General features: G+C 38.8%; 1 protein-coding gene across 3 annotated transcripts; it reads left to right on the top strand.

Annotated features, from left to right (window-relative positions):
* The first annotated feature begins 36,469 nt into the window (after nucleotides 1-36,469).
* Nucleotides 36,470-136,545, top strand: LOC124789732 (longitudinals lacking protein, isoforms A/B/D/L-like). Of its 3 annotated transcripts, XR_007016157.1 has the most exons (5): nucleotides 36,496-36,600; nucleotides 59,973-60,042; nucleotides 68,435-68,695; nucleotides 120,594-120,907; nucleotides 136,233-136,545. XR_007016157.1 is itself a non-coding variant. In XM_047257182.1 (3 exons), exons 1-3 carry the CDS (start codon nucleotides 36,586-36,588, stop codon nucleotides 68,674-68,676), a joined length of 327 nt encoding a protein of 108 aa, XP_047113138.1. In that variant the 5' UTR covers nucleotides 36,496-36,585; the 3' UTR covers nucleotides 68,677-68,792. The 3 variants fall into 3 exon arrangements, 2 of the variants coding, with proteins under 2 accessions (XP_047113139.1, XP_047113138.1); XM_047257182.1 differs by lacking the exons at nucleotides 120,594-120,907; nucleotides 136,233-136,545 and having other exon boundaries at nucleotides 68,435-68,792; XM_047257183.1 differs by lacking the exons at nucleotides 59,973-60,042; nucleotides 68,435-68,695; nucleotides 120,594-120,907; nucleotides 136,233-136,545 and adding an exon at nucleotides 45,569-46,119 and having other exon boundaries at nucleotides 36,470-36,600.
* Nucleotides 136,546-144,179: the final 7,634 nt, after the last annotated feature.

Raw genomic sequence — 144,179 nt, 5'->3', positions numbered from 1 at the left:
AATAAACTATTACATTCCAGTTGTTGTTAGTGGACCTACCTGCTGTGTTATGCATTCTCTGTGGGGTAAATTGTTATCTTTACCCATTCCATCGACTGCATTCTTTATACTCAAATTCTGCTTGAGATCCTTTCATGTAGTGAGCTCCTCCAGTAATTCTGTCTTGTTTCATGAACATTATCCATTTGATATGTTACTGTAAGCTAAAAACTTCTAATGGCAGTCATAAAGAGAGAAATTAGTGTGAGCAGTGCAGTGCTTTATTGTGCGTTATTCAAGTGGAGGTAGTGCTACCCATCTTTTCCTCTAAGCTGAGAACTGGCACACCCAGCCATTTAGAAGAGAACACTCAATCTAATGTGGAGTTACAACAACAATGCTACATGGTACACAAGGCCTGTAAATTCTGTACCGTGAAAGGGGGGGGGGGGGGACATGTTGGTTTCAGAATTATATATCTACCCATATTAGTTTTCTTTTTGGTATTAATTATAAGGATTTGACTAAATTTATTTTCTTGTTTTATTCATAAATGTTTCAGTATAACTAAAGATAAGTTTGCTACTGAGATGACTATGTTATTGTCATGTTGTGTTATGCTGTAAACATGAGTTTACTAAACAGTTGCAGTTCATGCAGTAAGTACCCCTAACAACACAGCTCGTAGCACATAAAGAAGATGACATGGTTGGTCATTTAAATATTGTGCGTAAAGTGGAATAAAAAACTTGGCCTAATGAAGCTTTAGCAGGAAGTTTATAGTTTTGCTGCTACAGGAACAATTATTTTTTACCTAGTGCACAGATAATTCTTTTTAATGTTTTCCTTCAATATTCTGCGTAACGAATTCTTTACTTACTAAAGAGATTATAAGCTTATTTGGCATTTTGTGGCATTAGATCATCATGTATTTCATATTATTGATGGCTCAGAGCATTGAGCATTTCCAAAAGTCTATATCATACTTAGGCCTGATTTACTCATTAATAACTTAATGTCTCAAATTTCAGGTGCAGAAACAGCCCTAGAGAGATGTTACATAAAAAGCCATTTTCAGGACTTACAGCAGTTTCTTCCTGTATTTAGATGTGAAGAATGTGGGAAATCGTACAGGCATCAGAAAAGCTTATCAAGGCACAGGAGACTGGAATGTGGAAAGCAACCTTCATTCTTTTGTCCTAGTTGTTCTTATGTTACAAGCCAAAGATCTAATCTTCTGAGACATATACATTCTTTACATGCAAATAACTGAGTTTATACTACTTTATATTATGCAGCTGTATATGTATGTGTAAAAGAGAGCATGTTTATGTTCACATGTGCACACATTTGTGCTTGCAGTGTTTTCATTATTCAGTTATCAATTTTACCACATGTTAATGATAAAAAAAGTTTTTATGTGGAATAAGTGTCCATTATTTCAATATATGGGGTAAATCAGAACTTCACTGACAAACTTTCGGAGATTGTTCAGGGACACCTTATGAATATTTTGGAATAAAGGACCCAAAGTCTCCATCAGCTTGTTGCAGAGTAATAATGAAATTATGATTTATTCAATTTGTTACCACAATCCTGTAATACTGAATACCCAAAATGGAAAATACACAATACGGAGTAATGCAACAACCTCCAAATGTGAGGCAATTTCTGTCACAGTGGGATCAGCTCACCACAGTGTGTTGTGCCCCTCTTCCACTACACTCAGTGAACCCATAATGTATATTGGCCAAATCTTCAGCAATAAACCTATCCATACTGCTTTATATCACTGTTAACATATGACTAACACTGCAGGTAAACAAACCTGAGACAGAATCATGCAGTACGGAATGCAAGCTCGAGGGCAAAGAGCCAAGCAGGCATTATTGTTGTCAACAGCAAGTACTGTGACTGAATGGAACAAGCTCATTTCCAAACAAGAGACACAGTGCATATCATCAATATTTGCACTGTTGTGCACTGTTTTCAGTGCAATACAGAAACAAAGCTAATTGCGGAAAGATGCCAAATGAAATGTAATTAACTCTGTAATGAGCCACCCTAAGACCATGGGTCCCCTGCACCAAAACATTCAGATGATATCCCTGAACAACATCTGAAACTTCGTCAGTGAAGTTTTGGTTCACCGTATTATAGGTAATATTATAGGTAGTTTTTGATTTAATAGAGATACTTTAAATAACTTTTTGTATTGTTATTAAGATTGGTTGCCATCATTAGAGTGTTAATATTGTTGCAGTTCATGTTACTTGACTCTTACTGAATGCAAACACTTGATGTAGTACAAATTGTTTAGATATGCAGAATTACTGTATGTGATGATGCAATAATATAAGCATTATTTGCAAACTGGTCATGGATTGTTTTTATGGAGTAAATCGTACTATTCCATATAATACAATGTGTCATTGCTGTGTAAAAAGTATAGTATGCCACATTGAATAAAAATGCAGGAGTATAAAGATGATGAAAATAACAGCCGTGGAAAATTTGAATAATGAAGATCAATGTTGTATTGTCATATCTAGAAACTGGTGTAAAGAAAGGGCACTCAGTAATAAGGGCATGTGTCATGAGACAAGCTACAAAAATCATTCACTATTTAGTCATTGAGTGTTCATGTTTTAAAAATTCCATGAGAGGGAAAGTAAGTCCCAAGAGCAACAGGCTCGTGGGGCTGAATTTTATTTGGTACCAGCAGGAAAATTTGGTTGAGAGAACTAAATGTCTTAGATTTTAAATCATTTTATAGAAAACTCTTCATGTAACTTGTCAGCAAAATCCACAACTTTGACTTATCTTTGAAGTGCAAAACAAATGAAACTTTTCTTTGTAGGAAGATAACAACTTTCGGTATATTGTAAGGTACAGTTTGCATTCTGTAGGAGTTGATTGGGACTATAAAATGTTGACAGTAAAATATTTATTCTGCACAGTCATATTTGCAAACTGTCACAAATGATAACTAGTTTCTATCACTAATGAACATCTTCAGATCTAACAGTAATACAATCAAACATTAATAAGTATCTATTGAAATAGCTAATGTATATGAAAATATTTAAAACTGTACCTGGTTAATAACAAGTTGGGAAATTCAAACTTTCTTCTTCCCTCCCCCTCTCTCTCTCTCTCTCTCTCTCTCTCTCTCTCTCTCTCTCTCTCTCTCTCTCTCTCTCTGCCTCTCCCTCCCTCCCTCCCTCCCTCTTGCTCTCTCTTTTTTTTAAAAAAGAGCACACACTGACTAATTGTAAAATAAGAGGAACAGTACTACAGCTGTACAGCATGTCTGTAATAACATTCAGTCATTTTACTAATCCCATTCTGCAGTTTACAGATCTATGTGTCATGGATGATGGATAGGGACGGTGGGGAGAGGGGGACGAGGCTGGAAGTAGAAAGGGAAGTGGTATTAAAATGTAACAAAGACATTGTCTAAAACATATGTTTCACAAATATTATGAAAACAAAAGTTGCTACTCACCATATAGCAGAGATGCTGAATCACAGATAGTCACAACAACAAGACTGTCAAATAAAGCTTTTGGTTAGTAAGGCCTTTGTCAACAATAGGCAACAGAAACACACACACACACACACACACACACACACACACACACACACACACACACACACACACGTGCACGAGTCGTGTGTGTGAGATAAGTTCGCGGGAGTGTGTGTGTATGCCTGTTGTCTGTTGTAGATGGAGGCCTTACTAGCCAAAAGCTTTATTTGTGACAGTCCTTTTGTTGTCCCTATCTGTGATTCAGCATCTCTTCTATATGGTGAGTAGAAACTTTCCTTTTCATAATATTGTTACGTTCCATCCTGGACTTTCCATTGTTTCACAAATATTTTAGACATGAAACCAATAAGGACATTACCAGTTGCTAAACTTACTCTGCTTGATGATAAATTTTACCATTAAAAGTATAATAATCATAATCTGAAGATGAAAACAAACAGTTTGTAATCAACATTTAACAATTTTCATTGAGTGCATTATCCAAATAGCTTAACAGTTTTAAACTAATTTTAGCACATTTTTTAGGCAATATCTTTCTTACATTTTAATAGTTTCTTAGCCACTATCCCTCTCAGCCCCCCCTTCCCCCTCCCCCCAACCATTATCCGTGACACATGGATCTGCATGACACAGAGTGGGATTAGTAAAACTATGGATACCACTGAATGTTATTACAAGTCTGCTATAGAACTCTTCCTGTTATTTTACAGCTAATGGCTGTTCTTTTACAGACAATGTGTTATCCATTGTCATTTGTTTGTTGGGAAAACCAGTAGCAGAAGAAATTTGTAAAGCTTTGAAACCTTACATGGAAGCAAAAGCATTCCAGTAGTTAATTATAAAAAACAATACAAGGACTGAAGGTAACCACTCATCATATAGTTGAAACATTGAGTGGTTGGCAGACTTGGAAACAAGACCGAAATTGTTGCTGACTTTTCAGGCAATGTCCTTCATCAGAGCTATTTAATACCTAACACATACGAGCGTAAGGTAACCACTCATCATATAATTGAGGCATTGAGTGGTTGACAAACTTGTAAACAAGACTGAAAATTTTGCAGAGTTTTCACGTAATATCCTTGATCAGAGCTATTTAATGCCAAACACATACATGCATCACACATCCAACACCCACATACTTGTCTGTAGTGTCATATGAAAATAGATATCCTTCTAGTTGATGAATATGTATGAGAGGAAATTGCTACCTCAAGGCCTATATCAGGATGTGTGATCTATCTTAGGTCACTTAAACATCAGTCAATAGCACTGAGTTTGGTCTCTTAATAACAAATAACAAGTTATAAGTCATGTTGGAAAACAGAAATAGTCCTCTTATTTCCAAGGACAGTGCTTTAACATAAAACTTATCAAGTGTGCCTCGTAACTTACAATTCCAGTAGAGTGAGATACCTTAACTCTAAAGGCCTGCTGATAACCACGGCCTACTTCATGATACTTTTTATTGCTTCTTCTTTCTTCTAACCTCCTCCTCTCATCAAGTTGGATTCCATTCTGCCAGTTTTGCTATAACTTAAATTCTGTTGCTGCTCTTTCTTATGGTTCTGTCACTTTACTTTCATCCATTCCAAAGCCTGTGTGTAGTCTGGCTTTCTTCCTTACTCAATAAATATTTCTTGTCAGTTCTGTTCACAGCACACCAGAGCATCAGAATGTTTTCTTAATGTTTGTTTTTCTCTTCTTTTCTGGCAAGATGTTGTAACAATGATTTCTTTCAGCAAACTTATTGCAAATCATTTTTATTATGTTTCAGAACTATTAACTTACAATTGCACTGCCATATTATTTATGATTTTTCTATTTTTTTTAAATTGTGGTAAAATCTAGAATCACTCTTGAAACATAGTTTCATGAGCATTTAATGTAAATGTATTTATCTTTTTTTGAAACAACGTTTTTTTCAAATTTCTTATATTAATATTATTTTTATGCTTTGTTTGCCCTCTACTCTTCCAATGCCTTTACTGCTTTGTATTCTGATAGTTCACACCTGAATGAGTGCAATTAAGTTTGTTTATTTATTTGTCTTTATTCATCCAAGGATCGTCTGTCAAAGATACAGGAATTGCCAAGGCAATACAGTGGCAATCAATAGCTCAAAATATACACCCACATAGAATAGATAATATGCTCTATGGGGATAAGAGAGGTGGTCTGTGAGTATTGCACAGGTGATTGACCATGGCCCTGACTGAGGAACTATTCCAGCATTTGCCTAAATGATTTAGGAAAACCAAGGGAAAGCCAAATGAGGATGGCTAGACATGTTCCTCAATTTGCATACAATTTGTTTCAAGTAACTTATATTATGACACAGTGTTTCGTTCTTCATCACCACACACCCTAAAAACACATGTTGATGACTCCTGGACTGTGAAGATGCTGCTGTGCCCTGTGCACAAAATCCAGTCTGTTGAGAAAGCTGACTCTATGTGCGCACACATATTCAACTATGATCCTCAGTCCACATAAAAACTGTGTCAGGACACCCCCCAACCCCCAGAGTGAGGTTTTGAGTGTTAAATTCAGAGAATGACAAGACATAACTATAGTGCATATTACATATAGACACATTATTTCCTTGTGAAAGCAGTAAACCATAATCATGTACTGAAATGCAACAGAGTGGGGGAGTTGTCCCTTATGATTGCTACCCACTACTCTGTGTCCTCTGAGTAATCTTTAATTGTGTAGTATACAATACTTATGAAGAACATTTTTAGCTGCCTTTTTAAACAGATGAATTTTAGTAATCTTGTGGCTTCAATTACCAGAGACTGCAGTCATGTGCGCATGAGTTACATTTGTGTGTGTGTGTGTGTCCTCTATTTTTGACAAAGACCTTGTTGGTGGAAATCTTATTTGTGACAGTCTTTTTGGTGTGCCTATCTGTGACTCAGCATCTCTGCTATATGGTGAGTAGCAACTTTCCTTTTCGTAATATTTTTAGTAATCGTTTTCATTTTCGTTGACAATTTATTATTCATTTTATTCCCTAATATAAAATGTTGTTTGAAGATTTTTTTTATGGGTAAATGTAAGTTCAAACTGACTTTTGTTCCATGATTATGTACAAAGCTATTAATGAAATAATGGTTTTCCTGATATGCACCATAAACTGGTAGATGAAATCATTTGGTATAGTAAGGATGCCTAATTTTTAAGTAGTTCCTTACAATGAGCTCAATTACAACTTCTAGTTATTATTCTTATTTCCCTTTTTTGCTGTTTAAAAACTGTCTCCATCTGCCAGAAAAGAATCCCATAACTAAGATATGAGTGTATGTAGGCACAGTATGTAACCACAAGACACTGGCTGTTACAGACCGATGCTAAAATGCTAAGAGCGTAATGTACTGATGACATTATTTTTCCAGTATCTTTGTGTGTTCATTCCATGGTAAGACAATCAATGCTAATCCCTAAAAATTTTTTATTTGTTACACATTCCATGGATGTATCATCTATGCTTAATCTGACAGACTCATTTCCCGTCTTTACATTAAAGTGTGTACTGTTTGTTTTCTTTATGTTCAACATCAATTTATTACATACTGCCCAATTGTGAACATCCTTGAGGGTTTCATTTGCTTTCTCTAACAGGAGATCTGGCATTTTATCAGTGACTATGATGTTGTTGTTATCAGAAAGGAGAACTTTACCTTGTAGATTTCCTCATATTCTGTGATTGTGTAATTTTTCTGTGTTTATTTCATGTTTTCAGATTTTGTGAATAAACAGTCTTGAGAGTGAAATTTATGAATGGAATGGTAAACTTATTGCAGATAGATGGTGAGCTCTTATTGTCCATTTTAGCAGTGGTGTCCAGCAATAGTAAAAGAGTTGTATAAGACTAATTTTGAACTTTTCTTTTGAACAAATCTACTTATGTTCTAGAATGTCATGACCATATACAGTAATGTATCCTAGTTCACATCATAACAAACAATTTTTGGGGCTCTAAAGTTAGCTATAATTATGAAAAAATTACTGTGTTATTATTTTGAGAAAAATGTATAACATGAATTTTGAAATGGTATTTCTGTTCACATATACAGGGTGGTCCATTGATAGTGACCAGGCCAAATATCTCACGAAATAAGCATCAAACGAAAAAACTACAATGAACAAAACTCATCTAGCTTGAAGGGGGAAACCAGATGGCACTATGGTTGGCCCACTAGATGGCACTGCCATAGTTCAAACGGATATCAACTGCGTTTTTTAAATAGGAACCCCCATTTTTTATTACATATTCGTGTAGTACCTAGAGAAATATGAATGTTTTAGTTGGACCACTTTTTTCGCTTTGTGATATATGGCGCTGTAATAGTCACAAATGTAACTTCATTCCGCCAGTGCAGACAGTATTTGCTTCTTGATACATTACCCGTGTTGAAACGGACCATTTACCAATTGTGAGAAAGGTCAATATTGTGTTGATGTATGGCTATTATGATCAAAATGCCTAACAGGCGTGTGCTATGTATGCTGCTCAGTATCTTGGATGACTTCATCCAAGTGTCCGGACCATCCAAGTGTCCAGACCGTTCGCCGGATAGTTACATTATTTAAGGAAACAGGAAGTGTTCAGCCACATGTGAAACATCAACCACAACCTGCAACAAATAATGATGCCCAAGTAGGTGTTGTAGCTGCTGTTGCAGCTAATCCGCACATCAGTAGCAGACAAATTGCGTGAGAATCGGGAATCTCAAAAACGTCGGTGTTGAGAATGCTACATCAACATTGATTGAACCTGTACCATATTTCTGTGCACCAGGAATTGCATGGTGACGACTTTGAACATGTGAGTACAGTTCTGCCACTGGGCACAAGAGAAATTACAGGACGATGACAGATTTTTTGCACGCATACTATTTAGCGACGAAGTGTCATTCACCAACAGCGGTAACTTAAACAGGCATAACATGCACTATTGAGCAATGGAAAATCCATGATGGCTGCGACAAGTGGAACATCAGCAACCTGGGCAGGTTAATGTATGGTGCAGCATTATGGGAGGAAGGATAATTTGCCCCCGTTTTATTGATGGCAATCTAAATAGTGCAATGTATGCTGATTTCCTACGTAATGTTGTACCGATGTTACTACAAGATGTTTCACTGCATGACAGAATGGCGATGTACTTCCAACACGATGAATGTCTGGCACATAGTTCGAGTGTGGTTGAAGTGGAATTGAATAGCATATTTCATGACAGGTGGATTGGTCGTCGAAGCACCATACCATGGCCCGCACGTTCACCGGATCTAACATCCCGGATTTCTTTCTGTGGGGAAAGTTGAAGGATATTTGCTATTGTGATCCACTGACAACATGCGTCAGTGCATTGTCAATGCATGTGCGAACTACTCGCTGTTGAGAGGAATGTTGTTACACGTATTGCCAAATGCATTAAGGTTCCTATTTTTAAAAAATGCAGTAGATATTCGTTTGAACTATGGCAGTGCCATCTAGCGGGCCAACCATAGTGTCATCTGGTTTCCCCCTGCAAGCTAGACAAGTTTTGTTCTTTGTAGTTTTTGTGTTTGACACTTATTTCGTGAGATATTTGGCCCGGTCACGATCAATGGACACCCTGTAGACAATAATACATGTTTCTTTTCTGAGTCTTCTTTACGTTAGTTGAAGTGTATGCATAAGAACTCCTCCTATTAGTTGAGCACATTATATGACCATCACCTAGTTAGTCAAATATTAACATTACTTTACAGATTTAAATAATAAAAAGCTTTTCAGAACTTGTGACCCCAAACATGCATATGTGTATGTGCTAACTACAGTATACAGTATATTTATTCAGCACCAGTTATTATGATTTGTCAATGTTTTTGTGTTACCATGCAGTCAAAATCTCCTTCCATCATTTAATTCTTCATTTTGCTTGTTGCTGTAACTTCAGGTAGCAGTATGGGATAATATGCAGTTGCAGCACTGTATATGACCTTAAAAATGATTTATACTTGTGATGTAAGTATTTGATACACGCAGCGTAGACAATTAGTGAACAATATTTCCAAGATTTTTGTTATTTTTGTTTGCACCACACATAACATATTTGTCCCATTTTTATGTGACACCGTTAAGCTTGTCTCTGTATGAAATAAAACTTATAATATGTTAAATAATAGTAAATATAATTCTACAATTCCAGGTTCAACTTACTCAAGACCGTATTGGACAGACCGTGGTTCTTACCCATGTCAGGTGTGTGGTAAATCATATACCTATTATAGCAATTTATATCGACACACAGCATTTGAGTGTGGCAAAGAACCACGATTTGCCTGCAGCAGGTGCCCGTTTAAATCAAAGCAGAAAAACAATCTGAAAAATCATATGTTGTCTAGACATCGTAATGAGTTAACATACCCAAACGATTATTGCTGATCATATGCTGTTGACTACTGGAGTGTGACTGCATGTATGGAACAGAAATTTCATGTTTGTGTGTTGTTCAAGAACCCAAAAAACCTGAAAAATGATTGATAAATATTTTGTTAAAAATGTATGCAATTCGTGTAAAAATGTTGAATTTTATGGAAAATGTGTGTTATTGCACATACTCCTCTAGTAAAGAATTTTTTTGTTTGAAATACATATATATCTTTGACACAGGGGATTTCAAATATTATATCACAAAAAACTGTGGATTGAGAAATTGTTATATTGCTCTTAACATTACAACTAGAATTTAATGGAGAAAATTAGATTTCTAGTCTAGATTTGTGTCATTTATAGAGACAGTTAAATTGGTCTCACTCAGTTGAAGTCAGGATGACCATCCACTGTTTTTGGAAACAGAAACCGACATGTATCACTTAGCTTAATTTTTTGGAATGTTTTTTTTTCCCCCAGAGGTCTAACTAGTAAAAGAAGAAGCAAAAGAAGTAAACATGACTTTTCTGTACTGATGTGTAAATGGACATTCTTATATTGTGATTTTCCAGTGATATATTCTTTAGCTTCTTATTGTTAGGTGATATTTTGTGTTTGTTCTATATTTTATTGTCTTATCCTGGTAAAACCAATGAAAAGACACTATATTTATTAAATGTCATAACAGTTGAATAAAGAGGAATGAGACCTGAGAAATGCAGTATTACAATTTCATCTGTGTTACACTTTGTGATGTTACTGTTTGCTGGTACTTAAAACTAACTGTTTTTTTTTTTGGAAAAACAGAATAAAATTGGCTTTATGGGTTGGAATATAAACAATGTAAGTAATAGTAGTAATAGAACCACGTGTGTGTGTGTGTGTGTGTGTGTATGTGTGTGTGTGTGTGTGTGTGTGAGTGTGTGTGTGTGTGTGTGTGTGTGTGTGTGTGTGTACATATATGCTCGTTCTTATTATTAGTGTTGTAGCTCCAACAAAATGATATGCCCCCCAGATGTTTATGTTATTCTCCAAGGAAACTATCAAGAATGATGTAAACATCATATATTGGTTGCATTGACACTAGTCGTGTCTGCGGAGAGTGGCATAAACTTCTGGATGCCATTCAAACACCTGCAACTACAGCACTAAAAGTTTTATTACATAATTTCTTGCCAGGCCTATAATAAAACTTACATCACTGGATTTCAAACAGTGGAAACTCCACATAGGCATATCATTGATGTATGAAAAATAGATTGCTACTTACCATAAAGAAGACATGTTAAGTCGCAGTTTGGCACAGTTGAAAGACACTTACACAAAGCTCTTGGCTACAGCCTTCATCAGTAAAAGAGAAGCAGAGGGACACACACACCATTTATACACAAAAGCAGGTACACCTCACCCTAGATTTGTGTCATTTATAGAGGCAATGATTGCTTGTATGTATGAATGGTGTGTGTCTCTATGTTTCTCTTTTACTGATGAAGGCTGTGGCCCAAATCTTTTTGGAAGTGTCTTTTAATTGTGCCTATCTGCAATTTAACATGTCTTCTTTATGGTATGTACTTATCTATATTTTCATACATTGTTTATATCACTGAATTTGCTTTGTACAGACGTACTATTCTGGTGGGTAAAAATAGCATAATTCCACTTAAAAAAACAAAGCTGATGCCTGTATCTTAGGAATTGATGAAGTTGTGAAAATGAGAGTCATTTTTCCTTGTGTGTTGGTTACTGTTCATTTAGATGAAAAGGGATTACAAATATCAACTTAATGAGTCAAAAGTAATTTAATGTGAAATATACATTAATCTGTAGCAATTCTCATAATTATCAATTTATCAATAGATGTAGATTGACACTAGTCTGATTTTATTGTTAATATAGTCTATATAAGCTGCCTGCTGTGGCTAACTTCTGCTAATTAATACATAACTTGACTTGCTTCATGAACTTGAAAACTCTGCTTCATGATGGAGTTTAGGGAACATGGTATGATGAGTGAATGAATGAATAAGATCGTGCTTATTAGAGGCAGTGTTTGTGTGGATTGGACGAGTATGAAGGAAGGAATCATCTACAGTCTTGGTGAAAGAACCATCTCTACAATATTTATTTTTGAAAACCTTGGAAACCCTAAATCAGACGCAACTAGATGGAGATTTAAATTCTCGCCTCCCCAAAAATGAGTCCAGAACCTTACTCAGTGTAACACCTCACTCAGTAATAATGAACAAAGCTTAACATTTTGCAGAATAGAATAATTGTCATATTAAAATGCAATTACATTATTGACCACCCTTATGCCATAGTTATGGATAAGGCTGTATATATCACAGTAGAAGTACACCACTAAACCAAATATTCACATTGTGATGTACACTAAAATACCAGGATAACACAGTCTTGCTTGTATGTAGTAATACACACAGACATAGTGTAGAACAATGATCCATCAATGAAACTCTACAAATTGCAGCAATATGAAAAACAAAGAAATTAAGTCTTCTGTAAAGTTAATCAGACAATGGAAAATCTAGGATGGAATGCAAGAATATTATGAGAAGGAAAATTCCTACTCACCATATAGCAGAGATGCTGAGTCACAGATAGGCACAACAAAAAGACTGTCACAATTAAAACTTTCAGCTGTTAAAGCCTTTGTCAATGATAGACAAGCATAACCACACACACACACACACACACACACACACACACACACACACCGGTTTCAGTTGCCTGAGACTGCAGTTGTGTGTGTAAGTTGCGTTTGCGTGCTTGTGCACGTGTGTGTGTGTGTGTGTGTGTGTGTGTGTGTGTGTGTGTGTGTGTGTGTGTCTATCATTGACGAAGGCCTTAATGGCTGAAAGCTTTAATTGTGACAGTCTTTTTGTTGTGCCTATCTGTGACTCAGCATCTCCGCTATATGGTGAGTAGCAACTTTCCTTCTCATAATACTGTAAAGTCAACCAGAACAGGTTAAAATTGTAAAATGCCTGGAATTACTGCCATGTACCACAAAACATCCAAAGAAAACCCAGATGCAAGAATAATAGCAAGAACAACTCAAATTAATATTTATTTATGGTTGTAAAAGTGCCACTCATTCCAGAGGGTAGTAGTTGATATTTTCTCATTGTGCATTACTTGTTGTAATCATGCTTCATCAACTTTTGATCTAATAAGGTGAGATGATTTTTTTAATTACTAATAAGATAAAAAAACGTTCATTTCTATTTAATAATGGAAGTCCCAGATATGGAAACAGATTGTTGGATTGTGCAGATAATGTGAAAGCTATGCTTAGGTCATTTTTCTACACACTCATTTCAATGCTTAAATGAAACATTTGCTATGCAAGGAAACAACAGAAATATTTTGTGTTGTAAATGTGCAATTACTGGAAGCTTGAATAACTCTCATATAAATAATGTATTGTGTGATGTGTGCAAGCTGTATTTTATTGTACACGTATACAACTATCATGTTATTCTTTGTTAGATTTATGCATACTTTACTCAAAATTTTCTGCTTTCATTTTTGTATATTGATAAGAGAATTACTCATCAAATCAGTGTCTGCTTTACTTTGTATCTATATTGTTTTGTAATGTGCATGTATATCTACCATGTTGTTCTTTATTTCCTCTGTGCATCTTATACTCAAAACTTTCTGCTTCATATGTGTTTAGTTATGCGTCTTCTTTTTATTAAATCAACATCTTTACATCATTGCTGAAACTGTTTAATGAAATGTATGTAATTAAATATGTATATTTAAGACTGTAACTGCAATCTTTTCAACATCAAGACTTTGAATTGGCCATTATTGTACAATGTTGGTTCTATTTTTTGAGACCTTTTATTCAATTTACATGCCATTGTTAATTTCCTTAGCTTATTGAAAGTAATTATTGTAAGTAGAGTGCCTTTCACAATAATGTATACTCATATTTACACTGTGTGCATCACTTTTGCAATGATTTTCATGTTTCTTGCTTTCCTTGCTTTTGACTGTGTGAAAGGAAACCTATAATGAGCTAAGTAACAGCACAATTATACAATTTCAGGTTCTTCAGCTTCAAAAAACCATTGGACAGAGCGTGGTTTCTACCCATGTCAACTGTGTGGTAAATCGTACAGCTATTACAGTAATTTTTATCGACACACTACATTTGAGTGTGGTAAAGAACCACGATTTGCCTGCCCCAGATGCCCATACAAATCAAAGCGGAGAAGCAGCCTTAAACAACACTTCTTAGCTAGACACTATAGTGAGTTAACAGCACAAAATGAGAACTTCTGATGCTATGCAGATGGTAAACTTGGAACTCTTCTTTTATCATGGTTCCTATTTGCTGAAACTTTTTGTTTTCTCAAATGAAGTGGGATCTGCCATGTATTTTGTTAAATATGTGCATATTCTGTGTTTATCGATTGTTTGGCAAAAAAAAAAAAAAGTTGTTTACATGTGATTTTTTTATGTTTATGTAATATTTACTTCCTTGACACAGAATTAATAAATATATAATACTGAAATAAAACTGTGAGTTAAGAGTTTGTTTCGGTCTTAAAGTTACAATACAAAACTATTATGGACGAAGATGAAATTTTCAGTTCATATTTGCTCACCTAATGAGAGAATTTAATTGTTCCTGGTCACTTGAATTCAGGATGATTGCAAACTTTTCAGAAACTGAGACTGGCTGTTATTTTTCAGCTAAAATTTTGAGATGAGGTGTTTTCTAGTGAACAATCTAGACACACAAGCACCACTGAGGTCGAGCAGGACTTCGTTTCATAGCAGTGAAAATGGATATTCTGGGGCTGTGATGCTCCAGTTAAATGTTCACATGTTACTTGCTGCAAGATTTTGTTTTGTTTCTTTATAGGAAACAAAATTTTCTTGCAATTTCCAGTGAAACAAGAAGGATGGTATCAACTTAAATACCACAAACATTTAGCAAAGTGGCATGTAAATAAAGAACACTTCTTAGCAGTTTTCTTTATTCTTTGCCATATTGTGCTTTAGTGTATGATTTTTAAATTTTTTTGTATGAAAGAGGAAAAAATAGTATACTGAAGCATTCACTGCTTTGCCATATTGTACTTTTGTGAACTGATTTTTAAATTTTTTTGTATGAAAGGGGGAAAAATAGTATACTGAAGCATGCACTGAAATTAACCACATTTGGTGACGTAAATATTTGCAGTAGTCCTAATTATATAATGTATTTTATTGGAGAGTTAAAAAGATAACTATGCAACTTGAAATTCAAATAGATGTCTACCAGTTGCAAACTAATTAACAACATAGGACTAATTCATTCCTCTATTCATTCATTGTGTTTATACATCTCATGAAGAAGCAGAATGGAGACTCCACAAACACACAGAAAGGTGAAGCTTCCCATTTCTTTCAGTGTTTTTGTCCCTGCAGGAAAATTACACCATAACTTTGAGGAAATCTTAAAAACTGTGACGTGTGACATATTTTATACCTCAGTTGATGAACATTAAAAATTTTGTAAGCAGTATTGGAAAGTACATTCATGCAGCTGCTGGGACCAGAAAACAGTGATTTTTATGATGATATCAGCATTCACAAAAATAAAAAAATAAATAAATAAATTCAAAAATTTATTTCCGAGATGGACATACTACACTGACTTAGCAAATGTCATGGGATAGTGGGGCACAGATGGTGCAGGTGTGTTGTATGCACATTACACGCCTTGTGTGCCAGCTACAGTTGTACAGAAGACCTCCTGAAAAGTGGTTGTGAAAGTGATTTGTGTAACATGCGGCATCATCGTGAGCTGACACCATTTAAAAAGGGTATGGTGGTTGGTGCCTGACAGATCTGAATTCTGATTTCGGCAGTGGTGCAGGAATTTGGCTTCACACGTTCAACTGTGTTCATGGTGTATCTTGAATGGCTGAATGAGATCATCACAGTCCATGGCTGAATGAACTCGTTGTGGTCCACAACTGATAAACTACCCACTATCCAGCCACCTTCTATGAATATGTCCAGCGACGTCTGAGACAGATTGTCAATACTGACTAAAGGGCAACAATGCAACAAATAATGGCTCAACTCAATGCAGGACATGCTAGACACATCTCCCAGTTGATAATCAGCAGGAATAGGGGTTACACAGCTTATTGAGCCAGTGCCGCATGCGGGTGCCACAGTTAACCCAACGCCATTGGACACAGTGACTTGGCATAATCTATATCACTTCGGGCAGGGGGGTTACTTTCATAGTCTCAAATGTTATTGAATTTAGCATATGTTAAAATTCAAGAGTAAGTAAGAGCACATATTTTTTTGTTTTCTCCAAAACAGTTCCTGCCCCGAGATACAGGCCTCTGAAGACGACACTGCGAACAACATTTTGAAGATGCGAATTTTGGAAAATTTTTTTAAAATGCTGTATCTCTGCAACAGTTCTCGATATTTTGTTACAGTTTTTTTATTTGAAAGACAATTGATTTGTGATTATGATGGTATCCTCCATTTGGACATATCTGTAAAAGTTCTTTTACTGTGGCCTTTTGATTTTTTTTTTACAATTTACAGAAAAAAATTTTTTTCACTAATGCCAATCCAGAAAAGTTAATTTTTATGTTGATTAGTACCATGTAGTACTATATTCTCAGTAAAGGAGACCTTCTGCTTTTAAGTTGGACGTGTTTTATTTTTAAAAAATCATTTTTTTTTTTTTTTAACTTTCAAGGGCGATGTATGTCTTCACTGAAGTTGTTTCTTACTAATTACTTTGTTACAATGTTTATTTCTATTGTCTCTGTTGCAGTTACTTCTTATTACTTTCTTTGTTGCAGTTATTTCCTTTCACTTTCATTGTTGCAACTATTTCTTACACTTGGTTGTAGTTTCCTATCAGTTTCTTTGTCAGGGTTTGCAGGTTTCTGTATTGTAGTTGTTCAGCACTAATTTGTTTACTAAAGTGGTTTCTAAAAATCTGAGACCATCCAGTGAGTTCTGTGTTTTCGTGAGGAATTTGTCAGTTGATACAGTTGCAGTGTGTTTTGTGAAAAGGAATGTTTGAAATGTCTTCTGACTGGGGCCACAGGAGAGTGAAGTGTGCTTACTGTTTGCATATCCATAAAAGAGTGATAAGACAAACAAAAAACAGACTTTATTCGGGTTGGGAATAAGTGTTCTCATTTGAAGACTCTGTTTCAAAGTGAAGATGTTTCCAGTAATGACTTTTTGTGTTCTAAATATTTTGACAGAATAACAAAATGATGGTATCTGAATAAGGTGAAGCCTCCCTTGGTGAAGATGGTGCAGATTTTGCATCAATAGAGGAAGAATTAAATGCCCTGATCAGTCAAGTACAGAGGTAGGTGTTAGTCCTGATAAGAAACTGTGGTCAGTCAAGTCGAATCATAAGCTCTACTCATCAAGAAAGTGCAGAGAAATTACTAAAGCTATGGATAAATACACTAAAGAAAAACTGACCACACTCTTCAAAGTAGAAATTCCATCTTCAGAAGAAAATGAACCAAAGTACTCTTGCACCTCTTGCCAGGAATTTTTCACAAATATCAATTCAGCTGTTGAATATTGTGCATCATTCAGTGAAAAGACGCAAGATTTAACTATTATCCCAGAGACATTTTCAAAGAAAACAATTTTGAACCATATTGCATCAGTATCAAAGTTCATGGTAGACAAATCAAGAAATGTGAGGCCTGTAGAAGGAGTATTTGGAAGACCAGACCTCTATTATGGTCATCCTGTAGAAGCAGCTCAAGTTCAAATAGTGCAGTCATTTTATCTGAAAGATAAACGGGACTGTTCTCGCCAAGTGCCAACACAAAAACACACCGTAACTGTAATAGTTGAAGGTCAAAACATTGTGAAAGAGAAGAGGTACATGACACACTGTATTAAAGAAGCTTTTGTAGTTTATAAGAGCAACTGTGCAACTTCACATATTGGAAGATCAAAATTTTATGACCTAATTGGGTAGTTCCACATCCACCTAGAGATGTCTGTTTACATGTGTACAGCACGAATTTTGAACTTTTTGTGGTAATTTTAAAGAACTTACTGGAGCATGTGACATATGACACCTTGGTTGGGTGTGTGAAGTCATTAGTAGTCTGTAACATAAAGTGAATATGGTGACTGCCATGGAAAAGGAGGACTGTCCTTACAGACACTTGGCCTGGAAGAAGTAGCAGATAACTCTACAGAAATTACATATGAGACATGGGAGGAAAATAAACGAATTAAGAAAACTGTTGCCTTTGACAGTTTCCTTGATGAACTTTGTAAATGGTTGGTGAAAGCAGTAACACACCAGCATCTGAAGAAATTGCAACAACACATTGCACAAGTGAAAGGGTGTGTACAGGCTGAAGAACTATGTTTAGTGCTTCACTGTGATTTTGCTGAGAACTGGTCTCCAATTCTCGCACAAGAAGTACAATGGTATCATTGGAGTAATGACCAGGTTTCAGTTTTTAGGGGAGTAACATATTTTCAAAACAAGACCACAAATTTTGCAGTTATAAGTGATGACACAGGACGTGAATCAGCACATGCTTTGCTAGCAATGCACAAAATTCTTCACGTGCAAACAGGGACAGAGAAGATCATCATTATTTTTGATGGTGCTCCTAGTCGTTTTAAAAATCGTTACCAGCTGTTTGAATTCAGTAAGTCACTTGTGCCAGCTGACTGGGTATACTGTGCTACTGGTCTCAGAAAGGGGCCTTGTGATGATGTAAGGAGGCCTGCTCAAGGACCATGCTATAAAACATAATCTTTCCAGACCAAATACAGTTGTGATTCAGAATGCTGAGCAGAAAAGAGAAGAATGGTCCAAACAAAGTACTCCTGTGAAAGGAATTCAGAAGACACTTTTGTACTCAAAGTGATGGGCAAACTGTTATTGCACACACTTTAAAGAGCAAGAAAGAAGAAATTTCAATAGTTTGGCCAACACCTCAGAAACAGCAGGATAATATTCAGATTCACAACCTGAGAAGGGGGATGTTTGTGGCATGTGTGTATGACTGTGACTGGTGGATTGCAGAGATTATAAATACCAGTTATGAGCTAAACAGAATTGTAGTGAATTTTATGGTACCAGATGGACCAGCTGCTGGATATATGTTTCCAGCTGAAGGACAGCAACAACGTCGTCAGTGCTCACTTCCTGTTCACAATGTTTTGAAGTGCTCCAGTTCCCATTGGTTCAATGGGAAGGCATCACCCTATATCAAAGGAAGATACTGAAGCAGTGGAACACATTTTTAGTTCATTGACTGGCTAATTTCAGTACAAAACAGAGTGCACAGGAGTTGTTTGGACCTTTCACATACATTTTAGAACCATTTAAAATGCTTGAAAAATGAGTCTCCTACTCTTCTTTCAGAACTAAAATTATGTTAAATAAGGTCAGTTTTGATTTTTATGAGCCTGTTATATGATAATGTGGCAATAAAACAGGTTTTATGTATGGCAAAAATTTCAATTGTTTATAAAACCTGTTCAACCTAAAAGTGGAAGTTCTCCTTTTCAGGGAATGTAGAGCTAATCAACAGAAAAAAATTCAAAATTTTATGGATTGGCATTTTTGAGAAAAAAAGTCTTTGGACCTTTCACATACATATTGGAACCATTTAAAATGCTTGAAAAATGAGTCTCCTACTCTTCTTTCAGTACTAAAATTATGTTAAATAAGATCAGTTTTGATTTTTATGAACCTGTTATGTGATAATGTGGCAATAAAACAGGTTTTATGTATGGCAAAAATTTCAATTGTTTATAAAACCTGTTCAACCTAAAAGTGGAAGTTCTCCTTTTCAGGGAATGTAGAGCTAATCAACAGAAAAAAATTCAAAATTTTATGGATTGGCATTTTTGACCAAAAAAAGTCTTTGGACCTTTCACATACATTTTGGAACCATTTAAAATGCTTGAAAAATGAGTCTCCTACTCTTCTTTCAGAACTAAAATTATGTTAAATAATGTCAGTTTTGATTTTTATGAGCCTGTTATGTGATAATGTGGCAATAAAACAGGTTTTATGTATGGCAAAAATTTCAATTGTTTATAAAACCTGTTCAACCTAAAAGTGGAAGTTCTCCTTTTCAGGGAATGTAGAGCTAATTAACAGAAAAAAATTCAAAATTTTATGGATTGGCATTTTTGACAAAAAAAAAATTCCATAAATTATAAGAAACATTCAAAACATTACAGTAAAGGAACTTTGGCAGATAAGTCCAAATGGAGAATTTCTTTGTAATCATAAAGCAATTATCTTTAAAATAAAAAAAAACAACAAAGTATATAGAACTGTTCCAGAGATATAGCATTTAAAAATTTATCCCAAAATTCGCATCTTCAAAACGGTAGGCGCAGTGTCATAGTAGGAGGGCTGTATCTCATTGCAGAAATTTTTTTGGAGAAAACAAAAAAATATGGGCTCCTTACTTAGTCCTTCATTTTAACGGATGCTAAATTCAGTAACATCTGAGACTATGAAGGTAAGTTTTTTTCTTAGTCTGCCTGAATTGATATGGAATATGCCACTTGCATTTGCCACCAATCACCAGAGATGGACACTGGAACAATGGTGTAATGTGATGTGGTCAGATGAATCACAATTTCAACTGCACTATACTGATGGTAGGTACCATCGCAGACCGCATGAATCGATGGATCCCACCTGCCGAGAAGGAATGGTCCAAGGTGGTGGTGGTGATTCAAGAATATAAAGTGTTACCACATCCCTCCCATCTCACCCAGGAATGGTTCCAGGGACATGCAGGGAGGTCCAAAGATTGAGACGGCCATCTTGGAGCCCAGATTTGAACCCTACCAAGAGTATCTGAAATGTCATGGAACACAGACTCGATGCTATGGATCCTGCACCCACAAACAGACCAGAACTGGCTGCCGCACTGCAAGCAATTTGGTGTCAGCTGCTACCAGTGGAGAACCAGGGCCTGTAGGCTCAATTCCATGGCATCTCACTGCAGTCTGCAGAGCCAGAGGAGGCCCCAAGCGATATTAGGTGCTTATTCCGTGGCATTTGCTAAGTCAGTGTAAAGTAAAGAAGTAAAGAGGATTCTCATTGTTAAGTATGCATTTATTGAGAACAATTTAACTACCTCACATTGTTATCCTATGCACAGTCATGGTGGAAATAGTTTGTCTCTGCATTCCACGTATACAATGTCAGGTGAGTGATTGTATTCTTTAGATAATTGTACTAATTTCACTGGTACCACAATTTACATCTACATCTACACTCCGCAAGCCACCTGACGGTGTGTGGCAGAGGGTACCTTGAGTACCTCTATCGGTTCTCCCTTCTATTCAAGTCTCGTGTTGTTCATGGAAAGAAAGATTGTCGGTATGCCTCTGTGTCTTATACTCATGGTCTCTTCGCGAAATATGTGTAGGAGGGAGGAATATACTGCTTGACTCTTTGGTGAAGGTATGTTCTTGAAACTTCAACAAAAGCCGGTACTGAGCTCTTGCAGAGTCTTCCACTGGAGTTTATCTATCATCTCTGTAATGGTTTCACGATTACTAAATAATCCTGTAACGAAGCACGCTGCTCTCTGTTGGATCTTCTCTATCTCTTCTATCAACCCTATCTGGTACAGATCCCACATTGGTGAGCAGTATTCAAGCAGTAGGCAAACAAGTGTACTGTAACCTACTTCCTTTGTTTTTGGACTGCAATTCCTTAGGATTCTTCCATTGAACCTCAGTATGGCATCTGCTTTACCGATGATTAATTTTATACGGTCATTCCATTTTAAATCACTCCTAATGCCTACTCCCAGATAATTTATGGAATTAACTGCTTCCAGTTGCTGACCTGCTATAATGTAGCTAAATGGTAAAGGATCTTCTTTCTATGTATTTGCAGCACATTACACTCATCTATATTGAGATTCAATTGCCATTCCCTGCACCATGTGTCAATTCATTGCAGATTCTCCTGCATTTCAGTACAATTTTCCATTGTTACAACCTCTCCATATACTACAGCATCATTGGCAAAAAGCCTCAGTGAACTTCTGATGTTCTCCACAAGGTCATTTATATATACTGTGAATGGCAACGGTCCTATGACACCCCCCTGCGGCACACCTGAAATCACTCTTACTTCGAAAGACTTCTCTCCATTGAGAATGACATGCCGCGTTCTGTTATCTAGGAACTCTTCAATCCAATCACAAAATTGGTCTGATAGTCCATATGCTCATACTTTGTTCATTAAACGACTGTGGGAAACTCTATCGGTTTCACACGATTGTCTTTTTCGAAACCCATGCTGATTCCTACAGAGTAGATTTCTAGTCTCCACAAAAGTCATTATACTCGAACATAGTAAGTGTTCCAAAATTCTACAACTGATCAACATTAGAGATATAGGTCTATAGTTCTGCACATCTGTTCGAAGTCCCTTCTTGAAAACGGGGATGACCTGTGCCCTTTTCCAATCTTTTGGAACGCTACACTCTTCTAGAGACCTACGGTACATCGCTCCAAGAAGGGGGCAAGTTCCTTCGCGTACTCTGTGTAAAATCGAACTGGTATCCCATCAGGTCCAGTGGCCTTTCCTGTTTTGAGTGATTTTAATTGTTTTTCTATCCCTCTGTCATCTGTGCGACAATCTAGAGAAGGAACTACAGTGCAGTCTTCCTCTGTGAAACAGCTTTGTAAAAAGACATTTAGTATTTCAGCCTTTAGTTTGTCATCCTCAGTACCATTTTGGTCACAGAGTGTCTGGACATATTGTTTTGATCCACCTACCACTTTGACATAAGACCAAAATTTCTTAGGATTTTCTGCCAAGCCAGTACATAGAACTTTACTTTTGAATCCGTTGAACGTCTCTTGCATAGCCCTCCTCACACTACATTTTGCTTCATGTAATTTTTGTCTGTCTGCAAGGCTTTGGCTATGTTTATGTTTGCTGTGAAGTTCCCTTTGCTTCCGCAGCAGTTTTCTAACTCGATTGTTGTACCACGGTGGCTCCTTTCCATCTCTTATGATCTTGTTTGGCACATACTCATCTAATGCATATTGTATGATGGTTTTGAACTTTGTCCACTGATCCTCAACACTATCTGTACTTGAGATAAAACTTTTGTGTTGAGCTGTCAAGTACGCTGAAATCTGATTTTTGTCACTTTTGCTAAACAGAAAAATCTTCCTACCTTTTTTAATATTTGTATTTATGGATGAAATCACCAATGCTGTAACCGCTTTATGATTGATGATTCCCTGTTCTGCATTAACTGTTTCAAATAGTTCAAGTCTGTTTGTCACCAGAAGGTCTAATATGTTATCACCACGAGTTGGTTCTCTGTTTAAGTGCTCAAGGTAGTTTTAAGATAATGCACTTAAAATTTCACTGGATTCTTTGTCCCTGCCACCCACTATAAATGTTTCAGTCTCCCAGTCTATATCTGGTAAATTAAAATCTCTACCCAAAACATGGTCGGGAAATTTACTCAAAATTTTCCTTCAGGTGTTCTGCCACAACAGCTGCTGAACCAGGGGGCCTATAGTGACATCCAATTACCATGTTTGAGCCTGCTTTAACCGTGACCTTCACCCAAATTATTTCGGATCTCCGGCAATTTCCTTCGATACTATTGCACTTTTTATCACTATAAACACACCTCCCCCCTTCACTGTCTGGCCTGTCTCTGCGGTGTACATTCCAATCTGAGTTTAGAATTTCATTACTGTTTACATTTGGTTTCAGCCAACTTTCAGTCCCTAGTACTATGTGGGCATTGTGACCGTTTATTAATGAGACCAGTTCTGGGACTTTTATATAGACGCTCCTGCAGTTTACTATTACCACATTAATATTGTCATTCCCTGTTGCGTGTTGCCTACTGCTACCTTGTCGCATCTCAGGAGGCATCTTGTCTGGCCTAGGGAGGGAATTCTCTAACCTATAAAACCCACATGTGCACTCCACACGTACTCCACTACCCTTGTAGCCGCTTCCTGTGTGTAGTACACGCCTGACGTATTCATGGGGACCCTACATTTCTCCATCCAATAGCGGAGGTCGAGAAATTTGCACCCCAGATGTGCAGAATTACTTGAGCCTCTGGTTTAAGCCTTCCACTCGGCTCCAAACCAGAGGACCACGATCTGTTCTGGGAAAGACACTACAAATAGCTCAAATTCCAGCCTGCAAGTCAGGCTTTCCACCTTCAAAAACTCGGCCAACCACATGTATGAACTCAGGATGACCTCTGAACCCAGACGGCAGGAGCCATTGGTGCAAACATGAGCAACAATCTGCAGTCGAGTGCACCCAGTGCTCTCTATTGCCGCCAGCAGGGCCTCCTCCACATCTCGGATGAGACTCCACAGCAAGCAGACAGAGTGAACACTGGCCTTCTTCCCCGACCTTTCTGCTATTTCCCTAAGGGGCTCCATCACCCGCCTAACATTGGAGCTTCCAATCACTAATAAACCCCTCCCCCTTTGTGACTGCTCGGACCTTGCTGAAGGAGTGGCCACATGTCCACTCACAGGCAGAGCGGTTGATGCCACACGGGCAGCCTCCACATTGACTCTCAGCCTCGTGCGACACGAACGCCGTTGATCCCATCACTCCCCTTGGGAAGAGGGTGATCCAACCGCGCCCGGTACCCATGAAGATGTCTTGACAGCAGGGACTGTGGGTGAAGCATGTAATGCCTGGGGTGTACCATGCGACGCACCATACTCCCCACTGCCGCTCACTCCGAGGCAGCAGCCTGAAGACAGCTGACCGTGGCCATCAGCATGTTCAGCTGTTCGCGAACAGTGGCCAGCTCCTCATGCATCTGTACACAGCAGTCACACATCCTATCCATCATGAGAAGTCAACAAAATACTGTAGAGAGTTAAGAAATCAACTTTCAACTAGACTGCTAATTCACTAACGGTGGCTGATAGCTGTCAAAAGTGTGGTTACTAGACACGTCTTGTTGGAAACAATGAAAATAAGCGCTAACTGTCTCTGGACTGTATTCAAAACAAACACGAAATCTATAGAACTTGAAAATTAAAGCTACCTAAAAGGAAAAACACACGGAAAAAGAAGTGAAAGTAAGAAAAACATAGTTAATACTTAAATTTACGTAGCTTGCTGCACAGGAGATGTGAAGCATATGGCAGTTACGACAACACTGGCAGTACTGGCACTACAGCTAACTAAAGGGAATTAAAAGAACAGGAAAAAGCGCTTTGAAATGGGCACCACTTGGTGGCCAACCTTCACTTTCCTATGGTTTTGCAGCTGTAGGCAGGGAGGCAAATTGTGAAGCAAAGTAAATGCAATAGTTTATTGTTTTAAAGCAGAGAATAGGTACTGCACTGCAGTCACTATTTGTGTCTCAAGAAACAACTTTTTCAGTCTGCAGCAGAGTGTGCACTATTTTGAAAATTCTGGACATTTTAAAACCGTGTGCCACACTTTGGACGCAAACCTGGAATCCTGTCTTTTATGAAGTTTCAAACCTCCACACATTCTTCTGTGGAGTGAAATATTCATTTGGGAAACAACTAGTAGGCTGTTGCTAGGAAATTTCTCCATAGTACCCTTCCTTCCAGCAGTGTTAGTCCAGTGACATACGCAAGGGAAGTTCTGTGGAGTTTAGAAAGTTAAACAGAGATACTAGCAGAGTTGAAGCTGTGCAGCTGAGATGGCCTGGGTTGCTCAGCCAGTAAGAGAGTTGCTTGCAAAGGGCAGGCTTGCAGGTCTTAATTCCAGTTCAGTACACAGTTTTAAATTGCTGATGTAATGGGGAGCAGTAGTATCAAGACATTTTGACTCTGAATTATGCATAGTAATTCTGGCATCCAACACACATCTGAAACCAGTTGGCTAAAATTGTGATTTGAAAAATAAAGATTTGAAAAATTTACAGTTCCAGTAAACTCTAAATTTCAAAAAATAAACTTTCAGTTCAGAAAGGATTTTTTTCTTAGAAGATAATGAGGGAAACAATTGCCAAATTGAAACTTGTGTATGTGATGCCAACCAGACTGAAAACATTTGACAGTCACTCTAAAAGTTTTTGAGGAAGTAATGCATTATCTATTTCCTCGAAATGCATCTTCATTTTTTTACAGTATTTTCACTCAAGCTGTCACATTTATTTGTTTATTTTTACGGTTATATAAGGTTCCAAAATAAACCACTTCTTGTTTTGTTGCAGTCCACATTTAAGTCATTGGATTTGCTTAATGCTGTCTCGAAAATTCCATCACCTATCCACAATTTTTCCTTCTGTTCTGCTCTCAATCTTTTTCCTTCCACCTTTGGAACTTTTTTACCTCGGTAAGCTTGTGGCATCTTCATTTTTTTTAAACATTTTGTGCTAGTCTCATTTTATTGCTTGTTTACATCAATTTCTTCTAGATCAGTGGTTCTCAAAGTGTGTGCCAGGGTGCATTGGTGCACCCTAGAACATTTATGGGTGTGCCCTGTAATATTTTAGGAAAACATATGGCCAAATATAAGTGAACATATAGCTACTCAAAATTACCCATTTCACAACAGGAATAATACAGAATGAGTCCTTAAGTTTTGTCAAATAGTTCAGTTTGGTTTAGGAAATAAGGTGGCTTATTCTCCTTGTAGTATCAACAGTATTTGAAACATTTCATACCAACTGTCTTCTCTCTTCCATTGCTACTAATCTTAGCTATCTATTAGTAGCAGCTGTTTGGGAACTGGGCAAAGGTATTTCAGAATAATGAGTGATGATAAAGCCATTGCTGGCCCATCAAGGTCATGCTTCACACCACTGAGAAGTGTAAGGAATTATAAGGAAAATGTTAATTCACAGTGGAGTGAGAAAAATAATTATTCAGATGGCAGAATTCTGGGGTTCGGAGAAACAGAATAGTCAGATAATTGTCACATTGCTACAATCATAATAATATGTAATGTGGCAGTGATTAATTCATTTAATAATGAATGTAACTGTATTTATAAATGTAACACTTATCCGTGGTAAAGTTTGGTGTTGCCACCACAGTAACTTATTTGATAAATTGTAAAAAAAATTGCTGTCCAGCACTGCAACCATGGACTGCAAGTTTCTTACAACATAATGCTTCATGGTCATTCAATGCCTCAAATGCCATATCCTTGCACTAGAACTGCATTACAAAAGTCTTACGTTAATTTCACAAGTTTTGATAGAAAGAACCCGCTTTTAGCAAACCCTTTCTACTTTGTGTGTAAAATATAACTGTCTTAGTCACTGATTGGTACCAGGCCAACAGGCATCCTTGGATGACAAGCAGTGGTCGTGAAATTTCCTAACCATCCCCCCTCTCTGCACCCATCGCCCTATAGGTGCCGTGCAAATTATTTTTGCACATCTCATACCACGAATTCTCTCCATAACCTAACGGTACGACATTTGCGTCGCTCTTAAAGTTTGTAAATAAATATTGAGTTAATCCACAATGTTGTCAAGCGTTAATGGATTTATGGTCAGATCCAAACATTCAGAATCAGGAGAAAACGGTGAAAAAATATTTGATGACTGACAGATTTTTCTGACGGGAACTCTTACGGATCGTGTCGTGCTTTTGTTTCAACGTTGATTTGCCTATGGACGTTTTTCTTTCATGATGGTAGCCGAGCTGAAATTGAGCCTTGTGTGCTATGCATGTGATCACAACTTGTCCATAGAATTCGGAAGGTTTCGCATACTTCCCAGTGATTGCGAACCTATTCCACCTAACTCCGAGTGATGCTGCAACAGCTTAGGAAGTGAATTGCATATTATTATTATTGGCCATTATAACCTATTTAGGTACCACGACATTGTATCAAAAAATTATGAATAACATCCGCAACCAGTCATACTATAATAATATTTTATTGAAAATGTGTACCCTTCTATTGTCAATAAAATATTATTGAAAAGAGACACTGAGAGAGGAAATTATCTGTGATAGCTGCTTATTGTTTGACCTCGTGCTGTCCGTGACTAAAGGAATTTCATTTCATGTTCTTTGCTACAGATGAGTAGCACATGGGAACATGATCGCCATTGTTCATGAAGCCTTGCTACTTTTGAGCATCATTACCACTGCAATTTAGTGATCCAGCTGATTGGTGACAGAAGCTTCCAGCAAGGTTAATGGAACTTGAAAATTATTGTTGGCAACACTGTTAACCCATGCAAGCACAACAATCCAGGCCCAGAAGGAAAACACGTTTCCATTGTTCTGCGCTTGACGTTATCGCAGTGCTCTTAGGTGACATGTCAGTGAGGTGGTGTTAGCGTATGGGGGCTCATTTTTTGTGTACAGCGTACTGCTTATTTTCAAAGCGCTAGAAGTGAATCTTGTATGTAGAATACAATAGAATAAAATGGACAAATTTCTGAAAAACAAGCATGCCGTCGGAGAATCCGATTCTGGAAGTGAACAAACACTAAGTTCAAGTAAAAAAGCAAAACGGCGTGCTACTCGTAAGCACAATGAGAGCTACGTAAGCTATGGTTTCACTTGGACTGGAAGTAGAGATTGTCTTTTCCCACTATCTATATGGGTATAAAATGGCAAATGAATCCCTAGTTCCTAGTAAACCGAGCAAACATTTTAAAATAATGCATTCACATTTGCAAGATAAACCTGTAAGCTATTTCAGGAAACTCTGAACAGCAGACAAGGGCAGCAAATTCTTTTAAAAGTGTAATGTCTGTTTCTGATAAAGATCTGATTGCTTCCTATCCTATGAAAATAAGCAAGACTCCTTTATCGAATGATACAGTTCACAGGTGTATTATAGAAATGTCTACTGATACTGAGAAGAATAAATGCAGTAATAAACTCAAGCACTCAAACTTTGCACTGCAAGTCAGTGAATCAACAGATATTACCAACCAAACACAACTCTTAGTATTAGCCCTTTCATTAATCTAGATCAGATAGTAAATCAGTTCCTTTTATGCAAAGAATTACGTGTGTCTACTAAAGGCGAGGAAGTTTTCAACATTTTAAATGATTATCTTAATAAGTGGTAGTTAACACGTAAGTCATGTGTAGGCATTTGTACAGGTGGCTATGTTAAAGGCCTAATTCCTTTTGTAAAAACATAAAATGAGGATGTTATTATAACTCACTGCTTTCTTCATAAGGAGGCATTAATAGCAAAAACATTGATAGAAAAATTGAGAGAAGTCTTAGAGTAAGTTTTTCATGTGGTAATTTTACTAAAACAGCACCTGTCAAAACCCGTTTATTCGAAAAACGTTGTATCGATATGGAATCAGAACATAGACGCTTGCATTTACACACAGGAGTAAGGTGGTTGTCATGGAGGAAAGTAGTTACCTGTGTGCATGAGCTACAAGAACTTATAGTGTTTTTCGAAGAAAACATGAACAGAAGAAGAAGAACTGACAGCTATATCTACTGATCATGGACTGATGATTAAGTACAAGAAATTGTCTCTTGAAGGCTTTTGAATTTATATAAAAGAAGAATATGTGTCGATATCTAAAAAGGCTTTGACCATTTTTTCTTCAGTTTTCGACGTCATATTTGAGTGAATTAGGATTTTCTGTCCTTTCTTTGGAGTGAATTTTGGATTGCCAGATTGTAGGATTTGCGCGATATATATCAGCAGTTCAACATTTTGAGCACTAGCATGCAAGAGAGATAACAAAATATCCTCACATCCACTGACAAAATTAAAGTGTTTCAGAGAAAACTACAAATATGGAAAAGAAAAGCTGTTCAAGGTAACTTGGAAATATTCACTTTGGTAAGGAGCACACACATAAATGAAATACTTCCAACAGTAGTAGATCACTTATAAGTTTAGAAGAGAAACTGAGTTCATTTTTTTCCATCCCTCAACAATGAACGGCACAATTGGACTCGAATCCCATTCATGGAAACTTAAAGGTGATTTCGGCTTAACATGAACAGAAGAGGAAGAACTGACAGCTATATGTACTGATCATGGACTGATGATTAAGTACAAGAAATTGTCTCTTGAAGGCTTTTGAATTTCTATAAAAGAAGAATATGTGTCGATATCTAAAAAGGCTTTGACCATTTTTTTCTTCAGTTTTCGACATCATATTTAAGTGAATTACGATTTTCTGTTCTCATCCCAATTAGATGTAAAAAAAGTGGAACTCTTTTATATATTGATGGGGAAATGAGAATTTGTCTTTCAAATTTATGTCCAAACATTGAAGAAATCGCGAGGACACATCAGGCTCCTGTTTCTCGTTAAACACTAGAAAGAGTAGACGTAAGGTACGTTTGATTTGTATTGTATTATTACTTTTCTCTATAACTTGAATTAATCTGTAGTTTTATTGCATTATTTCATTTCATAATGTTTCACTTACTAGTTCTCTTGCCATTTGTCTTGGCAGGTAGAAGGTGATGCGGCGCTCGGCCGTCGCATTTGGGTGACAATCGTGCTTCGTGAATCACATTTTTTATACAAAAATTATTGTTCACATTGTGATAATGTATGTTTTTTATTATTGTAAGTTGTATTTTCTCTAGTATGAACGCGAAATTCGAAATAACATGACTTAACTGTTATTTTATCATGGTAATTATTTTCTGTATTGACTGTCATAGAATATTCCTCAGAAATGTGTATATAGTGCGCCCACCATTATTCACAGCCTTTTAAATGCGCCCGAAACTCAAAAAGTTTGAGAATCACTGTTCTAGATCATGTACTTTTCCAAACCAGTTGGGTTTACCTTTAAATTTTTGAAAGTGTTGTACATGCTTCCTTGTCTTTCTGTTAGGACTCATTCTTTAGATGTGCTCTTCTGCCTATTACATTATTTATAGCGCCACGCGGGATTAGACAAACATGGATGTGACCATCATGATGCTGTAAACAAAACTTGGATTCATCTGAAAAAATGACGTTTTGCCATTCGTGCACCCAGGTTCGTCATTGAGTACACCATCGCAGGCACTCCTGTCTGTGATGCAGTGTCAAGAGTAACTGCAGCCATGGTCTCCGAGCTGATAGTCCATGCTGCTGCAAATGTCGTCGAACTGTTTGTGCAGATGGTTGTTGTCTTGCAAACGTCCCCAACTGTTGACTCAGGGATCGATACGTGGCTGCACGATCCGTTACAGCCATGCAGATAAGATGCCTATCATCTCGACTGCTAGTGATGCGAGGCCGTTGGAATCCAGCATGGCGTTCCGTATTACCCTCCTGAACCCACTGATTCCATATTCTGCTAACAGTCATTGGATGTCAACCAACGCGAGCAGCAATGTCGCGATACAATAAACCGCAATCGCGATAGGCTACAATCTGACTTTGTCCGACCTTTATCAAAGTCGGAAACATGATGGTACGCATTTCTCGTTACACGAGGCAACACAATAACGTTTCACCAGGCAACGCCAGTCAACTGCTGTTTGTGTATGAGAAATCAGTTGGAAAGTTTCCTCATGTCAGCACGTTGTAGGTGTCGCCACCAGTACCAACCTTGTGTGAATGGTCTGAAAAGCTAATCATTTGCATATCACAGCATCATATTTCTGTCGCTTAAATTTTGCATCTGTAGCACGTCATCTTCGTGGTGTAGCAATTTTAATGGCCAGTAGTGTAGTAGTTTCCACAATGAAACATTGTCTCAAAATATGGTAGAAAACCCAAAGAGATTCTGGCCATATGTAAAGTACACCAGTGGCAAAAAACAGTTAATACTGTCAGTGCGCGATAGCGATGGCAATGTTACCGATGATGGGTGCCACTAAAGCGGTGTTACTAAATACAGTTTTCCGTAATTCCTTCACGAAAGGAGACGAAGTAAATACTCCAGAATTCAAAACCAGAACAGTTGTTAGTATGAGTGACATAAAAGTAGATATCTTAGGTGTCGCGAAACAACACAAATCACTTAAGAAAGGCAAGTCTTCTGGTCCAGATGGTATACCAATAATGTTCCTTTCTGAGTATGGACACACAATAACGCCTTTCTTAGCAATCACATACAACCACTCACTTGACTAAAGGTCTGTTCCTAAAGACTGGAAAGTAGCACAGGTCACACCAATGTTCAAGAATGGAAATAGAAGTAATCCATTGAATTACAAACCCGTATCACTGATCTCAATTTGCAGTAGGATTTTGGAGCATATACTGTTCTCGGACATTATGAATCACCTAGAAGAAAATGACTTATTGATGCATAACCAACACGGATTCAGAAAATATTGGTCTTGTGTAACGCAACTAGCTCTTTATCCCCATGAAGTAATGAGTGCTGTCGACAAGGAATCTCAGATCGATTCCATATTCCTAGATTTCCAGAAGGCTTTTGATACCATTCCTCACAAGCGACTATTAATCAAATTGTGTGCATATGGAGTATCATCCGAGTTATATGACTGGATTCGTGATTTCCTCTCAGAGAGCTCACAGTTCGTAAGACGGTAAATCATCGAGTAAAACAAAGTGATATTTGGCATTCCGCAAGGTAGTATCATAGGCCCTCTGCTGTTCCTGATTTACATACATGATCTAGGCGATAATCTGAGCAGGCCCCTTAGATTGTTTGCAGATGACGCTGTAATTTACAGTCTAGTAAAATCATCAGATGATCAATTCCAATTACAAAACGATCTAGAAAGAATTTCTGTATGGTGCGAAAAGTGGCAATTGGCACTAAACAAAGAAAAGTGCGAGGTCATCCACATGGGTACTAAAAGAAATCCGATAAATTTTGGGTATACGATAAATTGCACAAATCTAAGAGCTGTCAATTCGATTAAATACCTAGGAATTACAATTATGAGCAACTTAAATTGGAAAGACCACATAGATAATATTGTGGGGAAGGTGAAACAAAGACTGCACTTTGTTGGCAGAACACTTAGAATATGCGACAAACCCACTAAAGAGACAGCCTATATTACATATGTCCATCCTCTGCTGGAATATTGCTGCACACTGTGGGATCCTTACCAGGTAGGATTGACGGAGGACATGGAAAAAGTACAAAGAAGGGAAGCTCGTTTCATGTTATCGCTCAATAGGGGTGAGGATGTCACTGATATGATACGCGGGTTGAGGTGGCAGTCAGTGAAACAAAGGAGTTTTTTTTTTTGCGGCGAGATCTATTTACGAAATTTCAATCACCAACTTTCTTCTCTGAATGCGAAAATATTTCATTGACACCCACCTACGTAGGGAGAAATGACCATCATAATAAAATACGAGAAATCAGAGCTCAAACGGAAAGATTTAGGTGTTCCTTTTTCCCATGCGCCATTCTAGAGTAGAATGGTAGAGAAGTAACATGAAAATGGTTAGATGAACCCTTTGCCAGGCATTTAAGTGTGAATTGCAGAGTAACCATGTGGATGCAGATGTAGATGTTGATATGCAGCAAGGGAAGTTCGAAATGGCTCTGAGCACTATGGGACTTACCATCTGAGGTCATCAGTCCCCTAGAACTTAGAACTACTTAAACCTAACTAACCTAAGGACATCACACACATCCAAGCCCGAGACAGGATTCGAACCTGCGCCCGTAGCAGTCGCGCGGTTCCAGACTGAAGCGCCTAGAACCGCTCGGCCACTCCCGCCGGCCAAGGGAAGTCGAACGGCGTTCAGAATAACGACACTTCGACCATTTTAAGCAAATTGTTGAAGAACTTGTAGAACAGCTCCTGAATTTACTGGCCTCCAGGGAAGTTCTCACGCTGAAATTATTCTTGGGAACGAGAGCTAGCTGAAACCTGAAATGGAAGGCTCTGAGATATTTTGCGAGTTGTGTAACATATATAGGAAAGATAGATTAGCGGTCATTGCAGGCGAAGTGTTCACTGCAGTAAAGTTATCTGGTCTCGTATAACAGGTGTAGGTGAAACCAAGTTAATTAACTTCTTATATCTGGGATTCACAGTCATGTAAAACTTTATAAAAGACACCATATTTACGCCAGTGACTGTAACATTTTCTTTATTTCACGATTGCAGTTTCGGCCTTAGGCCATTATCAAGTGCAGATTCTTGTGGCTTTACGCCATTTCATCTTAAAATGAGATGACACATTAATTGTTGCTTGTTTTTACCAGCCACCTGATTCTGCTGTGACAGCTTTACATTCATTCGAAGAAAGTTTATGGTCAATAGCATGTAAATACCTGGATCATTCAGCGCTAGTAGGAGGCGACTTTAATCTGCCTAATGCAGATTGGGAAGCATCATTTACAATTAATTTTACATTTATCTACTACTGTAAACGTAAACGGCCAAATATTGTTCCAAATGCTCGGTAGTAAGATTGTGTCTTTGATCACTCGAAACATTTTTATTAGCAGAAAAGGACCTTTCTACAACTAAGGTAGCTGGACAGTATTTGAATTTGGGTACTATGTTGGCACTTATTGCTTCTGGTAAAGTTCACCTGTCCCATTAATAAAACTATCAATTTGGCACAATGGTTCAAAGCCTGGGTTATTGTTTAAAATGTTTTAAAACATTTCCTTGAGTTTTATTGAGACTACCTTCAGCATTGAGGAGTTACTAGAATAATTTTATTGATTAACTGAATAGATTCATTCAACACCAATTCTTGAGTTTCAAGCCCTTTAACACTTACAGGTGTATGGGAGAAATGAGGTGCTAATCTCAGCAATATCTTTTTTAATATTGGAATCGTTAAAAGCTTCATTGCAATGGCAAACTGCCAAATCCTCTGCACTATCGAAGTCGTTTACTATGCCTTCAATGGCCTTTAAACGTTTATAGTAAAACAAACACAGCTTCGACCCACATATCCCAACGAGTTACCACTGGTTCGGGAGGTATGGCACATTTGTAGGTCTTGATGCGAGAAGGAACCTTTCGAAACACTTTCTTTATGGATGAAATCAATTTATTTATATTCACAAATATGGAAAGTACTTCTTCAGCAACGTGATGTAGTGCATGAGCAAGGCACGTCACATGAATCAAATTTGGGATAAAATACTCGGATGGCTTTCCCTGCTTTGATCATACAGTTTCAACCACAGAAGATTCAGGAAATATTTTGCTAATACCCTCATTCACAAACCTGGCGATCGTAGAACGATTTTCTTTTTCAAGTTTTTTGTAGGCCACTAATAGGAAGAAGAAGGCTCTTCTTTTAAAGCATCAACAATTAAAATTGCAATGTAATGGGCACAAGATTCTGTAGTTTTGCCAGTTGAAATCCAACTAATGCTGACTGTGAGTTCATTGCGTATTTCGTCCGGAACATTTATGTAAATTATCGGTATGTAATTTTTACACAATGTTGATTCATCTGATATATTTTGATTTAAGCAATATTTGGCAGGGAGCCTTCGAGGATACGGTTCATAAGTTTGTGAAGAGGAATATTGCTTGCAACGAATCCTTCACATAGACTAGTGTTAAACCGACATTTTTGGTTACCTTTGGACAAATTGCTGCTACTGCAACTTGCTGTGGTCAGAAGTTGTTGTCGTCGTCATTTCTTCTGCATTCCCGTGATACTGAAGGCTGGTCTTGACATGCTGGTCTATTTGAAACTTTTTTTTTTGCGCGAAATGTTTTTCTTGCAAACTCGACAATTTAAAACAATTCCATCACATGTAAATTTTCCACGATGGTCAGCTATCCACGAAACGACATTTCTTTTTTCGGGTGGCAGGGCTTACAACACGTTAACACACTACACATCATAAACATGTTCAACTGTGTACAAGTAAATAGAACGCTAAGCTGAAACAATGGACGTGCGACTAAAAGCTTGTGTAGTTTTAATTGTTGCCGTTGCATACGGTATGACAGCGGGGAGATTAACCGGGGGTGCGGGCACAGGAGCGTTGACTCCGTCTGCTTGTTCTGTTCCTCTTCTGTAATGATTTCTCTAGGTAGTGGGCTCTCGGTTAGCCACTGCAGGCAGTTCTAGGTTACAGCCAATCTGTGAGAATCAAAACTAGATCGACCTAGAAACCGCTCGTCTAAATTTTTAAAATATTGTAAACAGAGTGAAACTATGTATCGTCACTAGTTTCTACTTAAAATATGCAATAACCGGTGGAAAGGAGCCAAATATGCAAATGCATATGCAACACGCAAATACATATAATCTGGTCTCTAGTAATGAAACATGATGAAAAATTAAAAGTTCAAGATTATTGGTTCTCAGTGCATTGACTACGTGCTGATGTGGTTACAAAACACAGAAATTTTATTTGATGGTCATGGTATGAAGAAATTCTACAGATTCCACCCGTAATTTTTTAATGAAAGTTGGTGAAATGATGGATGATTACATCCAGGATGAAACCAAAAAGTTATGAATTTGTTTGCCTGGATTGCTTAATCTGATATTAGAGCTGTTTTCAACGTGAAGGATAGTTTGAGCACCACAGTATTTTACTATGCATGGATCTATTGCAGGTAGTGTGTCCCTGCTTTCCTTTGATCTTTGAACGGACTTAATCAGCCAGTCAGTTTAACATGGTCTCTGAATTACAGTGCAACTTGGGCATTTTTCCCACATAAAAGTCATTGCCAGAAGTAAAAAATGATATTTGACAAAAAAAAGGATGGAGAGATTACCGGTACGTAACAAATATAAAACCTTATCACAAAAAACTGTTACAGCCAAATTTTTGGATGACTGATTTATTTTGCTGTAAATGTTCACCAGCATGACACCATCTTCAGATGGTAGCAAGGATTTCTTGTACAAATTTTACATTCTTGTCTCAAGGAAAAGCTTTTTGCTATACATTGCAGCGCAGGGGTCTGCAACCTCGATATGCAGTATGCCGAACATGAGCTTTTTGTGCAATTCTTTATAAGACAGTAAGACAGACCTTCCAAATATCAATTTGCTAGGGAAGTATACGAGTACACCCCCCCCTCCCCCTGCCCATGGTGGTAGTGAAATGTTGCGTAAAGTTTGACCCTTGACTCTGATATTCCATATACAACACAACAATCTGGTAATGCAAATAACTGGTGATATTTAATTTGGGGTTTCCTGCAGTTAATTATAGATTCAAATAACTGATTTATTTGCTGATTACTGAAGGTTGTTCTTGTATAGTACTAAAACTGAGCGAGATCCTAACTATCAAAATCAATTATTGTATTCTAAATTTTTGAAAACACTCTTCTTTACTGTTTTGAGATTTAGGAGAAGGAATGGAAGGAAGAGGTCTCCCATTTCATTACCATAACTTCTTGATATTTATTCTCCAACAAAATTTGTTGTCGACGGTCCCCATAAGTTTAAAATTGATAGACATAGTCATAAAACATTAAAAGGAAAGAAATTGATGTCTTGTAGTGTCAATGCATACTAAATCATTATGTCACCTACGCAATAGATGAAATACCCTGATCCGTCCTTACACGCACCTAGTCTCAACCTTTTGCCACGAGAGTCTTATCCCTCTGGATATGTCTTACGAAACCACACAGGACATACTATTCCAGTCCTGTTATAACATTTCCCACCCTATCAGAGGCAGGTCTTTGCGTGAAAAGAGTCATGTTATTCACTACTTTTGCCATAACTTATGCATAGACTTTTATGTGTGCATGACCACCACATAACTGGCTGCCCAATGGACGGCCAGTATCCAGCTGTGGCCAGGAGGAGAGTTGATCACCCAGAGGCAGATTATGCTGCTGAACACAACATGCTTGACTTCAAAGGCTGCTTCACAACCTGTGTTATCTGGATGTCTGACCACCCCCTCCCTGTCCCATCCACTCTTTTCTCTGAATTGCTTAGCTGGGAGCTTTTCTTACAACATGTCATTTGATCCTGCAATCCTCCTAGGCTCAATCTCCACTAGCCTCTTGTCACAACTGTCTTTATGTCCATCCCAACCCCACTTTCTCACTTCACTCAAGAAATCTTGAGCTCTCTCTTTCTCCATTCTGTTCACTTCTCCCATTCCATTTCTCTACTTCATTGTGTGCATCATACAATTCTCCTTTCCTGTTCCAGGGCAGACTACTCAGTGCCAGATTTTTCTCCTGTTTTCTTATTACCTTTCACACCCAGTCTTCTTGTTGGTTGATTTGGGGGAAGGGACCAAACAGCTAGGTCATCGGCCACATTGGATTAGGGAGGGATGGGAAAGGAAGACAGCCATGCCCTTTCAAAGGAACCATTCCGGCATTTGCCTGAAGTGATTTAGGGAAATCATGGAGAACCTAAACCAGGAATTCCGGATATGGAATCCTCCCAAATGTTAGTCCAGTGTGCTGACCACCGTGCCACCTTGCTTGGTCTCAGTCTTTTTTTCCATCACTTTTCTCCTCTCACCCACTCTGCATGATAAGTACTCTCTTCGATAGAGCTGTATCCACGAAACAGTGTGGTCATATGTGTTTTGTGTATTCTCTATCTTGCTTGAAATTTTATCAGTCTTTCCAACCTTGTTTATATGATTATTGACTGCTCAACAGTTCAGTTGTATGGTGTGTGGCTATCTTTATCCATTCACTTTTTTAATACTTTTACATGATTATACTAATTTTTACAAGTATGTTTTGCATTACTCTGTAAATAGAAGTGTTGTGCTTGTCCACAACATTGAGGGCCATTTCACTTAGAACCTGTGGAAGATATTATTTCTGAGATTATATGGAAGAAACAAGAGTATGTAATCTAGGCTCTTTCTTGACAACAATATGGAAAGGACAGACTGTTACCACATTTAGGAGTCCCTGAGTCACAGCCAGGCACAATAAGAAAGAACACTAATAATTGGATTGCGGAGTATGTATGTAGATGTAGATGTACTGACAGCTTTTGTGAACCTAAGATGTTTAGCTGGGGTAAGAAGGAAACATGGGGGAGGGAGGGCAAGGCATAGCTAGATAGGGGTAGGGAAGATACTAGTGCTGCCTGTGAGAACATGCCAGTATTTGGTGGGCTCAGGATAGAGCTGCTAGGTGCAGTATTAGGTGGCTGTATTGGGGGAGGGGATATGAAGAAGAGAGAAGTATAGAAGAGGAAAGGACTTGAAGGTGCAATTGAGGGATAGAAAGTGTGTGTTTACAGGAGCTGGGATAGGGAAGAGATAAGGAGGTGTAGGACAGTGATTCGCAAATGCTACGGGAATGAAGAATATGTTGTAAGGAGAGTTCCCACCTACACAGTTCAGAAATGCTGGTGTTGGTGGGAACAATGTGTGGCACAGGATGTGAAGCAGTTATTAAAGTGAAACACATCATGCTAGGTGGCATGTTCAGTATCTGGCTGGTCCAGCTATATCTTGGCTACAGTTTGTGTATAGCCAAATGGACAGCTTGTTAGTTGTCCTGCCCACATAGAATGCAGCGTAGTGGTTGTACTGAAGTTTGTAGATCACATGGCTGCTTTCATAAGTGGCCCTGCCTATGATGCAGTATGAGATGCCAGTGAAAGGACTGGATTAGGAGGGTAGTGGGAGTATGTATGAGACACGTCTTTCATGTGGGTCTATTGCAGTAATATGTACAATGAGGTAAGGGTTTGGGAACAGGGGTGGAGTACGGCCAGACAAGGGTATCGCTTAGGTTACCTGGGCAGCGGAATACGACTGTGGGAGGGGTGGGGAGGATGTTTCTCATTTCTGGGCTCAGTGAGAGATACTTGAAACCCTGGCGGAGAATGTGATTCAGTTGCTCTTGTTCTGGGTGGTACCGAGTCACAGGGGCCTAGACTGTGGGTATTTTGGGGATCGTAGGTGACGGGTGAGAAGGGTGTGTATGCCCTGGGACAACCGGGAAATGCGGGGAAAACCCCTGAAATTTTTTCATGTGGGTGAAAATTGGAAAAAACCTAGAAATTTTCTAGAATTCCATGAATTTTTCATTGTGTTAGTTTTCAGTTAAATTTTTGTACTTTTGGCTGGTAAAAACTGATACTTTAATGAAGGATTTTACTTTAGCCTGCAACTGCAAAATAATACTGCAACAACAAAACATAAACGAGAGAAAGAAAACCAAAATAAGCTTAAGTTGCAAAGTAAATGTGCCATGTCCAACAGCAAAACACGGTGCACACACAATTGTCTGCCAACACGAAAATGTGTCAAAGGCTTTAGGACAAGGACTGTGCAATACTTTATAACAACAAATTGATTCCAATGCCTATGATGTCACAACGGTTTACATTAGGTTCATTTGAGCAGTTGCCAGCAAGCTTGTGCACATGTGCAGTTGAGTCACGTATGAACAGTACTGGTACTTGCTTGCAGTTATGGCTACTTGAAGTACAGCTGTTAGCTGTATCACCAGTAGCAGTTAGCAGCGAGACACTAGTCAGAAAAAGTCTTCTGGCAAGCCAGATTTGTGCATTTGCAGAGCAGTCAGAGTTGCAGTGGAGAGGGTGGTAGTCTCCATGTGCCACGTGTTTAGGTTTAGTGATTTTGCTGTTTCTTCTTCGTTAACAACTCTCATGTCAAATGGAAACAAAATGGATTTCTGTGGCCGAGAGCTAGCAAATGAATTAAAATACATTCACATACTTATGGAATGCTAAAATATGTTATTAGTTTTAGTTTTCTGGTTTTATTTTATTTCCGAGTTTTTGGCAGTCAAGCATTAATTGCCTTGCAAAACACTCAAGTATTTTTGTCGATTTGCTGAAGAAATTTGGGTTTTATTAATCTTTTCCACAGAGGCAGTCAGTTTATTTGAAAGGAAGTGTTTCATTCCACAGTATCGCCTAGTGCCAACTGTTTGCTGAATTGCAAGTGCCTGTTTTCATTTCCTGCACATATGATGTTGTGCCATAATAAAGAACCAAACATGAGGTAATATAGCACCGGTACTCCTAGAAAATCTGCATACCAGAAACCACAATGAAAAGCTTAATATCAGGTTGGGGCTTACTTCTTTGTGAATCTGGACTTCCATGCAATAACAACTCTTTAACAATATGCAGCTTATCAAAACAGTGATAGATGACCCAGTTCACAAAACCAAATCCCAAAAATAAAGGAACTGTCAAAAAATTGGGTATGTTTAATAATATGCCCAGTGACTGTAGGTGGCACCTGTCAAAGAGGAAGTATTGATGGTAGTTCATAGGTTTGATGCAAAAAGAGGTACTAATGTAGCCATCTCTGGGGTGAAGGTCGATATCGAGAAAGTTGGCTTGTTGGGCTGAGGTGGACCAGGTAAAACAAATGGAGGAGAAGGTGTTGAGATTCTGGAGCAATGTGGATAGAGTGTCCTCACCCTCGGTCAGGATCTTGAAGATGTCATCAGTAAATCTGAACCAGGTGATGAGGGGCTTGGGTTTCTGTATGGTTAGGTAGGATTCCTCTTGGTGGTTCATGAATAGGTTAGCATAAGATGTTGGTATGAGGGTGCCCATTGTTGCACTGCAGATTTATTTGCAAGTGATACCTTCAAAGGAGAAGAAATTATGGGTCTGGAGTCAGTCAGGCATAGGGAAAGGTAGTGTCCAATGATGCCAAGACCATGGGCCAAACTGTTGCCAAGAGACAGCTGGACATCCAGTTAGTGAACATACTGCCAAACATGTTATGCTTCACTTTAATAACTGCTTCACAGCCTGTGCCATCCATTCTTCCCACCAACACCAGTTTTCTAAATAGTACAGGTGGGTACTCTGCTTACAACATACCCTTCATTCCCATAAGCCCCTACCCTCAACTGTCACTAGCCCTTGTCCTCCGTTTCCATATCCCCGTCCCTGCACCCACTCCGGCACATGCATGCCTTTTATTCCACCAAAACATCTACAAGTCCTTTCCTCTTCTCTACTTCTCTTCTTCCCCCCCCCTTCCCCCCTTCCCCCCTTCCCCCCCCCCCCCTTCCCCCTCCAATACAGCCACCCAATGCTCCACCTGCCAGACCTATTGTGTCTGCACTGCATCCAATCTGTGCATGCTCCTACAGGCAGCAATAGCGTATTTTCCTACCCCTACCCAGTTACCCCTCCCCCTCCCTGCCCCATGCCTCTTTCTTAACCCCTCTCCCTGCCCCCACCTACCCCTTGTTGCCTGCTTTTCATGTCAGACATAGTCACAGCCACAGCTGGGCCCTAGTGCCTGATGACAATGGCCTTGTATTGTGAGTTGTGTGAAAGTGTGAAAGCTCTGCTTCTTGAGGACTGCCCAAAAGCTGTCAGTATTTTTAAGTATTCGTTTTCATTGTGACTGTCTGTGACTCAATGCCACTCACCAAATGCATGAAGTGTTGAGCTGTAGAAGTGCACATAAACTAGGAAACGAATAAAGTGGTTGGGTGAATGTGGATGAGCTGATGGGTAGGGAGAGAGCCAGACAGTAGGGTAAGATGATCATAATATGGAGGCAGAGTGAATTTTACCAGATACAGGTAGACTGATTTCTTGTTACATATGATAATTGATAGGATTATATGTCAAACCAGTTGAAATAGATCACAAGGAGTATGGTTTGGAGGAAGGTAGAGAAGGGTTGTATATCTACATCACTGCTCTGTAAGCCATCTTACAATATGTAAAAGAAACTATTTTGAGTACATCTTTTTCCCCTTTACCTGTTCCATTCATGAATGATCCAAAAGAAGAACTGTTGGTGACAAAGGCCAAAAGTGAAAAAAGTTTTGTAATGAAAGCAGACTAAATGAGACCCTGATCAAATTTAACTCCCTAAGTGTGTTGCTGGGTCTCAGCATCCCAACAATAAGGAAATACATAATATAGAAGATGGGTTAGCTTTCTCTGGATACCAGCACACTAAGGCACTTGTTTAAAACCTTTTTCAGTGAATCCAGACACACTGCGTGTAAAGCAAGGGAAGAAAAGTGAGAAGAAGCATGACAGCTCAGAGGTCGTCACTGTTATAACATACAAAGTTAAGCACACAGAAGGAGAGGAAAAAACAAAATGAAACTTCATGGGTTAAGAGGTTATATGATGGTATTTCAGTAATTATAATATTAAGTCAAGCTTACAAAGAACATGGCTGTATGTGCCCACTTATCAGTAAGACATTGCATCCCCTTCGACCTGGATGCGTGGAGTGACTCAGTTGGGAAGGGTGTCACATAGCTGTTGTGTTCTCTCTTGAAGCAAGCTGACCCACAACTGTTCTAACTGGTCTGTGATATCCTGGATACAGGCACTGGGATGAAGTTGATGTCTGAGTTGGTCCCATCAGGGACAGAGCTGGGGCTCTTACTTGCCACAGGTGTACCCCTATGTCATGCAGATAGTTCATAGAGCATGTGTATGTGTGTGTGTGTGTGTGTGTGTGTGTGTGTGTGTGTGTGTGTGTGCGCTTGTGTGTGTGTGTGTACAAGCATTATCCTGTTGAAAACTGGCACCACAAGCCTGTCACATGAGGACACAAGATGTCAGTGATGTACTGTTGTGCTGTCAGAGTTCCCTCAATCACTACCAGTCATGACATGATGGCTACCCACGCCATAACACTGGGAGTATCATTGCAGTGCCTCTGCAAAACATTGGGAGACTGGAACCTCCCCCTAGATCACCATGATAATAGTCATCCAGGTTAGTAGATAACAGCTATTCACCACTGAACACAGTGCTGTGCCACTCATCAGGAGTCCATGTTTCTCTCTCATGGCACTGCTCCACACTACCCACTCAAGGCACCACTCCAATGCAGCCATTTGTGTTGTGGTGTAAACGGCAGCCTATGTGCTGGACCATAATTCCCTAGTCCAGATGATGCTAGTCTCTGACCGATTGTGTGGGGTGACACAGAATCTTGCAAGGAGTTCATTACGTGTTCTCAAATGGTAGGCACAGATGTGAACAGGTTGTGATGCATTTGGTGCTCAATGTGGCAATCTTTTCTTGTTGTTGGCATACGTGGTTGACCGGAACCTTGATGACAAGTATGCCTACCCTCATGTTCTCATGCAGTCCACAACTGGGCCACTGTTACATCCAAATGACCCAAAAATCTGGATATTGCGTACTAATTGGACCAGCTCTCCAAATAGAGACCCATAATGAGGCTCCTTTCAAATTCTGTCAGGTGCTGATAATGCTGTCTCACATGAATATGTGGTGCCTTCATGTTCTTCACAGTAATTGCTTAACACCTGATGCTGTTCATGCCTCTTATATACCCTACCAGGTCTGGTAACAACACTAAATATCAAGAACACTAATGCACTCTGGTGGCCATTCTACCTGTCACACAGAATTACAACCCTAATCAGTTAGATCCCTACCATGTACACATACAAAGTTACACTGACATTTGACCATATCATCTGAGTGCTCCACATTTTTTTTTTTTTTTTTTTTTTTTTTGTCAGATAATATATTCCCCTGAGAAGCTCATGGTTTAAGGGTTGAATATGTGCTAGTGTCTCAACATGCAAAGGTGATGAAAATCATATTATTTTCAAATGTGCAGTATCACAACCAGGAAGTAACTTTCTGTAAGTGATTCAATAAATTAGAACATAAATTTCCCATTAGTATTGCAATTATCCTTCTATTAGAAATTGCAACTACTTACTGAATAATCCAATTTTTTAAGAGATAATATATCTGCATACATATTTGAATATGTCTGCCCATGGAGTCCAGCATTATTATGGCATGGAGATTTTATTTAATACTTATCCTATGGTGTATGAGGGTTCTAAAATTATCAGACATTTGATTTCAGAACAAATTATTGCGCTAGTAATGTTATTTAGTTGTTTGCTATCGATAATCAAAAAGAACTGAATTTGTTGGGATGTGCCAAGTTTGTAACTGCAATCTACTATCAGCCTTTATGTGCTTGGTTGCTCAGTGGATAAGTGCCACATTACAAATAGAAAAGTCTGGAGTTCAGTGTCCTCTGGATCCCAGGACTTTTTCTGTCACCTGTTGCTTCTTTAGCCCCATTCAATGATCTGTTGATGTGAAAAGAAGGAACTGTCTAGTTGCATCACGTTTCAGAGTTCATGTTAAGCTGCATGTCCTCATGTAACTACTTGGGTATGTCATTTATAGGTTGGAAGGATGCAAGGGCCTAACACCTATAGGGCCGTGCCTAGTGTAGCACTATACTTTCGAATCCATTCTTGAGGTTGATGAAAACTTTACCTTTTATTATGTGCTCTGTACCTCTTCACACAAAATTTTGTAATCATCAGAAGGACTACTTATTAATAAGGTTATGGCTGTGTAGCATGTGTGCCAAATGTCTTTCTTTCCCTCTCTCTCTCTCTCTCTCTCTCTCTCTCTCTCTCTCTCTCTCTCTGTCTGTCTCTCTCTCTCTCTCTCTCTCTCTCTCTCTCTCTCTCTCTCTCTCCTTTTAAATGGGTCCCTCTGAACTAGAGTTATGAGTAATCTGTCCTCTCCTCCCTCACTATTCATCTATGTTGCAATAACTAATTTGTCTTTCCTCCCAAGAAAAGCTAGGAGAGCAGTTATCTTTTCATGTGTTTCAGTTGACTGTACCAGGTAAGCATTGGGTGATCAAGTGAGAATATATTGCATAGTAATTTCATGGAGAATCAGATTATTTAATTCCACTTTATCATTCTGTCAACTGAAAAACATGCCTCATTTAACTTTCTGGATTTCAGGTACTGGGCATGACATTATGTTACCACAGGAATCACAGCGATTCCCATGCCACCAATGCCATAATGTCTACTGTTATCAAAGCAGTCTTGCTCGCCACATTAAATTTGAGTGCGGCAAAGTGGCACAAATACAGTGCCCATTTTGCTCATATAGATCCAGGTACAGAGCTGACATGACAAAGCATATTCGATTCAAGCACCGTATACCTGAAGAAGAGGTCAAACTGTTAAAACTTCTGTATATCTGATACTTTCTTTTCACTGGTTTAATATATTTAATGACTTTAAGCACTTTTTAAAATGGAAAAAATTCAATAGATAATAGTATGAACTGCACAACCTAATGAGGAATCTGTGTTCATACTGTCCAATGAGATGTGAAAATTTAGTTAAATTTCTGATTGTAAATTCCATTTTCCTCAACACCTAATTGAGATGTTTTGCTGATCGCAGAAATTTTATGGCAGGAAATATTATTTTTCTCATAGGTTAACTGTCATTTCATATTCCTATAAATCCATGGCTGTTATATTACAATAGCAAGAAAAGTTTTATAAAATGTCTTTCTTTGAATGTTTTAAAGAGTCCTGAATAAAAAGAATTTTTAATAAAAAAACGTGATTTTATAGTGTTAGTGTAATTAATAAACAGCTTCATGCCTCTACAGATAAACTATTTTAATAACTCAGACCATTTTTTCACACTAATTGTGTAAAAAGTACTGGAATAGTTACAAAGTAACAATAAATAAGTTTAAAGCAAAAACTGATCTTACATAGAAACATATTCTTTGCTTCCCACATCTCTTAGTTTTCATTCCTAAAATTTAAATTAATTTTCAGTCAGTTAATTTCTTATCATCACCATCTACATTGGTTTTGTAGCTATTGTCATTCTCTTCCTCCCTGCACCACCTTAATATGGGATTCACATTCATTTATATGTACATTGTGGTCAATAAATCCCACCAAACTGAAGAGATTACAGGACTGTGGAATGAGGCAGATTAAGTGAGAGTTTGTGAGTAGTACTAACCTACTCACAATGGTAATTGTAGGAATTATTTCTATATCTGTCTTTATCATGCAAAGTAGCTGAATGAAACAGGTTGCATAAAATTGCTTCTTGAAAGTGAACAATTTCAGTTCATGCCAGGAAAACACACAATGAAATTATTTTCATATGATGTATGCACAGTATCCGGTAGCTGTTCTTAAAACTTCTTGGCTTACAATCGGCATCACCATATGGGAATTCTGCCATGAAGTATAAACAAGATGTAAATATGGCAATACTACACACATCCTCCATCTACAGCTACAACATCAATTTGTTACCAACAAATAAATCTAACCAGGTACGTTTGTATTGTTTTGAGAATTGAATACATGTAAAGAAATACACTTTGTCATTCTCTGACAAGTTGCTGTCAAACTACACATGCCAACGACTGGGATTTCTTGTCCATTGTAGGCAAACAAAATAGAAGTATGCTGCTATAGTGGTGAGCTACTGATCCGGGTGTAAGTGTTTTCATTAATCAGGAAAAGAGAAGTACTAGTCTACAACTGCAACTTAATTGTCTCATATTCCATTTTTAGCTGAACAGAATGTTTGTTTGCTTGTTGGGGTATTGCATCAGAAGCTTTCCATGATGTGGAAGTACTTGGTTTGGCTCACGCCTGAGAGAGTAGTTTCTCCTGTACTGTGAACACTTGTTGACATGAAGCTGTGGTCACCGGGCACTAGCATGACAGTGACTGTCACTCTTGCCTTCCATGCCTCATAAACATACAGTCTGAAGGTGACCTCCTGTCCATGTTGAAAGCAACTAGCATTACAACAAGGACAGTCTTTCTGATCATGCCTCAAAAGTAATTGAGGACATGATTTTCTCCCAGAGCTTTGTAACACAAGCCATGTATAAGGGGTGTTCAAAAAGAAACAAGCTGGAGGGATAATTACAGAAACCAGTACCTCTATGTTAGAAGTATTGACCCTGGCTATTGAGACACTTGTCCCACTGTGACACAAGGTGGTGAATGGCTGTCTCATAAAGTTCTCGGGACTGCAATGTGAACCATTTCCGTATGTACAGCTGGACATCGTCATCTACACGAGTGCAAGAAAGGTTATGCTGACATTCTTCTTTGACCAAGATGGCCTCGATACAGTCCGGACCTCTCTCCCTGTGATTATGCCATTTTTGGTCCTCTTAAAAAGGCTCTGAGGGGCAGACAATTCATCTCGGATGACGATGTCCAGCTGTACGTGCGGAACTGATTCGCATTGCAGGCCCGGGAATTTTATGAGACAGCCATTCACTGCCTTGTGTCACTGAGGGACAAGTGTCTCAACGGCTAGGGTCAATACTGATAACATACAGGTACTGGTTTCTGCAATTATGCCCCTTATACTATGATAGTGTAAGTTTTTACTTCTTCTGTTCTTACTGTTTGTCTGAGCACTGTACTTAAGTACTTAAACACTATTCTGTACATGAGACTGACTGTCTGTTGAGCAAATAAAATGCATGGAGCCTGAAAATTAGCCTCTGCTGAGTCTATATTTGTTTGAGAGTCCACTATAGACAGTACTGTTTTTAAATCAGGTTAAGACTGTTTTAGGATTGCAGCACAAATGCATGCATCTGGTACATTCTGTGTAATGGCATCATGCAATGTGATGTCACTGCACTGAATTCTACATGAACATTTAAAGTTACAGTGCCTGGTGAGATCTCGGAGTTCTGGTGTTCCCTGTTTGACTGTCTGAGCAGGCTGCTGCTTCAGCTGAAAACATTTCAACTGAGCAGCTACTATATGGATTTGATAGTCATAATATTCATCTAGCAGTTTCACAGGGCCATTGTAAGTGACTTTCTCGTGAACAGTTTCAGTGCACAGTTTCATACAAAGTTGATACACTGTGGGACCAACAGTGGACAAAAAGCAAGCACTACGCTCTGTACCTGTTATTCTGTAGGAACCGAAGGGTGCCACTAATTTGATTCTGTAGACCAACCATTCTTCATCTTGGGCATGGTATGAGTGAAATTTTGGAGCAACTACTGGCAGTTATGCTGCATGCTGTAAGTAATGATGCCAATTGGCTGACAGTGAGGAGCAGTTGTTCAATCTGCTGCACCTGAAACTGTGCAATTTCAGTTAGAGACATTTCCTGTCAGGTCTGAGATATGGTGAAATGTTGTAGGAAACACAATACAATTGACTAGAAGCATAACATCAAAATTGAGAAAAAAAGATGTATGCAACAGGCAGGCAGCTGGCTTGCATTATGAGCTAGTTAAATGCCACACGTCATCACCATTTGTTGTAACCAAATGAAAATACTTTCATCCAACTACAACTGTGTATTCTTTGATTGCTCTGGGAGAAGACTCATTGAACTAGAACACATGAAATATTAGCTCATTTTATTACATTAATGAGTAAAATATTTACATAACTTTGCCACAGGAATACTGGATAATTTCCAATTGTCATTGACCATGAAAGCATCACTTGATGCAGTAAGTAACAAACTGTTCTCTGGAGGTACAATGTTCAAACAATGGAAAATCCAGGATGGAATGTAACAGAAGGTGTGGTCTTGATGAGTGCTTTACTGCAGAGATGCACTGCTAATATGTGTGATATTGATTCAGCTTGCCAAAAATGGTGTGGCACCACAGTCTCTGGGTGATACCACAACAATGATTTACAAAGGCACAGTCAAAAGTTTCTGAAGTCATGTCCACAAGTGGTACCAGGATTAGGTACCTAGAAAAGTGATAGGTAATGGATAAGATGTACTTATTATTCTGCATAAGAAGTGGAAATGGGTCAACAATAACCAAGACAACAGTTTGAAATGGACTGTAGCAACTGGAAGAGTTTGTAAAGGAATTTTGGTCCTCAGTGGAGGCACCCTCTGCGCACAAATCATACAATTCTGCATATATTTATGAACATCAGTTTGCCCACCTCTCCACCAAAAGCAGGAGGCTATCCTAACATTTGTGTTTCATCACACATTATGGCAGGCCTGTAAACTGTCATGACATTGCGCCATAATGTGCTGTTGCAATTCTTTTGGTATTACTACCCGATTATCCATGGGGTTTTATGGTACAAGATACCTTCTTCTGTAGTGAAATCCAGGTGAGAGGCATACCGGTGGCATTCTATACCTCTTTCCTGTGGATCTTTTAGTTCTTCTACTGAAACAACATCTGTCTGAACAACCCTGACTTTGCAGCTTAGTCCATCAGTTTTCTATTGTAGGTGACCTGGCTTGTGGTGTACATTGTAATTACTTACTCCTTGGCACTGAAGCCCATGTAGGGTCTTGGCCTTTCTGATGATCATAGCCCAATCCTGATGATTTTCTGCTCATTTCCTCCATCTCATGACTCCAATCTTTCTCAAATCATTTTCCACATCCTCCATCTGTCGTTTCTGGGGTCTCCCATTGCTCCTTTTGCCACCTGGATTTCCTGTGTACACCTTTTTGACAGCTCAATCCTCCAACATTTGCTCTACATGGCCCAGCCATCTCAGTCTGTTACACTTAATTTCAGTCACAAAGTCAGGATTTCTGTACATTTCTTCCAATTCCTTGTCTCTCCTTATCCTCTATTGTCCCATCTCATACACAGCTCCAAAAACCTTACTTAATATTTTGCCCTCTCATCTTTTCAAGAGCTCTTCTTCTGCTACAGTCGTTGTCCATGTTTCTGAGAGCCATACATTACCACCAGTCTTATGACTGTTCGATAGACAGTCACCTTCAATTTTCTGCTCGAGCTACGTGACTGAAGGATCTTGATCAGGGCCCAGTAAGATCTATTTCCTGCAGCAGTCCTAGATTTTATTTCTTCTCTTATACTGCTATCCTCCATAACCAGCACTCCCAGCTATTGGAACTTCTCACATCTCTCATAATTGCCCCTGTTCAACTAAATATATTTCTCTTTAACAACAGCATTTTTCCTGGAAGCAAAGAGATATTGTGTTTTTGTGTTGTTTACTCTAAGTCCCAAATGTTCTGCCTCCTTCTCCAGTCTGTCAAATCCTTCTTCCATTTCTTTCAAACTTCAAGACGGCATACACACATCATTGGTATAAGCTAGGTTTTGATGCCTACAGTTCAATAGAGTGCCACCTTGGTTATCAATCTCCATCCTTCACATTTTGCATCACTCTCTCCAACACTATGTTGAAGAGTAGTGTGGGTAATGCATCACCCTGTTTTAACCCTTGGTTGACCTCAAATTCATTAGAAAGTTTTCCTTCTACTTCTATGTGGCATTTTGTGCTGGTGAGGGTCATTTGTACCAGTCTGATAAGTTTACTTGGGAATTCCATCTCCATTAAAGTGTCATATAGCTTTTTCCTTATCATAGGCCTGTTTAAAGTCTGCAAAAAGCTGGTGTACACCCACATTATATTCGCAACACCTTTCCATTATTTGACTTATAATGAAGATCTGGTCAGTTGTTGATCTGCCCTGTCAAAAACCACAGTGGCAGTCTCTGAGTACTTCTTCTGTAATTGGTGCAAGTCTCATAGCAATGACTTTGGCTAATAAATTGTACACCATGCTGACTAAAGCAATACTGCAATAATTTTCACAGTTTGCTTTGTCCTTCTTCTTATGAATTGGGCATATAATGGCCATGTTCCACTGGTCTGGCATCTCTTCCTTTTCCCATATTTCCACTATCAGCTGATGTTCCAATCTTGATAGATGTTCACCTCCACCCTTGATCATCTCTGCTGAAATGTTGTTGTTACCTGGAACCTTATTATTCCTTAGGCTTTTAATTGCCTTCCTAACTTCGTCTATTGTTGGTATAGATACATGTCTTTCATCCTGCCTAACATTCTGCCACAGTTGGTCATCCTATGTTTCATTTTCTTTCAGAACTTCTCTTTCTGTAGTGACATTCAGCAGCTCACTGAAATATTTGGCCCATCAGTTTAGAACCTGTTCTTCTCCTCCCATAAAATTTCCTTCTTTATCTCTGCAGAATACCGTACGTGTTTGGAAGCCTTTCTTCAGTTCCTGAACTCTCTTGTAGAATTTTCTTACTTCTTGATCATTATACTCTTCTTCTTCCTTTGTAATCCATCTCCTCTCTAATTCTCGTTTCTTTCTTCTGCAAATCCTATCTGCCTCTTTCCTTTTCTTCATGAATTCTTCTGTATTAGATCTTGTTGTCCTGTTTATCATTTTCTTCCTTGCCTCATTTCTCTATTCCACTACCTTTTTACAACCATACCATCCTGCCATAGTCACCCTTTCTTCTAAACCTAAAACTACTTCTGCAGTTTCTTGTAGAGCTTCTTTAATCATATGTCACTTCCCTTCAATGGTTTCCAGAGCTTGGCTTTGTTTAGTCTCACACTTCTTCTGCAGTTCTGTTTCATACTTTTTGGATACTCCCTTCTCTTTCAATTTGTATCTCTTTGGAGCTTTTCTCTTCCCTCTCAATCTATAGATGGCTATGTGTTGTATGTATTTCAGTCTTACCATGTAATGATCTGAATCGCAGTCAGCCCCCCTGCAGCTATCGACTTCAACGATGTCAGACTTATGTCCGCTGTTGATTACCACATGGACAATTTGATTAAAAGTAGTGCCATCTCGTGAGTGCCATGTGCTTATCCCTATGTTCTTTCTCTGGAGCCATGTGCTCTTCACTACCATTGCATTCCCCATGGCAAAGTCTATAAATCTTTGTCCATTTTTATTAGACACCTCATGCAGGCTCTCATTTCCTACTGTTTCTCTAAAGGTTTCTTCTTTTCCCACTTTTGCATTGAAGTTGCCCATCACTATCTTTGCATCATTCCTTGGAATGCCTTCTATTTGCTGTTTCAGTCGACCATAAAACTCATCTTTCACTTCATCCTCATTATCTTCTGTGGGTGCATTCACACATATTAGAGTGATGTTGAAGAAGTGGGCTTTCATTCTCAAATACACATCATTTCATTTATAGGGTTTAAATTTATGACTGCTGCTTTATACTTATTGTCTACAAGAAAGCCAGTACCACCTACTATACCATTGTCTCTTCCACTACACATAGTTGTGTAATTGCCACTTCTTATGATACCCTCTCATTTCCATCTGATCTCTTGAATTTCTGCTACTCCTATACAGTATTTCTCCATCTCTTGTTTGAGTCCATGTAGAGCTCCTGGTTTGTTCAAGTTACTACATTAAAAGCAGCAAAGTATATATCATTTTTTCTTTCACAGTGTCCTTTTCCTTGCATGGGTCGTTAATCAGTATCATCAGTCCGGCTGTTCCTATCTTTGATTTTCATAACAATATGTTTTTTCCAATATGAGGTTGTTAGCCCCATGATCAATCCCCAACCTGGAGGGCCTGGATTTGTATTGGGTTTACTCCCTTAGGGAGACTGGCTTTACCATGCCTCTAGAGCCCTCACTGCCCTACGTTGTAGGAAACTGAAAATGATGAGGAAAAAGGCATTTTGTGTTTTGTAGTAATATACAATTTCTCCATACTCTTCATTTAGTTACATTAAAAGCAATTGCCATTGATGATGTAATAATATATGTGACTTTAGAAAATTTATTAGTCACACCACCAGCTTCATGACATGTTCTATGCATGCATATTTAACACATAGTGCTGCTTTACGTACTGAACAATTAATCCCATGCATATCGTCTATTGATTGTTATAATTTTTAGTTCTTTCATCGTCAACTAAATCTTTAAATTATTTCTACATGCTGTTGTAATGCTTCTTTTTAGCAAATGTGCAGTACCTGTCAAAAAAATAAAACAAGGCAGTTATAATTAAACTGACAGTGTTCCAAGTGTTGCGGTGCAGACTGTATACATTGCAGGACACTGAAGCGTCATAGGTATGTTCATTTATCAGTGTGCTTGTGGAGTATGCTGAAAAAAAAATTATAGTTCCACTATCTGCCAACAGTTGAAAATGTGGTGCTGTAAGCAGCTAGAATGGGTGCGGGTATAGAAAAAGAGGAGGAATGATCAAACACATGATAACTTTGTCTCTGGCACATTTATTAGGATACAGTCACAAATTACAATATGTTTTCAATATCGTCTCCCAACTTGGCAACATGTTGCATCCTTAATACAACATGGTTGACAGTTGCCTGCACAATTTCTGGTACAATCAGAGTGATAGGCCATCATATGCTATCCTTCAGATCAGGAAGAGTTTGGATACACTGTGATAGAAATGATTTTTCTGATATCCCCACATCCAGTAGTCACATGGATATAGGTCAGGGGATCTGGAAGCCACACATCTTGAAATTGCCTAGAGATGATGCAGTTGCTACTGAAGGTTTCTTGAAGTAAATCTTTCACCTGGCTAGTGACATGTGGTGTTGCTCCATCTGGCATGAAAATAGTGGTGTGGATAAAGCTGCATTCTTGCAAAGCTGAAGTCACATGTTGCATAAGGAGGTCATTATAACTTGCAGGTGTTTCTGTACACCTAACTGGCCCACAAGATGTCAGTTCCTTGAAGAAAAATGCACTGAGAATGAAGGAGCCTGTTAAATCACACCACACAGTCACATAATCTGAGTGCAGTGGATGTCCCTCCCCCACATGTGGTGGACTAGAACCCCATATGTGACAGTTCTGTGCATTCAGGACACCATGCAGAGTAAAATGTGCCTCTTCCATCCAAAGAATATTTCCTGGCCACATGTCTTCTATCTGCATTTGTGCTGAAAAACAGCAAATTCACAGCATTGTAGTCCATCTTGGGGCTATATTTCATGCACATTCTGAGACTTGTAGGGATACCTGAGTAAAATGGACCGCAAAATATTTTAAATTGTTGACCAGGGAGAGACAATTCCCATGACGCAGTGGACTTTGAGCCATGTGCTGCAACTGCTGTTTACAAGTACCTCAATTTCATCCCAAATCTGATGGACAAAAAACAGGAATTAATAGGAGTATTTATTGATGTGTCAAAAGCTCTTGACATGGTGGATCATAAAGTTGTGCTACAAAAGCTTGAAAGATGTGATATTCAAGGTCTGTCCAGCAATTGGATCAGTTCCTTCCTGACTAATTATAAGTAGACAGTGTGCATCAAGGTGAACACTCATCTGACTATAAACAGATTAAATGTGGAGTATCCCAAGGATCAGTAATGGGGCTCCTTGTGTACATAAATGATCTACACTTAAATGTTGACGCACATGAAACAATCATATCTGCAGATGCCACCACAACTCTACTAAAAGGACACAGCAGTGAACAGCTACAGGAGTCAGTAAACATGATCATAAAACAACTTAGCAGCTGGGCACAGAATAATCAACTTGTAATAGACAGCAAAAGAACCATTGCAGTGAAATTCTACAATGCTCCTGACAAAGACATGTTTATCCCATCTGTCTCTATCAATGACCAACTAGCTGGTAACAGTACTGAAATCAATTTCTTAGGACTTTAGCTGCCGAGCAACATAAAATGGAATAAGCATATTGAGTATCTCAATGCAGAACTGAGCAAAATATGTTACCTTCTATGCTCACTAAAATCTTGCTGTAGTGAGAAAACAGTAATGAATGCATATCATACCTACTTTCATTCTCATTGTAGATATGGGTCCACTTTCTGGGGAATCTCTAAAATGGCTAAAAAGAAATCTTGTATTCCTCCATTGCTGTGTATATACATTATGGAAACTCTTATTATTCTTTAAAATAAATGCAATAGGTAAGGACTGAAAAAAAAAACCAACAAAAAAAAACCAACAAAAAACTGTGCTATACATATTCACTTTACCAGACAAAAGAGAAACTTACATATAACCCAAATCAGCACAGATCTGTGCCAAAAAGGTACTTTTCACAGGGGAGTTCGCCTTAACTTGACTTGTCCAGTGCCTTATGCATAAGCTGCTTCTGCTTTGTAGACAACAGGACCAGTAAATACAATACAATACAGTACATTCACTGATAAAAATATTATGCTGTTTTAGATTATAATCACTAATATTTCCTCCAGTAGGTTCAGATATATATGTGTCTTTTAATATTTTGTCGGCCTCCTGTTCTGCTCAAATATTGCATCACAATTTCTTGACAAACTTCTATCCTGCAACAACACTGATTCAATTAATGCTCATATCTTGCTGCAATAAATGTGCAGTTTTCATCACTTCCTTGTTATTTGTAAGTTGTGAGATGTGTTTGGAACTAGGCCTGGTAGATAGGAAATCTCATAGTCAGTTTCTTGTAAAGTTAACACTCAGTGTGTCAGATAGTTGTGTATGAAATGACTGCTTGGTAAAAAAGATAAAGCTTTGTGATCTATCATGACAATGGTTTTTCTTCCAAGAGCAAAACTTCTGAATTCCTCAGACAATTGCGAAGGCTTCACACTTGATAACTGTATACTGCTTTTCCCAGACCTATAAGAATCAATTTGTTAATGCAGTTGTTGGAAGTTCTTTTTGACCATTTGTTCCATACATTTGATACACCTCAATATCCATGGTGTAATTTCTGATTTCCATCTGATGAATACATTGTTTGATGAATCAAGATGGTGCAATAATTTAGTTTGACATAGGTTTGATTAGGTAAAATGGAAATGGCTTTGCCGTTCCTCCTACCATTTGCAAAAATTTGCCTCCTTCAATAGTTTTCACAGTGAAGGCACTGACAGACAACTATCTACAACAAGCGGTGCGTTAGCGAAACGGAGGCGTACAGCTGAGTATAAATAGGTGTTGTTTTCTAACGAGAGGAATTCAAGTGGGGTAGCTCTCTGGGATGGCGAGGCATGTCACACTGCCGAGCTACACACAGCAACAGATAGGGCGACAGTGTCCCAGCCCATGGCGGGTCATTGGTTCGACCCTCTGAGGGTGACACGGGGTCCACAGTCAGCCAGCAGCGGGCCACTCTTTCGCTCACTACTGCAGGCAATTGTCTCGTCTCCCGACACACGCCAGAGACTTCCGAGGCGAGGGCCGATGATTCGGATGCTGAATCGCAGGCGGTCATTGCCACCGCATTCTCAGCTATGCCAGCGAGGAAGAAGCAACAGCGGGGCCGGCCTACAGCTCCCAGTGGAGCAGCACGGAGTCAACGGGGATGGTGGTCACTGAGTCGGCTGCTGGCGCAGCCATCCTGACATCATCAGGACTCGGCGGGCTGGCCAATGCTGGCACAGCACAGTGTTGCATTGCACAGGCCGCTGGAGTGCTTCCTCAGCAATTTGGGGCCTTGTGACGCAGACCGAGGTGAACGGAGCACTGTAGTGGTAGCAAATAAATCATTTGGAAAGTTCTCGCTGAGTTTAAATATGGCACCTCCTGGCACCCACCCACTACATTTGGTGTCATCCTACCACATTTGGTCATCCTGATGTATTTGGTGGCAGAAGCCGCCACAACATTTGGTGTCAGAATATCAGGTGTCATCTGTACAGTACATCATACGAGCCCACCGCCTGCAGTACAGTCACAAGATGGGGTGAGTACTGTCAAAATTGTTCTTTTGGGTGTTGGACGTTTTCTTTCTTTTTTGTTTGTGTTTTGAGTATGAAGTGTCAAAAGCCACACTGTAGATGTTTTGCGTGGGAATAGTGTCTTTTGTTGTCAGAATAAGTGTTAGTGTATTTGGGGCAGTAAGATTTATTATTTTTTTGTAGCATTTAATTACTTTTGTATTGGCTTGTATGTGATGTTACTGAGTATGATTATACTGAGCTGTAATAAATCAGGTTGTTCTTGTACTTAATCCTGAAACAAAATGGCTAACTGGGACCGAAAGCAACACAATGGCAGAGTCAAGGATGCAAGGTGTGTTGGAACCAGAAGCGGTGCGGATTGTGATGGAAAAAGTAGCACAATTGACAGCAGACAGTACGCAGTTGAGAAATGAATTAACATCTTGAAGGGAGCGGGAAACCACATCTGATCAGTTGTTGTTGCCTAGGGTGCAGGAGATTGATCCAGTCACTGCAAGTTTGATTATTCCATTTTCTGGCAAGGCATCTGAGGATGTGCATTCATTTGCAGAGGACTCGGAGACTTCAACGGTGATGAATGGTTGGTCTGATGAGCAGTTGTTACATATAACCAAGATTAGATTAACGGGTGAAGCAAAAGCATATGTAAGGTGTTCTGAGGCCTTAAGGAAGGCAGGACAGTTTATGCAGTTAAAGGAAGGGCTTTTACAAAGGTACAAATAACAGAATAGCACTCGGTACTTTAGGGAGAGGTTAAGTACAATGACAAAGAGACGGTGGGAGACGGTGGAGAAATGTGCGGACAGGATAAGGGAACTTAATGAGTATAGTTATGAGTTGGGTCAGAGCGAAAAAGCGAATAGTGTTCTGTTGCAGGAGGCCAAGCAAAGGACACTTGATGTATTTTTGAGAGGGTTACCGGCGCATATGTCACGGAAAGAGCGTGAAGGGAATCCAAAAGATTTGTATTCAGCCATTCAGCTGGCAATTCAATGTGAGGAAATAGATGTGGTAACAGGGGCACGTGAGAGGCAAACAGTGTTTGCGGCGGGTATAAAATGTTATAAGTGTGGTTGTAGAGGACATGTGCAGAGGCAATGTACCCAGTCACCAAGGAATAGAGAAAGGGGTGGAAATCAGCAGTGTGGAGGATGGAGAAGTGGAGATAGGAGAGGTGGACAATTGTTAAATGATAGAAGGGGACCAAGACCCACCTAAGGGAGCTTCCGTTTAGTTTCAGTGCTATGAATACATATGCAGAGGTGGAATGTTCAGTGGTAGGATCTGTAAGAACTAAAAGTTTAAGATTTTGTTGGACACAGGGATCAAGTGTCAGTGACTACTAAGAATATAATGGGATGAAGGAAGTTAGACTCACCACGTTACAGGTTGCGTGGAGTGGGGGATAAGGAGGTCACGTCTGTGAGGCCGGTGACAGTTGACTTTCACATAGGGAAAGTCTGATTTAATACATGCATAGAGGTAGTACCATGGATAAGCGAGGGCTACAACATGATCCTAGGAGTAGATTTCTTGCATCAATATCGTGCCAAAATTGACCTTGGACAATAAAATGTGGAACTTGATGGAATGTTATTTCCGCTAAGGGAAACTGTTGTCAAAGCAGAGCTGTTGTGAGGGGCGCTCAGCATAATGAACAAACTAATTGAATCGTTTACATTAGCATTGAGGCTTAATTCGCATGAGTGTGAGTCTAGTGGCACCGAGAAGCCGCTTTGGGTAAGTGTGGAGTTGAATCTACCTGTGGGTACAGTAAGTGTTATTTAACCATTGGAGGATAATGAAAATTGGGTTTAATTGGGTTGTTTTGTGAAATGTAGTGTTGTACGCGTACGGGAGGAGAACGACAGGTGAGTAGTTCCCGTGAACATGGATAGCTTTAGCACTGTAGACTCAAATGTGAGGAAAGGAGCTCTGTAGCAAATTTGGATGTGCCAGATGACAATGACTGGTGTTCGAGAGGTAGGCAAAGTGATCAACCACTAACTGCCGATAGAACTGCATTGCATGACAAAATTAAGCATTTGAAAGGAGGAGAAAGAGAGCATATGGAAGTATGCAGTATAAAGTGGGGCAATGGGTAATGTTGTCCAGCTCCTATATGCAAAATGGGAAAACAAAGAAGTTCCTCACGAGGTATCAAGGGCCTTACCAAGTTATTGAAACCACATCCCCCATTAATGTTAAGCTTCAGCTGCCAACGAGAACAACGATGGTACACATTGGGCGGTTATGGCCATTTAAGGGTTGCCTGGATGTGATTCCAGGCATGTCACAGGAAGGAAAGAGGAAGAAAGAGAGAGTGAAGAGAGGTGCTAAGTGCAGAGATAACCAGGAAGATAGAGTACAGCATGAAGTACCATATTCTTTGTGATCTAGAAAGTAGTAGAGTTAGTTTTTTTTTTTTTTTTTTTTTTTTTTTTTTTTTTTTTTTTTTTTTTTTTTTTTCATGTATCACTGGGTTGGCATAGATTAATTAGGCATTGTATATAAGTTTTTGAATGCAGCCTGCTAGGGGCAGTGTAACATAATAGGACCAACCTTCCATCTGGTAGCGTCAGTTTCAGGAGTCACACAATTGAATGTTACGCAGCCACAGCTGTACTGGCCATAAACCACTTAAGAGTTTTTCCAAGGTAGAATCTGACCTTGTTAAATCAAACTCTGTAGCCAGGTTTGTTGAGATCCATAAACCAGTTCATTTTAGAGCAAGAGGGACGCTTATCAGCTGAACAGCTTGTTCAACATGTCGCTCAGTATAGGGAAAGGCAACGGCAAATAACGATCATTTTGAGCTCCTCTGTGCCAAGTGTCATCACAGCCTTAACTTTGTTATGTGTTGTTTTCTTTCTTATCAGGCGGAGAGCCAATTCCCAGAAGGATCCGAGGGTAGTCCAAGTCCCAGTAGACTGGCTACCGAGGGCGTAGGTAAGTGGATGAACGAGTGTTCAGTGGAGTGGTCATCCATTAAGGATTTTTTTTTTTTATGTTTTTCCCCTCTTGTCATGTGCTTAGGAGCACTGGACCATGTCTTAAGTTTTCTAATAGTAAGTAGGCATGTCATAAGCTCCAATCCAAACAAGTTTTAGAGTTAGTTAAAGGACGACCCGGGGACCGGGCCTTTCCAAACAGGGGAATAATGTAGCGGCACCACTGTTTAGGATAGGGAAAGTTAGTTTTGTGCGATATTCAGAGAACGAGTTACAGCCAGGTGTGGGCCGGACTGCAGTAAGTTATGCATACCAGCAGTTGCAAAGGCAAATAGAGGCCACGGGGGTGTAGAACTGCCGGAGAGGCAGCACACAGCAGTTTCCATGACGCAAGTCACAGGCAGAAGAGGGCCACTGGCCAACATAAGTCTTATGCATATGTGACGCGAAGTGGTGCATTAGTGAAAAAGAGGCATGCAGCCGAGTATAAATAGGTGTTGTTTTATAGCGAGAGGCATTCAGGTGTGGCAGCTCTCCAGGACGGTGAGGCATGTGCCAGGCTGCAAGCAGCAACAGATGGGACGATAGTGTCCCAGTCCATGGCTGGTCATTGGTTCAACCCTCTGAGGCTGACACGGGATCCGCAGCCAGCCAGTGGTGGGCCACTCTTCGGCTCGCTACCGCGGGCAGTCATCTTGGCTCCCGACACACTCCGGAGACTTCCGAGGCAAGGGCCGCAGATTCGGACATCGGATTGTGGGCAGTCATTACCGTTGCATTCTTGACTATGCTAGCTAGGAAGAAGCAACAGCAGGGCTGGCCTACAGCTCCCAGCAGAGCAGTGCGGAGTCAATGGGGACAGTGACCGCTGAGTTGGCTGCTAGCACAGCCATCCTGACATCATCAGAACTCAGCGGGCCAGCCAAGGCCGGCACAACACAGTTTGCATTGCACAGGCTGCTGGGGTGCTTCCTCAGCATTGTGGGGTCCTGTGACGCAGACCGAGGTGAATAGAATACTGTAGTGGAAGCAAATAAATCATTTTGAAAGTTTTCACTGAGTTTTAATACGGCACCTCCTGGCACTCACCCACTACATTTGATGTCTTCCCACTACATTTGGTCATTCTGATACATTCAGTGGCAGAAGCCTCCACAGCACCGTGATGGGTCAAGACCACAAGCCATTTCTATGGGTGTCTGTAATGGATCGGGCCTGGCGATCTGCAGCTATTTAATTCCCACTAATGTGCAGGCCCTGCACAGATCTGCCCACAGGACAGGCCTGTTTGTGTGTGGAGTAATGCAGTGGATTTTCACAGTTTATCCATTGACCCAAGACTGTGGTGCTCCTAAGCTGGCCAGAGGCCACGGGCGATGGATTTTAGGAATTGTGGCCATATCACTACAGGTATGTTGTACAGTGTGGCATTTTGTAGACATTTTATTTGTTCTAGTACATTTTGGCACTTCAAAAGTAATTTATATGTTACAAAGTATGGACAATAAGAAGAAGAAAATGGTGTCAGTTACTGGCAGTTCGTACGCTATGCAGTCATGTATTTCTCGAAATAAAAATCACACAATACATGTAAAATCGCTGGCGGGTCGATAGACACACAAACAAACACAAACACACACAAAATTCTAGCTTTTGCAACCAACGGTTGCTTCATAAGGAAAGAGGGAAGGAGAGGGAAAGACGAAAGGATGTGGGTTTCAAGGGAGAGGGTAAGGAGTCATTCCAATCCTGGGAGCGGAAAGACTCACCTTAGGGGGAAAAAAGGACAGGTATACACTCACATACATGCACATATCCATCCGCACATACACAGACACAAGCAGACAAAAATGTCTGCTTGTGTCTGTGTATGTGCGGATGGATATATGTGTGTGTGTGTGTGCGAGTGTATACCTGTCCTTTTTTCCCCCTAAGGTAAGTCTTACCACTCCCGGGATTGGAATGACTCCTTACCCTCTCCCTTAAAACCCACATCCTTTTGTCTTTCCCTCTCCTTCCCTCTTTCCTGATGAAGCAACCGTTGGTTGCGAAAGCTAGAATTTTGTGTGAGTGTTTGTGTTTGTTTGTGCGTCCATCGACCTGCCATCCTTTATTTGGTAAGTCTCATCATCTTTGTTTTTAGATATATTTTTCCCACATGGAATGTTTCCCTCTATTATATTCAATACATGTAAAATAATAGATATAACTCAGGGGTAATTACCAACAATAATGAACATAGTAGAACCAACATTTTATTGGTGGTCACCTGCAGTGTTGGTTTACAGAATTCTTTCCCACCATGTATGCTTCTTTCAAGAGGCCTTCTTTCTTCTGAGGTTTTTTCTGAAATCAGTGAAGGTTTTTAAATCTGTCTTGTGAATCCAAGGAAATGCGGATTTTTTATCACAAAATGTGTTTCGTTTTATTGAAATAAAATAACATCAGTGGTCGTAATGAAACACAAATACTATTTGGCTCGTTCTCTCCATCTAAAAACTGTTTATTACAAGAGATGTTGATGTCAGTACATAAGATTTTTGCTCACATCAGGAAATGTCATCTGATAGCAAGCTTTTTAAAATATTTCTTCATTTGCACTATTGTTTCTTGTACCATAGCCAGAGAGACAGATTGTAAACTTATGTCTTAACTTACCATTGAGATCTCAAAATTTTTCAGGGAAATATTTAAAACTTGTCTGAAAATCAGGGAAATATCACAGAATTGCAGTTGGGGAAACTTGTGGCAACCCTGGGTATTCCAACACCTAGCATCACTACACAATATCCATGTCATACCTATTCCACACCTGCTCCCAACCCATTGCCTCATGGCTCATATCTCCGCAACAGACTTAGATTCAAGACCTGTCGAATACACCCACCCACCACCACCGACTCCAATCCAGTCACAGGCATCTCCTATCCCATCAGAGGCAGGGCTACCTGTGATAGCAGTCATGCGATCGACAAACTAAGCTGCGACCACCGTGCTGCATTCTACATGAGCATGACAACTAACAAGTTGTCTGCACACATGACTGGCCACCAACAAACTGTGGTGAAGAGGCAGCTGGACTACAGAGTTGCTGAACATGCTGACCAGCACAACATGCTTCACTTCAGCTTCTGCTTCACAGCCTGTGCCATCTGGATCGTTCCTACCAACACCAGCTTTTATAAACTGCATAGCAGGGAACTCTCCTGCAATATATCATACATTCCCATAACCCCCCAGACCTCAACCTTCGCTAGTCCCTGGCCTTCACCCACCTATCCCCTGCCGTGCTCCTGCTCTGGCACTATACAGCCTTCTAATCTATGAATGTACTCACTAGTCTTTTTCCCCTCCTCTATTTCTCTCTTCTCCACTCACCACTCCATAACCACCCTCCCCTCCCCACCAAACCACTGGAATTCACCTGACAGCCCTACCCTGTCCCATCATTTTCCTGCATGTTCCCACAAGCAGCACCAGACCCTCCGCTACCTCTACAGGGTGTCTACGACCCAGGACAACCAGGAGATCCAGGAAAAACCCGGGAATCTTTTAATCCGGGAGAAAACTGGGAAAAACCCGGGAATTTTTTAGAATTCCGGGAGTCTATTATTGTTTTAGTTTCCAGTTAATTTTTGTGATTTTGACTGGTAAGAATCAATACTCCAACAAAGAATATTACTGTATCCCGCTTCTGCGGAATAATACTGTAGCAACAAAACATGAACGAGAGGGGGGAAAAAAACGAAAATAAAACTTAAGTCTCAATGGAAATGCATGCAACAGCAAAACATAGTGCTCATACAAGCGTCTGCCAACAGCAAAGTGTCTCAAAGGCTTTAGGAAGACTATGCAATGCTTCCTAACAACAAATTGCTTCCGATGAGCGTGACGTAACAGACAGTACTGGTACTCAAGAAAATTTACATCCGAATCTGGACATACGAATGTGCACTTTAAGCTGAATTATGCATTTTAATATAGTTCACGAAATTCCAATACTCTTGAAGTATCCTCTGATGTCTTTTTTCTTTTGTTACATAGTGCAAGATCTTTTAATGTTTTACACGTATGAACATACGAGCTTCCTGCGTCATCGCAGCTGCGCATGAGCAGTGGCGCCTGTTATCTGGCACTCTCTGGCAATTCTGAAATGAATCAGTTTATAACAGGTCACAAGAAAATATTGCGAATGGTTGTTTGAAAAGCGTTACTTTCAAAGTAAATTTACTTTTACACAAGATGAACAATGTGCGAGAATGTACGATGAATTTCTTAAATCACAGAGCGTTTGACTCTCAATAAAAAATCAACTTTTTGAGGACGACCATCTAGAAGAATTTCGAGCTCAGAAGATCAGAAATTTACATCGTTATTAAAAATTTTACTGGCACATTTGTGTGATATATCTGAAATTTTAACACGCGCAAAAAAGATCAACATTATATGTGGAAGCTTAGCGTCTCTTGCAGCTTATTAATCTTCAAGACCACGATTATATGTGAAAGCTTTGTTTTTCTTGTAGCAACACTATGTATATTAATTTAAACCATAACTTTTCCTATTTGTGTTTTCGCACTACATAAAAGTGATCTTGCTATTGGCTGACTACATCACGTGTCCTATGCTGTCTTCGGCTGGCGAGATCACGTGACATGAGCTATGACTGGCTTACAAAAGCGCGTCACAATCTCGATTTCAATGCTTTGGAAAGTAACATGCGGTGTATGGTGGAATTCTAATTTATACCTTCATAACATGAAAATATGTAGCGTAAATGTTGCTGCACATCAAAGATCTTTCCAAAACGTGCTTTTTCCACCCCTTAGTTTCGTTTTCTAAAGTGCCGGGAATTCTACATCGACTTATAAAACCATAAACATTCAAAGGACCGATAAGTTTTACAGTGCCGAGGAAAAGTATACTATCACTTAACACGGGTGAAAGTGTATTTTCAACTGGGAAATCCGGGAAAAATCCGGGAATTTTTTTTCCTTGTCCCTGTATACACCCTGCCCTACCATGCTATTTCTCACCCACCTCCTCCTTATCGCAGCCTCTTCCTTATTTCCACCACCTAGATTGCTCTACCATCAGGTGCAGTTGCTCACTGTCCAGCCTTGGTGGTCAGAGACAGTGGTCAGATGTGCATGAGGTGTGCTTGCATGAATGAGTGTGTATTTTCTGCATGAGAAGAAGACCTTTTGCCCAAATCTCATGTGTACAGCAGTCTTTATGTTGTGCCTGTGTGCAACTCATCTCCTCTAAAAGGTGAGTAGGATTCTATCTGTTTCATAATGTTGTCTTTATTCCATCTTGAACTTTTCAATGTTTGAGCTACATAACCCCGTGTCCAGCACCTTGTCACAAACATGTCTGCAATGTTATACATAAGTTTTGTTCCTGTTTAATTTAAGCTTTCCAAAGATAACACAGACTTTCATTTCATGTTTAACACTGTATATTACAAAAGGTTTTTAATTCATTTGGTAATCAATGTATTTTATTCCTATCAACAACATGGCCTCCTGTTTTAAGATATCTCTGAGATGTGCAGTTTGTTTTCATTGAAATAACTCATGAGCAATGAAAACATTGATTTTCACATTTTCTAAAATTCGAAGTTTTATGGAATAACATAATATGAAAAAAGTAGTCATGTGACTGGTATTGCAAAAATTTATAAAATGCAGTATCACATTAGTTACAAATGGCTGGCATTGCAGACTTCAGAATCCAACTTGATCTACCATGCTACACAGGGATAAAATATATGACTGAGTGGTTATACACAACATGTACAGAAATGGAACTGCAGTTATATGAGTTAAGAATGTTGAAGGAAAGAAGTGAGCGAGAAGGGAGGCTTGTTTGTATGCTATGCCTATCAGTATCAGTTGCAAAGCGATTTAGAAAAGATTGCTGTATGGTGTGGCAAGTGGCAGTTGACGCTAAATAACGAAATGTGTGAGGTGATCCACATGAGTTCCAAAATAAATCCGTTGGAATTTGATTACTCGATAAATAGTACAATTCTCAAGGCTGTCAATTCAACTAAGTACCTGGGTGTTAAAATTACAAACGACTTCAGTTGGAAAGACCACATAGATAACATTGTGGGGAAGGTGAGCCAATGGTTGCGTTTCATTGGCAGGACACTTAGAAGATGCAACAAGTCCACTAAAGAGACAGCTTACACCACACTCGTTCATCCTCTGTTTGAATATTGCTGCGCGGTGTGGGATCCTTACCAGGTGGGATTGATGGAGGGCATCGAAATGGTGCAAAAAAGGGCAGCTCATTTTGTATTATCATGTAATAGGGGAGAGAGTGTGGCAGATACGATACAGGAGTTGGGATGGAAGTCATTAAAGCAAAGACGTTTTTCGTCGCTGCGAGATCTATTTACGAAATTTCAGTCACCAACTTTCTCTTCCGAATGCAAAAATATTTTGTTGAACCCAACCTACATAGGTAGGAATGATCATCAAAATAAAATAAGAGAAATCAGAACTCGAACAGAAAGGTTCAGGTGTTCATTTTTCCCGCGTGCTGTTCGGGAGTGGAATGGTAGAGAGATGGTATGATTGTGGTTCGATGAACCCTCTACCAAGCACCTAAATGTGAATTGCAGAGTAAATATGTAGATGTAGATGTAGATGTAGATGTTACACAATCTGTATATTTAGCACACAGTAAAGGGAACCAAGGAGAAATTTGGAGAAGGAAATGAAGTTCAGGAATGTGTCCAGTGAAATTGTAATTCTAGCAGACACAGCAAATGACTTGGAAGAGGAGCAAATGACTTGGAAGAGGAGCTGCATGGGATGGATAGTATCTTGAAAAGAGGTTATAAGATGAACATACAAAAAAGCAAATCAAGGATAATGGAATATTGTTGAGTTAAACCAGGTGATACTGAAGGAATTTTGTTAAGAAATGAGGCACTAAAAGTATAGATGAGCTTTGCTATTTGGGCAGCAAAATAAAAGAGGATGGCCAGAGCAGAGATGATATAAAATGGAGACTGGCTATAACATGATATGTTAAGTTTTAGGGTGGGTTTACCATTGATATTTGTTTGGAATGTAGTGTTGTATGGATGTGAAATATCAATGATATGCATTTCAGACAAAAAGAGAAACAAGATTTTGAAGTGTAGGGCTACAGAACTATGCTGAGGACTAGATGTGCAAACTGTGTCATCACTGAGGAGGTGCTGAATTTAATTGGGGAAACAAGAAATGCATGGCACAACTTGAGTAAAACAAGGGATCAATTGATAGGAAGATTCTGGGACAGCAACGAATTGTCAGTTTGGTAATGGACAGAAGTTATGCAGGGAGACCAAGGGCTGAATAAAGAAAACAGGTTCAAATGGATGTAGGTTACAGTAGTTTTTAGGAGATGAAGAGTCTTACACAAACTAGCCTTTGGACTGAAGACCACAACAACAATATCATCAGGCTCACTGTGACCATCATCTGGGAGGTCAATATTATTTGTTTCACCAAATTTATTCATTTCATGCCTAATAACACTCCAAAGTATCCTTGCCTTATATTTAGTATTTTGATGTCATAGTGAAGAATTCTTCAATTTTACAATTCTGTGAATAATAACTTTTTAAATTCTTGATTGGATCCAGTCTTTCAATTAAATAAATCTCACTCTTCCTAGTCTATAATGATTTGATCTCAGACATTGGACACCATTTTTCGTAGCTTCCACTGTAAAATGTCCTGTTTCGTATGTCTATAATTTGCCACAATGCTTTGTCCATTTTTTTTCTGGGTTGATAAAAACATTTGCAACTTCCCTTGTACATTTTATCAGTCTATAGTAGAATTATTTGCGTTAATTATTTCAGTAGTTAAGAACTTTGATAGCTCAGACATAACTGATAAATTTGTTTATTTCCTTGATAAAACTTTCATGATAAAGGATTTCTTTAGCAGCAATACATAAGATTAATGTAACCTGTGGAGCAAGGGAAAAGAAATAATTTTTCTAGCCTATCTTATGCCCTAAAATGACAGAATAGTGAGACCACTGGATACTGCTCTCATTCAGGTGATTCCGATACACTGTCAAATTGTGTTTAATGTCAAGAGGAGTTACCTGTTTTGGTTATGTTTGCCATCAGGCTTTGGGGGTAACAAGCATTCAGTGTTTGACACTGAAGGCATCCACACATTTACCATTTGTAGCAATTTATTTATGTTCAAGAATTTTGTGCTGCTGATTGGTATTCAAAATATAGTGAACTTTGTAATTATTATAATATATAATTTGTTTCACTGATATGATGACCAGAAAATGTTTCATTACATTTGCAATTAATTATTGTTTGAAGCAAGCTATAGTTCACTTACTTCTATGTATTTCAGGTACAAGCCATCAGAATCAGTCATATCAGCAACCACAGCTATTCCCGTGCCAACAGTGTCATAATGTTTACCATTACCAAAGAAATCTTTTACGGCATATTAGGCTTGAATGTGGAAAGCCAGCACAAATAGAATGTCCATATTGCAAATACAGGTCAAAACATAGAGCTGACATGATGAGACATGTTAGAATAAGGCATCGTGTGCCAGTTACACGTTTCAAGGGGAAAGGAGTGCCTTAACTGGAATTTTTGTTACATGGTTGGTTGTTGGTTGTTGGCATATAATTAAATGTTGTGTAATAAAACATTAATGCTAAGACTACAGTGAAAAACTGATAGTTTGTATGCAAATCTGATATGTGATACTAATGTCTCAATTTTAATATAATCTTGAAAATGTGCTCCAATAAATTCAGACTAAAAACAAAAAACAAAATTAATTATTTTTAAAGTCCTTAGTTAAATATAATATTTTCTCAGTTAATCTTATAAATTTGTCTTATAATTTTTCTCACAAGAGGGATCTAAGTGAGCTTTGTGTTTCACTTGTAAGATTGGTCAAACAACCACATGTCTGAGAAAGTGAAAGGAGTAACTTAAAATAAACATACGAGTGTAATTGAAATATGTCACACAGATCTGTCTGCATTCTGATTTTGGATTAACTGACTTCATTATGTTGCTAAAAATTAAATTTACAGATGCACTTCTCACGTTTGCTGTCAGATAACAATGTGCAGGTTCCATAATGTTCCACTGAACCAACTGTTCAACATCAGCAGGTGTCGGCAATTGCTGTTGTCACTGCTGCAAGATGCAACTGGTGAAAATTGCACAATGGCAGTGACATGTATTGTGGCCTTGAGCAGGAATTATGCACGCGCAAAGAACTACTCGCAGCTGGACCAAAGGTATGTACATAGTGGCCATTTCTGTAAACTGAATGGAGGCCTTCTGTCTGTACACAGGTGGCACTGACACTGGTGCAATGGTTAAAAACTGAATTAATTCTCTGCAATACACTTCACTGGGTAAGGAATCAAAGGTTCTTGTTTCTGCCATTTTACTCAATAGCAGTCAGTGCTGAATTCCAGACAGTGATAAGCTGAAGTATCGCATCCATGTTGCTAAGATTGTCTGCTGTACAGATATGGCCACCTTGATAATACAGTCACTGGATGATGATGCTGAGGATAACAAATGTCTTCTTGTAAGGCAGGCAATGCCTCATTTTAGGCAGTGCTCTGCTACTGCTGATTTGGTCAGTTGGGCCAGGTATGTATGTTGAAGGTGTTCAATGCAACATTCTTGCACAGCACGACTCGTCTGCCCGATGTAAGATTTCGCAACCTGACATGAGATCTTACGTGTGCCATGTTTTCTAAGGCCAAGCACAATCATCTTTGACTGAACATAACAAATTCCTCTATTTTGCAACTGGATGAGGAAAACATGTAATGTAATGTCTGTTGAGGATCCTTTCGATTCATGAAGATGTGCCACCAAGAAATGGTAAGAAGCCAATGCAGAGGGTGCCTCCACACTTCGATTCTTGAAGATGTGCCACCAAGAAATGGTAAGAAGCCAATGCAGAGGGTGCCTCCACACTTAGTTTGCATTCCTACACTGAACTTGGTTTAGTCATAATGCATGTGTGTTTTCACTGATGAAATTTATGAATTCGTTACCATCTGTAAAAGACCACTTTCATTTTGGAAAATGTGGCATATGTAAGATCCCATGCCAGTGTGAGAAATCTTACAATGAGCAAAAACATCATACAGTGCAAGAACACTGTGCTGAACACCATGACCTCGGCAATGCCTTTGAATCAAGCATTGGCTGCCATTAAATTAAAATGGAAGAAACCAGAACCTTTGATTTCTGACTCAATGAAGTGCATTGCAGAAGGTTAACTCAGTTTTTAACCACACCAGCATCCAGTGCTGTTAATGCCATCTGCGCATATGCAGAAGGCCTCCCTTCAGCACCCAGAAGAGGCCACTATGAACGACTGCCAGCAGTGAGTGGTTCTCTGCACTTGAATAATTCCAGCTAATAGTCCCAAGAAATTTCAGTACCACTGCTCAAGTATCACTAGTAACTTTTGCAGTATTAAAAACACATGGTTCGATGAAATGTTGTGGGACTTTCACAACCAAGAATCGCATTTGCAACAGATCCATCAGGGAAGTCTTAGAGGGCATGCCTCATTAAATTTGTCTGCTACTTTTCTTGGATCTGAGACACTGTTATTTTCTTTTATAGATAAAAGTTTTTGATGATAATCACTCTGTTCCAGTTTCTTATCTGATAAACTTTTGTAGTGCCTCTGACATATTTTTTGACTTTGAAATATAGTTATCATTATTATCAGCTAAAATAATCAATGTTTGAAAATATAATTTAATATGGTCTGATAAAAAAATCATCTCACCTCATCCCGTACAGTGTCTCCCTTGTCCCCAGTTTTGGGTGACTTCACCATAAACCCCCCCCCCCCCCCTTTCCGCCTCTTTTCTCTTTTCCTAAATCTCAACAGCCTTCTTTATTTCCCTTCAATGCTTCTGCCAGAAGAAGGAGCCGCTGCTCTTGGGGGAGCAGATTTTTTTGTCTACCCATACTATATCATCATTATTATGTATTTTAGCTACATTCACTGTCTTGTTGAATACTTGGTTATATTTTTTGTGTTATTTCTAAATTCTGGTGTTGTGTTATTGTGTTTAATGACTGGAGAATTTTATGTTTCTACTTATAGTTATGATATATTATGTTATCAAATATATATTATTATCTATCTGAATGGTCCTCTTTTTCACTGGAAATTCTATTTTAAAGAGATGTAGATATGCATTGTGGTGCTGTCAAGAATACTGTTTACTTTAGTTTTGCTGAAGATTCCTACTATGTTTCCGTTGATAGCATACAATTTAACATTCTGTTGTTATCGTCACTGAACAATGTTCAGTGATTTTAGTTTTTAGTACCCACCATCTTTCAGTGTGTAGCTTAAATGACCAAATTGAATCTCTATGGCCACTGTATCACATATTTATTATTTTGCTGCTGTAGTCAAGGTCACAAAGTCTTCTAAAAATTTCATCAACTGCAAATTTACATTTAGCGGTCATTCTAGTTGAAGATTTGATTATCGCTGTCTTTCTATCACATTTTATATCATTAAGCAGTCTTTCAAAGTATGCAGTTAACTTTTTCCAGTCTCCACACAGAAATTTATAAAGTGTTACAACTAAGATATTAAAACACAAATTATCAATTACACATATTCATAGTCTTTGATTCGAGGCAGTTTATCAGTAGTTTTCTACTACTGTAAATTCTAAATAATCTTCCATGAAAATGCTGTTCCATGACATTTAACATTGTTTCTACTATATGAACTGGCAAGGGTTTATCCAGAAATTACAGGTAACATAATGTATAATAATCTTCCAACTTTAAGCTCTCGGCTTTTCAAATCTTGTCCAGTGCAGTCCTCAACAATCAGTCTTTCCTTCTCATCCCGGCCAGTAAATCTCCCCTGACCTGGGGTTCTGAGTGACCTCTCCAGTCCTTTGCCTTCACCCCTCTTCCTTCTCCTTCAACTCTTCTGCCGGAAGAAGGAACCACTGGCTCTGGAAGCTGGTAAAAGTTAAATGTCCCCCTGCCACCACTTGGCAAGTAGACTTTTTAACTATCCAGTTGACATAATCTGTTCTTTGACTAATCAATATTCAGTTACACTTAGGGTTGACTGCATAAAGCAGCTGATCTTAGATTAGTACAAAAAAGGAACTCGGTTCAAACTGAACTCAGAAGCCCATGTTGAGTAAATCTCAGATTATTTTGCCGTGCTCTAAGACCAATGTTGACTACAAAATTTTGCCAGTCAAGTGGTTCAATTGCATTCATATGTTCACGACCTAATGTTACTACTGAAGAACAGATTTCATGTTGCACAAATGCTTGTTAAAAAGTGGGTAGCTAATAAAGAAGTTTTTGTTAACATTCACACAGTGCAGACACTTAATGTATTTTTTTCAATATATGTGTTAATGTTAAGAAGATTATCCATGGTGTAAGTAATGATTACAGGTACAAAAGAGGAAACTCATAATTATTGTGAAAAAACTTAAAGATATTTCATAGATACTTAGCAGAAGAAAGGAAAATTGAACAAATAGAAGTGAATAGTTACTTATATGCAGTTCAATAGTAACCAATAATAGTTAAACATCTCTTACAAAAATGACCTCTAGGCTTCAATAACAGTATCTACACAATTCACATTAAATTTTAAACCACCAAAGATGTGCTAAAAGTGCTATGACAACCACATACTCATTGATAAATGAAAACTGTAAGAACATAAGTCAATCAGGAAAGTATTACTACCGGATGTTGTCTCTCAGTGCCTCAGTTGTTACATGATGGACTATGGTTTACAAGTTCTGGTCTTCCATTCCAGGTCTGTCCCAGGATTGTCATGTGTTTTTGAATCCACATTAAAATGTTGATCTCCAAGTTTGTGAATGGGCCAGTCTGTTCAAATGTCTAGAAAGATGAGGGTCCAGCACCTCCAAAATAACCTTGCTCAGTAAATCATTGTGGTGGTCAAACCACGCTTTGTGTTGACAACTCAACCTAAACAGACAAGACAAATATGTACCTCTGCTACTCTCAGCATCGATAATTTCTTGAGTGTTGAGTGTAGAACAGCAATGGCTTTAAAACCTATGAAATAATGAGGCTTTTGTCCAAACAGAAAGTCACCTAAATCCATGACCAGTAATGTGTATGTTTGCTTCATGTTCCACAAACTCTTGAAACCATGACATGATGCAAATATCATCCACAATTTGCATTCACAGTCAAATCGATGACCTGACAATTGATGTGAGGTGGCCATGAATTATCAGTTCCCAAACAAAGTAACCTTTATGGTATCTATATTTATTATAAAGTCATGTTCTGTGTGGATATTGATATGTTTTTCAGTAATACATAGACTGATTCATGAGGCCTGTTTATGTATATAATTTATAATTACAGTTATGACAAATGTGTAATATAGGGTGATTACAAATGATTCATTGGTTTTTGGATGAATGTATTTCATGAAGTATTACATACAAAATAGTTAAACTGTATGAAAAAGCATATTCTCAAGTTTCTTAAACATCATTACAAATGTTGTATGTGCTCTCCTCATATTACACAACACACATCTACGTGGTAGTCAAGTTCAACCCATACATGTTTGAACATGTCCCTAAAAAAAGTCACAAACTGTAAGGCCTGGAGACCTTGGTGGTCACCTGAAGAGTGCCAAATCATCCTGTGCAAATTGCCCAGCTCAGCTGTTTGGAAGTTCCTTGTTCAGATGGTGATACACTTATCTTGCCAATAAGGCGGAGCTCTGTCATGATGGAATATGAAGTGTGGGTTATCAGGCCAGTCTCAGAAACAACCAGTTTTGTAACATATGTAGGTACATCAAACCTGTCACAGTTTCCCCAGGGAAAAAGTAAGTAGCAAAAACAGGGTATGTGTGTGAGTTGTGTTTGCATGAGTGTGTATGTGTGTGTGTTTGTCGTCTGATTTTGATGAAGGCCTTACTTGTTGAAAGCTAAATTTGTGACAGTCTTTTTGTTGTGCCTATCTGTGACTCAGCATCTCTGTTATGTGGGGAGTAGCAACTTTCTTTTTCACAATATTGTTACAGTCCATCCTGGATTTCCCATTGTTTGGTTTCTGACATAATCGCTTCCAGAGAATCTTCCACAAAGTTGTCTGAGGAATGCCCAATTCATAACTTGCACGATGTGTGGATTACTTTGGGCTATGAAGGAACACATCTCTGATGCTCCTCACTGTTTCCTCTGTAACAGGTGGTCATCTGGAGTTTTTTCCTGTGTCCTTGAACTGTTGATACCATTGCAGAACACTTTAGTGGGTTGGTGGCTGTGGTGTTCAGAACATGCACTGCAGGGGAGTGACAGAGTCTGTCTTCTCATATTGCAACACACACAAAATGCTTTCTGTTGATTAGTTGCCATCTTGCAAATTATCACCCTGTCACCTCAGAACACTTTAGTGGGTTGGTGGCTGTGGTGTTCAGAACATGCACTGCAGGGGAGTGACAGAGTCTGTCTTCTCATATTGCAACACACACAAAATGCTTTCTGTTGATTAGTTGCCATCTTGCAAATTATCACCCTGTCACCTGGTGAACCCAAATGGAATCTGCAGTGACATAAACAAAACTTTGAAGTATGCTCTTTCGATTGGTTATTAGTGCAAACAGGTGGTCATTATGTATTTGAAGCTATAAGATGTCAAAACCTGATGAATCATTTGTAATGACCCTGTATAGATATTCTTACCTGTTTAATGTTCAGTTGGCATTTGGAGCAAAATCTCATGGTAATGATGAGAGCAACACACTGATCAGCTACAGAGCGGGTGGTTTCTGGCAACAATAGCAGTTGAGTAAGTAGCCTTAACAACTCCAGAAAGCAGTGAAGCTTGAGCAGAATCTATTTTGGGCCAGGTGGTCTAGTGTAAAGTGCATGTGCAGAAACTGAAAGGTCGCTGTATTGAATCCCAGCCAAACAAAGGATTTTTCAGTGTGCCTTTGAACCTAGCATTCATATCTCAGTGATGTGGAGATCCACCAAAAATGACACATGGTTCTGCTTTAATATTATACTGAAGATCCCCTTTCCCCAGTTGGATGACTGGTGTGGTTTAGGGATGTGGAGTTTTTGGAAAAAAATTGTGATGTTTCTACCACTCATTTTCCTCCATCTTCACAATGCATAATTTTCAGTAATGTATATTGTGTATCTATGATCTGTGATTGAGTTCTGTGGTCCAGGAATTATAATGTTATTGATAGCTAATTTAACAGTGTTGGCAACTGTGTCTTGTGCCATTTATGATCGACACAGAACTTCATTCAGTTGATCCAATTTTAGTGTTATACAATACAGCAAATTCTAGAACTAGGTTGACTTTCTGAACAAAGATCGAAATTCTGTCACTAGTTAGTCAAATTTATACAAACAGACAATAGACTATCAGTATTTAGTTCAAGATTCACTTATTCAAACTGTGATAATTTGTTTTCCAGGTGCTATACAGTGTGGTGTAATAGTTTTAACTCAGTGGATCACATATTTGCAGATGATATCTTTAATTAATTATAGCTGTTTTTGCTGACCTGTTTTCTTTAAAAAGGTTTTCTTGCAGTTACGGGGCTGGTCACGGCCATCAGAAGCTGCATAGTTGGTGATATATTCTGTATTTGCCGCAATACGTTTCCATTGCCACAGTACGTTTCCATTTGATTATTTAGAATTGCTTTGTGTTATTAACTTTTTGCAAGGCCATTTAGACAAGGACATTACTTACTGTGGAATCCAGATATGCATACCACTCATGTTTGGAAACTGTTTGCATATACAATGCCTGACAAAATAAGTGAAGCATCCAGAAGACATGGTCAGATGTCATTGTTACTTCTTACACTTACAAGGAAGGATTGCCATATTGTGCACCAAGCATATTGTAATCCATTCACATCCTCAACTGCAAATCCAAGAATTTTCTTTGTCATCCTGCACCATTAGTTGGATACTAGCATGAGCTGGACTAGGAAAATACTGTCCCGTGCTTAGGCTGAAGTTTCAGGTAGGGTATATAAGGGGCATGAACAACATCAGATCATTGTGAAGGGCACCGAGATGCCATATACTCGTGTGGGACAGTGTTGTGAGCACTTGACAGAGATTGGGAGGAGCCTTATTATGTGCCTTCGTTTGGCTAGCTGGTCAAATCGTACAATATATAGATTTGAGTGTAACAGTGGCTTGGTGATAACTGCATGGGAACATGAGAGCATGCATCATCAGTGTTCCAGTTGACCACATCTGACCACTACAAGCAAGGATTGCTGTATTTTGCACTGAGCACATTGTAAAACATTCCCATCGATTTCCATCTGAGAACAAGTAATGGACTCCCTCTAACATTCTGTGTCATCCTGCACCATTAGTCAGACACTAACAGTAGCTGGACTAGGGATTTAGCATCCCAAGTGATGGCTGCTGTTAACAGCACAACACAAACAGCTGTGTTTGGAGTGGTTCCATGACGGGGAATTGGGGAATGCCGATAGGTGCTGTCGTATTATGTTTAGCGATTGAAATTACCCTGGATGACCGTCGTTGGTGAGTATGGCGGTGACCTGGTGAGAGGTCACATTCTTACACAGTTTTGGAGAGACACAGCAGTGCATTTCCATGTGCCACAGCATGGTGAACCATCGGGTATGACTTCAGGTCATTCATGGTAGTGATTGAGGAAACTGTGAGGTCACAATGGTACATCATGGACATCCTGCATTCTCATGTTTCACTTCCTAGGTAACAGTATCATGCTGCTATTTTTCTGTAGGACAGTACTTGTCCACATTTGCACATATCACTATGAACTGTGTGGATGAGATCTGGGTACTTCTGTGACTAGTAAGATCCTCAGGTCTGCCCCAGTAGAATATGTGTGCGACCACCTCAGATGTCAGCTCCATCCGAGTGCTAGTAGCCAGGATATGAAGGATCAGTTACAACAGTAGTTATCCAAATGGCTTCAGGAGAAGACAGAATGCTTTATAACACCCTTCCCAGCCAAATCAGTGCATGCATCCAGGCCCAGAGGAGTGCAGTGTCATGCTTATTAAGTGGACACATACTGAAAATTTTTTCCCCTTGATTTCATAATAACTGAAACAAGTTCACATACCCACTTAACCTATGAAGTTTCATTTCGTTTTCTCCTCTCCTTCTGGATGCTTCCCCATTTTTTGTTAAGGAGTATAGTAGAAAGCTGTTCATTTGCAGCACTAATCTCTTTGTTGACATATGACAAAGACGGCAAGTTGGAGCAGTACAGAATGTTTACATAGGTACCATTTGTGTGGCTCACATAACCCAAGTACTCTGTGGGGCTCCCAATGCCATTGATACCACTGACCAAAGAGCCTCAGCTGTGAAGTGTGATATCTGCAAGACTAAGATAGGAGGACAGTTTGGTTTATAACATTGTGCTGCGTAGAACTGCTGTATTGTATTTGATCAGAATAAAGTCTTATAATTATAATTTATTTGTCTATGTCATTAGTGTGTCTCCCCTACAAAATTGGTGACTTGTGAGCTACGCAAAAACACGTTGGGCAGAATTTAGCTCACCTTGTTTTACTATGCATTAGCAGTGCATCCATCCTTTGCTATGGCAGACATATTGACTGCTTCAACTGGTGATGCTATATGGAGTCTGCCTCACTACATGCACTGTGAGTGCTATCAGCACTTTAATTGACAAACAGCTGTGTTTGTGTGTGCAAGCAGCACAGCCTGACGAGATTGCAACTGCCATCCCACAATAATGGTTGCCATTGTCTGATTTATTACTAAACTTTGCACAAGAGACAGCACCATATACGTTGCACCCTCAGTACTTCGTGTTCAGCTTTTCCAACCGACTTCGGGCCGATTGCATCAAGTGCGCCAGCTGTACCACAATCCCCACCTGCCAACAATGCTGCCCCAGATGATGTAAGACACTAGTCATCACCAGGTGTCATTGCGTGTTCAACATCTGCACCATAAGTGTTGCAGATGACTTCTGCTACCATACCGCTTTACGCATTTTATGAACTATAGCAAGCAAGCACCGCACTTGTCCTCCAAAGACTTTCTAACCTACTTAAACTGAACTCATTGTGCGTTGAACAATTGGCCCACCGGTTTGCATCATCAGAATGTGTGTTTGTATCGTTGGAATCCTGGACAACATCTGCAGATTTGTCACATTAATGTGTCACCTGGCTTAGCGCGATGACTTCATTAGTGATGTCATCGCTGTGCCCCCTGTGCATAACAAATACATAATAGATAAGCCTGCCTTACTGCAACACCTGGCCTGCACACCAGAACAACAGTTACAACAGGTCATATACGACAAACAGTTATTTGATAAACTCCATCAGGATGGTGGTGCTGACTATGAACTTAACTAGATACATACCTCATGTTGGACACACACTCTGGACCCTCTGGACTGTTAAACTTCCTCCGCACCTGCACAAGAAGCTGAACTGCTAGACTGAAAATTCAGCCTAGTGGATATATTGTTCACAATGCTACAACATTGGCACCATATAAACTTCAATGACACCATACCATCATAGCACTTCAAAGTACAGTGACCTGAGCTGCCCCAAATGGTGTTGAGAACAGATGACAGGGATGTGACTGCCACAACCCAAGGTGTGGCCCAGTGGGCTGCACATGACACCATTTCTGCAGCACACAACATTACGACACCTTGCACCATTGGCACTACAACACAGCTGTGCCAGTACCAAGTGCAAATCAGTGATACCACACTCAACTGCCAGCACTCCTGTGGGTTTCCAAATGCCAAAAGCAGACTGGTACATGTGCCATGGCCCATGCACAGATGACAAGCTGCCTTCACAGGCACCATGTCAGGCTGAAGTGGAGGTGACATGATTTCATTATATATATATATATATATATATATATATATATATATATATATATATATATATATATATATATATATATATATATATATATATATATATATATGAATATAATAGAGGGAAACATTCCACGTGGGAAAAATATATCTAAAAAGAAAGATGATGAAACTTACCAAACAAAAGCGCTGGCAGGTCGATAGACACACAAACAAACACATACACACACACAAAATTCTAGCTTTCGCAACCAATGGTTGCCTCGTCAGGAAAGAGGGAAGGAGAAGGAAAGACAAAAGGATATGGGTTTTAAGGGAGAGGGTAAGGAGTCATTCCAATCCCGGGAGCGGAAAGACTTACCTTAGGGGGAAAAAAGGACAGGTATACACTCGCACACACACACATATCCATCCACACATACACAGACACAAGCAGACATGTCTGCTTGTGTCTGTGTATGTGTGGATGGATATGTGTGTGTGCGAGTGTATACCTGTCCTTTTTTCCCCCTAAGGTAAGTCTTTCCGCTCCCGGGATTGGAATGACTCCTTACCCTCTCCCTTAAAACCCATATCCTTTTGTCTTTCCTTCTCCTTCCCTCTTTCCTGACGAGGCAACCATTGGTTGCGAAAGCTAGAATTTTGTGTGTATGTTTGTGTTTGTTTGTGTGTCTATCGACCTGCCAGCGCTTTTGTTTGGTAAGTTTCATCATCTTTCTTTTTTTTTATATATATATATATATATATATATATATATATATATATATATATATATATATATATATATATATATATTTTAATTTAGGTAATAACTGAATTTTTGAAGCTGTGTGTGGGGAGGGTGGCAGACTGAACTGCTCCTATTGTTATGATTACCTGCAACACTACCAATTCTCATTGATATGCCTTAAGCTGTTTCTTGTTTTGTGGAGGTGGAAAGTATCTAATGGCATCCAGTTTCCCATAATCTGGCAAAATCCTCTGAGGCAAAATAATGTAATTTAATCCTTCCTTTTCTGAATTTGGACTTTTAAAGTTTGCAGTTACCCCAAACTTAGAAAAATTTAAATACCTGTGCTATTATATCTATGTGCTCTTCCCACATGGAATTTGCAGTCAAATGGTCACCTACGTATACCGTAACTTGGCAAAACAGCTCCAGTCCGAATATCTTATCCAGGGCTCCAGTAAAGATACCAGCACTCTTGTTTAAGCCAAAAGGTAACACACAAAAATCATAACTCCTTCCCCCACATACAAATAATGTGTACTTTTTGCTCTCTTGGTGCAAGGCTATTTGTCAGTAGGACACTTTAAGATTGATTGTGGTAAGATATCAAATGCTATGAAACTTCAGCAGTTGTTGTTCTGAAGTTTCTGGTCATGTACTCACTGGGATGATAATTTTACTTATTCTCCTTCTGTTAAGTCTTAACCTAATGCTGCCATCTGGCTTTGCAAGGCTCCATTACCCCCTAATTGATAATGAGTTTTATATTCTTCCTTAATGATTCCGTTTTGACCACAGTATGAGGTAAGATGAATAACAAAATGTTTCATGGTGACAGACATCCATCTTGTAGTCATAGTCTTTTATCAGTCTCAATCTTTTCTCAAACACATGAGGATATTGTTGGATGAGTACACTTAACTCCTTCCTTTGTGCTCCAGATAAACAAGTAGACTTACTGACTTTTGCCCATATTGGCAATACATGTATGTTCTCTCTGTTAAAAAGTGTTCATGTTCTTTCTTTCATAAAGTAATAATGTCTCATGATACAACAATTGAATTTTTACGTTACCATCTCCTCTGCGGCTGTTGTGAGTTGTTCTTACCTTAAAAAAATCTACTGATATCTCCTGCTCATCCAGTATGGAAAAACACTTACCATTATCTACATCAGTTTGTACTTTGAATGGTCAGAAAGCACCCATGCCCATTCAACAACTGACAATCACTTTTTCTGCTATCAGAAAGGTACATTCTATAACGAGTCTCTGAATATTAAGAGTTTACAAGCCTATAATTTTATTCCCTTTGATCTGTTCCCAGCTGTAGTCAAGATACAACAGTTTTGCACTGGTAAAGTTGGTGTACCCATATCTTTTCTAATTTCATTGAACAAACTTTGTGAAATAATGTTAGTCGATGCCCCTGTATATAGTACAATGCGTACTGTGACAATGCCTATTTTAGCCATTATTATGGCCTGCATTGTTTATTCTGCTTTTTTAATATCACTTTCACCTTTGATACATAATTCCTCCGTAGTATCACTACCCTGGTCATAGTGTATAAAACATTTTGTAAATAAGTGCATGGGCCCCACTCCTTTCTTCAGTGTGCAACTGGGAGCTTATTGCAAACAGCTCCTGTTTTCCTGTGGAGGGGGGGGATGATGGAGTAATATCATCACTTTGCATTCCTATATTATATGCACAGTATGATTAAAGTTTCTCCAGTTTGTATCCTACACAGATCGCAAATCAGTTTCTCTTCGTCCTTGTCTTCTCTCCTGTATATGTCCCTTGTTTCCTTGTCTGCAACTATTGTTACTTATGATAGGGTGCCTCCTGTTGTTGGTATGTCCTGGCCAATTGCCGTATTGATTTTTATTGTGTGTTGGCAGTGGACCCTGAAATCCGGTGTGTGGACCTTGTTGTTCCATAGGTATTGAGTCATGGTAATCTGGATCATGTTCCCTCCTATCTCTTTTTGGTACCCGTGGTTTCCTCTATTACCATTGTTCTTACTTTTGTTACTTTGCTGAGGCACATAAGAATGCCAAACATGCTGGTTGTTTCCACTGTAGCCGGCCAAAGTGGCCGTGCGGTTAAAGGCGCTGCAGTCTGGAACCGCAAGACCGCTACGGTCGCAGGTTCGAATCCTGCCTCGGGCATGGATGTTTGTGATGTCCTTAGGTTAGTTAGGTTTAACTAGTTCTAAGTTCTAGGGGACTAATGACCTCAGCAGTTGAGTCCCATAGTGCTCAGAGCCATTTGAACCATTTTTTTTGTTTCCACTGTTATTGTTATAGTTAAAGTGGTTTCCATTACACAATATATCAGGGTCTATATTCATGCTCTCAGCTGGAGGTTGCCCCTCTTCATAAATGAGATCAATCGAGTCAAGAATAGACAGGAAGTACTCGAGATTATTCTCTGGTATTGTCACCAATTTTTCCTTGATATGTGGTGGCAGCTGACTCTTGGGTATCTTTCTGATGTTAACAGATGAGATTGGATTTGTCCAGCAACACTTCTTATTAATATATTTTTAAACCTATTGACACAGTCCTCCCTGTTTACTGTTAAAGGGCTGAAGGTTGAAACATCTCACAATGCAATGTCTCTTGTACAGCATTCGACCAGAATTGATCAAGATATACTTGCTAAAATTGTTTGTATGTGTGGCAATGCTCAGCCACGTCGGTAGCCCAAAGTAAAGCCTCACCTTGCGTATAGCCTACTACAAATCTGATCTCTTGTGCTTCCATCCAATTATGTGGCAGCATGATCTGGAATGCCCTTTTGAATATGACAGGGTTTGTTTTCATGCATTCATTTGAATATATTGGAAATTGCCTATACCTGATTAGGCCTTCAACTGCTAAATTAGAGGACGAACATGGTGGTGTGCTCACAGGCTGTGATACTGTCTCCAGCTGCATTCAGTTGTACACAACATATGACAGAGCTGTAGTTGGTACTGGTTGCTGCAAATTATATTACCTTTCTTCACCACCAGGTATAGACACAGGTGAATGTGTGCAAGCATTCCTGCTTCCTGACATATGTATTTGACTTTGATTGTTGGTTGCGGTCAGCTCCTTTGAGCTACCGCTACCATACGCAACCTCTTTATGTATTCGCTTTTCTGCTGTTGTAATATCTGAGTCAATTTTAGCAATTATTTTTAAATCTACATATGTTTTATGCTCTTGCACCAACTTTTGTGCAAGTTTAGTGTCGCTATCTAATAAACCAACCTTAGCTCTTTCAATTAGTTTCTTCATACCCTTGTACATATATTCCTGGTGGTTTTTTTAATGTATTTGTGACCTAGTTTCAAATGCTCCACCTCTCCTGGTAATTTTTGTACTTCATCTGGCAAATCTTTGCAAATTGACTGCAATTCCATGACATTGCCTTGCACAAACTTCACGGTTTCTGAAATTTCGGTCAGTGCAGTTTGTAAATGATTCTGAACTTCAAATCATGTTAAGCCTGATCTTTAATTATAGACAAGAGCTACTGATCTAGCTTCTTTAAGTCAGTGGACAAGTCTGTGCATAAATTTCTCACAAAATCTCTGCAAAGGTCCACATGTAACTTTATGCTCAAATTGTCAAACTTCTCTGTTAAGTCATTGCAAAAGTCTGTGCACAAACTGTGCATGTACGTATTTAGGTCACAAATAGTTTTTAATATTTCTTGCATTTCAGACATTGATGACATACTAGTGCCTTGTGTATCTCTCAGATTTTGTTCACTTGTAATTGGGTTCTGTTCACGTGACATCAAACAGAATCAATGCTAGCACATCTTCAGCTATTATCTTGGCAAAAAATGCTTGCTGGGGTCGTTTGTGAGTTGATTTCATCTACTATGAATAATGTTACATCACCCATTAGTACATTTTCCTCCCCTATATGAGTTGAGTTTAAATAAAATTCATGACTATTCTGCTGATATCCAACACATTGTGGTTCATTAGCATTTGTCATTTGGCTATGCATTGTGCTATATTTCATGCCAGCTTAATAATTGGATGGTTCATACCTTTGCTCCAAACTGATTGTCTGCATATTTTTCACACTTTACCTTGAGTGTATTATTAGGATAATTTTCCTCTGTAGTTTTTTTTACATCCTTGCTTTTGCTACTCATATCATTCATCCACAATAGTTGCAAACATGAAACACAGAAACAATGTACAATTAGTACGTTGACAATATATGCAGTGTAACACTTTTGTCTACTCATTAATACGTGCACTCAGTAGTGCCCAGTCACTGGTAGACTGATGAAGTGTGATTAATTTTTTAAAATTTAATTTGTGTAAATAATGGTAAGTCTCGGAAGATATGTGGGAAGGGCAGCATGCCAAACAACTGAAATTGTTAAGTACATCTTAACACTACCAATGCTCATTACTGTCTTGTAAAGTAATGTCCACAGAAGATATCATTTTCCCTCATTTCTTCTTCTTTTGTGGCCTTCCTCTTACTAGATAAATAAATTTATTTTGACCATGCTGCATTGATAAGGCATCATCTTTGTGATATAAAATTTTTGTATAAGGTATCTTAATAGACGCAGGTTTTTCCTCCTACTAAATAAAACCCCACTCCAAACTTTTTAATAAACACTGTATTGAAAACTTCTTGATACAACTTTACACTTTTTGCTTCACACAAAAGATGGAGCATCTCCATAAAACGTCTTACCATGGAGGTGTCTGAAACAAAAGAAGTGATTAATAAAAGAAAACTGTTAACAAATGAACATTACAAAAACTGAAATTACTGAGATAACATTGATTCTATACAACATGTAGTATAATCTTGTTAGGTTTATCTTCCAATAAATCATGATAAAGAGAGAGAGAAACAATTTTTTAAAAATTACAGTCTTCCAGGTATCCCACTTTAGGTACACTACAAGATGCACATCTTCGGCAATGCAAGATCATTTGCTTGGTAGACTATATCCTTGATGACAACACATGTGCATACTTTCTCATGGACACTTGTTAAGATATTAGTATGATGCCCAAAGACATGTTCACAAAGTAGTGAGTCACCATCAATAAAACTCCAAACTGCCAATGACTCTGTGATCTTGGTACATGGAAAAGTTGATCATGTGTTACAACTCAACAAACATCTTCACTGCCTATGAACCTTCCTTGCCAGCACCATAAGCGAACCAGTGTGTGTTGGGAATCGACTTTCTCTGGCATTTTTATCTTTCATCAGAACTCGAGCAAGTGACTCTCATACACCACATGACCTGATACCTCACCCAACGACTTTTCACCTCAGTAATGCCTCGGCCTGTGCACTCATCCATGAATTCTGGTGGATCAGTCACAATATCAATGAAGAACACTTGGCTAATCATTCAAGAATGTGTGACAAGCATTGAAATATTTGAAATGTATTCAGAGTTGTGAATACAAACAACCTTTGGCTGTATAAGGGAATGGTGATGATGAAAATTTGTGCCCAACTGGGAATCGAAACCAGATTTCCCACTTTACATCAACAGTTGCCGTAACTGCTTTGGCTATCAGTGCATGACTCGTAGCCAGACCCAAACCTCTATATGTCATCATTCCTGTGTCACAACCTGTACTTGTACGCACATTATGTAGTACCCTTACAAAGGAGGATATTTTAACTGAAAGTCACTGCCTGGTATCAGTGGATAAATATGATATTAGAGTGCTTGTGATGTTAAGAAGAACTATGCAATGTTCCTTCAAACATGCGTGCATATGAATATTGACTAAAGTAAATTTGTGACTCACAGGTAGCAGTGTTGTGGGAAAGTGTTACTGGCATGCAGCCTGTCAGACTTGAAAAGGCACTGCATGTACCTATGAAACAGGTAACACAGTGAGCATGTGGCTGCCACCAAAGGTCTCCCAAAGTCATGTATTCTGAGATGTTTTTCTGCAGTACACTGCCAAATTTGCTGAAATTACAGAGCAATGTGATACTTTCTGCAAATTGAATATGAAAAGTAGTGTTCCAAAAAACCTTCATTCTTTGCATTTCTGGAGCTCCCACTTACTGCTTCTGCCGACACTCTTCATGTTTCCCTTTGTCCTTAATTTGGAATCTGGTAATCAATTTTAAAGTTAACACATATTAAGCAAATATATTTTCTGGAAATTGGAAAAACATCATCTGTAGGGTTAGTCCTTATAATGGGCTGCAATTCTCTTTCCCCAGAAAAACATAAATGCAGATCATACATAATTTTTATATTTATTTTTGGAAGAAGAAATTTTACTTCATTGTCAGTTATATGCTGGTTTCTACAGTAATGACTCATGTATGTAAATCACAAAGTGATGTCTTCTTTGACAGTAGCAGTATCACTTTCTTGTGAAAATTATGATGGCTTCATCAAGTGAAGCTCTAATAACCAGTCACAGCACTCGCAAAAAGAAAGACTTGCACAACAGAATACAATTTTCCTTTGATTGCATTGTGATATTATGTGTAGTTGCACTATTCTGAACTGTTTTTCTATACCTGTCTTGAATTATCATTGTGTAAATTTCAGTTCAGTTGCAACTGAATTTTGTTATTAGCCATAAATACCATTAAAAAGTGAATGTTTCAGGAAGCGACTGAGGAATCCAAAAAATCATTGAAAACACCTCTGAAAGTTGTCTGAGGTTCTGTCTCACTCAATATCCTTGTTACTCACTTTTTCTGAATAGCTAGTTTTTTGCTTCAGTGAGATATCCCCAGAAAATAAATCCTATATGAAGACAGGATATGAGTATGTGCAACTCCAGCTAACTCTTCTAGCACTCTTATCTACAAGTCAACACAGTGAGAACTCTTTCTAAGTACAAATCATATCAAACTGTCCTTGAATAGTTTTTGTATGTGCTAGCCTGGTGGAGCATACAGCGAATAGATGATGTCAGAACACCCTTAACTGTGCACCACTCTCAGCCAACTCAACCACTGGTCTTTTCCCCTCCTATGCTCCGTGATCCCCCACCCTCCCCCCCTGCTGCCACCTCCAGACACTGTGTCACAGACTAGTCCTGCCATCATCTAGTCCCTGCATGTACTGCCGGCCAGACAGTGCTGACTCCTCTTGCCCCCTCCTCATCCCTAATCTGCTATGCCTCCCTTCCCCACCTCTCTCCAGATTGATGGCTCTGTTTGACACAATTGCATTCTGGCCACAGATAGCTGTCATGTGTGCCTGAGGTGTGGTTGCTTGTGTGAATTTATGTGTGTTTTCCTTTCTGAAGAAGATTTTGGCCGAGGACTCAAATGTGTAACTGTCTTTTCATTTTGCCTCTCTGCAACTCAATGTGTCATGTTTTCATTATATTGTTGATATTCGAACCTGGACTTCCCATTGTTTGATTTTGCCTAACAGCTTTTCTTCCATCCCACAACCCAGTGACATTTTCCTTTGTTACTACTCTCTAAAGCATTACTCTACTTAGTGCCCATTCTTTCTCTGTTTTCCATTGCTTTTTCATCACCTTCCAAACCACACATGCTCTTACATCTGAGCTACACTGTATCAAAAGTCCCGTCCATGCAAAACACACAGCAAGATGATTGCGCGAATTGTTGAAGCAGCATCTCATGCCCCAAATTCTTTTCTCCAAGAATTACAATTATTCCTATTGATCATACTTCATCCCTAATCATCACTTATTTTCTCATGTTATTTTTCACACCTACTTGTGCCACACAAACTTTTGAACCCAGACCTAAACAATTGCCCCTTCTCTTCCCTTACCCCAACACGCACATACTTCCATACCTCATCTGTTCCAGCCTTTCTCCCATGTTTTTGTATGTATTTGTGCTCTTTTACTGTTATCCAGCTCCTCTCACAAAAAGCTAATGCCTTCATTTGCCCCTAACCTACATCATTTCCCATTTCCCCCTATGTCATACCTGCCATAATGGACCTCTACTTCATCTTTCTGCACCATTTTGGACATTGATATAACAAACTTTCGCCCAATATCCCTGCTAATGAATTTTTCATAGGCCCTTGAGAAAATGGTATACAGGAGAACCTGAACAGCCATAGCATTCTCAGTTAGTGTCAGTTTGGTTACCGGCAAGGCCCATCAATTGATGATGCTATTTTCTCTTTCACTGATCAAATTCTTGAATCTCTTAACAGAAAATTGGCACCAATTGGAATCCTATGTGACCTGCCCAAAGCTTTTGACTGTGTCATCCATGAAATTCTGCTAAATAAAGCAGACTACTATGGGTCAAGTGGAATAATGGGGACATGGATTAGATCCTACCTTACACATGGGAAACAAATGGTAATAATTACTGACAGTAATGGAATCCCAGCTTTATCCAAGTGGGGCATAGTCACCACTGAAGTGCCTCAAGGCTCGGTACTGGGACCCTTAAGGTTTCTTATATTTATAAATGACCTCCCACACCACACCATGTCAGTGAGCAAATTCACCCTATTCGCTGACAATACTTCTCTTCTAGTTTATGGGAAACATCTGCGAACAATGCATTTGTTGACATTCTGAAATGGTTTAACTGTAATGGACTCTCTCTGAATATAAAAGAAACTAATTACGTACTGTTTCATATGGCACATAAAGAACCAGGGGCTATAAATATAACATGTAATTGACAACAAATAAAGCAAGCCAACTCAGCTAAGTTCCTGGGTGTGTACATAGATTGCAAACTAAATTGTTCCAACCATATCCTACATCTAGAAAAAAGGCTACATTCTGCAACATTTGCCTTATGCAAAATTCCATCAACCACACCTAAGGAGGCCACAAGAGCTGCTTACTTTGGATATTTCCATGCACTTTTGTCTTACTGTATCATCTTTTGTGGCAACCAGTCCTTGGCAAAAAGTTTTTATTGCTCAGACGAGAGCTATATGCAACCAAGGCACTCATGCAGGAATCTGTTTATGAAACTACAATGCTATCTCAGTACATATACTGCCTTGTATGTTTCATTAATAAAAACCACCATCTCTTCAGAACCAATAGTGAATATCATGGTCACAACACAAGGTCAAAAGATGACTTTCATAGTAACCAGTCAAACTACACCCTTGTACAGAAAGGAGTAAATTATAAGGGCATCAAAATTTACAATGCTCTGCCCAGTGTCATCAAAAGTCTTGTACCTGATCACTGAAGTTCAATAACAAACAGAAGGAATACCTAATACAAAAGTTATTCTATTCAGTTAGTGAATTTTTTAGTGCATGGGAGCAAGATTTTATTATATAACTGAGTTGGCCATTCAATGACAGCATAAATGTAAACTTCTTGTTATTGTAGTGTTATATTGTTGCTCAAATACTTCGATATTGTTAATTTGAATGTGTATATATAAGTGTTAATTCTGATGTATGTAATACGTTTTTACGTCTTGTAGTGTTCCATGTTGTTACTATGAGTCTTGTCATGAATTAACCATATTGTGTGCTGCTGTATTGTCTAATGGCTTTGGACGACAGTTTAAGTGCAAAGTAAATATAATAACTTCCATTTCTTTTATGAGATGACTTAATTGACATGCTTAGCTGACTTTCCTTGCTGGTCAGCCTGCTGCTGCAAACTTTCTTTTCCTTTCTTCTCCGAAGTATGTTGCTAGGTACAGGAATTTATTAAGATTTGCTTCAACTAATGACATATATTTGAACTTCAGACATTTTACAAATCCCACTCGTCATATAAATATATATACTGCTTCATAAGCCTCTCATATTCTTCAAACATTAAAAACAAACTAATTTACATATAAGAGAAAGTTGGGTTAATCACCATGTCCATTCTCAACATGGATCTTAATACATGTCTTCCCTTCAATCAGGCTAAGACAAGAGTTTTTCTCAACTGTTCTCGTTATTATAACAATGGTCACTGACACAATTAGCACAGAATAACATAGAAGCTCCATGGTTCTTCTATACGCTTTCACTAAAACTTCCATGGATCGCCCAACAAGTACTTGTCATTGCCGTTCTCCTCACAATTGAATTTCAAACCTGCACACACAAACATGTGACACACAGTAGATAGGTTTCTATCATCCTGCACTCACTTCTAAAATATCATATGTTCGAGACGGTAGAAGGCTGAGTGGTTCTAGAATTTACACCGAAATTCTCGAATCACTACAACTGTTAACATTGTAAAAATACTGACTTGTTTCATATCCTTGCAACTCCATCAGTATCAGGATCAACAGAACTCGCAATAAAATAAAATAATAAAATCCCTGGCTAAAACCCAGTCCTGCATCCTGTTCCTTAAATGCTGCCTAAACCAAGGAATCTCCCCCTCCCCTGCCACCCCCAGCAGCCTAACCATTAAAATTCCTTTCTCTGAATCTCACCCATTCTTTTACAATGAGCTTCATATTTTCAGATACCACCAGTACCTGTCCCTCACAAACCTGGTAGAGCAAAAACACATCATGGCACAGGCATTCCAGACCCACTCTGCTGCCTGCACAGAATACTGCTACTGTGCAATCTCTACTGTATACAACACATCTCTGAAATTGAATCCCTTGCTCTGCAGCACCTGAAAGAGTGTTTCAGACACCACTTCTGTAAGTTATCTAGCCTGCTGAAATCCTACTGCCCCCTTGTGGCACCACTACCAAGCAAATACCCTAACCACAGTGTTACTCCTCGTGAACCTCTTATAGCACCCACACCAAGCTAAGTTTATCTTTTCAACTTGTCGTGCCCTCCAAACTCCCTACCATGACTCCTCTAAACCCTGAGCTGAAACCATCCCAGAACACTGTTGTTAAACTTTCCACCAAAAATCCTCAGCTCCATAGAAGTTTCAGGCCTATACAATGGCCTCACCTTCAGCCCTACATGCAAATTTAACTATGTTGGACTTGTCAAAGTCCTACTCACCTTCTCCTTATCCTTGCAATGGAAACACTTATTTGCCACCAGTCCCTCCAATCAAAGCCAACCTATTCCCAACATTGAGCTCTGACTCTCCCAGTTCATACCACCAATCAACCGTGATTTCTACCCCCACGCACCTCTTTCCTACCTAACAACCCCATAGTCACCTTCCAGGAATTCCTTTCCTTCAACTTGGCTTACCCATTCTTCCTCAGGTCCATTCCTAAGAACACCAATCTTTCACCTTTCAGCAGAAGAAAGGACAGCCATACACAATCTCAGAACAGATCCTGACCTAATCATTCTACCTACAGGCAAATGCTCCACAACTGTCACTTTGAACTTTGAATCTCAGTAACGACATGGCAGAGGGGTCTGCCAATTTTCTGACTCCTCCACCGATAAACTCTGCCAGAGTCATCACATTCCAGAAGTCCAATATAACCTCCAATCCCTGCTTACAGCATTAGGTCTTGCCCAGAAACTCTCATATGAATCCATTACCCTCCTCACCCCAAAATCCACAAACCCAACAATCCTGGACATCCCATTGTAACTGGTTATTGTGCTCCCATTGAAAGAATTTCGATCCCCAGTGACCAACATCTCCAACAAACTGCTTAAAATCAAGACTCCCACATCAAAGATACCAAACGCTTCCTTCACTGACTCTTTACCATCCACACTCCTTTGCCAGATGGATTTCTAGTCATTACTGTTGAGGCCATTTCCCTATTCACCAACATTCCTCATGCCCTTAGTCTTTCTGCTGTTGAACACTACCTCTCCCAATGTCCTTCAGACTCCAGATCCACTACCTAACATATTGTACACCTTCCTGACTATATCCTAACACACAATCACATTTCCTTTGGAGGGAAGGTATACAAAGAAATCTGTGGCACAGCTGTGGTTATCTGCATGGCAACCTCCTATGGCAACCTGTTTATGGGCCAACTAGAGGAAATCTTCCTAGCCCCACAAAATCCTAAACCCCTGGTTGGGTTTTGGTTCATTGATGATATCTACATGATCTGGACTCATGGAAAAAGACCCTATCATTATTCCTTCACAACCTCAATACTTTCTCTCCCATCCGCTTCACCTGGTTCTCCTCAATCCAGTGTGCCACCTTCCTTGATGTTGATCTCCTCCTCTCTGTTGCCTCTACCCACATCTCTGTCCCCATTAAACCCACCAACCACCAACAGTGCCTGCATTTTGATGGCTGCCAATCCACCCACCAAAAAAATCCCTCCCATGCAGTCTGACCTCCCTGGGATGGCATATCTGCAGTGACGAGAATTCCCTTACACAGTATGCTCACAATCTCACCAAGGCCTTCACAGACAGGCACTATTTCCCAGACCTAATCCACAAACAGATTTACATTACCATATTCCCACACACCACCCAACACCCTGTAATCTCCCCCCCCCCCCCCCCCCCCTCCTTTCTTCTTCCATGTATTATCCACATTAAACAATGCCCAGGCCAAGTAATTAATAAGCAAAGTCATTTATGAAGATTTGAGGGGAGCGAATATTACAATAAACTTTCAAGTTTACTTAGCTTTTCATGTTGAGAATGGCTCAAATTCTTCTTGTTTAGGGGTCTGATTCTTGAAGCTGAAAATCTAACATCAGGTCCTCATGGTTGGTTTGAACTAAATAAATTGGAAGATTGTTGTGGCAGAAGTCTTTTTTTATGTAAATGTATTTCCCCTCATTTTCTCACATTTTAGTATATCATACTGTATTTTGATTTTTCACATTAACAAAGCCCAAATTACATTGTTCACATCTATTATGCAAACATCCATCTGATCACATCAGAGGAAAACTTATGACTCTCTCACTCAGTGGAAATAACAAAATTCCAAAGGATTTACAATTTTTCTTAACAACTTAACAAATGAATTCCTACTAGTTTTTATTGCATTATTAATGTCAATTATTATTTCATAAATGAATCCAGAAATAAACATAGTAAACAGTACAGGATTGCATATTTAAAAATAGAAATTTTAAGTGTGTGAATAATTGATAATTTCAAATGTTTCTAAAAAAAACTTTTAACTACACATTCAGAACTAGTACTTATTGATTCATCATCATCATCATTTAAGACTGATTATGCCTTTCAGCGTTCAGTCTGGAGCATAATGCCCCTTATAAAATTCCTCCATGATCCCCTATTCAGTGCTAACATTGGTGCCTCTTCTGATGTTAAGCCTATTACTTCAAAATCATTCTTAACCTAATCCAGATACCTTCTCCTTGGTCTGCCCCGACTCCTCCTACCCTCTACTGCTGAACCCATGAGTCTCTTGGATAACCTTGCTTCTCCCATGCGTGTAACATGACCCCACCATCGAAGCCTGTTCGCCCTGACTGCTACATCTATAGAGTTCATTCCCAGTTTTTTTTTTTATTTCCTCATTGTGGACACCCTCCTGCCATTGTTCCCATCTACTAGTACCTGCAATCATCCTAGCTACTTTCATATCCGTAACCTCAACCTTGTTGATAAGGTAACCAGCTTTCACTCCCATACAACAAAGTTGGTTGAAAGATTGAACGGTGCACAGATAACTTAGTCTTGGTACTGACTTCCTTCTTGCAGAAGAGAGTAGATTGTAGCTGAGCGCTCACTGCATTAGCTTTGCTACACCTTGCTTCCAATTCTTTCACTATGTTGCCATCCTATGAGAATATGTATCCTAAGTACTTGAAACCGTCCACCTGTTCTAACTTTGTTCCTCCTATTTGGCACTCAATCCGTTTATATCTCTTTCTTACTGACATTACTTTCGTTTTGGAGATGCTAATCTTGATACCATAGTCCTTACATTTCTGATCTAGCTCTGAAATATTACTTTACAAACTTTCAATCGAATCTGCCATCACAACTAAGTCATCCGCATATGCAAGACTGCTTATTTTGTGTTCACATATCTTAATCTCACCCAGCCAGTCTATTGTTTTCAACATATGATCGATAAATAATATGAACAACAATGGAGACAGGCTGCAGCCTTGTCTTACCCCTGAAACTACTCTGAACCATGAACTCAATTTACCATCAACTCTAACTGCTGCCTGACTATCCATGTAAAGACCTTTAATTGCTTGCAAAATTTTGCCTCCTATTCCATAATCTCGTAGAACAGACAATAACTTCCTCCTAGGAACCCAGTCAAATGCCTTTTCTAGATCTATAAAGCATAGATACAATTCCCCGTTCCATTCATAACACTTCTCCATTATTTGCCGTAAGCTAAAGATCTGGTCCTGACAACCTCTAAGAGGCCTAAACCTACACTGATTTTCATCCAATTGGTCCTCAACTAATACTCGCACTTTCCTTTCAACAATACCTGAGAAGATTTTACCCACAACGCTGATTAAAGAGATACCTCTGTAGTTGTTACAATCTTTTCTGTTTCGATGTTTAAAGATTGGTGTGATTACTGCTTTTGTCCAGTCTGATGGAACCTGTCCCAACTCCCACGCCATTTCAATTATCCTGTGTAGCCATTTAAGACCTGACATTCCACTGTATTTGATGAGTTCCGACTTAATTTCATCCATCCCAGCTGCTTTATTGCACTGCAATCTATTGACCATTTTCTCCACTTCCTCAAATGTGATCCTATTTCCATCATCATTCCTATCCCATTGTACCTCGAAATCTGAAACATTACTGGTCGTATTTTCACCTACATTGAGCAGCTCTTCAAAATATTCCCTCCATCTGCCCAAGGAATCCACAGGATTCACCAGCAGTTTTCCTGACCTGTCCATAATACTTGTCATTTCCTTCTTACCTCCCTTTCGAAGACTGCTAATTACACTCCAGAATGGTTTTCCAGCAGCTTGACCCAAAGTCTCCAACCTGTTTCCAAAGTCTTCCCAAGATTTCTTCTTGGATGCTGCAATTATCTGTTTGGCTATATTTCTTTCTTCAACATAACTTTCTCTGTCTACCTGAGTTCTAGTATGTAGCCATTTTTGATACGCCTTCTTTTTCCTTTTACAGGCTGCCTTGACTGTGTTATTCCACCAAGCTGTTTGCTTCGTCCTACCTTTACACACTACTGTTCCAAGACATTCTTTAGCCACTTCTAGTACTGTGTCCCTGTACCTTGTCCATTCCTTTTCCAATGACTGTAATTGACTACATTCAACTAACTGGTGCCTTTCTGAGATCATTGTTATGTACTTGTGCCTGATTTCCTTATCCTGAAGTTTCTCCACTCTTATCCTCCTACATACGGACCTGACCTCCTGCACTTTTGACCTCACAATCCCAATTTTACTGCAGATTAAATAATGGTCAGTGTCATCAAAGAATCCCCTGAATACACGTGTGTCCCTCACAGCCTTCCTGAATTCCTGATCTGTTATTATATAGTCAATGACAGATCTGGTTCCCCTGCCTTCCCAAGTATACCGGTGAATGTTCTTATGTTTAAAAAAGGAGTTTGTGATTACTAAGCCCATACTGGCACAGAAATCCAAGAGTTGTTTCCTGTTCCTGTTGGCCTCCATATCCTCTCCAAATTTACCCATAACCTTTTCATACCCTTCTGTTCGATTTCCAATCCTGGCATTAAAATCACCCATGAGCAGAACACTGTCTTTGTCCTTTACTTTAACAACTACATCACTGAGTGCCTCATAAAAACTATCCACCTTATCTTGATCTGTCCCTTCACAATGTGAATATACTGACACAATCCTAATTTTCTTGCTAGACACTGTCAAATCTATCCACATCAGTCGTTCATTTACATACCTTATTGCAACTACGCTGCATTCCATTTCTTTCCTGATGTAAAGCCCTACACCCCATTGTGCTATTCCTGCTTTGACTCCTGACAGGTAGACCTTGTATTCTCCCACTTCCTCTTCTTTCTCACCCCTTACCCGAATGTCACTAACAGCTAAAACATCATCTTACTTGCAGCCTCTGCCAGCTCTACCTTCTTCACAGAGTAGCCCCCATTGATATTAATAGCTCCCCATCTCATTACCATTTGTTTGCCAAGTTGTATCTTAGGAGTCCCTGGTTTGTCAGTTAGAGATAGGACTCCGTCACCTCCAAAGGTCCGAGGCATTTTGCTCTGATTGTTGCCAGCATCATATTTAAAGTATCAGGGAAGCAGGTTGCTAGCCTTACTTGCCCCAAGTCCCATTGAGTTTTACCCCTAACGGTTGAGGGACTAATTGGTGGATTTGGTAGTCTTTGCCATATGAGCACAAAGGTGACCACGACTCAGAATATGTCCGAGATGCCCAGCCTTATTCCAAACTAACTGGTATCCCAACTGTCGGGACCACTTACTTGGCCACTCATACGTTGCCCGTGGTTCATGAACTAGGACATGATTACAAGAACCCACACCATGAACCACGTACTAATTGAGTATAACATCAAAACTATGATATTTTATGAAGTAATACCTTTCATAAATTTTAGCTTGAAATATAATATACTGTGTATAAAATTATATGAAAGTTTTCAGAAAAGCAACTGAAATAATATTGATCTGTCTGAAATATGAAGAAAAATAATATTGGTATCGAAAACTGCAGTTGAGGAAAAGTAATGCCAGAGGAGGATATCCCATTACAAACCCCAAGAACCAAATGCAAAGGAGTGCTCTCTTCATCACCTAATACTGCCCAAGACTGGTACAACTGAACTACATCCTTCATTGGGGCTTTGATTATCTGTCACCATGCCCTGAAATGAGGAACATCCTACCAAGATCCTTTCCACTCCTCTTGAAGTGGTGTTACATCACCCACCCAACCTCCACAACATCCTAATCCATCCCTATGCCAGTCCCAATCCCACACCTTGCCACAGGGATCATATCTCCGTAGAAGAGCCAGGTGCAAGACCTGCCCAATTCACTCACCCACCATTTCCTATAAGTCATGTCACAGGCTTAACCTACATAATCAGAGGTGACCTGTGAAAGCAGACATGTCATATACCAGATCTACAGCAACCATTGTGCAGCTTTTTACATTGGATTACCAACAAGTTGCCCTGTGTGATGAATGGCCACTGCCAAACTGTGGCCAAAAACAAAGTAGACCACTCTGTGACACAACATGCAGCCTAACATAAATGCTTGATTTCAATGGCTGCTTCACAACATGACCCATCAGGACCCTGCTCTCCACCACCAGGTTTTCTCCATTCCCAAAATCACCCTGGCCTCAACCAACAGTAACCTACTGTACCCACAATCATTGTCCAACAGTTTCTGCCCCTCTGTCTTATCACCTCTCCCCCAGTTCATGTCCCCTCACACTCATCGTGCACCATTCTCTGCCAACGCAACTGCCCATCTTTTCCCTTTCTCAGCACCTCTCCGTTTCTGCTCCCGATTTCCTCCACCTCCCTCTCCCACAACCTCCCAGCACTATACCTGGGAGCTCTGTTCTGCCATCATCTAGCCCCTGCACATTTCAACGGCAGTGCTGACTCCTCTTCCTTCTTCCTTATCCTGCTGTCGCTTCCCCTGCCCAGCTCACTCCAAATTGCTGCTTCCCTTTGACACAGTTGCTTTCTGGTGGGAGTGGCCAGAAATAGTGGTCTTGTGTGTGAGAGATGTGCTTCTTTGTGTGAATGTGTGTGTATTTTTATTTCTGAAAAAGGCTTTGACCAAAAGCTCAAATGCTTAACAGTCTTTTCATTGCATCTGTCTGTAACTCAACATGTCCTCTTTACAGTGAGTTGCAATCTATCCTTTTCATGATACTGTTGATTTTCCATTTTTTAATCTGGTATGTACTTACAAAAGTGTTAGGGTGGTCTCTGATATCTACCCATGTAGGTCCTGCATACGTGTTCTTGAGGGTCTGCACTATTCATTTGCCATTTCATTAGCTGAGGGGGAAATGAGCTCAGTGTCGCATAGTATATGATTTCCAAGGTTTTGGGTTTGCAGATGAGTTAATTTTGTGATTTTGTTTTAACAATAATTTGACAACTTCCCCAGTTGTCTTAGTCAAGTGTCTAAAGGAAATTTAAAATCAAGTGTAAAAATGTTATACTTGGGGAGAGTGTTGTAAGATAATGCCCTTCACCAAGAATATGATTTAGTAGGGACTTATCTATAGCTTTGTGGCCTTAATCGTGATGATTTTTGTCAATATATTGATAGTGGCCTTCATTCCCCCAGTTATCTTAGTCAAGTGTCCAATGGAAATTTCAAACCAACTGAAAAACTATGCCAAACTGTAAAATGATATACAGGAGGAGAATGTGGTAAGATAGCTCCCTTCATCAAAAATATGACCTATAAGTTCCAATATTATTAAACTGAATAAAGCACCAAATCCAATGGTTTATTTAATTCATGTCAGAAGACATATTAATGCTCTTTCTCTCTTTGCACACAGAAGAGTGGTGAAGGGTATTGTCCACAAAATTTTCCGCACTCGTTTCTTGTGATTTGCCCTTTCTTTCATCGTAAATTTCTGTGAGACCATTTTATTTTTTGATAGCATGGGAAAATGATTGCTGGGGCATTGCGGTGTGTATGTTCACACCTTCAGTGGAGTCAAACCTGCGAGTGATGGAATCTGTGTGTGATACTTGATGGAGACAATTAGGAAGTAGTCAAAATATTGTGAAAAGAAAATTATAACATTATTTCAGCTGCAAATTCACGGTTTTGCAAAATCATCATTTTACCCAAGAAAGGGTGAAAGATTACATCACGTAGTAGATGACACTTTTAGTGGTTGTGGCTTAGTGGGAATGATATGCTAATAGATATAAGCCCTGGTATCCAGAACAATAGAACTTTATCAAATGAATGAACAACACAACAATAGTCTTTAGGGAATAACTTGGCGCAGGCTTAGAGTCTGTCACTATAAACTGGAATTCCTAGTAATAGTTATAGGTGGCCACAGACAGTGGGAGAATAAAGTCCCACAGGACAGAGAGCTTGGAGACGATGATGGAAGTGATTTCCCAGAAATCAGTGTGAAGGAGGCACTTGGTGATGATGAGATGGATTGATATGCAGCCTGCAACATGCCCCTTGGTCTTTGGTTGTAGATGAAACCTGTAGTAGGTGGTGTTCCGAGAGGCAGTGGCTAGGAGGTGATGATGTGGGTGGATTCCTGTGAGCAATGTGGAGTAGACACTCAGTGATAGCCTTTGATGTGCTCCTTGATCTTTGGCTGTGGACAAAGTCTGTAGCTGGTGGTGTCCCATGGGCACTACCTCAGAAATTATGTTGTAGGTGATGCCCTGCAAAACAGTGTACAGGAGGCACCTGGCGAGGGCCCAGCAGTTCAATACACATGCAGTACAGTGCTCCTCCAATAATCAGGTGTAGTCTCTGAGTGGAGGAACCATGAGGTGCACTGGTATTAATCCTGGAGTGAGTAGTGTGCTCAGTAAAAAGAGCTTCATGTTGAGGGACCACAGATCGTTGGTGCTTGGCCACAGAATATCTCCTGATGTGCAGTGCCATTGATCAGCCAAGCTATGACCTGTATAGCTGCTGCATCACAGATGGATATAAGGATCACCACATGAAGGTATGTGCTGTGTCACCAATGTACAAGTAGTGGCAGCGCCACATTTGGCGAGATTTGTGCCACTAGAAACTGTAGCGACTCCTGGAGACTCAGAGGGAGAACAATCCTGCATTTTTATATGTATGGCTGATTGATTGCCTGTGGCCAACAGAGCCTGTGTAGCATAGTGAGCAGATAAGGAATGTGACCACATATTGTACAAGACTGTACAAGTGGTAGCTGGACTGTAGTCGCGAGCCATACAATACAGTACCATTGTTGGTGCAAACTGATTGCTAAACTGAACAGGACATGAAAATGCCTTGATTGTGATGCTTGTTGCCAGTACACTGATAGTAGCCTCCATTGAGGATGAAGATATTTGGATTATAAAGTGAAACTTCAGCAATGCATCCAATTTCACAAGCCACTGCGTGTAGTCTATGTTCAGCTGCTTCTATAGTATGCCAGGATGGGCCACAGTGAGAAAGAAAGTATAGCTTCATCTGCCATGTTGCAAACTGTGTTGAGGCATTCAATCACAGCCCTGTTCTATGGCCAGGATTATAGTCATGTTCATCCGCGAGGAGTTATTAAGTAGAAACAGAATCTGCACATATGGGAGAAGAGGGTTGACCACACAATTTTCTGTGCATTATATACCAAGTAACAAGACTCTGTTAACTAGTGCTAACCAATTCCAGATGGCTGAGGACATGTCAAGCCAGCTGTGTTTGATATCATTTTATGTAAGAGGGGCCATTTACTTTGGGATGTGGAATGTAACAATGATGACAGGAATCTACGAAGATGTACAGCTCTTCTACTTTGATCTGGCAAGAGCAAGCTTCAAATCCACTTCTGACCATCCAAATTTAGGTTTTCTGTGGTTTCCTCAAACTTTTTAAGGTGAAGGTGAATGTTATGATTCATGTGGAAAGATACAACTGACTTCCTTTCCCACCCTAGGCAAGTCCAAGTATTTGTGCTGTTTCTAATTAACTTATTTTTAATGGCACAATCAATCCTAAACTTCCTTTGTTCTTTGATATCCTCCTTGGAATTGAAGTTCTGACCAATGGCTTGCGGTAAGTAATAAGATGGAATTTGGTGCTATCATGGACAATAGGAAACATCTGAATCACGTGACTTACAGATGAGGCATTGTTTTGATTTTCATTGTAATTGCCTTTGCAGCAATCTGTGAGTTTGAAACACTTCAGCACTGTGATTTCTTCCCAGTGGCTACTTCACTGTTTGAAACATAGTAATGGACACTTGCCTTCCAAAACTTGTTACTAATAAACTGTAAAGCACAAGTGAGGCTGACTATTACATAACATAAAATAAGGGAAAAACAACCACTTAGACACGCATAACAGAAAACAGTATTACATTAGGTTTTAAGCTCTTGCCCTCTTTTTAGCAAAAGCACAAACTACTGCACAGACACTCAAACACACCCACCTGTGGCTGCAGTGAGACTGATTATCGATTATCGATTGGCACAAAGCAAGGAGTAGTGGGATAGTGTGATGCAGGTTCTTCAATGTATGACAGTGGCTGTATAAGACAAAAAGAACTCAGAGACTAGAGCTTGTAAGAGGTATAGATTGAGGGAGTAGAGGGGTGGAGAAGTTCAGGGAACAGGGGAGAGGAAGGGGGAGATGAAAGGGGAGGCAGGGAGGGCAGAGAGAAAGCACAAGTTTCTCTGATCCATGTAAGTGAGAACCATCTCTCCTGCATTCTCTCAAGCCCCTAGTGTAAACGTCTGCTAACCTGTTTCCCACAGACTCACCTTTCCTTTTCCCATCATTTACTGCCTGCCATCTCCAAGTCCCCCCCCCCCCCCCCCCCCCCAAGGGCATTGCCCCCTTCTCCCCCCCTCTCTCTCCCCTTGCCCCCCTCCCAACCTGTTTTTCAATCCTCTTCCTTTTGATCTCTCATCCCTGTCCCCCTCTTTGTCTCCACTTTCCTCTCCTTTTCTCCCCCTCTCCATTTTTCTATATCTCTCTGAGTTGTGCAGCTGCTGCATCATCTGTCTCAGTTTATTCTGTTATCCCCTCCTTGCATCATGTGTCCATCCCTAGCCTCACCCCAGTTCCTTCAGCCCAGGCAATTGCAGTCAATAATTGATGATGAATAATCAGTTTTGCTGCTGCCACAGTAGTTTGCATTTGGGTGTCTATTTTGTTGTGTGTGTGAATGTGCGTACTTTTGCAAGAAAAAGAGCAAGAGCTCACAAACTAGCATGATTACTGTTTTCTGTGAAAAGGTCTTGTCACCTATCTCATTTTGCTATAGGTGAGTGGTTGGATTCTCTTATTTCACATGTTGTTCCAGGAAACGAGGATAATGGAATGTAATCAGAATGGATCGTGTCTTGAAAGGAGGATATAAGATGAACATCAACAAAAGCAAAACGAGGATAATGGAATGTAGTCGAATTGAGTCGGGTGATGCTGAGGGAGTTAGATTAGGAAATGAGACACTTAAAGTAGTAAAGGAGTTTTGCTATTTGGGGAGCAAAATAACTGATGATGGTCAAAGTAGAGAGGATAAAAATGTTGACTGGCAATGGCAAGGAAAGAGTTTCTGAAGAAGAGAAATTTGTTAATATTGAGTATAGATTTAAGTGTCAGGAAGCCATTTCTGAAGGTATTTGTATGGAGTGTAGCCTTGTATGGAAGTGAAATGTGGACGATAAATAGTTTAGAGAAGAAGAGAATAGAAGCTTTCAATATGTGGTGCTATAGAAGAATGCTGCACAACTTGACTAGAAGAAGGGATTGGTTGATAGGGCATATTCTGAGGCATCAAGGGATCACCAGTTTAGTATTGGAGAGCAGCATGGAGAGTAAAAATCGCAAAGGGAGACCAAGAGATGAATATGCTAAGCAGATTCAGAAGGATGTAGGTTGCAGTAGGTACTGGGAGATGAAGAAACTTCCACAGGATAGAGTAGCATGGAGAGCTGCATCAAACCAGTCTCAGGACTGAAGACCACAACAACAACAACAACAATAATTTTTTAATTTAACATTTCTATTTTCTTTTTGTAGTAGCAATACCAAATTTATAAATTGTAGATTTTTTTTTTACATTTTTTTTATTACAATTCCAATGTGATAATCACGAGATTAAATTAAATGATTCTGAACGTCTTGCGAGGTGAGAAGCTAGTTAGAAATTTCCTTGAGATTGCAAAAAACACAGATTAAATGCTTTTCAGCCTACTACTAGTTTACCGACCTTCACTTCAAGCAATAAAAGGTGAAAAAAGAGTAGGATAAACCAAATATTGGCATGTGTGAAATACTTAATTCATTTACTTTTAGTTAATGATAAGAAGTGTTACCTCTAATTAATCCACGTACTAATAAATGTGTGTGATATTTACGTAATAGAAATAACCAGTCTCATGCTCATATTTAAAAATAAAAAACAGCAAGAATAATGGGGATGCAGTAAGTTGAAGATATTCTGCTTAATAATCAAATATTTATTCAATTACTGAATTATTACAAATATATGAATATACTTTATCTTATTTTATATCCATTACAATTTATGCTAGCTGAAGCATAAATTTCCATAATTTTGTAATCATATCCACCCATATTTATAAAATACTGTAGTTAAAGCTTTAGTATACTTGATCCAAAGCTTTCAGTATGTCGTGTGAGAAAAGTGGGAGTTGGGTTTCACATGATCATTGTTTTCAAAAGTCATACTGATTGGCATGGAGAAAGTCATTCTGCTTGAGACATCACATTATGTTTGAACCCAGAATATGTTCAAAGATTCTACAACAAATCTGTGTCAAGGATATTGGATGGTAATTTGTGGATCACTTCGACTACCCTTCTTCTAAATGGATATGACCTGGGCTTTCTTCCAGCTATTAGGCACAACTTTTCATTTGTGGAATCTGTGATAGATTAATGTTACAAGAGGGCCTAACTCAGCCAAAAATTCAGCAGAGAATCGAAAAGGTATCCAATTGGGCTCTGGAGATTTGTTCAATGGTAATGGTTCCAACTGTTGCTCAGTGCCACTGGCTAACACTTACTCTTCTGGGTTTTCCTTTGTAAAGCAATTATTGAAAACAGAGTTAAGCATTTCTGCTTATGGTTCGCTACTCCCAGTTTCAGTTCCTGCCTCTTCCCTGAGTGATGGAACGCTAACTTCAGTGCCACTAACAACATTTTGTATGACCAAAATTTCTTTGTGTTTTATGAAAGGTCATTTGACAGTATTGTGCTACAGTAGTCATTGAAGGCTTCATGCTCTTCTGACAGCCAAATGCTTTTCATTGAACATCTCTCTATCTATGGCACTATACTTTGTTTTACACCTATTTTGCAGTTGTCTGTGTTTCTTTAGAAGTTTCTTTAAAATGACTGCATTTGAATAAAACACTCACTACCCCGATCATTTTTCAGGAGATTGTCAAAGTATGTGAATACATTACAGTGAAGCAGAACTGCTAATATTTATAGAATGAATACACTGTCAGAATGAAACATAGTTCTTTCAATAAATTTATCATACAAAAATTACCTAATCTTGACTGTTGTGACCAAGTGATGTCAAAACTGAAATCTAACAGATCTTTTTTATTTGAACTAGTCTAAGGATCCCTGTAAGATATTCAACTATGCATATCAGAAAGTCTTCAAATTCTGTATAAACTGTGCTTTATCTGAAAGTGAGTTTTTAGTGGTTGCTGGCAATTTATTGAAAATGTGTGGTCGTAAGTATTGGACCCCTTTTTGGAACAAGGTAAGTGATTTTAGGTCTTCATGTTGATTGTTTTTATTCCTTGGTTGGAGAAAGAGACATATAACTTGCAAAAAATTTCATTAAGGAATAAATATACTGAGAAGCAGTGGTAGAATACATAGTTCCTCTGCATACTTCGGTCCTGTGCTAAAAGTTTCAAGGACTCACTGAGATATGTCGCTATTGCTTTTTATCTAGTTTATTGAAAATATATATCTTTCTATTTGTTTTGTTTGGTTGTTTGTTTGGTTGCCCTTTGTGTACTTTGGTGATCATTGTTGCCACAACTCCCTCATGATCACTGATACCAGTGTCAATTTGGACAACCTCGAAGAGGTCAGGTCTGTTTATTGCTAATGGATATAATATGTTTCTACCCTGAAGGGGGTTCTGAACTTTCTATTCTGAGTAGTTTTCAGGGAAGGCATTTAGTAATGTTTCACATGAGGTCTTCTCACACATATCACTTACAAAACTGTAATTTTCTCAGTTGATTGTTGGATGAATAAAATCTCTGCCAGTGGTTACAGTGTGAGTGGGGAACATAAGCACAAGTAAACTGAGGTTTCTTCTAAAGTTTTTGGTCACACAAGGAGGTGAGTCTGGTAGTCAGTAGAAGAATCCAATTACAATGTTATGCTCACTACTGGTACTGAGTCTTGACCAAACAATCTCGCATGCAACTTCAATTTCTATCTCAGTGGATTTGAGTTTCTTGTCTACTGTGTCAAATACAGCACCTCCATGCCCCACTAGCCTGTCCTTTTGAGGGAGGAGGAGGAGGAGGAGGAGGAGATGATGAGCTCAATAGAGATGGTGTTCTCTCGATATACATTTAAATTTTCCCCAAAAATCTGAGTGTTATCACCTTCAGGTTTTAACTTCAGAATGGGAAAGAGTTGATTACTGTCCATGAATTATGTACATTGCACATTCATAAGGTCCTTTTGGGTTTCCTAATAACAAGAGTAGCCACATACTGAACAATATGAGCTTGATGATCCCAATAGATATCAAGTGGTCCAATTCCACCATCAAGATCTCAGTGATATAAAGGGTGTGTTGGGTGCAGAAAAAATTGTACACTGTAGATGTTTATAAGCTGGTGTAAACTTTAAATGCAACTCTCTAACTTTATTCAGATTGAAAAAGCTCTGCAATTTTTTCTCACACAGATTATCAAAAGTGTCAAACAGTGTTGTGTCTGACACCAGACTGACTTGTTAATTATGGAGAATCCAAAAACGTGAAATGTGTCTAGAACTGTAGATATGTTTGGAAATTTAACTTTTGACTACCAAGAATACCAGTTTATGAATAATATTTTGATATAAAACCCTCATCAAAAATTGTATATTGTTGTGAGTCTGTTGATCATAGTAGTCAAATAAATGCTGGTGCAAATTCATGAGAGATAATGATGCATCTCTGCTCACATGTTAAAGGACTGACAAATTTTTATACTGCTGACTAATCATCCAGTTCTTTTGCTTCCTGTCACTTGCTAGCAAACTATTAAGATGTTTGTAACAAATGAACCATCTGTATCCAGTATAGCTGTAGCAAACTGAGATAAAAGGTTGTTGTTGTTCTTGTCATTGTTTGTTGTGGTCCTCAGTCCAGAGACTGGTTTTAATGCAGCTGTCCATGCTACTCTGTCCTGTGCTAGCTTCTTCACCTCCAAGTACCTACTGCAACCTTCATCCTTCTGAATGTGCTTAGTGTATTCATCTCTTGGTCTCCCTCTATGATTTTTGCCCTCCACACTGCCCTCCAATACTAAATTAGTGATCCCTTGATGCCTCAGAACATGTCCTACCAACTGATCCTTTCTTCTAGTCAAGTTGTGCTACAAATTTCTCTTCTCCCCAATTCTATTCAGTACCTCCTCATTTGTTACGTGATCCACCCATCTATTCTACAGTATTCTTCAGTAGCACCACATTTTGAAAGCTTCTATTTTCTTCTTGTCTAAAATATTTATCATCCATGTTTCACTTCCAGCAGGGCTACACTCCATACAAATACGTTCCGAAATGACTTCCTGACACTTAAATCTATACTTGATGTTAGCAAATTTTTCTTCTTCAGAAACTCTTTCCTTACCATAGCCAGTCTACATTTTATATCCTCTCTACTTCAAACACCATCAGTTATTTTTCTCCCCAAATAGCAAAACTCATCTACTGTTTTAAGTGTCTCATTTCCTAATCTAATCCCCTCAGCATCACCCGATGTAATTCAACTACATTCCATTATCCTCGCTTTGCTTTTGTTGACGTTTGTCTTATATCCTCCTTTCAAGACACTGTCCGTTCCATGCAGCTGCTCTTCCAAGTCCTTTGCTGTCTCTGACAGAATTACAATATCAAAGTTTTAATTTTTTCTCCAGGGATTTTAATTCCTACTATGCATTTTTCTTTTGTTTCCTTTACTGCTTGCTCAATACACAGATTGAATAACATTGTGGATAGGTTACAACCCTGTCTCACTCCCTTCCCAACCACTGCTTCCCTTTCATGCCCCTCAACTCTTATAACTGCCATCTGGTTCCTATACAAATTGTAAATAGCCTTTCACTCCCTGTATTTGACCCCTGACACTTGCAGAATTTGAAAGAGAGTATTCCTGTCAACATTGTCAAAAGCTTTCTCTAAGTCTACAAATGCTAGGAATGTAGGTTTGCCTTTCCTTAATCTATCTTCTAAGATAAGTCTTAGTGTCAATATTGCCTCATGTGTTCCAACATTTCTATGGAATGCAAACTGATCTTCCTTGAGGTTGGCTTCTATTAGTTCTTCCATTCGTGTGTAAAGAATTCATGTTAGTATTTTGCATCCAAGATATATTAAACTGGTAGTTTCGTCATTTTCACACCTGTCAACACCTGCTTTCTTTGGGACTGGAATTATTATATTCTTCTTGAAATCTGAGGGTATTTCACCTGTCTCTTACATCTTGCTCACCAGATGGTAGTGTTTTGTCAGGGCTGGCTCTCCAAAGGCTATCAGTAGTTGTAGTAGAATGTTGTCTACTCCTTGGGCCTTGTTTCGACTTAGGTCTTTCAGTGCTCTGTCAAAGTCTTCATGGAGTGTCATATCTCCCATACCTTATCAAAATATCTTGCCAAGTCCTTGCTTTCATGATGACAGTTACATTGTTTTGAAAAAAACAGTTGGGACATGAGATCCACCTTGGATGAGAGTATCTTTGCGATATTGATCCATCAGTAAATTATGTGGAAGTTGTGGCACATTGATTGTGTGGTTGCTTTGAAGTATTGGGGAGCCAAAATTTAATGCTGCTGCTCATTGCAGGTTCTGTTGATTAATATTTGGATCATGGTGGCTGCTGCTAGTCATACAGCATGGTTTTAACTTCTGCACAATCCTCCAGGTGGTGTTGTACAACTTTGTCAGCTTGAAAGATGTTGAAGACTTCCCCCTTTCATTAGAAATCTGGTAGCTTCAACTTTGCATGTCATACTTCTTCATCTGCAATAAACATAACTAATATTTTCAAATAACTTCTGGGAATTCAGCCAGGTAACACTTTCAGCGACCGCCGATATTTCGGCGGGAGAACACCCCGCCATTTTCAAGGCAAACTGCAACGGACAGGCGACGTACATGCAAATTTAATACCTCGGTTCTCGGACCCAAGCAGGAAAGATAACACACACACACTGAACACTAGTGCCACCAAAGATGGCCAAAGTCAGAGCTATCGATAGTGAGACTATGAATTCGCAGGTGAGGTAGCATTGAGTCTGTCCCTCTGTTTCTTGACAAGGGAGAGAGCCGGATTCCAAACAGAGTTTAAACAGAAACCTCCATCCCTGTTAACAAGGTTGCTCGCTAATTTAATCTCAACTGCCTCCCGAATCACATTGTCCCAATAGCTGGACGTGCATGCCAATATCTCGGTGTTATTATATAACATGGAGTGACCAGTATCCAAGCAATGTTCGGCAATAGCAGATCTATTTGGCTGCTGTAATCGTGTGTGCCGTTTATGCTCAGTACATCTGTCCTCCACGGTCCTGATAGTTTGACCAATATATGCCATGCCGCAGCTACAAGGGACACGATATACACCCGCCTTATGCAGTCCAAGATCATCCTTAACGGAACTCAAAAGTGCTCTAATTTTAGATGGAGGTCGGAAAACACATTTCACATCGTATTTCCGTAAAATACGACCGATCTTATTGGACGTGTTTCCTACGTAAGGCAAGAAGGCAGTAGACTTAGGTGTTGACTCAGAATTATCATCAATCACCTGATGTACAGTTGGTCGATAGCGCAACGCACATTCAATCTGTCTATCACTGTAACCATTTTGACGAAATGTAACTTCAAGATGGGACAGCTCAGCTGGCAAAGTCTCAGCGTCAGAAACGATATGTGCCCTGTGTACCAAGGTACGAAGTACCCCTTCACGCTGAGCCGAATGGTGACAACTATTAGCTTGTAAGTACAAGTCGGTGTGAGTACGTTTCCTGTAGACTGCATGTCCCAATGATCCATCATCCTTCCTCCTAACCAACACGTCGAGAAAGGGAAGGCAACCATCCTTTTCCACCTCCATCGTAAAACGAATGTTCGGGTGGATCGAGTTCAGATGTTCTAGAAAGACATTCAAATTCTCCCTACCGTGAGGCCAAACAACGAAGGTATCGTCAACGTATCTATAGAAACAGGCGGGTTTTAAAGGCGCCGACTCCAATGCACATTCCTCGAAGTCTTCCATAAACAAATTTGCGATCACAGGAGACAACGGACTACCCATCGCAACTCCATCTGTCTGCTCGCAATACTGGTCATTAAATAAAAAGTAAGTGGATGTCAACACATGCCTAAAGAGATTAGTTAAATCAGCACCAAACCTGGCTTCAATTAACCGCAACGAATCAGACAGAGGAACACGAGTGAAGAGAGAGACCACATCGAAACTCACTAAAATATCAGAGTCATTCAGCCTTAGTCCCTCCAAACGACGTAAAAAATCAGCTGAGTTCCTGATATGATGTTCACACCGTCCTACTTGTGGACTCAACAGAGATGCAAGATGCTTGGATACACGATATGTCGGGGCGCCGATGTTACTCACTATAGGACGGAAAGGAACCCCTTCCTTATGAACCTTTGGAAGGCCATATAACCTAGGGGGAACCGCACTATAGGTGTTAAGCCTCTTGATTGTGTCCTGCGACAAACCACTTTTCTTCAGGAGGCTGTTGGTCTTTCTCTCAACACTTTTCGTGGGGTCAGCATCGATTCTGCGATACGTTGAATCAGATAGTAAACGTTGCATCTTTTGTACATAATCATGTTTATTTAAAACAACGGTGGCATTGCCCTTGTCAGCAGGTAAAATAACAATACTGGGATCAACCTTGAGAGAGCGTAAAGCAGCCCTCTCTGCTGCTGTTACATTACTCTTGGGTGGACGAGCCCTAGTCAAAACACGGCATGCCTCCCTCCTAACTTCCTCTGCAGCGTCAGGAGGTAGTTTGCAAACTGCCTGTTCAATTGAACTAATAAAATCAACTACCGGCAAATTCTTCGGAGTGGGTGCAAAATTTAATCCTTTCCCTAGCACGGATAAGGTTGCGTCGTCAAAAGATTTCTCTGTGAGATTTATCACAGAACGTCGAGATATAACATCCGACTCCACGCGATGAAAACGTTCAAACTTTGCCAAATGCCGGGCAGTAACGGAGTTGTACTCCCAGTCAGCTTGGGTCCATGAGGCACCGTCCAACCAATCCCAAGTGAAATCAGACACTTCAGATGCAACCATTAAATGAAAACGATACAATTCTTTGGAAACAGAATCCAAACGTCGACGAGTAAAACGAATCCTTTCGCGAACAAGAGCCAAGCCAGCACGTTGCTTAATTCGGTTGGCGGCAGGAGAATTAATATGGTGCACAACCTTAGCAAATGTTGGGACATGATTTTCATCACGACACCTCAATAAAAACGACAAAGCACATTGCAGTCTAACTCGACAGCTACGAAGTTTATCCAACTTACGTAAACACCGATACATTTCCTCCCCGTAGAGGTAAACAATGTGAGACCTGAGTTTCTCCTGGCGTATACAACTTTCAAATAACTTCCGGGAATTCAGCCAGGTAACACTTTCAGCGACTGCCGATATTTCGGCGGGAGAACACCCCGCCATTTTCAAGGCAAACTGCAACGGACAGGCGACGTACATGCAAATTTAATACCTCGGTTCTCGGACCCAAGCAGGAAAGATAACACACACACACTGAACACTAGTGCCACCAAAGATGGCCAAAGTCAGAGCTATCGATAGTGAGACTATGAATTCGCAGGTGAGGTAGCATTGAGTCTGTCCCTCTGTTTCTTGACAAGGGAGAGAGCCGGATTCCAAACAGAGTTTAAACAGAAACCTCCATCCCTGTTAACAAGGTTGCTCGCTAATTTAATCTCAACTGCCTCCCGAATCACACTGTCCCAATAGCTGGACGTGCATGCCAATATCTCGGTGTTATTATATAACATGGAGTGACCAGTATCCAAGCAATGTTCGGCAATAGCAGATCTATTTGGCTGCTGTAATCGTGTGTGCCGTTTATGCTCAGTACATCTGTCCTCCACGGTCCTGATAGTTTGACCAATATATGCCATGCCGCAGCTACAAGGGACACGATATACACCCGCCTTACGCAGTCCAAGATCATCCTTAACGGAACTCAAAAGTGCTCTAATTTTAGATGGAGGTCGGAAAACACATTTCACATCGTATTTCCGTAAAATACGACCGATCTTATTGGACGTGTTTCCTACGTAGGGCTACGTAGGGCTCGTCCACCCAAGAGTAATGTAACAGCAGCAGAGAGGGCTGCTTTACGCTCTCTCAAGGTTGATCCCAGTATTGTTATTTTACCTGCTGACAAGGGCAATGCCACCGTTGTTTTAAATAAACATGATTATGTACAAAAGATGCAACGTTTACTATCTGATTCAACGTATCGCAGAATCGATGCTGACCCCACGAAAAGTGTTGAGAGAAAGACCAACAGCCTCCTGAAGACAAGTGGTTTGTCGCAGGACACAATCAAGAGGCTTAACACCTATAGTGCGGTTCCCCCTAGGTTATATGGCCTTCCAAAGGTTCATAAGGAAGGGGTTCTTTTCCGTCCTATAGTGAGTAACATCGGCGCCCCGACATATCGCGTATCCAAGCATCTTGCATCTCTGTTGAGTCCACAAGTAGGACGGTGTGAACATCATATCAGGAACTCAGCTGATTTTTTACGTCGTTTGGAGGGACTAAGGCTGAATGACTCTGATATTTTAGTGAGTTTCGATGTGGTCTCTCTCTTCACTCGTGTTCCTCTGTCTGATTCGTTGCGGTTAATTGAAGCCAGGTTTGGTGCTGATTTAACTAATCTCTTTAGGCATGTGTTGACATCCACTTACTTTTTATTTAATGACCAGTATTACGAGCAGACAGATGGAGTTGCGATGGGTAGTCCGTTGTCTCCTGTGATCGCAAATTTGTTTATGGAAGACTTCGAGGAATGTGCATTGGAGTCGGCGCCTTTAAAACCCGCCTGTTTCTATAGATACGTTGACGATACCTTCATTGTTTGGCCTCACGGTAGGGAGAATTTGAATGTCTTTCTAGAACATCTGAACTCGATCCACCCGAACATTCGTTTTACGATGGAGGTGGAAAAGGATGGTTGCCTTCCCTTTCTCGACGTGTTGGTTAGGAGGAAGGATGATGGATCATTGGGACATGCAGTCTACAGGAAACGTACTCACACCGACTTGTACTTACAAGCTAATAGTTGTCACCATTCGGCTCAGCGTGAAGGGGTACTTCGTACCTTGGTACACAGGGCACATATCGTTTCTGACGCTGAGACTTTGCCAGCTGAGCTGTCCCATCTTGAAGTTACATTTCGTCAAAATGGTTACAGTGATAGACAGATTGAACGTGCGTTGCGCTATCGACCAACTGTACATCAGGTGATTGATGATAATTCTGAGTCAACACCTAAGTCTACTGCCTTCTTGCCTTACGTAGGAAACACGTCCAATAAGATCGGTCGTATTTTACGGAAATACGATGTGAAATGTGTTTTCCGACCTCCATCTAAAATTAGAGCACTTTTGAGTTCCGTTAAGGATGATCTTGGACTGCGTAAGGCGGGTGTATATCGTGTCCCTTGTAGCTGCGGCATGGCATATATTGGTCAAACTATCAGGACCGTGGAGGACAGATGTACTGAGCATAAACGGCACACACGATTACAGCAGCCAAATAGATCTGCTATTGCCGAACATTGCTTGGATACTGGTCACTCCATGTTATATAATAACACCGAGATATTGGCATGCACGTCCAGCTATTGGGACAGTGTGATTCGGGAGGCAGTTGAGATTAAATTAGCGAGCAACCTTGTTAACAGGGATGGAGGTTTCTGTTTAAACTCTGTTTGGAATCCGGCTCTCTCCCTTGTCAAGAAACAGAGGGACAGACTCAATGCTACCTCACCTGCGAATTCATAGTCTCACTATCGATAGCTCTGACTTTGGCCATCTTTGGTGGCACTAGTGTTCAGTGTGTGTGTGTTATCTTTCCTGCTTGGGTCCGAGAACCGAGGTATTAAATTTGCATGTACGTCGCCTGTCCGTTGCAGTTTGCCTTGAAAATGGCGGGGTGTTCTCCCGCCGAAATATCGGCGGTCGCTGAAAGTGTTACCTGGCTGAATTCCCGGAAGTTATTTGAAAGTTGTATACGCCAGGAGAAACTCAGGTCTCACATAACTAATATGTCACCAAAGAGTTTACAGGTGACTGTGAATTTCCAAAGTAGTGAAGACAAACAGCAACAACTGAGTCAATGTTGATTGGCAGGCTGTCTGGCACGGGTTAAATCCAAGGTGAGTGACCACCACTTACACCTTGCTTGCATAATGCGAGGAAAGCAAGTTGTATATGTTCAAACAGGGGAGTGAACTTGCTTACACCAAAGGATTTATACGTATGAGTTTGCTCTCCACAGCCTGTTCTGGTGTACTACCTGTGGGGAAAGCAATGTCCTAATGCTGAAGGTGCCCATGCTGTTGTCATTCACCTATGAGGGTGGTTTGAAAAGTTCTTGGAACAGAATAGAAAAAAAGTATTTACATCACTGAAACTTTATTTATTTTTCAATGTAGTCTCCTTGTAGGTTAATGCACTTGGTCCAACAATGTTCCAGTGCCTTGTTCCCACCTCGAAAATGAGTTTCCTCCAGGCCTGCAAAACAGTTGTCAACTCCGGCTATCAATTCTTCATATGAAGTGAATCTTTGTCCATCAAGAAAAATTTTCAGTTTTGGGAAGAGATGGAAGTCTGACAGAGCCATATCAGGTGAATAAGGCAGGTGTGGCAACAATTCATACCTTAGTTCATGTAATTTTGCCATGGCGATGGTGCATGTGTGCAGGTGCGCATTGTCTTGATGGAAGATGACTTTCTTCCTTGCTAAACCTGCCCTTTTTTCACATATCTTTTGTTGCAGGTTATCATAGTATTCTCCAGTAATTTTATGCCCAATGGGGAGATAACCTACAAAAAGAATCCCCTTTGCATCCCAGAACACTGTTGATGTGATCTTTCCCACTGAAGGAATTGCCTTTGCTTCCTTTGGTGGCGGATAATCAGCATGTTTCCACTGCTTAGACTGTTGTTTTGTCTCTGGGGTATAGCAGTGCACCCAAGTTTCATCTATGGTCACAAACCGTCACAAGAAATCTAGTTTGTTTCTCCTAAAATGGGCCAAACATTGTTCTGGTATGTCCATTCTCATGCGTTTTTGATCCAGCATCAAGAATCATGGCACCCATCTTGCAGATAATTTTCTCATTTCTAATTCTTCAGTTAAAATGTGATATAAACTTTTAGATGACAAGTGTAGTGATGCACAGTGAACAAGTGAATAATAGTTACTGTTCTGTCGTAAAAAAGGAATCCTGTGAAAACTGTAAAAGTGAAATCGAAAAACTAAACGAATGCATTTCAAGTTTACAAAAAATTGTAGATGTTCTAAGACGTGAGATTTCACATATAACTAATGAAAACTGTGAGCTGAAGAAGTTGCACCATATTCTAAATGATAAAACAATTAAGCCACAAAACGGGAACCTGGTGGGTTATGAGAAGCGGAAAGGAACCGATAGACAGGCATCAAAGGCAGCAAATTAAATTATAATTGCAGATAAAATCAGGTATAGTGTTCTGTCGAATAGTAGTGATGCCTGCAATAAGGATAAGCAAAACGCTAGTGAAGTGATGCAAGACAGTGAAACAACGTCCGAGTGGATAAAAATGTCACTCAAAGGTAATCCCTTGTCCACTAAAAGAATAACAAACTCTGTAAAATCTATCACATTTTGTGAAAAAAAAGCAAATACATCATTTTGCAACAAAGTGAAAATACAAATAAACAAAAACCGACGTGTGTGACAAAGAAGAAAGAATCAAAAGTCGACATCTTCGGAGATTGCTCAAGAACTGCAAGTAAATAGTAAATCAACGACAGTCACAGGCATGGTTAAACCAGGTGCTGGATTCAAAGAAGTGACGAAAAACATCTTAAAATATAACTATGACAAGCAGGACAGTGTTGTAATTTGCACTGGAGCTAAAGACATTTACAAAAACAATGCTATGGAAATGTATAAACAGCTCTTGAGTGTTTTGCTAGTACTGTCAAATACAAACGTTTTACTGGTGAACTTTACCCACAGGCATGATTTACCTGAATGGTCATGTGTGAATAAGGAAATTCACAGAATTAATGCGAAACTTAAAAGTAGTTGTAGGCTATTCAGCAATGTGAAATTAATTGACTCAAGCACACTTGATAGAGAATGTTTTATGAAACATGGGCATCACCTTAACAGAAATGGGAGGCCAGGTTAGGAACCTTAATAAGGGAAGCAATTAAATGTAATTAAAAAGTGACAGCCACTGAACTGGGATGGTATAAATCTCCAATAGCAGAAACACCACCACAAACAGCAGCAGCACGCAAATGGACCGTCCAAAAAACAGTAGCAACAGAGGAACCTACTACCGGACCAACATTAGCAGCAGCAGAACTAACAACAGAAGCAATAGTTACAGCATCAAAAACCAACCAACCAGAATCATTAGCAGTCACAGCAACATCAGAAGCAGTAGTTCCAACATCAATAACCAAGCAACCAAAATCACTGGCATTCACTGCAACAGCACACAGCAGCAGCAATGATAATAGGAGCAGTCATCACACCAGAAGAAGGCAGCCACCCTTGAGAAGCCAGGATTTTGCTGGGGCAAAACAGTGAACAACAGCACATAACAGGGAAACAGGGAAATGTTTGCAAGCAGAGGAATCTACAACAAGGTATGAAATCTTGTAACAGTGTAAGAGAAAATGCATCAACAGACTGTAAAGTCACAGGTCAGTCGGATTGTTCAAATCAGCTAAGAATTATGAGCCCGAACATTCAGTGCCTTAAAAACAAGTACCTTGAAGTTGAGGTACAAGCAAATAGTGACCATATTGATTGTTTATGTGTTATGGAACATTGGTGCAGGGACAGTGAACTAAACAGCATAAACTTAAGCCAATATAAACTTGCCAGTCAGTACTGTAGGCAAAATGCCAAAGGTGGTGGTGTATGCATTTATCTAAATCCCAAGCTTAAATTTAAGTTAAGATACAAAGCTAAACCATTAATAATAGAAAAGGATTTTGAGGCAGTAGCCATTCAGTTATATAGTTTATAGAAGAAAAATAATTGTTGCAGCAATTTACAGGTCACCATCTAGAGATACTGAAGCCTTTCTTAAAAATTTGGAAGAAATGCTCAACATTTTCTCACATAAGAACTCTACCACAGTTCTTTGTGGTGACTTTAATATTAATCTATTGGTCCAGAGTCCAGTAAAAAACAAGTTTTTAGACATACTAAAAAGCTTCAACATGTTCCCCCACATATCAGCTCCCACTAGAACACCAGATTCCAGTGAAAACCTAATAGATAACATCTTCTCAAATGTGGACACACATGAAGTTGCAGTTACAAATGTGAATATAGGATTATCAGATCATAATGCACTAACCTTTAATCTCACTGCAGCTCCCAAGGAGGAGGAAAATAAAAAGGAGTACAAACGATTTTTCTCTACTGAAAATTGTAATCAGTTCAAAAATAATTTTAAAAATGCAGTTTGGTCAGAGGTCCTGGCACAAACAAACACAAATGATGCTTACAATATATTTGCTTCCACTTTTATGACATACTTTGAAATGTGTTTCCCAAAAAAGCTTTTGAGTTATAGATCATCTGGATCCAAAGGGACCTGGATTACACCTGGAATTAAAAAGTCAAGTGAAACCATGAAATTACTAAGTTTAAAGTTAAAAACATGCCATGATCAGCAGTTTGTTGAGTATGTGAGGACATACAAAAAGACTTACCGCAAAGTAATAGCAAAAGCAAAATTATTAAGTAATGATAGATTAATAAGGCAGGCTAGTAACAAGTCCAGAATGATGTGGAAAATGGTAAAAAAAGAAACTGGGGGTCAAACTATAGAACAGGAAATCAATCTTAAAAATAATGAAAATATTCTCATAGAAAAAGATGCCATGGCAAACTATGTAAACAATTACTTTGTAAATATTCCCCTTACTTTAAGTAGTAAATTAAAGCAACAACAAACAGTGATGAGTCCAATTACCCTTACTTTAAGTAGTAAATTTAAGAAATACCAGCATGATGGCAATTCCAACAGATGAGCATGAAGTTCCAAAAGTCATTAAATTCTTGAAATCCAAAATGTCCTCTGGGTTGGATGATGTACCTGTATCAATAATTAAGAAAATTGCTCCATGTGTTGTCAAACCTATAGTGCACATAGCAAACTTGCCCCTTAGTGAAGGGATATTTCCGGACAAACTTAAAATCTCTAAAGTGATACCTCTATACAAAAATGGTGACAGACATAAAATAGAAAATTACCAACCTGTATCTCTCCTCCCAACCTTCTCCAAAATACTTGAGGAATTAATGAAAATCAGGGTTACAAAATATCTAGAAAAACATAAACTAATGAATAACAGTCAACATGGCTTTCGAGCAGGGCACAGTACAGAAACAGACATATTGGACTACACAACAGAAATAGTAAGAAATTTGGAGTCAAATAAACAGGTTGTTGGAATTAATCTAGATTTATCCAAAGCCTTCGATACTGTGAACCATGTAATATTACTAGAGAAACTTGAAGCAATAGGCATCAGGGGTACTGTTAAAAAATGGTTTGAATCTTATCTGCAAAACAGGTCACAAGTTGTTGAGCTGAGGTCATCCAACAAGCTTCACAATTTTAAACTCATATCTGAACCAAAGCAAATTGAAATAGGTGTTACACAGGGCAGCATTCTGGGCCCATTGTTATTTCTAATTTATATCAATGATATACAGGCTCCAGACAGCTCAGCCAAAATTCTACTATTCGCAGATGACACGAGTATCATAATTAGTGATATAAAAGAATCATTGTGTACTACAGCAGAGAAAATGCTCTCATACATACAGTCATGGTTTTATTTAAATAAGCTGACATTAAATACAAAGAAAACAAACTTTATACAGTATGGAAGCAAGTGTCAAGGGGAAAATATGTGCCTTATGCTGGATAGCAAACAAATAGAAAAAGTGTGCACCACAAAGTTTCTGGGAATGCAAATTGACCAAGATTTAAACTGGAATGAACACAATGTATGTCTTACTCAGAAACTTAGCTCAGCATGTTTTGCCTTAAGAATAATATCCAAGGTATGCAGCAAAGAATGTATTAGAGCAGTGTACTTTAGTTATTTCCAATCAGTTGCAAGCTATGGCATAAGTTTTTGGGGAAAAACTAGGTCAAGACTAAATGACATTTTTATAATGCAAAAAAAAGCTATTCGTATCATGACACACAGCCCACCACAAACTCACTGTAGACCCTTATTCAGACAACTAAATATACTTACAATACCATCAATATATATTTTTAAATGCGTGGAAATGATAAGTAAAAATAACTGCGATCTCCAGACCAACTCAAGCTACCATGATCACAATACAAGGCATTGTAAAGACTTCCACATTCCCTATGTAGCAAAAACTAGAAGTCAAAAACATGTTAGCCACTTAGGAATAAAGCTTTTAAATGCACTTCCATCTCAAATTAAAGAATTGACAGGCAAAAATAATTTCAAGCACGAAGTAAAAAAATACTTGATGGAAAAATGCTACTACAGTGTAAATGAATACCTGTCTCAGACTGTGGATTGAAACCTGTACTTATTTTTTAAAAATTCAAACTAATTTAATGATGTTTTCAACTTTGTAATTATTACTTAGGAAAAATCTGTTAAATATCCGTAATACGTTTTGTGTATATCCGTAATACGTTTTGTGTATAAGGCATAGTTCATGTTCTAAAATCGTTTACCATGAGCACGTACTTTTGTTTTTTGGGTAATAAGTTCTTGTACACTACTTATGTACTATGTGTATGTAATTTGCTTGCTGTTTGTATATGTTTGTCAATTTATTATGTGTATGTGTTGTTATGTGTTATGTGTAATCAAAAGACAAATCCTATATCACATGTGTGATCTATTGGATGCTAAATAAATAAATAAATAAATCTGGCTGGAATGAGCAATTTCACACACTTTCAATCAGCAAACCTCCATGACTACTGCATGGGTCATCATCTAAGCTGTCCCGGCCAAGTTTAAATTCATTTGTCCACTTGGCAACAGTTGAATATGAAGGAGCAGAGTCCCCCAGTGTATTCTGGAAATTGGCATGAATGTCCTTTGCTTTTATACCTTTCTTTATGAAATACTTAAACACTGCTCAAATCTCAATTTTTTTCATCTTCACAAATCACTATGTGGGAATAACAACAGAGAGACATCACCGCCACAGCTCTCTTCCAAGAGCACTGATGTGGCACATGTTTACAGGCAACAGCCCAATGAATATCATGTGAACAACTTATTGCACTAGGGCTGACCTCTCGTGGTGATTCCGAGAACTCTTCAAACCACCCTCGTATTATCTGTGGTGGTTTGGTGATTACTTTGATGTTTCAAGATATAATTTTCATGGAGGAATCTATCAATACTCTTAACTCCAAAACATATCAACACCATGGTGAATATAAAGGTGTTAGACTAATAACTGCTTACACATTGTCATTTCTGCATTTTCTCCTCCCACACTGTATCAGTGAATTTAACATGAAGGATACTTAGTACACAGGTTGCTTAAAAATACTGTCTGCCGCCACACCATAGTGTTTGTCATAGCATACAAGGCATCTGAAACTTTGGGGTCAAAAATATACTGACTGTAGAGGACCCTAAACTGAGTATTTGGAGATTCCAACCAGTGGTCAGATATTAATGTTTCAGTTCATATGACATCTTGAAAGGGCAATGTGTATGATGTACATGCTTGATAATTTGTAATATTTTACAACAGACAACTGCCTGACACTTCAGTAGTAGTGGTGCTGCTGTGGAAAGCACTACACAATCGTCAGTGTTGAGTGCATAGGACACTGTACACAGTACACAATTGGTTGCTGATTTACTGAATTAATTGCAAACATGCATTTAAGGTATGATGTAGAAGGGCATAGTGTGCAGAAACCAAACAAATTACAGCGAATATGTTACAACAGATATAATCTAAAATGAAAAAAATTTATTGCCATGGAAATTTACGAGAAACTAAGTTGTCGGAGTCAGGCAAAGCTCTCTAGAGTTATCAAAAAATAACTGTTCACACAGTCGACTGTGAGAAAATGGGTTTCAATCATATGAGAGATGATTCATGAATAACTCTCCCATCAACATGCCAAGGTAATGAACCCTTCTAACAATGAAATGTGGAGTGTGCTAATAGAGCAATAACTACACCCTATCATTAACATGTGCAAACACTGGGGCCAAATGAGACTGAGCCTGGAATTCTGTTGTGTCAATAGATACATTGTAGCCCATGCACTGAGACTGATAGACATAACTTTTGAATGGTCACAATTAGATGAAGTTATTTCTATAAGGTCTCAGTTGTTTGTATCAATAATAATTAAATATTAATTTCTGACTATTATTATAGCAAAGTTATGAGTTTACTGTACACTTCCACCTGTGCAGTTTTTTCACTAAGGATATGGGAGACCTGCTACATTTCATTTCAAAACATACCAGCAAATTTCTTTGTTGGCACCATTTTAGGCAGAACATCAACTGGACTGTCAACTTGTTTGCAAGTAGATGTTACTATCCAAATGTATTCAGTATATTATTGATGATCATTTTTGTTCCCTATTATTTCAAAAGTGTTTGTTAATATAATCAACCTATAGTTTGATATACATTAAGAAAAAGCTTGTACTGAATAGTGTTTCTTTCAAAATTGTTTGCTATTCATGTTCTTGTTCTGGAGGAAAAAAGATTAAGACTAATTTAAATTTCTGAATTTCAGGTACTGGTCACGATTATACATTGATACAAGAGCCACCACTATTCTTATGTTCCCAGTGTCATAAATGCTATCAATACAGAAGAAGTCTTGTTCGTCATGTCAGACTTGAATGTGGTAAACCTGCACAGATAGCTTGTCCGCTATGCAAGTACAGGTGCAAACATAAAGCAGATATGATAAAGCATATTCGAAACAAACATCAAGTGTCCACACTACAGTCTTCCTCACAACTGGATAATCTAATGAATTTGTAATTCAGTCATGGAATAGTTCAAAGTGAAATAACAGAAGGAAGAGAATAATAAAAACAAAGTGTAAGCCCTCTTCATAGCTTTTCTTGCAGTTAGGTCTAGTTTATCTTCAGCCATGTATCACTGTCAGCATCTCATTTATTTTTTTATGCTGTATTTTGAGTGTTTGTAGAGTTAGTGTTGTACCTAATGATAGAAGAAATTTTGAAACAAGATTTTTAATATTTTTCATTAGATGATTTTTCTGATAATTTAAACAAAACAATAAAGATTTTTTCCCTGCTTAGTTTTTGAAAATAGTAAGCAATGTATGATTATTATTGTCGTGGACATAGTCTTCCAGTAGGAAACTGACTGTTTCTGTTAAGAGACTTTAAGTAAGCTTCAGTTTTATTTGAAAGAAGGAAATATGAAATATGGTTGACCAGGTTTCTTTCATCACCAATATGTCTTACTCACCAGTAAATAACATATTTTCTGTTTTTGCAAGGGAAGGAATAAAGATAACAATTCACCATAAAGTTGAGACTCTGAGTAGTCAGGTTCAGAAACAAGATAGGAAATGTCCTTAAGCATTTTGATAGTGCCCTTCCTCAGAGCTAACAGACTAATCGAAACACATACATATATGAATACATGCTACTTTGTCCAGACAGTGCAATGGTTTGTGGCCAGTTGCACTACAGACCCAAAACAATGTAGCTGTGTGAGTACCTGGATTCTTCTATAGCATATCCCTGCCGACAAGTCAGAACAATGCTTTTAATAAAAGAGATTCTTTTGTTCCTGCACAATGATAATGTTCTCTGATAATTTCATGTGTACTTATGTGAATGTGAAGTATTCACTACTAAATTACTGGAAAAAAGTTTTGCTCCACACTAATCAGTTGCTTAGCATAAGTTTTCTTGATCAGCAACCCCTTCCTGAGAACTCTTTTGAATACAGGCAGTTGAAACATGTAATCATCTATGCAGCAATGATAACAGTAAACCTGCACTGTCAGGGCAGCTCACTAAAGTTAACTTTATCTCCACTTGTGAAACAAACAATGCTCAGTCTGTATTTTATTTAGCCTGCCAACATGCCTTGTAGACTCATTTCAAGCTTAGCCTTGCATGGATTATCACTTTACTCCAAGAAGTGCTTTATGTTAGCTGTAATGCACCAGAAGAGTTTGACATAGGGCAGAACTTAGTAAAAGTATGCTAAAAATCCAGTCTGCAGTTCACCTCAGTGGGAGAGATTTCTGAGTGAAAATCAGATAGAAATTAAGTTTTTGATTAGCTTATCCACAAGCTGGTGCCACCTGATATTATCCATATGGCTAATCAGGGACATCGCTCATGGAGCCTTGACAGTGTATGATCATTTATCTCTATTTCTGGAACTTGTATGTAATTTCTATTTCGAGAATGAAATTTCAGATTGCAGTGGACTGTACACTGATTCGAAACTTCCTGGCAGTTTAAAACTGTATGCTGGACTAGGACTCAAATGTGGGAGCTTTGCCTTTAGTGGGCTAGTGCTCTACCAATTGAGCTATCCCATCACGACTTGTCACAGCTTTATTTCCAACAATACATCTCTCCTACCTTCCAAAATTAACAGAAATTATCCTGCATACCTTTCAGGACTAGCACGCATGGAAGAAAGGGCACTGGACTGAAATGGCTCAGTCACAGCTTTAGGGAATGTTTCCAGAAGGAATTTTCAATCTGCTATGGAGTTTGTAAAATTTCAAATCAACTTACACTCTGCTGTGCAGAATCTGAAAACATTTGCACAGGCTGTGAATAAGCCAATTATATATGACTTCATCCACTAAAGGCCATAGCTGAATTTTACCATCTACAATATTAGAGACCTTGACAAGGTCACAGAAAATGCCAACAGGGCAACATTTATTGTTTAATTCTACTAGAATTTGTGAGATCATATATTGCCTTCTCAGCAGAGCAGCATTTACAAAAGCTAATTTCAGCTGTTGTCAAAAGGTTTTCCTCAGAAATATGATTAAGTATTGTTGTAAGCTACTTTCTCAAAAATTTTTTGAGCACATGGGAAGGAGTGAGCTTAGTATATAGTTAGAAGCCACTTTGAAACAGAACATGGTGGGGCCATCCTACTTGTTCTTATACCACTGTTAACACCAATGTATTTATTTCTCCTTTATTTAATCTCATTTTGATGATAGCAGATATACAATGGTTACACAAAATAGCTATATTCTCAGTCATACTTTATCTCATTGAACTTTATTACACTCAATTGCTAATGAGACTATTGTTAGGTAGTCCATCTGTAAATGTTTTGTTTAAAAGTATATTTAAATTATAGTAATAGTTTGTACAAAATATACAGCTGTGAAATTTTCAGTGACCAACTAATTTTTTACTACTAAACTGATATAGCCACATGCACCATGGCAAGGCACCTCAGACCGTGCGGCTCATTATCAGTCAGATGTTTCATGTTCAGTTATCAAAAAGTTAACTATTGTGTGATTAGGCCATCAAAAATGTACACATGTTATCTAAATAGTGTGAATTGAAATATTAAGCTGCCACTAGTAAACCATGTCATATAGTGCCCTTGAATGCAGATGCTCACTTTGTTTATGTACCGTTTAAGAGTGGCAGTACAATGTTACAATGTGAACGCAAATTTTAATACTTTAGCTGAGAGATTATCGTGGCCAGAAGAATTACTACTTTTTAGTCACCTAATCATTTTTTTGATAGCTCTAACAAGCTGTGTTGGTAAAACTGATGTCTGGAGATGGAGTATACATAGTTTCTCAAGTAGGTTTATTTGATCTGCTTTCCATGGACCAGTCTGTGTCACTATGTGTCAGCTACTGTTAGGAAGAATTCATTGAATTTAGTAGCCAATGATTTCAATTTCATATCATTTGTGTCCCTGATGAACCTAGGACCTTGTTGAGGTGGTGTGGCTTGCTTGCTTGGTTGTATGATATAGATAGCCATACTGTAGGTGTAACCACAATGGAGTGATGTCTGTGGAGAGGACAGACAAACCTATTTTCCTAAGGGGGGAAGCAGCCTTTTCAGTAGTTGCAAGAGCAACAGTCTTCATGATTGACTGATCTGGCCTTATAAAACTTGTCAAAATGGCCTTGATAAGCTGGTATTGAGAGTGGCTGAAAGCAACACAGCCAATATTTTTTCTGTAGGAACAAACCTGTACTGTATGTTTAAATGGTGATTTCATTCTCTTGGGGAAAATATTCCAGAGGTACAACAGGCCCTCATTAGGATCTCCTGGTGGGGACTGCATAAGAGGATATCATCATCAGGAAAAACAAAACTGGTATTCCACAGCTCGGATCACGGAATGTTAGTTTGCTTAATTGGGTAGGTATGTTAAAGAGGAATTGGGTAGGTATATTAGAGAGTTTTAAAGAGAAAATGGATACACTGAAGTTCAATATAGTGAGCATTAGTGAAATGTGTTGGTTGCAAGAACAGGATGTCTACTCCGGTGAATGCAGAATTATAAATACAAAATCAAGTAGAGGTAATAAATCTAATATTGAATAAGAAAATAGTAATGTGGTTAAGCTTCCATGCATAGCATAGTGAACACTTTATTGTACTGAAGACAGATATGAGGCCAACATGCACCACAGTAGTACAGAATTTATATGTCAATTACCCCTGCAGATGATGAAGAGACTGAAAGAATGTATGATGAAACAAGAGAAATTATTCAAATAGTTATCAAATATGAAAATTTGTTTGTGATAAGGGATGAAATTCAATACTAGGAAATGGGGACAAAAATGGAGTGGGGAAAAGGAAAGAAAGAGGCAGCAGCCTGGTAGAATTTCTCACACAGCCTAATTTAATCATCACTGACACTTGGTAAAAGAATCAAGTAAAAAGGGTGTGTACTAGGAAGAGACATGGTGACACTCATAGGTTTTAGATTGATTACATAATGGTAAGAAAGAGATTTTGAGACCAGATTTTAAAGTATAAGGCATTTCCAGATGCAGATTTATTTATTTTGTATTTATTTACATTTTCCTTACATGGAGCCATCACATTGATGTCTTTTTCAACCTTCAGAAATAATGATATGCCAATAATGACAGTTTCAACCTATGTTTTAAACTGCAGTTGTTACACCGTGTATCTGTTTTATACATTTATTACATTGCAGCTGATATGCTACTGGTTGATGATACAATCAGTGTATTAAAATTCATTGAATGCTTATTAACATTTTTCTAACAGAAAAGATTTTAATTTTGTGCTAAAATCCTGACCTGTATACATTCTTAGAGAGTGTGGTAGTTCATTAAACCAAATCCAATCTCTCAATGGAAAATCCAGGATGGAATGTAACAATATTATGAAAAGGATAGTTCTACTGATCATGTAGTGGAAATGCTGAGTCGCAGATACGCACAAATGAAAGACTGTTGGAAAATGAGCTTACAGCCAACTAGGCCTTTGTCAAAAAAGACACTTGCGCGCACACACACACACACACACACACACACACACACACACACACACACACACACATACATACATACATATGACCACAGTCTCTGACAGCTGAAGCCAGACTGCAAGCAGCAGAGCATATGAGAGGCAACCGGGTGGTGGGGGGTAAGGAGGAGGCTATGGGAAGGAGGAGGAGGGATAGCAGGGTAGGAGTGGGATACATTAAAGTGCTGCTCGTGGGAACCTGTGGGGATGAGGGGGAGAGAGGGTAGGGCAGCTAGGTTATAGTGATTCGAGAATTTCTGTGTAAATTCTAGAGCCACTCAGCCTTCTACTGCCTCGAACACACGATATTCTGGATATGAGTGTGGGATGGTAGAATCCTACCTACTGTGCTTCACATTTGCGTGCGCAGGTTTAAAATCAGTCAGGAGAAGAAAGTAGACGTGGCAGGCGAACTGCAACGACAAGTACCTGTCGGGAAATCCATTGATGTTTTAGTGAGTGTGTAAGGAAGAACCATGGAGTTAAAAATTCCTGTACCTTGCATTATTTGATGGAGAAGAAGGTAAGAGGGTTTCCAGCAGCCAGGTAGCCAGTGAAGAAGAGTGGCAGCAAGTCCCAAGTGAGTCACCTAGTAAAGAAGTGGAAGGTGGTTTGCGGGAATAAACCAAAGTAACACACATTCACACTCACACTTTAAGTTGTTAGAATGTTAGAAGGTGCAGTTGGTTGATTAGAGGAGGGGAAAGGGAGGGGGATAGTGCAAAAGGAGGCAAGTTAAAAGACTGTGTGTGTTGGTGGAATAAAGGACAATGTAGTGCTTGAATGAGGACTGGGAAGGACATGTTATGTGGACAGACAGCTTGTTGGTTGTCAGGCCCACATAGAATGCAGCACAGTGATTGCAGCTTAGCTTGTAGATCACATGACTGCTGTCAAAGGTAGCCCTGCCTTTGATGGCATAGGTGATATTTGTGACTGGACTGGTGTAAGTGGTTGTTGGAAGATGTATGGCACAGGTCTTGCATCTAGGTCCATTGTAGGGATATGAGCCATTAGGCAAGGGTTTGGGAGCATGGATTGTGTAGCGATGGATGAGGATACTGTGTAGAGTTGGTGAGCGGCAGAATACCACTGTGGGAGAGGTGGGAAGGATAATGAATAGGACATTTCTAACAATATCCTCATTCATTATTTTGCCTCATGGCTCATATCTCTGTAATAGACCTAGATGTAAAATTTGTCCCAGACATCCTCCCACTGCCATCTACTCCAGTCCGGTCACAAACATCATCTATCCCATCAAAGGAAAGGTTACCTGAGAAACCAGTCATGTGATCTACATGCTAAGCTGCAAACACTGTGCTGCATTCTATGTGGGCATGACAACTAACAAGCTGTCTGTCCGTATAATGGCCATTGACAAACTGTGGCCAAGAAACAGCTGGCCCAACCTATTGCTGACCACGCCACCCAATATGACATTCTTCACTTCAGTGACTGCTTCACAGCCTGTGCCATCTGGATCCTTCCCACCAACACCATCTTTTCTGAATTGCACAGGTGGAACTCTTCCTGCAATATATCCTATGTTCCTTCAACCCTCCTGTCTTCAACCTTCTTTAGCCATTGTCCTTATCCATCTAGCCTCTTCCCTTTTCCCTTTCCAGCATTATGCAGCCCCCTATTGCACCAACTCATTCAGTCTTTTTACTTCTCTCCTGTTCCACTTTTCCACAACCCCCCTTCCTCTGACGTCTGTCTAACCTCCTGACCGCACCTCGGCCCCCCCCCTCTCCATCTTGTCCCAGCATACTCCCACAAGCAGCACTTTACCATTCCCCACCCCTACACTGCTATTCCTCCCCCTCCCTGCACCAGCCTACTTATCCCCACCATCCGTTGTCTCTCTCATTATGCGCTGCTGCTCGGAGTCTGGCTTCAGCTGCCAGAGACTGTGCTCATGAGTGTGTGTGTGTGTGTGTGTGTGTGTGTGTGTGTGTGTGTGTGTGTGTGTGTGCGTGCGTGCTGTCTATTTTCAACAAAGGCCTTGTCAATGACTCAGCATCTCCACTATATAGTAAGGAGCAACTAAGCTTTTCATAATTTTGTTTTAAGTCAAATCTTTGATGTAAGGTCTTGTATCTGCATTTTTAATGTTGTTATTGTTCAGAAATAGTTAAATTTTGTTTTTGTGCTGTGATCATTCAGATCATTGCACTTGATAATTTCTGTCGATTGACTCATAAAAAATATAACTAATTTAAATATATACAGAGAGTATATTGTTAGGTATTTGTGCTGTAAAGACACTTCATGACATGGATCTTTACAGCCCGTCCCATGAATATATCTTATAGCTCTTTCCTGTAATGGCAGTATTTTTTTTAAGTGCCTGCCATTTGCACAGACTCGTAGTTCAATCCCATAATTGAAAAAATGGTAAACTGTTCGATAATGTACTATTTTCTGTGTTTGGCTACCTTTGTGAACTGGGTAAGGAGATACAAGGTATGACTGACTTCTCCACACACAAAATTCATGTGGTTTGTCCAGTGCAAATTTTCACCAACAAACACACCCATGCATTTAAAGCTCCCGGTTTCTGTTTCTGAGATGTTACATAGATTATTTACATTGTTTTGGTGAGAACCACCTATTTTAAAGCCCAAAAATTGAGACTTGGTGACATTCAACTTGAGAACCTGATCATTGAAGTACTTTGTTACTATACTAGTAGCAAAAGACTCTAGCTCCTTACATTCTCTACCATAGAACAAGACTGAGGCGTTATCTGCATAGCTTTGTATGTTTGAGTTGATGTGTTGTGCAGTGTCACTGTTGCATATAGAAAGCAAAGGTACCAAGGACTCAAATGAGTATGTGGCTAGAAAATTCATGGATGGATCCCCGAAACAATGTGACTTCAGTTTTTTTTTTTTTTTTTGTTTTTTTTTTTTAAATTAAGTAAACAACCTTTTTGTCAGGTCTAAAAGGATACCTGCAGTCTACATCCTCTGGTCCAAAACACAGCAAACGTCATGGAAGAACTAGGTAACTGCTTTTGTGAAGCCATACGGAAAATCTACAAGCAGTTTGTGTCTTATGAAAAACACCTAGCTGGGATAGGATAACACTCTCAAATATCTTGTGAAAGGAAGGACATAATGATATTGGCCTACAGTTAGATATGTTTTCCTTACTTCCTCTTTTATACACTGGTTCCACTACATTTATTTTTAAAACAGTCAAATACACGATTTCTCTAAAGCTGCAACTCAACAGGTAGGCAAAAGGTTTTGAGATTCCTTTCAAGCACATCTTAGTCATTGCACTGGATATGCCATCCCATCCAGATGAAATTTTTTTCATTAGTGTGTGTATTGCCTTGTGTGTCCTGCTCATTTATTTCCACAAATTCAAACTTGCTCCTAGTATGTGTATTGCCTTGTGTGTCCTGCTCATTCATTTCCACAAATTCAAACTTGCTGCACTGTGTGAGGTGACATGCATCTATGATACAGGTTGATTGTTCAACAGAAATGAGGTAATAATTAAAAATACGTCATACAGTATTTATGTGTTTTACAGTGTTAAAGTTATGTCTAATGATGAATAGTACAACATCAATCTTGTTGATGAAAATGAAATAGAGAAAAAGATATGGCCTAGTGTAAATACTTGTATATCTTTGGAGATAGTGAATTTATTTGATGAAAATGCTACCCACAAAGGAGGTGGCTTACAAAATTCTCATTCGACAAGTATTTGAATACTGCTCATCACTCTGGCTTCTGTACTGGATAGGATTTAAACAGGAAATAGAGAAGACCAAAAAAGAACAGTGTGTTTCGTTATAGGTTCATTTAGTAACTGCAAACACCTCACAGAGCTGCTCAGCCAACTCAAGTGGCAAACAGTGCAAGAGATGCTTTTTGCAGTATGGTTTAGTTTACTGTTAAAGTACTGAGAACATACATTCCTAGAAGAATCTACTATGTATTGCTTCATGCTACGTATATCTCACAAAAAGACCATGAAGGTAAAATTAGAGAGATTTGAGCTGACACGGAAGCTTACTATCAAACTCTGTTCCTGTGAACCATTTGTTACTGGAACAGGAAAGTGTGGAAGTGTGGGATAAGATGATTTTTGAAGCACATATGTAGATGTAGATATAGGTCTAAGAGAAAACAAGGCCCTGGAATTGATGGCATTCACTCAGAATTATTGAAAACCTTGGGAGAGCCAGCCACGAAAAATTATTCCATCTTTTGTATAAGATATATGAAAAAGAAGAAATTTTGCAGACTTCACAAAGAATGTTATAATTCCAGTTTCAAAACAGGCAGGTGCTGAGTGCTGACAGGTGTGAATGTTACTTAACTATTCCTTCATTAAGTCATGCCTGCAGTGTACTGACACAAGAGAAGACCACACAGAAGATCAGTTTGGGTTCTGACAAAATGTAGAAACACGTGAGGCAATGCAGAACTTATGACTTATCTTAGACAGTAGGTTGAAGATATAAAAACCTATGTTTATAGTGCTTGTAGACTTAGAGCCGATATTTACTGGGGAACACGCTTTGAAATACTGAAGGTACCAAGTGTGACATACTGTGGCTATTGGAGGTTAAGTAATCAAATGAAAATATAAATTGTACTTCAAGTGACAAAAACTTTTTTTAATAAGTGTATGTCATGTAAATTTTTAATCAACATTTGTTTTTAAATTGACTACATAATACCAGTTTTTGTCTATCCTCCACACAACTGGGGTGTTGATCTGCTGATAGCTTGGCTGGATAATTAGTAGTGTCAAATGGCAGGACTTGATTTTCTGAATGTAAATTTTAAATTTGTTAATTTAAAAACTTTCCTCATATCTTGACATTACAAATTAAAATGTTTTGCATGTCAAAATGTGACAGAATAATGGGGTAAATGGTGACAAGTTTATACACCAAAAAATAATACAGGACCAGTAACCTGGGTAGCTTCACAGCTCCAGCTTATATAGTCAGCAATAATGTACTTGAATCAGTAAATGGTCTTACAATTACAAATTGGTGAGTTACTTAATCTTATGTACATCATCGTGTCACAAACATATCTACAACGTTGTATGTAAGTTTTATATCTGTTTACTTTAAGCTTTTCAGATATAACCTTGACTTTTAGTTAATGCTGAACAGTGTATATTACAAAAGGTTTATTAATTCATTTGGTAATTCACATGTTTGATTCCTATTAATGACATGGCTTCTGGTTTTAAAATCTATCTGAACTGTACAGTTACTTCTTGTCAAAATGGCTCACAAATGATGAATACATGAATCTATGAATCTTCACAGTTGGTTTACAGTGTAGCCTTCAAAGTGGTAAACTATGTGTTCTAACGTATAGAAATTACTGATATTGTGTTGAACAATGTAATTTGGAAGAGATAACTGATACAGTAAAAATTTACAAAATTTTATATACTGTTAGTATAAATAGCTGGTAACACACACTTCATAATGTCCAATTTAGTCTACCACACTACACAGCGATAAAATACAACAGTGATAGGTTATATCGACATGTACAAAAACCAAACTTAAGTTATATGAGTCGAAGGACATAAAAGGAAAGTAGTGGCTGAGAAGTGAGACAGTTTTGTTGGCTGTCCCCAATGTTATTCAATCTATAAGTTGAACAAGCAGTAAAAGAAATCAAGGAGATGTTTGGAGAAGGAAATAAAGTTCAGTGAAAGGAAATAATACTTTGATGTTTGATAAGACACTCCCTGAGGCATCAAGGAATCATCAGTTTGGTGATGGAGAAACGTGAGAGGCATAAAAATTGTACGGGCTGACCAAGGGCTGAATACAGTAAGCAGGTTGACATGGATGTAGGTTACAGTAGGTGTTAGTTAATAAAGAGTCTTGCACATGATAGGGTAGCAGGAGAGCTGTATCAAACAATCCTATAATAAGTTATTCAACTTTGTTAGATGATTTACTTAATTTATTATCAGATGGTTGTCTTTTACTGAGGTGCAGGGTCTTTATTTTCTGTGATGAACTCTTTTCTTCAGGTGAATTTCTTGTGGATATCAATTTTTGCTCTGTTCTTAATTATAACATCTATAATTGTAGTACTGCACTCGTTTTTGCAAATATTTTAAGAAAGCTTAAGGTACATGTAATTTCTCTAGTGTTTTTTAATTGAAAAAAAAACAGAGATTAATCATGTAAATGATGATTGTTTGATAACTATCTTCATGTTTGACTCATTTCACATCTCATATCATGTGCTCATGAATTGAGACCAACAGAACATGAAATAAAGAATTAAAAATAAATAAATTTATACTGAAGACAACAACAAGAATAATATTATTTTTCTCACTGTGAATAATGTCATCCAGGAGTTCAATATCATTTGCTTTGTCAAGTTTATTCATTGCATGCCTGATGATGCTCCAAATTATACTTGCTTTGTACTTAGTATTTTGATGTCACTCTGAAGATTTTTTGATTTTGCAATACTGATTATAGTGATTTTTTAATGTTTGATTAGTGCCAGTTCTGTTACTTAAATAACCCTATCTGTTCCCAGTATAAAATATTTTGATATCAGACATTGGGTATTATTTTTCCTAGCTTGCACTGTAAAATGTCCTCTTTCTATGTTTACGATTTGCTGCAATGCCATGCCGATTTTGTCTGCATTGATAATAACATGAGTCACTTTCCTTGCATACTTTGCCATTCTATATTACATTTATTTGTATTAATTATGGTAGTATTTAAATCTTAAACAGCTTATTTTATCTTTTAGTTGGTTCAGTGATGATTCTTGTGTTCTATTTATTCCCCCCCCCCCCTTTTTTTATTTATTTATTTATTTATTTTTTTTTTTTACAAGCTAGTTTTCTTATGACAGGTAATCCTGATAATATATCCAATTCTGTTTATGAAGAAAGTAAAATTGTGCACACTGCCTTTCCCATTGAGAGTTTTACACCCAGACCTCTTGAAAAACATTATATTTGAAGATACTTATCCTATTATCATGCAGAGAGTGGTGCATAACTTTGAGCTTCCTACGTTTGACTTTTTGTTCTTTGGAGACTGTTTGCCCAGTGCAGTCAGACAGTTTATTTTCATACATTGTTAATGTATAGTTATCTGCCTTTGTGTTAATGGTAATGTGATATACCATGCTCATGCTGCCACTGCTTGCTGTAGTGTATCAAATACTTCTTCCAAGTTTTGTTCTTTAAGATAACTGATTTTAAAACCATAACAGAATTTTTAATTAATTATGGTCTACTTAAAAAAGTAATTTCTTCCTCTGCTAGCAAGAATACTGTAAGTTTGAAATTTGTGAATCTCTGTAGAATACAAATAATTTGTGAACAGAATTTTGTTGAATAAATGAGCTAATACTGAATTTTCTGGGGAGAAAAATGCAAACCACAAGAAATAACCTTCAGATGAGGCATCTGTATTGCATCTGTGAAACAGGTACATTACATTAATCCTTGTTCCATAGATCATGAATATGACATTTATTAATGTTGTGAGACATGTCACTTTAACATAAATATTCTTTACATGAATTAATTAATTAATTTTTATTTATTTATTTAAAGTTACTACTTCATATCTAAAGATTCATCTATTGAGTAGGAGTTGTCACTCAGAAATTCTTTTAACTTGCTTTAAAATGTTGGTTCGCTATCTGTCAGATTTTTAATGCTATTTGGCAAATGACCAAAGATTTTTGTGGCAACATAATTCATCTCTTTCTGTGCCAAAGTGAGATTCAGTCCAGAATAGTCATGATCATCCTTCCTTCTAGTGTTGCAGCTATGCACTTTGCTGTTATTTTTGAATTGGAATGGGTTATTAATGACAAATTTCATAAGTGAATATATGTATTGCGAAGGTACTGTGAATATCCTGAGTTCCTTAAATAAATATTGCGAGGTGATCTTGGGTGGGTTCCAGCTGTTATTCTGATTACACAATTTTGTGCAATGAATACTTTCTCTCTTGATGACAAATTGCCCCTAAATATGATGCCATTGAAAGCAGTGAATGAAAATAGGCACAATAGGCTAATTTACTGAAAAATTTTCAGTAACTTAATAGCATAAGTAGCCAAACTAACCGTTTCAGCAGATCATCAATGTGTTTCTTCCAGTTCAATTTCTCATCAATGCACACACCAGAAATTTTGAATATTCTGCCTTAGCAATGGACGCTTCTGTTATAGTCTACGTTTATCAATGGTGTTATGTTATTTACTGTACAGAATTGTATAAATTGTGTTTTCTCAAAATTTAGTGAGAGTCTGTTTGCAGAGAACCACTTAATCATTTTCTGAAAAACATTATTTACAATTTCCACAGCTGATTCTTGCTTGTTGGGTGTGATTACTGTAGTTGTATCATCAGCAAAAAGAACTAGCTTTGCATCTTCATGAATCTGTAGTGGCAAGTCATTAATATATATTAGGAACAATGAGGGGCCATTCTTGATACCTCCCCAGTTAGAGGACTCTGATGGTTTTTGCAGACTATATGTACAACCTTCTGCATTCTTCCACTTAAATATGAATTCAACCATTTGTGCACTGTCCCACTCATGTCACAATACTTAAGCTTATCATGAAGAATCTCATGATTCATGCAATCAAAAGCCATTGAGAGATAAAAAAAAAATCCCAATGGGTGGTGTTTGGTTATTCAGTGCATTTAATATTTGATCAGTGAAAGAATACATAGGATTTTCTGTCAAAAAGCCTTTCTGAGAACCAAATTGACATTTTATTAGTACTTCATTTTCACAAATATGTGATGCTACTCTTGAATACATTACTGTTTCAAGAATTTTGGATAAAGCTGTCAGAAGTGAGACTGGGCAGTAGTTGTTAGCATCAGACCTATCCCCTTTTTTATGCAATGGTTTAACAATAATATCTGAAAAAAATGTCCTGTTTCAGTGAACTACTACATATGTGGCTGAGAATCCTATTTATTTGTTGGGACCAAGCTTTTTAGTACTCTGTTGGAAGTGCCATCAATTCCATGTGAGCTTTTACTTTTGAGTGAATTTATTATTTTCCTAGTTTCAATAGGAAAGGTCGGTTGAATTTCAACTTCATCAAATTGCATAGGTATTGCTTCTTCCATATACTGTCTTGCATTTTCTAATGAAAAGCTGTATCCTATTTTCTCTACAACAATTAAAAATGGTTATTAAAATGTTTCCTATTTCTGACTTCTTGTTAACAGACTTTACATTGAGCTTGATAGAAATACAGATTTCCTGTGCTCTTGGTTGCCCTGCTACCATTTTAATAATATTTGACACCACTCAAGAAACAAACCAATGAAAATAAGCAAGGAGTGAAGCACCGGAAGAAAAATAACAGGCACTAAATATGCATCTGAAGGAAGAGCTCCTTAATAAACAATGAATTGATCAGAATGGTATTGTCAAGAGGTAGGATTATTAAATAAAATGATAACTGTCAAAAGAAGATACGATCATGAGGCATGAGAACAGATAGAGAAGAGAGCAACAAGAGAAGGATTGTGTGTGTAGCCATTTTCGTCCCTAGAGGCAGGTATTTCTTCTTCTAGAACTGAAGAAGATGAGATTTTCACAATATTTTGTATAATAAGTGGCTCCTTTTTCTGGCAGAAGGTTTGAAGGAAAAAAAAAACCTTTTGCAAGAAGGATGAGCCACTGGCTCAGAACTCTTGTGCAGTTCCACATCCTCTATGTGTTTTTTTCCTGCTGTCATTTGGTAAGGAATTTTTTTAATCCATCCATATTACATCAAGATTTGTATCTTGTATTATGACATCATAACCTTAATTGGCAAGAGCTCAAAATGTCTCATTATTACATTTAGTTATATTTTTCAGACTATGGAAACTCTAAGTTATTGTTATTTATATTTTTGTATGTTGTAAAAAAAGACCAAACTGTCAGCCTTGCTTTTCTGACTCCTATCCCACTTTCAGCATGAAAAGACAACTCATTTGAGAACAATCATTGTTGCCTTTTCTCTCACCTAGTCCAGCTGGCTAACCCTTTATTCTCTTTTACAAGAGAACAGAATATGTGCTTCAGAAAGTTAATAATATAGTCACTAATAACACGAGTAAAGGATTCTACACACCAAAAGATTGGTAGAAGCATTGAATCATTGATAGGAATGAAAAATGCCTTGAAAACTTGGTAGATTATGAATGAATCCTTTAAAATTTTACATTCTGTCTGCACTTTTCTTACCATAAAAATTTATTCATATTTTCTCAGATGTATCTCTGTTAATGTCTTGTAAGCACAGCTAATACGCATGTTCACTATGTAGATTTATAGTGTCTCTGTAACCGGCCTTTAAAAGCTCAGAGATAACAAATAAATTTGTTTATTTCCATGGTACTTTTATGATTAAGAAATTCATCAGCAACAATACATAACATTAGTTTAACCTATTGAACAATGGAAAAACAATATTCTAAATCACAGAATAATGAGGTCTCAGTACATCACTCTCATTCATGTAATTCTGATTGCCCTGTCAGCTTCTGTTAAATGTCAAGGCATGTTAGCTATTTCAGTTATGCTTGACATCTTGCTTTGGGTGATAACAAGTGTACAATGTTTTAAACTGAAGGCATTTACATATTTAACATTTATAGTAATTTAGTTATAGTCAAGAATTTTGTATTGCTGATTCTTAGTCAAAATATAGTGAGCTTCATAATTATTTAATGTATAATTTGTGCCATTGTTATGTGAGGAGCATTGATATGTGAGAAGAAAATGTTTGCTTAATGTGGCAATTCCCTATTTATGCAGAATTTTATGGTTGACTCACTTCTATGTATTTCAGGCATGATCCTTCAGATTCAGTCATCTCAGCAACCACAGCTATTTGCATGCCACCAATGTCATATTGTGTACCATTAACAGAGGAACCATACACAGCATATTAGGCTTGAATGGGGAATGCCAGCACAAATAGAATGCCCATGTTTAAAACACTGGCCAAGGCATAGATCTGACCTGATGAGATATGTCAGAACGAAGTACTGTGTGTCAGTTGCATGTTTAAAAGTGTAAGGAGTGCCTTAATTGGAATTTTTGTTACATGACTGATTGTTGGTTTTTGGCATGTGGTTATTTGTAAAGTATTACTGCCTGAGATTAAGTGAAAAATTGATAAAGTTAGTATGTAAATGTGTTATGTAATAGTAGAGTCTCAGTTTTAATACGGGCTTGAAAACAGAAATAATGCTCCAATAAATTCAGATTGAAAAAAAAAGAAAGAAAGAAATTCATTAGTTTTACTGTCTGTACCTAAACCTAATATCTTCTCACATAATTTCATAAGTTAGTTTCATTATTTTTTCCCTGGAGGGATTTGAATGATGTTTGTGCTTCCCTTGTAAGACTGGTGAAACAATCATGTCTCTGAAAAAGTGAAACGAATTATCAAAAATAAACATGCAAATATAATGTTGAAATATAATATTAAAAAAACAATTTACTTTGAAAGGATTTTACTGAGGTAAGTGAGAATAATATCTGCTTCCTTACATTAACCAGAATTAAAACCTTCATGAATAATACACACTATCACCAGTAAGATGTATTTAATGACTTATATCTACAGTTATATGTTTTGCATTTATTAGGAGTTTTTCCTTATGTATCTTTCATATCTAGAAATGCCTTGTTTGTGTCATTTTTTATCATTACCAGTTCTTTTTCAAAATGAATATTGCTGGTGCTCATATAGTAACAAATGATGTCATGAAGCAACATTTCAAACACGTTTTAAAAGGATTTTTCTGAGCATGTTCAAGGAGTTCTTGCACTGATGGATCAGGATAGCAAAGCAAAATTTGTGTAATATCTAATTAGACAATTGAAAATTGGCTGCATGTTTAGTACTAGAATGATTTGGAGATTGCAAATGAACAGTCTGATTGCATTAAAGTTGTTAGATGTTTGAATACTCACCATTCTTCTTTTTCTTTTATCTTCTTTACAACACAATCAGCTGTCCTAACATTTGAAGCTCATTAGATAGTCATTTTTATTCCTAAACTGGAGAAAATTTGCAAGCAAGTACAGAACATATTTGATTCATCCCAAATTCCTTAAAATCCTCTTTCATATTGGAATATACATAAGTCATAGTCAATGAATGACTATCCTTAATCATGACAACAGGTTCATTGTTGCAAGAATGGGTTTCGATGGAAAGATCTTGTTTCTTATAATTCCATGACATGCTGGCAAATGAAGCAGACTGCATAGAAACCCTCTTACTGCCATTGACCCATCCAGTGCCCTGTGGATCCCAGCACTTTGCACTATCATTCTGAATCTAGAAAACTAGAAATGGAATTTTGTACTACCTGTGCACCAGAAAGAAAACTTTCAAACATGTCTTTTATTCCCAGACTGAAACAGTGTGTTTTTAGGTGTGGGGGAAATGCTATTTCAATAATGTGAAGCCTTGCACAATATCATGGAAATAATGGGGAAATAAGTGAATCAATTTCAATGTTAGTAAGAGTTCCTGCTGTTTTATGATGAAAAGTGATAAAAATGTTGGAAAGTGTCATCGCCATCAATATTGTTTATTGGTCCATTCTGATCTGGGGTGGTGATGAGGGGGGGGGGGGGGGGGGGGGGGGGGGAGAAAAAAGGAAAATGAAAAACATAAAATAACAAACAACTGAGTTACTGAGTTTAAATGGTACAATTTACCCATTACTAGAAATCAAGAGTATGCTTAATGGAATTTTTAGGTATTTCTATTTTAAATAACAAGATAGGCTATTGAAAACTGTAACTGTTATTGTGAAATAATTGTATCATAAAATATTGTTGTAGATTTAGACACGCAGGTATTACAGGAGTTTCATGGATTGTGGCTATGGACACATTTGTTATGTGATAGTTCCCAATTATGTTTAAAAGATGTTCATTTGCTAACAGGACAGATTCATATGTGTAAAGGCTTGGTAGGCTCATTAGTTTCTGCTGAATGATACTCATCCTTTAAAGAAAGCTTCTAAATACTTGTACGTAGAACTTGATGTAGACTTTGATTTGCTAAAATCATGTTAACCTTGTGGCTACAAAGTTTTTCACAATGGAGTCATTGCATAAAAATTTCTTGGGTCACTTGCCATGTCACATTCAGATAAGATTCCAAGCTTTTCATCTTCATCAGGGACTAAAACTGACTGTCATGAACTGGCAAGGTTCCTTCTTTTATACCTACAGAATGGCATCCTATTAGCTGGATTGTGTTATGAATGGCACATACAGAGATGGTGAGCTCTATGTCCATAGATTTTGCTAGTGCTCTCTGTCTAATGTTGTTTGCAGCACCATCCATTGCATCAGGTGGTGAACTGTGAGAAGCATTCCTCTGTGTTTTTTTCCTTGTCAAGTGCACACTCCATGCATTGCTAAGTGTGTCTCTATTGAAGTTATTTTCACAAAGTAGCTTCTCGGATCACAGAGCCCAATTGTTTGAAGCATGGGCAAGCATTCTTGTTTGTTCAAACATATTTTTGTGCTTATTTAACAGGCTGTACTATGCCACTGCTGATTTATCAAAATGCCTGTATTTAAGGTAACAGTGGTGCTTGAGCACTGAAAGACCTAAGCCGAAACAAGGCCCCGGGAGTAGACAACATTCCATTACAACTACTGACAGTCTTGGGAGAGCCAGTCCTGAAAAAACTCTACCATCTGGTGAGCAAGATGTATGAGACAGGCGAAATTTCCTCAGACTTCATTTTGTAGACTTAGAGAAAGTTTTTGACAATGTTGACTGGAATACTCTCTTTCAAATTATGAAGGTGGCAGGGGTTAAAATACAGGGAGTGAAAGGCTATTTACAATTTGTACAGAAAGCAGATGGCAGTTATAAGAGTCGAGGGACATGAAAGGGAAGCAGTGGTTGGGAAGGGAGTGAGACAGGATTGTAGCCTCTCCCCAATGCTATTCAATCTGTATTTTGAGCAAGCAGTAAAGGAAACAAAAGAAAAGTTTGGAGTAGGTATTAAAATCCATGGAGAAGAAATAAAAACTTTGAGGTTCGCCGATGACATTGTAATTCTGTCAGAGACAGCAAAGGACTTGGAAGAGCAGTTGAACGGAATGGACAGTGTCTTGAAAGGAGGGTATAAGATGAACACCAACAAAAGCAAAACGAGGTTAATGGAATGTAGTCGAATTAAGTTGGGTGATGCTGAGGGAATTAGATTAGGAAATGAGACACTTAAAGTAGTAAAGGAGTTTTGCTATTTGGGGAGCAAAGTAACTGATGATGGTCGAAGTAGAGAGGATATAAAATGTAGACTGGCAATGGCAAGGAATGCATTTCTGAAGAAGAGAAATTTGTTAACATCGAGTATAGATTTAAGTGTCAGGAAGTCGTTTCTGAGAGTATTTGTATGGAGTGTAGCCATGTATGGAAGTGAAACATGGACGATAAATAGTTTGGACAAGAAGAGAATAGAAGCTTTCGAAATGTGGTGCTACAGAACAATGCTGAAGATTAGATGGGTAGATCACATAACTAATGAGATGGAGTTGAATAGAATTGGGGAGAAGAGGAGTTTGTGGCACAACTTGACTAGAAGAAGGGATTGGTTGGTAGGACATATTCTGAGGCATCAAGGGATCACCAGTTTAGTACTGCGGGGCAGCGTGGAGGGTAAAAATCATAGAGAGAGACCAAGAGATGAATACAGTAAGCAGATTCAGAAGGATGTAGGCTGCAGTAGATACTTGGAGATGAAGAGGCTTGCACAGGAATAGAGTAGCATGGAGAGCTGCATCAAACCAGTCTCCGGACTGAAGACCACAACAACAACAACAGTGGTGCTTGGTGCACTGATCAGCAGCTGTCTGTATAGACTGGCCCACATATCTCTTGCCACACTCACAAGAAATGTTATAAATTTCCAGCGCTCTTAGGTGACGATTATCTTTAACAGGTCACAAAATTTCTACAGTTTTTCAGTGACTCATCTTGGTGTTTTCATGTATGCTAATTTTGTGGTAATATTTTTATTAGCATAGCTTCGAGGCCTCGTATAAAAAATATTCATGCAACTATTGGTGGGGAAACTGATTTGTGATATTGCACAATAGTTATTTCTGTATTATAGCTTGTGTCATGTAGTACAGTGCTTCCACACATAGAGATGGAGCAGTAACGAAGCATGGAGGGATAAGAACTGCTCATGTGTAGCAGCAGAGAGCAGGCAGAGTTCATATTGATGATCTGCATTGCTGCAGACAACTGTCAGGCTCATTTCCCTATGGTACATTGTATTTTATGTTCAGAACATTGTATTATATGTTCAGATCTATGTAAATATTTAAACCAATTTCAATCAGTCATCATGAGATAAATATTAATTCACGTCTTGATGATTTTGTGTCGACTACTCCATAGATTTACCCTTCATGATGTCGGGAGGATAAGAACAGTTGACACAGCTTTGTGAAGACATGAAGTACAATTTTTCTCAAAATGACAATTGTCTAACAACAAGATAATTATCATTTATTGTAATTTGAACTGTATTATAAGTAAAAAATTTAATAAACAAAAAAATTAAATTCAAGCACAAAACAAAATCATTATATTTGCTTGACTACTGCTCCAACTTAATAGAATTTTGAAATGTGTAAGATGTGTGTGTGTGTGTGTGTGTGTGTGTGTGTGTGTGTGTGTGTGTGTGTGTCTGTAATTAAGTGTAATCACTGTGCGTAAAAAAGAATTTGTGGTAGAAAAGACTAATGTAAAATACTATCATAAAATGACCAGTAAGTTGTCATATTTTTTGCCGTTAATGGGCATTATGAGTGTAAACTAACTCATTTGACATCACAATGAGAGGCCACATTGATAATCCATTGAACAAGCAAATAACCATACGTGAATATCTCCAGGGAATGCTGACCAATAACATCAGAAACCACCGATATCTCAAGTATCAGTTACAGTCATTTTAGGGCCTTACCCAGTTTGTGCCTTGAAAATAAGAGAGGTTTACAGGTGGAAACATCAGACTTCCAACGAATTTATCCAGCTGCATTCTCGCATGTTATAAGAGCATACAATGTGGTGGAAGAAGCTTAACTTCTCCTTGGGCAATATGTTGAACATTATAGTCTGCATAATTCAAAGAATACAAAGCCCTAATCAAAAAGCCTAGGAAATTCTCAGTATTATGTATGCAACTGATATGTTGACAAACACATTTTTTAAACCACAAGTCTTTAAAACTAAGAACTATTATTACTTTGTTCCAAAGTCTACATCGTAATACCATCGTTACTTCTATCTGAGTCTGTTTCTGAACAATCTGATAGTAAATTTAGGATGATAGATTCTTGGCTTATATCCATCATCACTTCCCTGTCAATTTCTTCTTTCTGAAGCTTTTCAGTATGCTGCACAGGCTGTGCCCACGCTACAGGTGGAATGTTGTCTGTTGCCTCATGCACAAGAGATTCAGAGTATGTTATCATGAATGTTTTATTTTTTTCTCCCACATAGCCTTAACGCTTTGCCCAAATTAATTCCATGGGGCTACACTGACAGTGGCATGTGGATAAATGCAAAACTGTGTGACCCCATTAACGTGCAAGGAAGTTTGTTTGTTCTGTCACATGACTTGTGTAAATTAATGAGCTGTAGGAGATCAGCATGAGTCTGGTTTGTACTGTGCTTAATATTTTTATTTTTAAGCCAGGGAAAAATGTTCACTTTTCTGATGTTTGTACTTGGTGTTTTCTCTGTAACAGTTCAACTATAACTGGCAATGACCGACTTCAAAGCAATGTATGACAAGACTTGTGAATCTTGTCACGAAACGGACAGCATTCACTTCCAAATAGTAATTACCACTGTTTTTCTTATACCTAAATACAAGTTTATTCTCAGAATCAAAACCAGAAAAAGAGTCAGCATACAGAATAGTTCTCCAAGAACCTACTATTATGAGAACTTTAAAACCACTGGTACCATCACTCCTTTACCAATAGATCTTCCTGGAGTGATTGTAATTGACATGTTTCATCAAGGTAATACACTGTTGAACTACCTCCTTCTCTTTATCATGAATCTTTATATGGGATGTAGTTCGTGCTGCACCTATGTCACTTCTTTGAACTAAAAATTCTCTTCTTAACATATCTTGAACTAGCATCTTTTAAAACATTGACAAAGCGCTTACCACTGAAGCCAAGTTTCTCATGCATAATTGTAACACTTTTTGTGATGTTGGGCATTCATCATTCACATGGAGCACTTTAAAACTTCGTTGTTAAAACCATCCCTTTGTGTTACAGGTTCTTTGCAATTTTGATGCTTTCCAGGCAACATGAAACCAACTTTTTATATGGTTCCTACAGCTCTGATACTTTCGTTTACAATTCTGTTTGCAGTTCTGTTGATGACACCACATGGTTCTGGAGTCCATCCTTGTGTCTTTAAATGTCAACAGTAGGAGACCTGCTTCCAAATTCACGTTTGAAATAGTTATGAATGCCGTAAATAATATCCCTCACCTACTTGTGAAGCACTTCATGTTTATTGTCATTGCCTGACTTTTTTATAATCATAATATAACATGCGCAGATACCGATCCACAGCTATACTGCTACAATAAAAAAGGGAAAAAATTGACAGTGCAATGAATAATTCGGTTGTCATGAAGTATAGCAGCAGTGCAGCATGTAGGAACAAGATTCTTGCTGCCTAGCTGTAACTCACTGCAAGCCGCTCAGAAACAGAATGAATATTATTGGCTGCCAGTGGCTAGTGGAGGGGCCGCCTTCCTACTTTAATTGGAATCTAGTGAGACTGGGGTGCACCAGCCTGCAGGCCAACAGCATCGATGGAGACTCACTGGTACAATGCAGATATATACAACAGGGATGACTGACAACACAGAACATACGGCAAAATACCAAGACCCGTGAGCAAATCCAAATTAGCTACCAAGACATAGCAACTATCAGCAACCAGAGCAACTATAAATAGATAAATGATCATGAGTGCTTACAGAATTGCAGTCTGACCACCTGCACTGCCAGCTTTATAGAATCACCACTAGAAGGAATGTGGGATTTCAGGCATTGCATGGGGAAACAGCAATGTGAGGGATGACCGTGGAGAAGATGGAGGTTGTGGTGATTTCCCAATCTCCAGTGAGATGCCAGCAGTGTCCTGGAGCACAAATAACACTCATGAGGTGGAGGAATGTGTGAGGGTGAGGACTCCAACTCAAAGCGACCCACCACTGTAGGTGTAGGCAGGAGGCAGTGTTGGAGTTGGTTCATGTGCTGATGCTCCAAACGCAATGGTAGTGTCCATGAATGGTCACTACTGTAGCCAGCATCCATGAGGGTTTTGCCCCATAGGAACATGCCCAAACAGCTGAACCTGGAAGGCATTTCCAGCAAGTCAGGTCTGGTGTTGCTTGGGTTGATGTGCCAGGACATGGAGGAGGCGACCATAGAGGAGTTCTGGTGGTCTGCAGTCACAGACAGGGGTGAACCTGTAGGTGCTCAGGAACATCATGAGTGCCACTGTCATGTTAGATGCACCCACAGCCTTCAACATTTGTTGCTTAAATGCGTGCACCATCCACTCCGCTTCATCATTGAAGGAGGGGTGAAGTGGTGGGCTTCACAGGTGTTTGATGCCATTGGCAGTGCAGAACTATTCAAAGGCCACAGCTGTGAATTGGGGCCCATTGTCAGTTATGATGGTGTGGGGAAAGCTTTC

The sequence above is a fragment of the Schistocerca piceifrons genome, chromosome 3 (assembly GCF_021461385.2).
Source record: "Schistocerca piceifrons isolate TAMUIC-IGC-003096 chromosome 3, iqSchPice1.1, whole genome shotgun sequence".
Classification (NCBI taxonomy): Eukaryota; Metazoa; Arthropoda; class Insecta; order Orthoptera; family Acrididae; genus Schistocerca; species Schistocerca piceifrons.
Note: the sequence above shows the minus strand (reverse complement) of the source record. Positions and strands in the feature narration are given on the sequence as shown.

What these genes read in the sequence shown, in the direction of transcription:
- LOC124789732 (XM_047257182.1), top strand. An exon ending in ACTGGCTACCGAGGGCGTAG is followed by an intron (nt 60,043 to 68,434) that starts GTAAGTGGATGA and finishes TATGTATTTCAG; the next exon opens with GTACAAGCCATCAGAATCAG.